The sequence below is a fragment of the Lepisma saccharinum genome, chromosome 26 (genome assembly GCF_977018435.1).
Source record: "Lepisma saccharinum chromosome 26, izLepSacc3.1, whole genome shotgun sequence".
NCBI lineage: Eukaryota > Metazoa > Arthropoda > Insecta > Zygentoma > Lepismatidae > Lepisma > Lepisma saccharinum.
Genome location: NC_139254.1, coordinates 5,836,853 through 5,981,031, shown reverse-complemented (window position 1 = coordinate 5,981,031; position 144,179 = coordinate 5,836,853). Strand labels below are relative to the sequence as shown.

At 38.2% G+C, this 144,179-nt stretch overlaps 2 protein-coding genes and 1 long non-coding RNA gene across 4 annotated transcripts in view; all 3 read left to right on the top strand.

The window, feature by feature from the left end:
- Positions 1-2,784: 2,784 nt before the first annotated feature.
- Positions 2,785-11,983, top strand: LOC145979391 (uncharacterized). The gene is made up of 4 exons (XR_014440779.1): positions 2,785-2,879; positions 6,656-6,742; positions 7,027-7,107; positions 11,860-11,983. It is a non-coding gene; the product is annotated as an uncharacterized LOC145979391 (long non-coding RNA).
- A 24,711-nt stretch (positions 11,984-36,694) lies between these two features.
- On the top strand, positions 36,695-101,250 carry Gp93 (heat shock protein 90 Gp93). Its single transcript, XM_083112752.1, has 17 exons — positions 36,695-36,913; positions 40,674-40,745; positions 42,251-42,411; positions 45,703-45,819; positions 47,473-47,674; positions 52,123-52,252; positions 55,946-56,057; positions 58,835-59,010; positions 60,622-60,811; positions 67,956-68,099; positions 73,902-73,996; positions 81,106-81,274; positions 82,105-82,350; positions 88,302-88,438; positions 91,408-91,541; positions 98,999-99,099; positions 100,793-101,250. Exons 1-17 carry the CDS (start codon positions 36,868-36,870, stop codon positions 100,910-100,912), a joined length of 2,352 nt encoding a protein of 783 aa, XP_082968878.1. The 5' UTR covers positions 36,695-36,867; the 3' UTR covers positions 100,913-101,250.
- Positions 101,251-134,336: 33,086 nt separating this feature from the next.
- Positions 134,337-144,179, top strand: part of LOC145979700 (constitutive coactivator of PPAR-gamma-like protein 1 homolog) — a 112,387-nt gene continuing 102,544 nt past the window's right edge. The window contains exon 1 of one of the 2 annotated variants that reach the window (XM_083112675.1): positions 134,337-134,442. The gene's annotated coding sequence lies outside the window, so the exon portion shown is untranslated. Of the gene's footprint in view, positions 134,443-134,606; positions 134,963-144,179 lie in introns of those variants that run through there. The other variant, XM_083112676.1, reaches the window with a different exon arrangement.

Below are 144,179 nucleotides of genomic sequence, written 5' to 3'. Positions count from 1 at the left end.
AGTTTTATGAAATGTTGTAGTTAAAGTTATCATAAGAATCTGAACAAAAAAGTTAAACATCAAATTTTAAAAAATACAAAACAAAATGGGGGCTCATAATACCACCTTTACCTCTATATATATGATATCAAACAGTAATACCTTATCTTAAATTATAAATTTATAGGGAAACTATCAATGAAAACAGAAAAAGGCTGCGGTAGTATGCAATATTCTGGACTTGCAGTTACTTATATAGTTGAATACTTCTTTCTGAGTGCCTGATAATTGACTATGTCTTTGAACATGTTGAATAATGGGAACTACTTCCAATTTCCTTTTCATCTATTCTCTGTTATTTGTACATTGCTTTCATGTTTCTACTCTTTCTGTCTTTCATCTATTTTCACTAAGTCGATACTTATCCCACAACAATTTACTTATATTATTTTACCTTGTGCTGCCAACTATCTTTCCATCCCGTGTTTTGTTTCCATTATGAAATATTTGGATTCGAACAACTTTAAAAATTCCATTCATTCAACATTATCAATTACAAGTTTCGATTGTAGTAATTCAAGAGGGTAATGCTGAGCACATTGTTTCGAAATGCCCTATGCATGCAGCGAAACGAGATATTGTAAACAAAGCGTAATGAAAATTAGTGTGAATTTTCCAATAAATTTGGTTTCATTATTGTATAGAACAGATATTGCTATTGGATATACATTGTAGAGTGGGATCCATGAGTATTACCGTGCAAATTGTCCATCACCATGCTCGTGCACTTTATTTGACCCAATAAGAGCTTCAAGAATTAAAAGAAAACTCAAAACAAGCTGTTGACAACTTCTGCACCAGCATATAGTCACGGACAATTTGCACGGTAATACCTGCATTTATGAGACAACGTAAAAATTGTAAAAATAATATTGAAATGATTTTTTAAATGGATGCACCTATATGATGAATGAGTAAATGTTCATATGCATATGTCATTTAAGAATGTATTTTATCTTTGTGTTGATTTATGTAACTAAAAGTGTTTGTGTAGTATTTAAAATGTATGCTGGGCAGAATCAGCCAAATGTTAACGTGCAAGTCCACAGCATGAGCATTGTATTTGATGATTATCACCATCTTGCATTGTGATAAATTTTTCATAGGGTATGTAATTAGTTATTTCTGATAAATTCCCCTTAATTTGAATAACAAAGTAGATGACTGATTTTTGAACAGTTTGATAGAATTACATAACTCAAAGAATGTAGTAAACAAAAGTTTCAGAAATGTAAACGTGCTTTCATGGAATCTTATAATAGTTTTTGAACGAAGCCTGGCATCACTGACATTCAAGAGTGCTTCTGCTTCATTATCACTAGCAAATCAAATATCTGATTTACTGCATTGCGAATGCTACATGTATGAATATCATTAAATAAGCATTGTACAAATTGGTTCCCTCTCGTACAAGTTAAATAACGTTTGGCTAATTGGCATTTTCTGATCAGGTCATTTCCTTTGCTTAACTTTTTAACTTGGTGATGGATAATTTATTTAGTAATGCTTATGCATATTATTGTACCTTTTTATTCTGTTCGATTAATTATTTTCTTTCGATGATCTACGAATTCCAACATGTATGGTAACAGTCTGCTCACAGAAAATTAATTGAATAAAATAAACATATACAGTGCGATGCGTAAATATTACCAAGCAAATTGTCCATCGCCATGTTTCCTCTCTTTATTTCACCCATCGAGAGCTTCAAGGATTGAAAGAAACCACCAAACGAGTTGCTGACAGCCTCAGCACCAGCAAACATAAAAACTTATTTCTTAAAAACGTGTGAGATGAAAAATTAATGAAAACATCCATGGACAATTTGCCGAGCAATCCACTGTACGTGGATATGTAAGCACGTTTCGTGAGTGTATTAATAGCTTACCCCGTCTAGAGCCTGCAACATAAATTTTACTCTCTATATATCTATGCATATGTACAAGATAAACACTTTCTCTTATTTAATAAGAAAGTACATTCGCTTATAAAATAAAGTTTTTTATTAGAAAATTAAGAACAATAGAATTTGTAAAAAAAAGAACTGTCCTGGCAAAGAACTAAATATAAAATAGATAAAGAATTGAATATTTATGGAATATCAAAGAAGGATGTTAAATCCAGTTGACGAAGAATAAAGTTCCTGGTATTATTTTATGCATATTATTATAAGTAGTGAAAATTTTTGAATAAATCTTCTTTGGTACAGTGGGATCCATGAGTATTACCCTGCAAATTGTCCATCACTATGTTCACGCACTTTATTTGACCTAATAAGAGCTTCAAGAATTAAAAGAAAACTCAAAACAAGCTGTTGACAACTTCTGCAACATCATACATAAAAATCCATCGCTTAAAAACATATAGGATGTAAGAGAAATTTTAATGAAAATAGTCATGGACAATTCGCACGATAATACTCATGGATCCCACTGTACTGTCATTCAAAGTCTCATGATCCCAATATAATCCTTACCTTCCCTACGTTCGGCGAAAATAAATAACCCTCGTTTAAACAAGTAATTTTTCATATTTAATTTTAGTTATTTTATCATTTTTATTACTTCAATTTAAAAACTTAGTCTTTCGAAGGGGTCCGGACCCCCCAAATCCGTGGCACGTATGAAAAGTTGCAGAGGCACAGATAAGACGTGAACTTTAACAATTAAACTTTATTTTGGACGATAACGGCGTAATTTTAGAGAGCAGATGATGCGCTAAAAGGTTCTATATTTTTTATAAATAGGTGACGCGATAGAAGGAAATGGAAGATATAAAGAGACTTCGACGCCGACCGTGGGAGCATCGGTGGATGAAAAAAAAGAAGTCGAAAACAAATGGTAAGTGTACATAGAAAAAAATCTGATTTATTTGAATTAGGAAAATATCTTTCGTTAAACTTTTCGGTAGAATAAACAATGCAATTGCTAACGTTTAATAAAATTAGCAATTTTGACCAAATTATTTGGTAACTAAAAAATATGCACAATTGCTAAAATGATTTGATTCTTCTGAGCATGAATTTCTCGCTTATTTCAACAAATGTTTGGTCAACAGAAACTTTTTTGGGGGTGTTATCCCCAACGTTTCTCCGTGTAATGATTAATACTATAAGAAAAAAAGAAACCTTTTACCTAAGTCTATTTTTTCTCAACAAATATACTAAATATTACAACCTGCTCTTTTAACATTTCTCAAGGGGCTTTCTAGACCCCATTTTTAACAGAGATAAAGATTTTAGGTAAGGGGATTTGCCCCCGAATACACTAAAGGGTGAAAACATTTAAATTCATCAACAGAGATAAAAATTGTTTGGAATAACAAACAAATTGTTTCTGGTAACCAAATCTTTGTTTAAATGGCCGACAAACTAATATTTGTTCACCCAAATTATTTTAGTAATCATGCACATTTATTAAAAGTTACTAAAATATTTTGTTAAAATTACTAAATTAAGTATTCGTCTTTTGGTTGCAAAAAGCATAACCAAATCTGTTTTGTTGCTGCAAACAAATCAGATTTCTTTTCTGTTTTTTTTCTCGAGACACTAACATTTACTGTCTCAAGTAACGAGACAATTGTAATTAATTAGTATTAGAGGAAAAGGTCTAAATATTTTATTTTGTCATTTTCGGAGGGAAAAAAATAATATATCAAGCCTCTGCCTTTAAAATGCATATCCATGAAATTTATACTTAAATGTAATAGCATGCTAAAGTATAGAAAGTCTCCATTATTTTTAAGAAAAGCAATTTCCAAAAAATGGTAAAATGATGTATTTCAAAATTGTGGTCTAAATATAGGCTAACTAACTAACTATCTAGCCTTCTTAAACCCGAAGGTTCATGGCTGCAGCAACACAGGCCTTCCATCTGTCCCTATCTTGAGCAAGATCTATATATTCTTTTCGATCCCTACCGATTTCCTTTAGGTTTAGCTCAACGTTGTCCCTCCATCTTGGTCTTGGCCTTTCTACAGGTATCTTACCATCAGGTTTCCCAACAAGAATCCTGTAAACTCCTCTTTCCTCTCCCATTCGTGCCACATGGCCTGCCCACCTAAGTCTTCTTGATTTAATTATTCTAATAATATCTGGACATGAATACAAATTATGTAGTTCTAAATTATGTAATATAGGCTACTAGTGGCAATATCACAAAAAGCAATTAAAATTTTAAAAGGCAGTCATTTATCGCTGAAACATTATAAAATTCATATTTATGAATAATCTGTTGTTTTGAAAATCACGCGGAATGGGAAAAATCGAAATTAAGAAAAAGATCCAAATATTTGTTGAAAATGTGATCTCAACATTAGACCTCATGTCATAGCCCATATTTAGACCATCACGCTATTTTTCTTCTTCTTCAATTTATTTTCGATCTCTGTGGTACATATTTCACAAACAAATCACGGTATTATAAAAGTCCACATTTGTTTTATGTACCGCTAATATCATAACCTATACAAAGCAGATGAGAATTCAGAAAACGTTGAGTTAAAACATACCTGCAAAAAGTTTTTGGTGGTCGCAATTCTATAACAGCGTCCATGGCCGAAACTAACCACCACTTTCTCTTGCGAATTGGCGCCGCAACCTTTGTCCTTGACAGATAACCAGTTCTAATAGCCTCTGCCAGGCTGCAGCACCCGGGAGCGCTGATAACTCCAAAACCCATATTTAAATCCTCGCCCATATTTAGAACTTCTCTTCTAACATAAGTAATTAAAACTAACTATATTTTTTTAAAAATTAAGTAATTGCAACTAGTTACATTTCAAATAAGTAAATTGTTACTTTTTGAAACAAGTAACTGTAAATGATTACTTTTAAAATAAGTAACTCTAACTAGTTACCTTGTGAAAGAGGTATTTCATTAACATCTTAAATATGTATGGGTCATTCCCAAGTAACAACGAAGTGGTCGGCCCAACATTCGGCAAACCGTAATAAAAGTGTTGGCCAAATGTAATAACATACCATTGGACAAAGGTGAATTTTCCCGTGGATCCAATATTAGGTCAAAATGTTTTCTTTACACTGTGCAAATCTACATAAAACTACAGTATACATAGGTTTGTGTTCTGGTGTATAATTTATTGTAAGGAAAAAATCTAAAATTTAGAACAAATATTGTGTAAAATAAAAATGCATATGTCTTGAAGGGGGCTACACTATTATGCGAAATGTCTCGTCTGCTCCCTCCGTGGAAAAGTCCATGTGGCAGCACTTCCTGCATCTCGAAGTACACTTTAGTTGCTTCTTCAACCCACCAGCAGTCATCATACATAACAGCCAAAAACGTTCTCACTTTGATGTCGTGAATTTTACAATACTGCCTGCATAACATGTGAGCTGTTTCCAATAGTAACATTCACTTCTTGTTTCTCATTCTGGGCAGTTCTTGCAATGGAAACTACAATATCATTTCCAGTTCCCTCTGCATGCCACACATGGCTTTTATGAATCATTCGCACTGCCTGCACATGTTCCCACTCTTTGTGTTTCATATCACGGAATGTTTGAATCTCTGCAGATGGAATAAATCAGTGTAACACCTGATGTATATGTCTGAACAACAGTCTGAAATTCTTCTGCAGTCTGAATGCACTTAATATGCTTTGCTGATAAATTGTGCCGTGTAACAAGGTGCTTAACTGTGTAACGACCCTGCGTGAACATATATTCAAGTTGTCTGAACTTCCAACTCTTGCTTTGATATACACATTTTTTATGCCTGTTCTCAAACCAGGTCACTTTATTCTTTTCTCAGAAAACACTGCTTTTCCACTTGTAAACATCTTCCTAATGACTCAAAACTCAAGCTCAGAAGGAATTAACAGCAATTTGTCTCAAACGAAAAGAAACAAATGAACATGAAAAACAAATGACTTCTAGTATGTTCTATAAATAAGAAATGTTGAATATAATCAGCAATATCATGATATATACCAATTACATGAATTATTTGGTTATGGACTCTTATGATTTGTATATTGTTTACCAATAATAGCCTGATGAAATAAGGTTTGTCACCTTCAATATTACGATTGTGTTTAAGTTTTCAGCTTGTCAATGTGCTTATTAAAATATTGTGTAAAACTACAACCAGGCATATACACCCCGTGAAATTTATATATGTTCAACTTGAGGTATTGCTGTTAATTGCCCTGAAATTTTGAAAATTTTTTAGGGTGGCTTTTTCGAGATTTTGAGGGTCCAAAAGGGGGCTAATTTTTTAAAATTTCATTCATAGCACACCCCAAAAGCTGCATATAAAGTTCGTTGTATATGCATTTGAAAAGGCTTTCAATAAACTTTCAGATAAAAAAACAGAATCCAAATATCTTTAATAGTTCCTGAGAAACAGCCGTTTACATTTTTTGGCACCAAAACTTGTGAAAATTTGGCCCCAAACTTTGAAGCAGCCTAAGACGGCCAAATTTTTTTTATTGAGAAACAAAAAAATATGTGTCTCATAATTTTGTATCTAGAGTAATATATTTCAGTTTCATGGATATCTGTGACATCACCCTGACAGATTTTCTCAAATCTGCCTGAATTGAAATGGATTTGCCCAATAGCGTTCTATAAAAATAGTTTATTTTTTTCTAGCCCAAGCGGAGAACGGGGAACAAGAGGCTGCAAATGCCAATCCAGAACAAAGAGAGGCATTGCAAGGGAAGCAGAAGGATCAGAACGGTAAGTGTACAAATTGTTTACTTAAGGAGGAAGATAACTTCAAACTGAAGGAGTGTTGTTTTCAGGGGACGTCACTATTATGGCAGAGGGAACGTCTCGTCTGCCCCCTCCCTGGAAGAGTCCTCTGGACGTCCATGAATATTTTGTTCTTATCGATTATTTTATTGAAAGCATGCCCTTATAATTACTTATATAAGTTTATTTACATGTTGAAAGAAACATAATATATGTTGTAAATAAATAGCTTTCGATAAAAAAAAATGGTTATTTTTCTCTATCCCAAGCGGAAATCGGGGTACAAGAGGCTGCAAATACCATACCAGAACAAGGGGACACATTGCAAAAGATCGAGGACGATGGGAAATGTAAGTGTACTGAATCTACACATTTAATTATTTTAATTACCATTAATTTTTATTACGTAGCTACGTTCCGTAACATTTTTTTCTTGTGAATGAAACTGAGCAAGCAAAAATAGTGGCACGAATCCGCCACATGTGTTGTCTTCTCAGCCCAGAACACACTTCCGAATCCCTCTATCGTAAACCCATATTCCTTCCACTAAGTGTTGTAATGTCCACAATCTAAAAACCAAATCACACAACTGGAAATCCAGTAGGAATGCCCTAGTTGGCGCCGGAATGGTGGCTGCGGGCTGGCTGCTTGACGGGTTTTGACGTCTAGACCATGTTCCATTTGCAACTGGCTTTCTCTGCTAGATTTTGTGGAACAGCCAATCAAATTGGTCATGTGACTGTGAATTCGGAAGGAAAAGTTTTTTGTCTGTGGCTTCCGAGTGTTGATTGTTTTTGTTCGCTGCTCTTCTTCTTCTTCTTCGTGACCCTTACCCCCGGGTATATGGCCGTTTTGGTCAAGGATCTAAGGGATGTAGAACATCCCATTGAATCGAAGTCGTAGTTGTGGGCATAAAGATATCGTAATATTACACTTCACTTCACTGTACTGTAACACTGATCACAAGCTTGCATATACACACAAATTTCAAAATTGAATACCACTCTGGCGGGCAAAACTATATATAATATCCACATCGTACGAGGGGAAGGAGACGATAATAGGGAGGGCATGGATACAGGAAATGGTATCATGGCTCTGTGTAGTCTGTTAAAAAGAGCGTGTCTGTGTTTGTTCCTTAACGGGCAATGGAAGAAGAGATGATTTGGCGTTTGTTTCTTTGCTCCACAATCACAGGCAGAGGAGGGATTTTGATGCAGTCTTGCTAGGTGTTCGTTTGTACAAACGTGTCCCGTCCGTAGGCGAAGTGTGAAAGTTATCACTTCACGAGGAAGTTTCAGTTTATGAAACCAAGGTCGACGACTATACCGCGTTTGGTAGAACCTGTCCGTTTCCCGCGCTAGGGAGCGCTCGACAGTTTCGGTGCCAATGAGAAACGAGGAAAAAATCGTCTGCTGGGCAGCGAGGAGCGAATGGAAGCCAGAAGAGAGGCGCTTACGTAAGCGCTGTTCCGACGTTGCGTATTTTAATTGGCTGCCTCGCTTTGACTTTCCCCAGCACGGAGAGAAGCCAGCGATCGCCTAGCGCGGGAACTGGGACAGGTTGTAACAAACGCGGTATATACCTTCTCTGCATACCATTTATAAGTGGTCGTGTTTGCAATTTGATTGAGCGCTCGAGCTTCCCATTGGCAATTAAGTTTAATTTTAACTCGGGGTAAAAGGTCAGTATAGGATAAACAAATGGGAGTAGGAAAAAGAGTGTTCTTCGCTTTTTTTTTTTAATATTTGTCCACTGAGTCCTGATATAGATTAAGATTGCTATGTTGTTTGCTGCCTTGGTGAGAGAAAAAGTAACAGAGATAATGTGCATTCGTACTCATTAATATTTAGGAATTTATCCAAAGCGATGAGATTTCTACATGACAAATATTATTAGCCGATAATGAAAATCATTATTATTACCAGTGTATTAAATGTTAAACAAAATGAATTAATCCTACCTTAAATCGTTTACCAGAAACTGAAACTGAAACCGTCTGAAACCAGAGGGAAAGCCAAATGGAGATAAGTTATGTCATTGTGTGGAGAATGCTGGGTCGGCAGGTCTCCGAACTCAGAACGCACGACCTTGTAACGTCATAGTCTGTGCGTCTGCATAAACACACTAGTAGATCATCTTCGTTCACGTTCAAAGTTCGCAACACTGTTAACTGACACCTAAGAATTCCACACTGCGTGACCGGTTGCCAGTTCGGAAAAGCTCTGTGTTACCTTTTGTTTACATCTGGGCTGAAACCATGCCCTGGTATCGCTCTGCAGTTGTTCAACTCGATCGTTGTGGTTACGCCAAGAGAACATTCTCGTGACGAAACAGCGTAAAAATGACAATAAGCTGGCAATACTGTTAAATATACATGGTAAAAAGCTATGAGTTAGCTACACTGTAAAATATTCATCGTAAAAAGCTACAAGTTAGCAACACTGCGAACCCCACTGACCCACATTTTCAGTTGCAGAATAGGCCCATTTACACTACTATTTTGCTGGCATAAATGCTATGTAAATGCTTCCAAAAATCTTATAGCAGATAGTACCAGGTGGTTATAATTAAAGTGACGGTGTTCAGAGTGGTACAGCACGGGCTGTAATGAGAGTAGCAGTCTGAAACTTCGTAGATATGCTAATGAAGCAATGCGCTCGCGAATTATGAAAAAAAAAGTTCCAATTCTCGCCACCAGGGTAAAAAATGGCGCTGTAAGCAGTCAAAACTTGGTATAGTTACAGGAAAAACACTATAAATCGCAGAAAACAATACTCTTTGTAATAAAATATCGCTACAATTTCACTATTCGAATTACATGAACATTACTAAAGGAAAAAGCAACAAGCGTCACCAACAACAACCAGGGAGCTCACACAATGGTTAGGCAATGTCACCGACTTTGACGTCAGAGTTACGGAAAATTCCACGTTTTGACTGCTTACAGCGCCATTTTTTACCCTGGTGGCGAGAATTGGAACTTTTTTTTTTTTTTTTTTTTTTTTTTTTTTTTTTTTTTTTTTTTTTTTTGCATAATTCGCGAGCGCATTGCTTCATTAGCATATCTACGAAGTTTCAGACTGCTACTCTCATTACAGCCCGTGCTGTACCACTCTGAACACCGTCACTTTAATTATAACCACCTGGTACTTTACACGGTTAGCTTTTGCGATTACAATGTATAACATATACAGCATGAAAGGTACGTCGAATTACACCATCTGTGCTGAGTGCACGGTGTTTACAATTAAAATAACTAAAATATTCTTCCATACGTGTGCAGTAAACGTTGTAAAGTATACAGGGTCGTCCGTTTGGGATGTCAGAAAAGTATAACGCTGTAGCTTTTATGCTAATGTATATGTATCGATGCAATTTGCGTTAATGTACATAGCAAAGATGGGAGTTTGCAACAATGACTTCCGCGAGACAACGCAGCAGTAGTTCATAGTGCAATCAGCAGATGGGATGTATAGAGGCGGTACGCGCGCGCTCAGTGTTCAGTGTTGATACAGAGTGGAGTGAAGATGGTCGTTACACCACAACAACGCGCTCAGTGTGTCGTGTGGTATGCCAAATTTTCGAGTGTACTAGAGACCCGGCGAGCTTTCAAACGACAGTATAACGTTAGGCATGCCCCATCACATCGGGATATTGTGAAATGGTACCACATGTTTTTGGAAAATGGATTGCAGCTGCCGCACACAGGTGGAAGGCGGAGTGATCACAACAAGGAAGAGGCCATTCGACAAGCCATGATGCGGAGTCCACGTAAGTCACTCAGTCGCTTATCAGCGGAGCAGAATACACCATACACAACATGTCACAGGATTGTGAGGCGTTATCTGAAGATGCATCCCTACCGTATGCAGCGCATGTAAGCATTGACACAGCGAAATTACGACGATCGACTCAAGTTTGTTACGATGATGTGTGAGCGGCAGGAAGGTGACGATCAATGGTTAAAACGTTGGATGTTCACGGACGAAGCCACATTCCATGTGAGTGGGCGAGTAAACACGCATAACTGCATTATCTGGGGAACAGAAAATCCACATGTCTCATACGAACTGGAAAGAGCCAGCCCGAAAGTGAATGTGTGGTGTGGAGTGACCTATGAGAAAGTCTATGGACCATTCTTTTTTGCGGAGGAGACTGTTCGCGCCGTCAATTATCTTGACATGTTCGAGCAGTATGTGCTCCCTCAATTACAGCAAGACGGGATACTGGACACCATTATCTATCAACAGGACGGTGCTCCACCGCATTGGGCTCTCACAGTGAGGGAACGATTGAACCTGATATTCAATGATCGCTGGTGCGGCCGTGGTGGACCTATCCCATGGCCTCCCAATAGCCCTGACCTAACCCCTCCAGATTTTTTTGTATGGGGCTACGTCAAGTCAATCCTGTATGCACAAAGATCACAGAATCTTGCTGACCTACGGAGGATGATTACAGCTGCCTTTCAGCAAATCACTCCAGAAATGCTGCGTGCCACGTGACGCGCTATGGATTCCCGGTATGATTTGTGCCGCATGCGCGATGGTGGACATGTTGAGTGCTAATGTGCTGTGACATAAACTCCCGACTCTCCTACACATGTCTGTACCGTTTACAACCAATAAATGTTCATAGTTTCTAGTTAATAGCGTTTTACTTTTCTGACATCCCAAACGGATGACCCTGTATATTTAAGCAGCGCCATTGTTTTGTACCTAATACCGTTTTATATGAATCGTTATTCCTCTCGGTTGAATAGTTATCGCCTTATAAAAATGTGAAGTGATACATTGTTTACATCTGCCATTACAGCTGCACTCGTGACCTAGAGGTCGCTTCTGATTGGTTACGCTACGAAAAATGATTCGGACCGAGCCTATCCTTGAGAAGTGCCATGAAATATGACTCACTTTACACGGTAGCTTTTTGGTCATGGCATAAATGTTAAGAAAAATGCTAAGGATAATGCTTTCGTCTAAAGCTGGCTTTACAATCAAAATTAATGAGTCTCATTATACCGGTAATAGTCATGTAATATTAACACTAATGGCACAGCAGTTTAAAAACATAATTAACAGAACAATCCTATGTTTCAGGTGTATCCATGTAAGCAGTGTCTCGATATGGAAAAGCATAATAAAAGAACAATAGAGGTGCACGCTGTTGGTTACAGACATGAACATCCGTCAGTAACAGACTGACTGACTTAGGTGCTGACTCAAATGAAATACAAAATTATGTGAATCATTCTCTTCTGATGCTACTGAGTGTTCTCAGACGATTTACTAAATATTTTGGCTCTTGCGATAGCAGTGGTGTGCCACATTAGAAAAGCATGTGGAAAAGCTAGAAGTAAATGTTATAATGGTACTTTTCCAGTGTAAATGTTTATTTTTTCGGTATAATTTAGTAATTAAAGTTGTGCAACTCCTTCCATGCATGAGGCATATGCAGTAGCGACGATTGGGTTCCAAAACCGGGGGGGGGGCAAGGTGCCAAAACTAGGGGGGCAAAGACAGTATATTTCCATTTGTATATAAGGTTTAGCATAGTGCAGGGGCAAAAGTGGCGAAAAGTGGGGGTTGCAACTGCCCCCCTCGCCCCCCCTGATCGCCGCCACTGCGTGAATGATTTTCTTTAGTATTTTTAGTAGCCACATAAAGGTAACACGACTTACGAATGAAGTATGTGGCAGTGTTAAAAAGAAGAAATTATCTGTAGAACAAAGTGTGATATAACGCCCCCCTTGTTCACGTTGTTGCGTGGAGTATTCATCGGTTTGAAAATACTTTACAACATTATTCAATTTAAAACTGTCCACAAGTTTCATAACTTACAATAGAGCTTGGATTTATATGACCAGGAAATTTTAGAAATATGTTAAAAACGAGGTAAAACTGCTTGAACCTTTCTTTCTTCATTTTAAAAAAACTCATCGCAATGGATGATTGTTAGACAGAACAAATCATGGCAAAACATGCATATCTCGTATACAAAAGTTGTAAAATCACATAACCTAGAGAATCCAGTCTACCAGCCACTACAATCTCCAAGTGGTAATTTGGTGCAATGGTTAGCGGCAGCAGCTTGTGAGGCGCATTATGTTTCCCGTAAGATTTCTTTTCTGAGGAGAGACCACTTATCAATATAGCAACAATATACTTATTATGTTATGCAGAAGTAACTTCAATTTAAGCTAAGAAACTACTGTTCTCCCTTGTAGCTACTGAAGGGGCCCGTGTCACTTAGAAGAGAAATCTTAGTAATCAATGCAACTTTTCGAACCAAATCGACACACAAAGCTGCACTTGTCGCTTGCGTGACACTCATGGCCCCGTGCACCAACGCCGATTTTTCGAAGTTCAGATGAACGAGATCAATTTAAATCCACTTTAATTGAACTTGGTTTAAAGATTTGCATTGCACCAACGAAAATCCACGATCACGAGATTCCGTTCAACTGATCCGAGATTAATTTGTAAGGCTATACCTGATTGGTTGGCTAAAACAAGAACCGCATAATGTAGTGTGATGTGTTAAAGTATCAACACGTAGGAGAAGAAAGTAATTAGGGCCGCAAACCATGCGCACCGACTACGTGGGTGCTCCGGGGCTCGAGCACCCACATAAATAATCTTGTGGGTGCGGCGCACCCACAAGATTTTTAGTTTGATAAAAACGAAATAAAATAAATATTTCTCACTTGCCATTATCAAAAAATAATAAGCAATTAAAACATTGAGATGGGACAGAATTTGATAAAGACAAGCTAACATTGCACAGGGACATGTTTCTAGATGTGTGCAGAACGAACAAAGAAAAAGTGGCCAACTTGTCAGACATTACAAATATTTCAAGTAGAGAAAACAGTGGTCCCATGCGTGAAATGATCACAGAATTTGTGAAGTTTGTACGGGTGATTTTAACCATACCTGTTACTTCTTGTACCTCTGAGCGGTCATTTTCAGCACTTAGACGATTGAAAACGATTTTGCAGTCAACAATAACCCAAATAATATTGAATGATTTGGCAATTTTGCATGTTCATAAAGAAATGACTAAAAATATTGACATTACCAAAATTACGAACAAATTCAGAAGTGCAAATGACGTAAGAAGGAATGTGTTTTATATTGAAAGTTAACATGTCATGATTATTATTATTATTATTATTATTTGGTACATAAAGTTAGTCATTTTGTAGTTTCTGTTCACAACAAAATCCTTGCATAGTTCTTTCTGCAATATCTATAATTAAAAGGATTTGCATTTATGCAGATTTTTTCATTTTAATTTGTATGAATGTGGTATTTTCTTTTAGTAACGTGTTGATAATATCAATGCCTCTTGCAATCATTGTGCATGTAAGTTGTTTAAAGTATACAATACTTGATCATTACAGATCTATCCGCCATTGATATGCACCCACAGAAATTTTGGAAAGTCGGCGCCCTTGCCGCAAACTTATCTGAATTTGAGAAATGTACTGATCAACCTTATCGACAAGTACAAGGATGTAGTAGAGTGTAAATAAATAATAATATTAAAAAAGAACTGACGGCACAAGACAAAAGGATAAGGAGGAAGCATGGAACCTTCTTCTACGGGACTTTAATGTCTTACGAAATGCATTCGATTTTGAGATAACAGCGTACACTGAACCTCGAACACTGAACCCTGCCTGCTCAATAAAGATATATTATTATTATTAGTAGTAGTAGTAGTAGTGGTGGTGGTGGTGGTGGTGTACTGTGGTAAGTATTTGAATTTTTCATTTCTTAATTCTAATATATTTATATTGTCGTGTCGTGTAAAAGACCAGTAACATGTATTTTCGTAAATTTATACCATCATATTTCCATCACCATGTAGCAATATCGTAGCATTGCTCTGTTATAATTTACCTTGCACTTGCACGTAATATATGACATTTATATATGTTTTGTGTTCTGGGATGGAAAGTACAGTATTTAGAAACATTACGACCTTGCACCACAGAACCAGAAATTATTATTATTATTGTGCCAGTTTTTAGTTTACACAGTTCTCGAATTATCAGCATTGTACATCCAATATCTCTAGCGTTTGCACGCCCTATATATCACTTTCCGCTCTTCTTATATTAAAAAAAACTGCCAACAGTCGAAGCGTCAGTATCGTGAACCAGGATCACACACCAAAACGGTGGTGAATGGCCGATCAGAAGATAAACTCGTTTCGATGTTCCTAGATCGCGATCAAGTGTTGAACCGTCTTTGTGCAATGGAATCTTCCTGTGATCCTTTCCCGACCCGAGTTTAAAATTTGATCTTCGTTCGTGCACACGGCCATCAGACTGGGCCATTTTCTCAATGCCATGCATCGTGTTGCCTTGATCCGTTGCTTGTGCATGCGCAGTTAAAGATTCTTATGTCCAGTGTTGGTTTTCACTTCAATGTGAACCCCCTCTATCACTTGTCGCTTCGGCCTGAAATCGCTATCAGACCGAAGTGACACGTGTCTCTTCGAAGCAAATCTTCAGAAATCAATGCAACCTTTCGAACCGAAGCAACACAACAAGCTGCAAGTGATGTGTGCATGGTACTCATGCTGGGCAACCTTCTCATTGGTGTGCATTGTGTCATCTCGGTCTGTTGCTTGCTTATGTACGGTAACTGCTTGCTTATAGACTGAAGGGACCTTTGTCACTTGTCTCTTCTCTTTTGATGAATGAATTACCCTCACATATAACTTCTCTGGTCCGTCTTCTGTTTTTACAGATTTTTACTTTCTTGAAAGCAGACTTTTCGGCTGTAATAACTAATAACGAGCATACACGTATGTTATGATGTTCTTCTGACATAACCAAATGTTAACCTCATTTCCACGTACTTCACCTCAGCAACTACAGTCTTGGAGGCCAACGAGGCTCTGGCGTCTGAACCTACGGCCAGCACAATCTTTTGTAGTGTTGTTTGATTTGAGATTTCCTTTTTAAGTACACTTTATGCACAGATAGGAAAATCCGGAGTGGACCTACAGTTTAAGGTGGGATCCGAACCACTTTGTGCTTCCACAGGGTATCGAACCTGGGTCCCCTTGATCACAAGGCGACGACGTTACACTAAGCCATCGGGGAGGCTATCTTTGTAAGGTTGTATGTATGGTCTCCTGTGTATTGCTCATAGGAATATATATGCTGAGTGCTCCAGTGCCGCCTCGGTTTTTACCCTAAGGAGATTTTAGAGACACGCATGGTGATTTTTTATACATTGCAAGGGGCTTGGCCTCATATAATATGATGGATGAAAATAGCCTAAGTGCTGACGCATACAAAATTTTAATTTCAATCAATCAATAACATTCACCCATGAACATCGGTAACAATTAAACAAAATTAATGTCTAGTTAATAGTACAACAACAAAAATAACTATTAGCCTATTATTATTATTATTATTATTAATAATAACAAAAATATTATATATCAATTATTATTATTATTAAATGTTATTGTATAATATAACAATAATGTACCATTCAATAGTCAATATCAGTTACAATACGTGTAATTAAATAGGACTAAGGACATATTGCTATCACACACTACATAATTCATTTGTTTATATGAATTTCAAGGTGAAAAACAACAAGTGTAATATGTCAAATTAAATATAAGCGTTCTCGCTACAATGTTTGTTTGGAACATTTTCTCCTCAGATGCCTAGATTATTAATAAATTAATGATAAATATAAAATTAATAGTAAAGATACGTTTTTTTTTCTAATCCGTAATTAACTACTTAACGGTTGCTCCTATCGAAAAACTAAAGATAGCATTAAATATAGAACATATATTAAACTTTCATTTTTATAAAGTTAGTTGTGATCGGGCCGTTGGTTTCAGAGATATAGTCTTTTTTTTTTCAAATGTCAACAGCCGCCATCTTGGATTGGCCGCCATTTCTATTAGCTACAACTTTGAGATGGCAATCATTATTTTTTGGCATCCATTCATAACCATGTAACTGGTGTATAAAGGAAAATTAGTACCCCCAAATTATACCAACATCTTGGCTGGCCCATAGACTGGTGGATCTCGTACTCGTATGATGAGTGATGAGTCCGAGGGTATGTTCAAGCCGAAGCCGATAATCAGATGTAATGTCCAATGGTGCCAGTTATCAATACGGATAGGTGAATATGGTTTAGGAGCCCAAGGGTACAGTCAAGTTATAGCGAGTATCAGGCCGTGTCCGAAAGGTTCAAAACCGTACTTGAAGCGAGCATCCTCCGAGTATGGTCTTGCATTGCGGTCTTGAAATCATGGACTGGATGTGAAAGTCTTTCGAATTTCACTTCGACTGTAGCGCCAAATACGATCAGTAGATAGAACTAAGGACACGTTGTTTTCCCCGCGTTTTAAACACTTCTTTTCACCATAGAAATCACATAGCATTTTCAAATGTTCTTCCACATACTTAACGTGTGTTGCTGGCTATCAAATGAACAACGACTGCGGAAATCAAGTGACCTAGTCAGCAACAATCTGCGCAGCAAGCTGTGCACTTGTGTACTTCTGTCCTTGGAGCTTTCGAACCGTACTTGGTGACGTCACTTCCGACAAGACCATATACTTCAAGTCTGTACTTCGTACCTTTCGGACAGAGCCTCTGACCAAAGGTCCGAAGGTACCAACCACATGGCCGTATCCAGTATGAGCAAGGCAAGAAATAGATCCTGAAGGTTCACTCTAGTTAAAGCCGATTATCAGACTTACTGTCCGAAGGTCCCAACCTCCCAGCGGGAGCCAGTATGGACAGACAACGTGATATTCTCCTGCTTCCCTTCAGATTGGAACTCTTCTTTCTGATCTTTTCTGCTTCTTCTACATTCCCAGAGGTATTTGCCGATCTCTGGCCGGCTTAGAACTGAACAGAATGCTTCCTTCCTCACATGCATGCATGTATGTGTTGTGCGTGTGTGTGTGTACAGGGTGTAGCATTTAAGTTGATAAAAAAATCTTGGAATGAAGCGTTTTCGAAAGAGAATGTAATTATATATGTTTTAGTAGTTGGCCATTTTGAAGGTCACTCAATTTTCTTCAAAATTGAAACTTAATTTTTTTATTGCTCTTACAAAAATAAACAACTTTTGTAGAAACCATCTTTTCATTCAAAGTGTATTTTCATATTTGACAAGTAAAAAGTTTAAGGCAATTAACTTTCATTTGAAACATCTCTCTTGAAACGCTTCGTTTGTAAGATATTTTGAGTTATCGACTTAATAGGCCATATCTCTCTCTCTCTCTCTCTCTCTCTCTCTCTCTCTCTCTCTCTCTCTCTCTCTCTCTCTCTCGTGTGTGTGTGTGGACTGTAGAGGGGAGAGAGAGATATAGATGTCGAATCCTTAAACCAGGAAAAACACCAGAATGTTCTAAAAATTATCGGCCAATAGCACTAGCATCATTCTTATCAAAAATTTATTAACATCTTATACTTAATAGAATTACTTGGTGGATTGAATATAACAATATATTACCAAAATATCAAATGGGATTCAGAAAAGGAATGGGGACAATAGACGTTTTGACTACACTTATTTTAGACATATGGTTGTCAATTGTTCGTCGCGAATTTTGTATAGTTATTTTTCTGGATCTTTCTAGTGCATATGATGCAGTCCTTATAGATTTGCTTGTTAAAAAACTAAAAAATCTCAATCTTACTAAGCAATTTATTAAAAGTATAGTTGGATTATTACTACAGAGAAAACTCTATGTTCGTTACGGTCATCAACTTTCGAATGCTCGCACAACTAGTCAAGGACTTCCGCAAAGTGCGGTGTTAAGTCCAACATTATTTAATTTGTATACTTATGATCTTGGTAAACAAGTATTGAAGTATGCTAGATTATTGCAATATGCAGATGATATTGTTATATACAAAAGCAGCAAGAATCTATCTGATGGTATAGAGAAAACACAACTGGCTTTACACGAATTATGCACATGGTGTGGTAACAATGGCATAAACATTAACGTAGAAAAATCATCTGTAATTGTGTTCCATAGAAAAAGATTACAAACTCCAGTTCTGTTAGACATTAATGGATCACACATACAACAAACTAGGACACACAAATTTCTTGGTATTATGTTGGATGATAAATTGAAATGGAAAGCCCAAGTAGATTACATGGAAGAAAAGGCGCTTAAGGCGTTTAACATTATAAAATGTCTTACAGTCAAGAAAAAGTGGGGAGCAGATCCTAGACTACTCCACATTGTTCACAAGCAAATGCTAAACTCAAGATTAGAATATGGCTCTTTCTTGATTAGCAATAATCTAAATTGGGCATTTGGGAAAATATCTTCAATACAATATCATAGTTTATGCAGAATATTTGGTCTATGGAAAGGAACACCGAAACAGGCTACGTTTGTTGAAGTAGGAGAACCACCATTTCATCTACGGGCACAATATCTTGCGAGAAAATTCATAATGAAAAAGATGTCTTCCATATCCAGTCCGATAATACCAAAATTATCATTTTTACAAGCCTTAATGTCATCAAACCGTACAGCTAAATATAAATTAAATCTTCCAATCTTATTCACAGCATACAAGTCGATTAAGGATTTCATACCGAAAGCTATTAGATTTTCAACGTCTCCGTGCTTTACGACAGACTATTTTAAATTAGGAACAATACTTCCCGTTCACTTTCCTCCATATCCAGATAAAGATACACGAATGTCAATGCCAAGTATGGTGAATAACATATTCAAGGAATATGTACACACTGTAGTGCATGAAGATTTTTGCATAGCATATACATACGCATCAAAGTCCGCAACTGGTAACACTGGAGCTGCAATATATTGCAATAATCTAATGGAATGTGGCACGAATGGGAGAGGAAGGACGAGTTTACAGGATTCTTGTTGGGAAACTTGATGGTAAAAGACCTGTAGAAAGGCCAAGATGAAGATGGAGGGATAACGTTGAGATGGACCTAAAGGAAATCGGTAAGCATGGAAAAGATTTGATGATCTTGCCCAGAATAGGGACAGATGGAAGACTTGTGTTGCTGCAGCCATGAACCTTCGGGTTTAAGAAGGCCAGAGATTTAGTTAGTTAACACCAGAGTGTTGAGAGACGCTGCACTAAAGAACCCTGCCACATTGACCGATATACCTTGTACTGACTTCTCTACAAGCGTTGTCAGTTTCAATCCAAAGAAGTCGCGTCCTAAATGGTCAAAACACAACAACAGCCGAAAACTTCACCAACAACCTTGCTAAAGCCAAAAGAACGTTGTGTTTAAATCTTGAAACATTATACACGTTGATACTTTATTTCCTTACATCAACAAATTAGAGGTTCAAAAATGTAAGGCCGCCGGTTTGCCTTCTACCTCTACGCATGGACAACAACAAACTGAAGCGACACGATGTACGGTATTGAGAAAACGGCCCAGTCCGAGCGACAAGCGATACATGTAACTTATCGTATCTCATCGGGTCGAAACGCTCAATTGATTTCTGAGAACACTGTGCTGAGGGTTCGCTTCCAAGCGATACGTGTCGCTGCGGTGTGAAATCTCCCTAAAACTCGTGCGACTTTCGAAAGCGAAACGTTCTCAATATAAGAACCAGATTGCAATGGCATGTCAACGACCAAGAAGGAGAATAGAAATGGAGTGTGTCGGTCCAGAAAAGAGCATAGAGTAAGAAAAAGGGATATCTGAAAATTGAGATTCGTATATATAATAATAATAATAATAATAATAATGGTTTATTTCCATAATACCAACTACATAGGCATGGAAAACGTCAGTAGTTATACATAGAGGTAAAGGTGGTATCATGAGCCCCCATTTTGTTTTGTATTTTTTAAAATTTGATTTTTCTTTTTTGTTCAGATTCTTATGATAACTTTAACTACAACATTTCATAAAACTATTGTTAAAATATAAATCAATTTGAGTAACTTTAAGGATATGAAAGAAAATAAAATACAAAACAAGTCATTTTGTGGAAAAAAAAGTTTTGTGCTGGCAATATGAGCCCCTAGGAAAAAATAATAGAATAACTCGTTTAGAAATGTGTATGAAAAATTGAATCATACAAACAACATTTTATTCATTACAAAACCTTAAAAAAGATATTAAGATGTGAAATACCATAAGTAGTATAAAATATGATATTATAAACCCGAGAAAGTATGAGCCCCCCTCTGGCAGATTTAGCTACACTTAAAACTAGCTCAACATGCCCATATGAGTTTTTTGCTCAAGTGTGGCACCCTGTCTAATCCAAGATTTTTGTAAAAATGCCCTCGGGAATTTCCCGTGAAAGTATGACCCCCCTCAGATTGATTTCCCTACACTTATCAAAGGCACATCTGCCAGATTGTTGTCCATAAATTTGTTAAAAATATGCCCCTCTTGATATTTTTTTTGGCCACACTTAAAACTAAGCCAAGATGCTCATAAGAGCCACCCACACCCACCCACATACACACCCACACCCACCCACACCCACCCACACCCACACATACCCACACATATTTACTTCCGGTCCACTTCCGGTCCACTTCCGGTCTATTTCCGGCCATTTCTGGCCATTTCTGCCCACTTCCGGTCCACTTCCGGTCTATTTCCGGCCATTTCTGCCCACTTCCGGTCCACTTCCGGCCCACTTGTGGCCTATTTCTGGTTTATTTCTATTGCATCATGTTTTGCAACAAATTATTACCCAATATTATGCAATAAATTATTAGGGATGTGTTGTTTTCTGATTGGTTGGTTATGACATAATGTGATGATGTGTTATATTCTGATTGGCTTATTGTTTCAGATGTTTTCAATGCGGTCCGTGCTTAGGCTATATAAAGAGATTTTGCATTGCATATCAGCCAGTATTGTGAGAGTTGTTGAAGAGTAAGGGTGTGTTGTTGCAGTGCTTCTCATACTTTTTAAACACAAAAATATAGCAGATTTGTATAAATTGAATTACAAATCTATTTGATTTAATATACAGAATTTTTTATTATTCATATCAAACATATTTGTAATATATTGAACAAAGGGTTTATATCTGCCCCAGTGCATCTGTACTTATTCTATTTTTGTGCATGTAGGCTATCAGCTTTATACAACCTGTCTTAGGTTTATTAAGTATAGAGTTTTGATTTGAACTTCAAGAAATTTTATATAAATACCAAAGCCAAAAATATTAACACACACACTAAGTATACAAAGCACACTGCTGAACCCAACTGATATTTTTTATTAAGCATAGAATTTTGATTTGAATCCCAAGAAATATATATAATAAACCAACAACAAAAATGCCAAATCAAAAACATTGTAATCAATGCAATAAGAATATATCCAGCCCCAATTGGGCTAAACACCAAAGGAATTGTAATCCAGACAAATATAGAACACCCACAAAAATATGCCCTAAATGCCATAGAAAATATAGCATGGAATATTTCACATATAAACATAAGGGTACTTGTTCTGCACAGTCATCAACATTGCCCCCACAACCATCTACATCTGGTCTGAAAAGGAAGCATGAAACACCTGTTAATGCTAGAGCAGCAAAGCAGCCACGCTATGAACCCATCCATAGCAGTTTTGCTGGCCAACTTAGGGATTACCGGTTTGTATCAGAGCAAAAATGTGGTATTAAGAATTTTTTGAACAGTATAAATCCTGATGTGCAGGCAATTCTAAATGCACAAAATGGCTCTTATAAGCTGTCCCTCAAATTGTTTGCACAATATAAGAAACCAAATGGCACAAAATTTACACAGCCCCACATAACAGAAACTGTACCGGTATATTCAAATGCAAATTTAGACAAAATAATAAGCAGTTTGATAGATCAATTGAATAATAAACACTCTGAATTTGCTGGAAAAGAGTCAGGATGGAGCCTATGCGGATCTCCACACAAGCTCTATGTTAATATTTCTGAATTCAGCCCATTACAAGGATCAACATATCTGCCATTACCTGCCAATATTAAAAACAAAAGAGCCGTGGTTAACATAGAAAATAATGATGAGAAATGCTTTCTGTGGTGTATTTTAGCTGCTTTGTTTCCAGTTTCAAGGCATCCTGAGAGAATAAGTTATTATAAACAACATGAACATGATTTTGATGAAGCAATGGAGGGTTTAGAATATCCAATGTCTGTTCAGAATATTGATAAATTTGAAAAAAAGGCCAGGGATATCAATGATAAACAATTATCTATTAATGTTTTTATTTGTTCTACTGGCCGTGGCAATTGCTTGATAGCACCTCTCAGAATCAGTACACTTGATGATGATTCTGCTGTTCCGATTGATCTGCTCTTAATTGAAGGGGATGACACATATCATTACACTCTGATACATAATCTTGAAGCTTTAATCAGAACACAACTAGACAAATCTAATAGAATATTTAAGTTGTGCAGAAGATGTTTAACTGTATTTGATGGTCAAAATATAATAAATGGTGTTTGTGAATGTAACACAGAAATTGCTAAAAACAAGTTAATTGAGCATCTGAAATACTGTGGCAACTATAAACCTGTTCATATGGTGATACCTAATCCAAGTGAAAATGCCAAATTCAAAAAATTTGAAGCCTTGTTGGAACACCCAGCATATATAGTCTGTGATTTTGAATCAAACCTCAAACCCCTTGCATTCTGCAGCCCAGATCCTGATGAACCTTCAATTACACCATACCAGTTACATGAACCTTCTAGTTTTTATTATGTGGTTGTACAGGATGGGGTTGTTAGTACAGAATATTTATACATGGGAGCAGATGCCATCAAAGAATTTGCACATAGAATAGAAAATGAGTGCCATGACATAGCATCTAATGTCTTATTAAAATCAAAACCCATGTTGCCTTTAACAGAGAAACAGAATGAAGATTTCAACAATGCAGAAAAATGCCCGGTATGTGATTCTGAATTTTCAGATACAAATATCAAGGTACATCACCATTCCCATACAGATGGTAAATTTTTAATGGCCCTGTGTAATAGCTGTAATATTAAGATCCAGAGACCAAAATTTGTCCCCATATTTTGCCATGGAGCATCCAATTATGATTTCCATCATCTGATCAGGTACGAGGGGTTTGACAAGCAGAATTTAAATATTTTAGCTGAAAATAATGAAAAATATATTGCTATTAGCAAAATAATTAAAGTTAATGGTGTTTCTATTCACTTAAGATTTCTTGATTCCTACAGAATTTTATCGGCTAGCCTGGCTACACTGGCCACTCAATTATCTGATGATCAATTCAAAATCACATGTGCTTTGTTTCCAAATCAGGACCTGAAATTAATTAGGCGGAAGGGTGTATATCCATATGATTATGTTACAGATTTTTCTAAATTTGATGAGTGTTCTCTGCCACCACAACAAGAGTTTTACAGCAAAATCAGAGCATCTGGAATCACTGATGAAGATTATCACCATGCCCAGTTGATGTGGAACAATTTAAAATGCCAGATATTTGGTGATTATCACAAGGCATATTTAAAACTTGATGTCACTCTCTTAGCTGATATACTTCAGGCATTTAGAAAATCTTCCATGAAAAATTATAAGCTGGATCCAATGTATTTTTACAGTGCGCCAGGCCTAGCATGGTCTGCAATGTTTTTGAACACTAAAATGCAATTGGATCTGATCCAAGATCAGGATATGTATCTGTTTATGGAGCAATGTATAAGAGGGGGCATAGTGCAATGCTCTCAGAGATATGCCAGAGCAAATAACAAATATATTCCTGATTATGATCCAGCACTGCCATCAAATTATATACTGTATGTGGATGCCAACAGCCTCTATGGTTATGCTATGATGGATATACTGCCATATGCAGGGCTTGAGTGGGTTGAAGATTTCAATATTGAAGATCTTAGGGATTTTGATGACAGTAACTATGGCCTGTTCTTAGAGGTTGATCTGACAATTCCTGATAATTTACACAACACATTTTCTGATCTGCCCCAATTCCTGAGGTTAAGTGCTCACCTGGCTCGAAACAAAAGAAATTGATGATGACTCTGGAGCCAAAACAGGGTCATGTCATATATTACAAAAACCTCCAGTTCCTGATGAATCATGGTGTTCAAGTGAGCAAAGTTGGAAAAGTTTTGAGGTTCAGGCACTCAAGATGGTTGAAGCCATATATTGATACAAACACAGAGCTTCGAACATCTGCAATGAGCCAATTTGATAAAACTTTGTTTAAATTGATGGTTAATTCTGTGTATGGCAAAACAATAGAAAATGTCAGAAAACATATTGATGTTAAAATAATTACTGACCCCAGCCGGAGCAAAAAATTGATTGCAAAGCCTAATTTCAACTACAGAAGAATTTATGATGAAAATATGGCACTTTTTAATATGAAAAAAACAAAGATTAAGTTTGATAAGCCTATTTATGTAGGGGCTGTAATATTGGAATTGGCCAAATTACACATGCTGGAGCTCTATTATAATGTGCTGAAACCTTTTTATGGTGATTGTGTAAAATTGATGTACATGGACACAGATAGTTTTGTTCTTGATATTCAAACAGAAGATGTTTGTCAAGATATAGCACAGCCTGAATTGTTTAAATATTTTGATACCAGTGAACATTCAAAAATTCAACACCACAACAAAAAGGTGCCTGGCAAGTTAAAAGATGAGACACTTGGTGATGTTATTGCGGCATTTGCTGGGTTAAGGGCCAAGATGTACAGCTTTGAAACATGTAGTAGTGCTGTTGCAAAAAAAGCCAAGGGCATTGGCAGAGTAATTGTTGACAAAGAGCTTGAATTTGAAGATTACAAAAATTGCCTCAAATCATGTAGCACAATCAGAACATCAGAAAATAGAATTCAGAGTGTGGATCACTTGTTGACTACAAATATTGTAAGAAAAGTGGCTCTGGACCCACATGATGATAAGAGATGTATTTTGTCATGTGGCATACATACTCTACCATGGGGTCATTGTGACTTGAAAAATGGTAATCAATGCCCAATCACAGAGCATGATTTGAAATAAATAAACATGCCTATGAACTTATTTGGGTTCAAAAAACAGGCTATTATGGACCTGCCAACACCACAACCCTCTTCTGATATAATATCTAAACTAAGTGCTTTGTTAATTATTCACCTGAACAGCATACTTACAGATGTTGATGATGAAACGGGTAAAACATTGTACATATTTAACAATAATTTAAATCATTACCAATTACCTGTAGGTGGTCAATTGCAATTTATTACAACTCCTGAGGGTAATGTCAAGATTTCAATAGGGAGAAATATTTATAGAATTAAGCACTCAAACATGGTTTCTGGCACTGTATATACTGTTTCTGCTGGTGACTGCTTATATATTGAGGTCCCGGGATCCTATGACAAGCTTATACCTTTTTTTATAGAATTAAGAATTAGATATTCAATAATAAATAACCACTAAAACAAAATGCCTAATGATATATTTGGCCATACAAGGCATGAAGATCACAGTGATGAGATTCTGATGCTTGATGTCAGAGTCAAGAAATTAAGAAGTGATTTACAAGCTTTACAAACCACACTCAATGCCAGTCTTCAACTAGAAATTACAAATTTGCAATCACAATGCATGGACCCTCTTCTTAAAATTGATTCTGAACTCAAATTATTGCTTCAGAAATATACTGATTTGGCCACATTGGATAATTTTCAAAGTTTAGAAGAAGCTGTAGCAGCTCTTCAAGCCAAATTTAAGACCCAGGCCACCAACTCTGAGCAATTGAAACAACAATTGGAAGAGCAATTAAATAATGTCCAGGCACAGCTCCAAACAATTGTCAAAAGCATAAAATCACAAGAAGATTTTGATCTAGTGATTTCCACTCTAAAGGAACAGATTCAATCACTACAGATACCTAATCTGGACCCCTTGAACAATGCCATAGCAGAGGTTAAAGAAAAAATTGAGACACTTGAAAATTTTATGAACAACTTGCCATCTTCTGATGCTTTGAGTGCAATAACTCGGAGTGTTGCAAACATTAAGCTGCAACTTGAAACATATGAAGATTTTGGAAAAATTCAAAGTACCATAACCCATCTTGAGGGTATGATAGCAGCAGTGCAAAGTGATTTGACAAATGTACTAGAATCCCGCTTGCCTGGGATTGTAGATACCCTTGTCAGTGTCCAGCAACAGATCACAAAACTTGAAAACCTCAACACTGAATCTGAGCTATCTCGTTTTCATCACTTGATCGATGATATCCAAACAAAACTTGAAATTTTACAACAATCCACACCTACTCAGGCAGATATAGCCCTGCTCCAAGATGCTATGCGTGGTGTGGTTGATGCTTCTGAATTAAATGATGTGAAATTGTCACTTGAATCTTTGCAAAATACTGTGTCAAATCTGCCTACATCACAGGAACTTAAAAATATTAAGAGAGCAGTGAATCGCATATTGAAATCAGAAGATATCAAGAATATCCAAACAGAGATCAAACAACTCACTCAGACAGTGGCCACTCTACCAACCAATCAACATATTAATGAACTGCCCTGTTTGAGGATATCAGAAGACAGGTCCATGATCTTACTGCTCAAAATTCAAAATTGGCAGTTGTTGAAAATTTACAGCAAATTGTAGCTAATATCAAGCAACAGCTAGGGACCATGGAATCCAATCAAGCAAATACTCTGTCTGTTTTTGCCACCCAGCTACAAGAAATTGTGCAACAATACAAGAAACTTGTTGTGGACATAAAGATCAAGCCAGGCCATGATGATGTTGTTAGGACCATCAATGAGCACCTTGAATCTGTAACAAGTAGATTGCTTACAGCAGAAAAAGAAATAACTGGCATAATCGAGAATCCTAAACATACAGTAATTCTTGAATTGTACAGTATCCCCAACAAAGAATATGATTCACCATTTACACCAGGTGGCAAAATATATGTGCTCTCCCCTGCACAATTTTATTACCAATTTTTTGTTGGGGGCACACTCAGACCAATCAAAATCAAATATTGGTTACAACCACAAGCACACCACTACCCTACCTTATCAATAACAAATGCTGAGAACAAGCAAAAATCACCAGTGTAGAGTTAGAGGATTTTACAGATCCCAATAATTTAGAAACATCTTATGCTGAAGATGATGGTTCTCTGGAATTTAATATACAAATAGGAGACAAATTATATTTAGAAAATCCTGTAGTATCAGCTGCTGAACACCCTATAGTTGCAATATTCTTGTTTACATATTATGTCTAGACAAATTATTGTTGATGAATTACACAGACAAGCCAGACATAATTTTAAGAGATTGCCAGTAGTTACAAAAAGCATAGATGATTTATGGCAGTGCGACTTGATTGAGATGGCAAGTGGACAGCTGAAAAACTTAGACAAAATCAACAAGGGCTACAAGTATCTACTCACTGTCATAGACACATTTTCAAAATTTGCCTGGGCTGTGCCACTCAAATCCAAGACTGGAAAATATGTTACAGAAGCCTTCAGGACAATCATCAATCAGAGTGGAAGATCACCGCGCTATTTGCAAACAGATAATGGCAAAGAATTTTATAATTCTGTGTTCCAACAATTTATTAAAAGCCAGTCAATACAACATTACTCGAGTTACAGTGATCTCAAGGCCTCAATTGTAGAGAGATTCAACAAAACCCTAAAAAATCATATGTATAAACAATTTACACTTCAAGGTAATTATAAATGGATTAATATTCTTCCAGAACTTCTACAAAAATATAACAACTCGGTCCATTCCACAATCAACATGAAACCCTCTGAAGTAACTTCATCTGATGAGCAAAAATTGATCAGTACTGTTTATTATCCTAAATATCAGCCAACAACAAGAAAAGCCAAATACAAGGTGGGTGATCAAGTAAGAATCAGCAAATATAAGCACTTATTCAAAAGAGGCTTTACAAGAAACTGGAGCACTGAATTATTTACAGTGGATCAAGTTAAACCTGGGACCCTTAACACATATATAATAAAAGATCACCGAGGAGAAATTCTCAAAGGCAGGTTCTATGAAGAAGAACTCAACAAAACTAAACAGCCTGACACATATCTCATAGAAAAAATCATCCGCAAAAAAGGCAACAAGTTACTTGTCAAATGGCTAGGACTTCGAGAACACAGCTGGATCGAGGCAAACAAAGTGATACTATGAACACCTGGGCTTATATGCTGACACAGAGCGTGATGGTAGCACCATACATTGAATTGGCAATTTCAGAGTAACATTTATGGGAGATGATCTAATTGTATATTCAGAATCTCATCTTGGAGAAAAAGGTGCTTTTGTTAAATATCCCGGCACACCTGGATTGTGGGAACTGATGACTAGGAAAAGGCCTGGCAGCTATACAGATCAAGATTATGAGCATTACAAAGAAATATTAATAAAATCAGATGCTCTATACCAGAACAATGATCCCACACAAAAAAGAGTCAAGTCTAGCAGTGGAGCAAAATATAACAACTTAATCAAGCCCATATGGTCACAGATCAAGACTGGCAGTGGAATCAAACATTACAACACCCTGCCCAAAGAATTTGTGTGGGTTGATGATGTCAGGAAACTTGTAGATAGGTTATTGGTGATAGCTGGGGAGGAAAATGCTGGCAACCACAATTTTTACAATGAAAAGGTTGGAATTATGGACATGATAAGCACAAAATTGTCTAATTTTATAGTAAATGACACTAAGGGGATTGGATATCTTATAAAAATTATTAATACTCTACCCCCCAAATTTTGGAATATTTCTGAGGGTCGGGGCTTGGTTAATGACATTATAAACAAGCTGCCATTTGAACTACACATTCCAGGCTATCAGTATTGTGGTCCAGGCACAAAATTGGATCATAGATTAAACAGAGGTGATCCTGGTGTTAATCCCCTAGATGCTGCTTGTAGAGACCATGACATAGCATACAACACACATTCTGATCTTGACAAGAGACATGTTGCAGACAAGAAATTAGAAGAGGCTGCATTTGGTAGATTTGTAAGCAAAGATGCTTCTTTAAGTGAAAAAATAGCAGCATTGGGGACCACCATAGCTATGAACACCAAACAAAAACTGGGGTGGGGTTTGTGAATTTGTATATATAATAAACCTACAATGAAGGCCAAGGGTGTTATGTATCAGATACCATATGCAGGTCTTAAATCTCTTAAAACTATTGATAGTCTTTTAACCAAAAGCAGCGCAAGAAAAAAAGCTCTTGTCTTGCCAAGGGCCATGGTATGAAATTGTTACTTAGTACCCCTCAATTAAAAAAATTACAGCAATCTAGAAAAAAATCACATGTAGGTGGATTTATATTTACTATCCCGGCCATCTTAGCAGCACTTGGGGCTATTGGGAGCTTGGCTGGGGGATCAGCTGCCATAGCAAAAACAGTAATAGATGCCAAGAAAAATAAGGCAGAATTAGATGAAATAAAGCGCCATAACCTGGCCATGGAGAAACAAGGCAAAGGTGTTAAGAGAGCCATGAATAAGTTTAAAAAATACAAGAGCCGCTTACAAACCAAGATATTGAAGCTTTAATCAAGCCACTGGGCATCAAACATTTTAGAGGTGTGTACATGTCTGATTCTTTACCAGAACAACCACTTAACAAAGAGTGTGGCATTGTTAATTTGGATAAGTACAAAAATCAGGGCACTCACTGGATCTGTTATCTTAAATATTTAAACAATGAGGCATTTGTGTTTGATTCATTTGGAGGTGTTCCACCTGAAAATTTAGTAAAATATCTAAAATCAGCTAATCTTTATTACAATAATGCCCGTGTTCAAAACTTCAAAGATGTTAATTGTGGACATTTGTGTTTATCTGTGGTTAGATATATGTCTCAAATAAATAAACCATCAATTGAAGATTTTCAAAAAGCCTTGTGGTATTTAAAACATCATGGGGGTATTCCATCTCACCAGCCAAAATTCAATATTGAAACTTAGATTACATGATGATATAGTGTATCCCAAAACAATAGTTCTCAGAGCATTTTATGGCATGTACTTGATCCCTAATATTACACACCACAACAACACAATTGCAATAGGGGATCAAAAAATTGTCATCACTCCAGGGCAATATAATCTGTCCACTCTAAATGCTCAGTTACCCAGAGGTATAGTATTAACTCAAAATTCTGTCACTCACAGAGTAGAGATTGTATCTGCTACAGAGACAGTGGATCTGGGTACTATAGGAGAGCTGTTAGGATTTGAGAACAACACAAAACTTGAACCAGCCATTAAACACACTGCTATTAATATACCTAAATTCTTAGCCATAGAGACTCTGAATATTCACTGTAATGTGGCTGAGGGTATGATCACCAAATCAAATGGCATAGGCACTCACAAACAAACTGGCATCATTGCAACATTTAAACCTAATTCTGAATTTATGGAGCCAATCATCTACACTCCATCCCCAACATTATATTTTCCTGTGTGCCATAATAGAATAGATTACATTGAGTTGATGGTCACTAATGAAAAAGAAGAATTAGTTGATTTTGCTGGAGCCACAACAACTGCAATCATAGAAATTAATATTTAAATAAAAATACATACAAAAAAATGGAAAATATTGAGAGTTATGAGCTACAATCATTCCCCCCAAACAGGAGGACCTTTGCAAATTTAAATCAACCCAACACAGAGATTGAGGTTGATCTTGATGTAGGGGATGGCTTTATACACCCCCACAGAGCAGATCTATACATCAAATTTGATGTTGTAAAGCTCGACGGTACAGATTATCCGGCAAATTCAAATATAAGATTGGTAGACAATTTTGTGCCGCATCTGTTCTCTGAAATTGAGATCAGAAAACATGGTGTTGTTATAAACAGAGTAGATTATCCCGGTATTATTTCCACAGCTTTGGCCACACTAAAATTATCCAAAACCGAGGCTTCTTACTACAAAATAGGTGGATTTGAGGCTGGTGATAAAATACACCGTGTTCCAAAATGAATATCGGGGTTTTAATTAAGTGTATATTCTATTACATATACATTACAGAAATGAAACATACCTTAAAATGAAGGGTAACTCAAACAGTTTTTTGTCACAAGTTACAAGTGTTCAATGTGGGATCCCCTTGTGACACGGCACACATCTAGTCTGTAGGCAATTTCTTCCCACACTGAAGCAAGCATGTCTGTTGTAACAGACTCCACAGCTGCATCAATCCCGCGTTGCAATTCAGGGAGGTCGGCAGGTAGCGGTGGCACTTATACACTATCCTTTACATACCGCCACAAAAAGAAATCGCAGGGGGTGAGGTCGGGAGATCTTGGGGGCCATTGCAGAATAGCCACGGCATCCTCACAATGACGACAGGTCCATCGTTGGGGAAAAACAGCATTCAACCAATTCCGTCCTTCACGATGAAAGTGTGGTGGCAGATGCCAGATGATTTTTCTTTTTTGCTAACGATCCAGTTGAGGGTAGAACCATTGCTGGAGCATGTCCAAATACGCAGTACCAGTGATAGTGTTTTCCACAAAGAAGAAAGGTCCATACACTTGTTCTTTGGATAGAGCACAAAAGACGTTCACGTTTGGCGAATCCCTCATGTGCTGCACTGTTTGGTGTGGATTTTCGTATTCACTCGTCCACTAAGATGAAATGAGGCTTCATCACTAAACTTCACACTTGTAAGAAAATCATCTTCCATGTCCAGTACATTTTCACAGAAGTTGGCACGGGTCACATTATCTTCAGGTTTTAGGGCCTGTAACAGATGTAGACGGTACGGCCTCGTGTGCAATCTCTTTCGTAACACCCTCCAAACAGTGGTGGACGGCATTGACAGTTCTCGAATCGCCCGCTTTACAGATTTCCTGGGACTCCCACCGAAACTTGTTCTGACCTGTTCCACTTGCTCATCTGGTAGACGTGGTCTTCCGGAGCTCTTCCCTTTGCACAGGCATCCCGTATTCCTAAATTGGTTGTACCATCTTTGGATGTTGTTATCCGATGGGGGATCACATTCATATTCCCGCCGAAAAGTACGTTGCGCTCCAATTGCTGAGTTACACCTTGCGAATTCCAAGAGACAAAGGCTTTACGCTCAGGAGTCATCTCCATCTTTACTACTAGCGCCGTGTTGCGGCGGAGTTACGAAACATCATCTGCGAAGTAGAAACAAAAACTGTTTGAGTTACCTTTCCTTTTAAGGTATGTTTCATTTCTGTAATGTATATGTAATAGAAGATATACTTCATTGAAACCCCGATATTCATTTTGGAACACCCTGTATTATCTAAAAGCCACACAGTGCTGTTCCCCATGCGCCTGTTGCCAGGATTCTTCTCAGATTACAAAGATATTATGTGGAAGGGTGGTTTAAGAATCACATTTAGAAGAGCTGCCAATGATAATAATGCTTTGATGAGGTACAGTACATTAAACTCTACAGGGAAAGCTCTGCCTAATACCCTACCTGATGAAGGCAAGTGCCTTATTCAGACTATGGAGCTAAGAATCCCGGTTGTTGAGTATGAAGCCAGTTATGCTCTTAAATACAAAGCTGATATCCTAAAAAATCCACAGGTTCCTTTACAATTTTATACATATCAATGTGTACAGAAACCTGCCACTGGTACCTATTATGAGTTTGATGCTACAAATTCATTCTCCAGTATACAATATGACATGCCAGATTTTGTGGTGGTACTGTTTCAGACTGGAAGACACAATAATCAGGAAAAAAATTCAAGTAAATTTGATAACTGCAACATCAAGAACATATATCTTAAAAATGGCAGAAATGAGGTATTCCCCAGAGAAAATTACAATTTAGACATGTCCAAGGATGATTTCCTCAAATTGTATGAAGCATTTACAGCATACAAAAGGGTCACTACTGACAAGTATTACACACCAGATGAATTCAAAGCACAGAGACCCATGTTTGTCATCAACACCTCAAAAAGGAAACAAGTTGTGGTTAATGACAGGACAAACATTAAAATTATCTGTGAATTCCACGATACACTCCCTGATGACACCATATGTAGTGTTATTCTTATAGGTAAAAAATCATATGTTTATGATGTAAGAAATGAGAGAGTCACAGAGCAATTCTAGAGGGCCTCTGCATATTGCACAAGTTGAGCCTGGTGTCCAATTGAACTTAAACCGGAAGTAAATATGTGTGGGTGTGGGTGGGTATGGGTGTAGGTGTGGGTGGGTATGGGTGGCTTTTTGGCTTAGTTTTAAGTGTGGCCAAAAAAAATATCAAGAGAGGCATATTTTTAACAAATTTATGGACAACAATCTGGCAGATGTGCCTTTCATAAGTGTAGGCAAATCAATCTGAGGGGGGTCATACTTTCACGGGAAATTCCCGAGGGCATTTTTACAAAAATCTTGGATTAGACAGGGTGCCACACTTGAGCAAAAAACTCATATGGGCATGTTGAGCTAGTTTTAAGTGTAGCCAAATCTGCCTGAGGGGGGTTCATACTTTCCCGGGTTTATATTATTGTATTTTACACTACTACCATAAAAGAGTTCATAACAAAATCATTGAAACAATCATTACAAAACCAATGGAAAGTGTCATTAAAAATGAATTGAAAGGGTCATTAAGAAACCATTTAAAAAGTTTTATTTTGATTCTTTGTAATATCTATTTACAAAAGTCGCAAATGTAAAAATCCTTCTCGCATCCAGCGCAGTCGTTGTGTGCCCAGATTTCACAGATGAGACATTGCACTCACAGTTCTCCTCGGTTATTAACCGAAAATAGACCCTCGAAGAACAGACAAACTGTTAATCACCGGGATTTTCCACTCCGATTGTTGTTTCTGAGACAGATTCTCCAGAATCGATATCTGATTCACAGGATTCCTCATCTGAATCTTGATGAAGCTTCGGTTTCCCTGCATGCTTTGTTTTAGTTTGTGTTTTTTCAGTAGGCTGTTGATCATCATCAACTGATATTCCTGTCTCGTCGACATTAAATACTCTAACTGCCGGGCGTACTCAGCTTCCAGGATATCAAAGAAATTGTCGACTGCCTCATTGTTAAAGCCATTTGCTCTTGAAAACGATGTCGCAGCAGGTTTCAAAAGAGATAAAACATTGTTATGACGATTCATGAAGTGGTCGAACCAAGCTCTACCAGCTAACCCCTCTTCTGTGAATGGGTGATTAATTCCATTTCTTTCACACAGTTGGTAAGCATGGGCGTCCGGAAGGGGGGGCAAGGGGGCCGTGGCCCCCCCCTGGCAAACGAAAGTCAACCAAAAATTACATATTTCACACATATAATTTAATTTCAGCCACAATAATGTGTGTTACTTATTGCACGAACATGATAAATTCAAATTTAAGCAATGTTTTTTGAAGGATGACACTATTATTGGGGAAAATATGCCATGTTGGCCCCCCCTGGAAAAAAAAATACCTTCCTTGCCCCTCCCTGGAAAAAATCCTGCGGACGCCCATGTTGGTAAGCTACTCTGCGAACATCTTGTCTGGTAAGACCATAGAATTTACTTTCCATGATAAGTAAATACTCGACTCACTCTATTTCCAGCTCCTCGCCCATTATAGGTTTTCTCCCTAATTTTGTTAAAGCGGTTTCTTCCGGTGGTTTGTCAACTCGAACAAGTCTTTGAAGAGTAGGTCTTGGAACAAAAAACATTTTTGATGCCTTTTTCAATCCCATATCTTTGTTTCTTACAGCCTTGATCGCCTTAACCATATCTTCAGTATTCCAGTTTTTTTCCTTTGGTCTTGTTTTTTGGACCTAGCACTTTTCGTGCCACCAGAAAAGACAAAGTTGAAACCACTCCTGTAGTGTATATAATATGAGCCCCTTAAAATTTGGGGGTACATATACCAAGCACGAAGGGGGCTCATTTTACAACCCTCGCCATATTGGAATTGGAACACGCATAACGAATCTTTGTTACTTGCAAAATTACATAGTATCTACACAAAAACAATCTTTTAAACATGCTTTATGCAATGCAATAATGCACTACGATGAGTTTAAATGAATAAGTACAGCAATTAAAAGCAAAACACTTACCTTTCAAAGTTTTTCAGATCGAGAAAACAATGAGAACACGTTCGCTCATAAACTATCAGCTGCAACTGAACGAGAACTCTCTGGCGGTAAAAGGCATTACTAAACTAGCAGTTCAAATCCTCGCCTCCATGTTGAGCGCGCTCCATGAACAGATATTAGGGCGGCTCATAATATATGAATGGCTCATAATACCACCTTTACCTCTATACATAAAATATGGATTGGATTGGATTGATTTGTTGTTTTAAGTCCACTTTATGCACAGTAAGGCTAATCGGAACTGGACCTACAGTTTAAAGTGGGATCCGAACCACTATGTGCCTCCACCGGGAATCGAACCCGGGACCCCTTGATTACAAGGCGACGACGCAACCACTGCGCCATCGGGGAAGCCATATACATAAAATAGTTGTAAATTGAGTTAACAAAAAAATTATAAAATCCAATCACATTTAATACACCAGAGAATAAGGCAACCACTAGTGCTCGAAGTGAAAATTCTTAGCTGTTTCAAGTTTCCTCCTATGAAGCAATGTTTTATGAAAAATTTACTGCGGTATTTCTTCCCCCGCATTCCCCTAACCCTGTACTGCCTGCACACGATGAAAATGGAATGAAATTTTTTGAAAGGAAGTATTAAAATGCCTGTTCTTATCACTGTTAAAAGTAACCAATCACGAATGCCCAAAGAAGCAGACGTTTTACACACACGTTGAAATTTGATTGGTCCTATGATCGTACATTCCAGAACGTGGTTGGTGTTTTCCCTTTGCGTGGTTTTATGCCATTGGTGCCTCTTTCGCGAAGTACAGATGTTCACCGGGCTTAAGTCTGAATAGATAAATAGTTGGCATTGGGATTTTAGTATGAGTCGTTTTTAGTACAACGGAAGAAGGCGTTATTTTGTTTGTCATATAAAGGGTAGGCGGTACTGGGAAACCTACGTTAAACATGAAGCAGCTTTGGCTGTTGTTCCTTGGAATCCTGCTCTTCGCAGGTAAGTTGTAAATAATTGATTCGTGTTCAGTTGATAGTTCAAAACTATAGCATACAATAAAAAGTAAGAGTAAAGCATGATTTATTTCATAAGTAATTTATTAGGCGTTACTTTCGACGTGATTGAAATGGATGGAACTCTGAATTGTCTTTGCACTTCGGGTCGACTGCATGTTATTTTGATGAAACAGTGCAAGGACAATTCAGTATCTGTTCCAGAACCCTGGATATATAGATCCATTTTGTGCATATATGGTTATCTTAAATGAACTATGAGACAATTAATTATTTTAATATTCACACAGTTAAAAGCTTCACTAAGTATCATTTACCGGAGAAATAATGATTTGAAATGTAGCTTACGTGAGCATCCGCGTTTGCAGAAAACATTTGTTGTTGCTTTACGTTTATCCCAGACATAAAGTTCCGGTAGATTTTTATGCAATGCTCCAAGGTGGTTCCGTGCTTGAGACCAGATATTGTTTGTTGGAAGCATTTGAGGGCGTTATTTTAATGCCCTATACTAGACCTGCCTAACCTAATAGCGAAAGCGTTGACAGACACAGTATCTCTTTGCAGCAGCAGTTTGTATCCAGGTTCCAGGCTGCTCTAAAAAAAAAATCTCATTGGAGTATACAAAATGGACAGATCATTCTCCAGAAGTACTCACTAATCCCTAACACACTGAAGTGTGCGTTAACGGATTTGGTACCAGTTAGATAAGCCAGACACACATTTAACTCTTTTTTTTTTTTTTTCAAATAAAAATCATTTCTACTTACCTCATATGTATAGCGGAACATTTTTCAAGTTGGGATCACTTTTTTTCCATGAAAAAAGCGTGATTTTTAACAGTATAATTATTTATTTGTCGTTGCTAATTCGGCGGCCAAATCTTGACTCACGTTGTCTGTCGTCAGCTGATATGCAGTATCGTCAGCTGATGTGCAGTGTTTCCAAACCTATGAACCTATAAATGCCGCACAAGCACAAAAAGTTTTAAATCTAAAATTGTTCCACAAACCATTCACGGAAGGTTAGGTTAGGAAAATTTAGAAAAATAAATTTAAACAAAAAGAAAAAAAACACCTTTCACTACACTAAATGTATTGCATGCTATGAAGCTATAAATGCCGCACAAGCTATTCACTAAACGTTTTTAATCGAAAATTGTTCCACAAACCATTCACGGAAGGTTAGTTTAGGTTCAGTTAGGATAATTTAGAAAAATAAATGGTACTAGTTTACTATCCTTCGGACAGATTTCTTCATTTCTACAGAAGAAACTACTTACCGTAATAAGTTCCTGTAGTATTGTCTAACATCTGGAAGGTGTTTTGTGTGATGTGGGAATGTTTCATAGCGGAAATTCAACCATTGACGCATAGCCCCACGAACCATTCATACATAGCCCCACGAACCATTTCCGGTAAGGTTAGGTTAGGTAGGGTCACAATAGTTAAAAATTGGTTTTGAAAAAAATATGCATAGCCCCACACACCATTTTCGCATAGCCCCACGAACCATTGACACATAGCCCAACAGACAATTTGCGGAAACGTACGTTCTTCAGTTACAAAAACACTTTTTTTAAAAAAAAAAATGATCAAAAAAACGTGAATACACGTTAAAAAATGATCCGCGAAGCAGATAGGTAAGTACAAATGTCAAAAATTGACGAAACTCAGAAGTTATAGGTGTCCGAAGGATAGTAAACATTTACCACCGAACACATGGAACATTTGATTCACGTAGTCGACGGCAATGGTGGCACGAGCTATCGTGCAACGGAGATGCATGAATATACCTTACAGGCCAAATAAGTTGCACAATTCGAAAAAAACAATTTCCCCGGCTTCAGAAAGTCCACAAGAATTCAATTCTGTAAGTACTTTCTCGTCTTTTCTACTGTAAATTTCAAGAAATGTGTCTCCGGCTTATCTAATCATTACCACGGATTTAAATAGTAATTGAACCATGCAAAAAATGGAGCGAATGTACAATATAGAGAATGTCTCAAATTTCTTTAATGTTTGGTATACTAACTAAATTTGGCCTTCTAATCACGAATCTGTTGTTAAAAATGCAGGAGTCACGTGTGGAAATCGGGTAAAAAGCCGATATAAGTGGATATTTTTTTTTTTTTTTTTTTTAGAGCTGTATCGCATTGGGTAACAATTGCATCTCCGAACAACGGATTTCTTCATTTTGGTAACATTATAGTATAGGGGAGATGGATTTCTTCAAATTTACAGGAGAAAGTACTTACGGAAATCATTTTTCATTTTTACACAAGAAAGAACTTACTGAAATTAGTTTTTCTAGCATTTAGATAGTTCCTGGTATTTTATTTTGTCGTTGAATGTGCTTGAGTGGGAATTCGTGTTTTTCACGAAAAATATCCCTCCGATGCACAATTGCCGTTGCTGTTCTTTCCTTCCTGTACGAGAGTCTGATGTTGCGCACTTTGATGTAATCTCCTATCAGTGTTTCAAGAAGATGAAAAAACGAAAATATACATTCCTGATATTATTAAGACCCAAAATTTTAACTGTTTACCGAACCTAACCTAACCTTGCCGGAAATGGTTCGTGGGGCTATCCGTCAATGGTGTGTGGGGCATTTTTCGGTTAAGAAGGTTGGAAACACTGTACACCCACTGATCCAAGAAGCGAAGAAAGGACAAACAATAATTACAGTTATTTACATTATTTTCGTGAGAAAAGCAAAATGACACCCTACACAATGTTCCGCAATGCACAATCGGCAAGTACGAAAGTCAAAAATGAAGGAGTGAGAGGTGTTGTTCGGAGATGTAATTGATATCCATACCTCGCATTGTTTAAAAAACAAAATTTTAACTAAGCTTGCCTAACCTAACCTTACCGGAAATGGTTCGTGGGGCTACCCGTGCATAATGTACAATTTCTACATGTGACCCCCGCATTTTAACAAGAGATTCGTGATTAGAAGGCCAAAATTAGTTAGTATACCAAATATTAACAAAATTGCAGACATTATCTGTATTTTTCATCCTTAACAAAATGTATGTGTGCCATGATTAAACAATCTGAACCAAATTTTCTTTTTAGTGCACTGATGGCAATTATTGTATCTTGATTTTGAATTCTTTATCATTTGTCCTTTTAGTTCCCAGAAGTGATGCAAATTGTGAAGGATGCTATGATGTAACTATGACAAACAATTTCCACCTGAAATGTATTCTTCCCCCAAGTGTAGTCAAAACTAAAATAATTCGGACACCAACCCCTTTTTCTCAGGAGCCAGCATTTTTTTTCCAAATAAGGGCTAAGAAAGCCCATAAATGGAACTAAAATAAAGCTACATGTTTTTAAAAAGGCTTCGAAATACGAGATTTATTTAAAAGTACTCAATTCTTGCAGCAGAGTGGCCTTTATAAGGAAGGCTGTACTGGCAATAGCATGAATAGCTATACAGTACATGCTAATATAAGGCCAACTCTACCATATCACAGCAGATTTTAATGTTCAGCTAGCAAGTAAGTGAACTTCAATTATTTAAAAAAAAAAAAAATTGAACTGAATTCGAAAATTTAGGTGCAAGGGGAAAATTTACAGGTGCAATGGCGACCGGGCACTCTGTACTTGTCTACCCCTGTCCTCCCCTATGAATATTTTCTGTCACTTAGAGTAGGATTGAAGTTGTTGGATTATTTCTTTTTGTCTGCTAGCAATTTTTTTAATTAGTGTTTAATTTCTTTCTTGTTTTATGTTTCATAGGCTTTGCTCATGCTGATGATGTTGAAACTGTTGAAGGAGACCTTGGATCAAGTCGGGAAGGTTCCAGGACAGGTAAGTAAATCCACATACTTTCCATTCCACACTCCTATACATGTATCCAATAGCTCTAATTCTAAGGAGTGCCGTACTTTGTAGGTACCCTAAACCACTGTTTGGAATACTGTCTATGCCCAGGGTGTCTACCCATCTGTAAATCCTGGAAAAGTCAAGGAATGTATTTTTTCTTGGAAATATCAGGGAAATTTACTGGGCAAGAATTTACAATACCGGACCCTTCTGTAATTTCTATGCTACTGCTTATACTCACTAAATAATTAGTTGCGATGATTTATCTGAGGCTAACATGTTGGGGTGAGGTGTAGAAATTGTTCATTAACATGTAGAAGTTGTAAAATAAGCTTTTCTATTCTTGCAATCATTCTCCGTATACAAGTATGGTAGCCATATTTGTTGATATGAACAATTGACGTTTGCAATTAGAGCGTTGCCACACTGTTGATTTCATACTTGGAGGATCATGTTAGAATGGCGGAAGAGAACAGTAAGAAAAAGTTGTTGATTACCGTTAAGTTTGGCAACAATGCATCAATTGTAAAATTGCAGGATATGAAAATGGCATCTTCGATGAATAACGTTTGCCGTTAAAGTGCTACAAAAATAATCATTATCACAATTACAGCAAAACCATTCACGGATAGCCCCACTGACCATTCTGTATAAGGTTATGTCAGGCAAACAGTTAAAATTTGGGGTCGTAAAACCATGCACTGGTAACCCCACAAACCATTCAGTTAGGTTAGGCAAGGCAAGCATAGTTAAAATGTGGGGTCATATTAATGTCAGGAATGTAAATTTCGTTTTTTAATTTTTGGAAACAAAATCTTGCGATAAATAATAAGCTAGTGTACATGTCTGTTCCGATCACGGACCACTCAATTTTGCTTATTTTGTAATTTCTACACATGATCCCCAAATTTTAACTTCAAATTCGTTATTAGGAGGCCTTAATTAGCGAGTATGTGAAATATTACGAAAATCGGGGAGGGGTCAGTTATTGTAAATTCGCTCCGTTTACTGTTTTTTTTTTCTGGGGGGAAAATTCAACATTTTTGTAGTAGTGAACTAAAATTTGTTTTTTGAGCAAAGAAAAATAGGACAATCAAGAAATTTTAAGTTGGTTGGGGGCAAAGTAACCTTCAGTTTGATATACTGAGTATTACCAGTAGTTACCGTAAAAAAATTATAGTATACACCTTCATGGTGTGGTGCAAAAGCACAGGGGAGCACTTACTTTTTTAAAAAAAAATACGGTAACAGTTCGGTATATAATTGGGGGCCTGAAATATCCATGAAAGTCAGCTACCTTGTGGAAATGCGACCACTATCAATATGCCAGTTACAAATTAAAATATCTCCTCAACAATCACTAGTAACAACAGGGTGTTACATCTTTAAATCTATCCCTTCCACACATAGATACATTAGCAGTTGTAAATTACTACAGTTACTGAAGATGGACTAATATTGGTGGTAATCTTGTAGTCTTGTATTTGCAGATGACGAGATTGTGCAGCGTGAGGAGGAAGCTATCAAGTTGGATGGACTCAACGTAGCACAGGTGAAGGAACTGAGAGAGAAGGCAGAAAAATATGCTTTCCAGGCAGAAGTTAATCGGATGATGAAGTTGATCATTAATTCTTTGTATAGGAATAAGGAGGTGAGTGTTTTTTAATATACAGAGCAAGCCATTACAGTGTAGACTACCATGTCAGTGTTTGTGCTATTTGCCCTTTTGTCAGCATCGTAGAGTGTCAATGAAGCCAGCACACAAGTTTCCGTAATTAATTTAAAAAGTGATTTACTTGCCAGATTAGAAAAGATGGTGTTCAAACTAGTCTCCTTTGATGCACACACATTTTTCATACATCTTTATTAAGACACCCTCTAACATAAGCAGGCTGGAAGCTGTTTTTTTACAGCGGGCCCTGACAGTAGACACGAGGCTGTGAAGTGAAAAGTGTCCTTGTTTTGTATTGTGTGGCCTGTTTATTAATCTGGCAACTGTTAGTGTATTCTACCGCACAGCATGTAGTTATTTATGATTCATATGTGTTAACTCAATCGGCACATAAAGTTCAAAGGTGATTTGAAACTAGATACCTGGTTGTAGAAGTTCCATGATGTAAATATATCATTCTTTAAACTAGAAACTGTTTACGGAAACTTGCACGTTTGATTCTCGGACAGTCTACAGTGCAGACAGCTCCTCGCTTGCAGCAGGGGGGAAACTTGTATGCCGGTACTTATGGCTTTGCGACCTTAGCGACATCTAACCTCTTTTGTCGCACTATGGGCTACGTGTTCTTAAGTCAGAGGCAGCGTGACTATGGTGTTAGGTTTGGTTCTCTTAGCATAAATACGCTGCATTTGTGTTATTTATACTAAGAGGACTAAACCTAACAAATCATTTAGCCTAACAATGAAAGCTTTCCATAGTGAGAAACCGTGGGATTCAAGTAACTCTTCTTCCAACGGTTACATGTCTCTAGTGGACAAAGATCACAGAATTTAACTAAGAAAGAATGAGTCTCCCGTTGGTTGTTTTATATATGCTCGCTTGCTGATAGCACAAACACTGACGCTGGGAGTGCACTTCAATCGATCGTTCTGTACTTTCGAAATCATATTTTCACAGGTGTATAGAGGATGAAAATGTGTTTAAATATGTAAAAGTGATGTTTCAAGTAAGGGTGGAAAACATTAGTTGATACTCTGGTCAGTACCGGATGATATATACTCAGTCTCAGGAGTTGAATGCTTGAGGAGTAAAGTGATTGCATGTAGGGGGAACGTGACTGCAGCTGCATGTACTTCTTTGCATCAACCTACTTGCTTTCTCCCCTTTCTGCCATTATGTATGGCATTGCTCCAGACTCCTGTCAATTTCTGATTAGCCGGCAACAGTATTTGACCAGTTTGGATGCCAAAAAATGCAAACAATTGAAATCTGATGAAGCAACGTCAGGGTTGTAGGTAGGGTACAGCATAACTTCGATCCCTCCCCTGTAATCATGCCTGCAAATATCTTAAAATACTAGATATTTCACTAAATTGAGGTTAGCTTTTAAATGTCTAAAATTCTGAATAGGTAAAAGCACTGAAAGAAGTTTTTTTTATCACTTTCTAAAAGTTTTGCTGTATGAAATGAGCCTGCCCTAGAATGTTTATTCTGCTGTTTTATTTTGGGTTCTTTGCAAACTACATGTTAACACTGTATCATAATGGTAATATAGTACTGTAACGAGCACATGAGCAACAGCCAGCGGTTGGCTTGATGCCAACAGGAACCTAACCCTCCCAATAGTCAACAACATATAACTTAATCTACAAGTGTTTCTTGTCAACTGCTCTGCAGTGTGAAGGTCGTGAATAGGAAGTGATTACAGTTGAGAGAAAGGAACCTGTGACTTAGCATTGGGCTAGTGCTCTTCAACAGCACGTGTAACCAGGGCCGTATCAAGGTTTGTGGAGTCCCCTGGGCAAAATGTTTTGTGGAGCCCCCCATTTTCTTATTTCTTACTAGGAGCTTTATTAGCTCAATATGTTAACCACCAATTTTCGTCAGTTGAAATGGTAGACCTGATTTACGAACACGTCAGTACTCAAAAGTCACACACTGTTGAGGAAAGTACACAATGGCCGAAAGGAAACAATCAACTCATTCCGCCGTCCGTTAGCGTATGTTAGTGCGGTTCACAAAAGCGCTGCTTAAAGTTAGGTGTCCCATAGTTCACTGATGCACAGAGAGAGAGCGCTAGTATCTCCACAATTTTTTTCCAACAAAACTCTCAATTCTAATACAATGTTATTAACGAAAGAAAGTTATATACTTCGTAGGATTATTTATTATCTTAATCGTATCTGAGAATTGATTGTTTGAATAAGTGTGCCTTATTTCCACACAACAGCGAAATCAATTCATGGTGTAAAGTATACTGAGCTTCAGATATCTGCAGATCAACTGAGAGCTGTGCTACAATTGGATCCAGAAGAGTGTAGACATACGACAATATTGAAGTTTTTTTGATTTTCAAATACAATTTCTTATGTAATTTTTCACAAGCATAGCCAGCTGGTTAAAATATTTTTTTGATGGAGACCCTTCACGGCTTCCTTTTGTTTTGGTGGGTGGCCCAGGGCCCCAGTTGTCCATAGGTTAATCCAGCCCTGCGTGTAACATTGGAAACATTCCAAAGGTCAGCCTTGCCTGACAGCTGCCAACACAGCTGTAAGCTTGCCCAACTGACCTAGTGAGTCCACGTGTCAATGAATGAACGTAGGCGAAAATAGTCAGTGATATGGAAACTCTAGGCAGGCCACACGGTAGGGCAACTTGACAAGTAGACAGAGAATTCTATTAAAAAAAACAACTTAAAAGCTAAGAAATAAACATCCTGTTGTTCCTGAGCATCCCTGGCACGGGGAACTGCTGACGTATCGAGAGATCATTGGCTGTGGCTAGACTAAAAGGTATGATGGTCTAGTGCGGCAGTATTCTGAATTTGACGAGAGCTGTAAGTTGGGTAGCTTGCATGCGGTATTCGGTTTCTGGTTGTGTAGAGATTTTTAAGAAAGGGATTTTCTCGGTGCATGTAGTATTGAGGCAGTCATTAAAATGTTTAAATTCGACAGCCTTAGTTCCAGTAAATAATAAGAATTTCCGACAACGCAACAGCACCGCTGCATTCACGAAAGAATTTGTCTGCTGTGCGTCTGGAAAAGCTGGAGCATATATTAATTTATTTTTGACTTTATTTTGGCAGGTTGATACAAGAACATGGAATATTTCCGGCAAGTCCTTTAATGTCAAGTTAAGAATATTTACCGTACCATTCTAAAATTGTTAAAAATAGTAACTCTCATCTAAGATGCCAGGCGACGGATGGGATTGTATGTATATAATTCATATTAAATATAGGAATTAATCCAGTCCAACTTCTTGTTTCAGGTATTCCTTCGAGAACTTATTTCTAATTCCTCTGATGCCTTGGACAAGATTCGGCTTATGTCCCTCACCGACAAAGGTGTTCTCGATGCTTTGAGCGAGATGAGCATTAAAATTAAGGTAAGTAATGAGAACGGTTCTTGAAAGATGCATGAAATAAGTTTGCAATACTTTTGCAAAAACCTTTCTCCAGCTAAAGCCAATCGCACCTTAGAATTAATGAGCATTTCTGAGTTTTAACATGGTTCGAATTAACAGTTGCAGGTACTGCAGAATATGCTCAGTTGCTAATTAGGGTCGATGCATCTACTCAAAACTGTTTGTTGGCAACCTTCCTTTGCAATATACTGGATACAAAAAGGTATCATCAATATTTGTTGAAAAGTCTAGGATAATGGTCTATTTCAATTTTGGGGGCAGTTTACTCACTCGAGAATTACATTGAATAGTTTTTTTAATAGACAGATTTCGATGTTTTCCATAATATAAAATTGATTCCAGCATGCTGAAAACAAAAATAACATATTTCATCCAAAAGTCCCCTGAAGTAAAACCTTGCCATCTCTCTGAGTTCTTTTGCCGCTTTTTATTAATAAAAACTATTTGTATGCACACTAAAATGGCTCTAAAGAATACACATTGGAAATTGCAATCAGCTCCAAACCTTAACATACTTTGGATCGTACAGATAACAGTGGCACCAGATATTTTGCTTTGTTTGAAAAATCACCATGGACTTGGAGAATGGGAAATCAACAGAGAGTAAGTTTTAAACACGTTCGTCATTGAATTTTTTGTGACCAAACAAAGCAAATGCCTCTGTGTGACATAAAAATCCTGTAAAAACCTTTAGAAATATATAAAAACCTAAGAAAAGTCTTGATTTAGGCGCATAAACCTAAAATAGGTTCTAACAAGCAAAATAGTTTTTTTAGGCACTATAAAACTTCATCAGTTGCCTTTTTTAACGAAACTCTGACATAACTTATTATTTCTTGCATACCTGTAAAGGAAAAAAATAGGTAAACCTAAAATCCTTGGCCTTGCGATGTAGCAATATAAAATTATAGCTGCTAGTGTGGAATGTCATGATAGAGGTGCTATAACAGATGTGCTTTGCTTCACAATAACACAATTTCTGTGAGCTAGAAACAACTGAAAACGTTAAATCTTAATAAACCATGCAAGATAATTCACTTTCTCGAGGGTTGCGGAGGGTCATGGCTACCGGATTTTGTAATTTTTAAAATTCTGGAACTATTTATTCTGTGGTTTAAATGATAATTGTGAAAACAAAACCGGGTTCTTGCATTTTACACTCAAATTTTCGATCTAATCCATCCCCCTCCCCCCTTTTATCAAGTCGAACTTTTTCTGTTATTTATAAAAAATAAGAAGTCCCCCGTGGTGGAGTGGTTAGCACATCGCGCTATAACGCCAGGGGTCCCAGGTTCAAATCCCAGCCTGGACATGGATGTTTGTGAATGTTTTCATCACATCATCACTCATCCCCATCTTTGAGAATTAGCCAAAAGTGGTACAAAAGCGAAGTAAAATAAACAAATCAATAAAAAAAGTCAGTTTTTTGGTTCGATATCCTTTCCCCTCCTAATGCCCATTGCAAATGTTCTTGACAACATTTAAAAATCTGGGTATTTTATGTAATTGTAAATTTAATATGTAAAGTATAACACTGTTAGAACCAGGTCAATTATGGGTTGTGTGTATTGTGATGTGTTGTAGAATTGAGGATGTCCTTTCATATATTTGCAGGCTGACAAGGACAATCATATTTTGCACATAATTGACACGGGAATTGGAATGACTAAAAATGACTTGGTAGGTCAGCTTGGCACGATAGCAAAATCGGGGACTGCAGAATTCTTCAATAAGATTCAGGAAATGTCGTCGTCTCAACAAGAGGTTAATGATCTGATTGGACAGTTTGGAGTCGGATTCTATGCTAGCTTCTTGGGTAAGTGCTGGTAGGATGTCTTAGAACAAAAAGTGTAAATGTACTTTAGTAACATAGAGCAAAAGGATCCTAAATACTAATTCTCATGTTGGCATCCTCAATTGTAGGCAGGAAAGCCATTATAGAACAGCTTTATAACCAAAAACATTTCATGTTAGTTTATTTAGTTTTGATAACAAGGATTATGCTGCAGGCTACTGTGGCATCAACCTATTTCTGTAATCTTCCTTACCAGACCTCCCCGATGGTGCAGTGGTAGCATCCTTGCCTTGTAATTAAGGGGTCCCGGGTTCGATACCCGGTTGAGGCACAAGTGGTTCGGATCCCACTTTAAATTGTAGGTCCAGTCTCGATTAGCCTTACTGTGCATAAAGTGGACTTGAAACAGCAAATCAATGAATCAACAACAACAATGTAATCTTCCTTACCAGCCTCTAAGTACAGACCATGTTTCTAGGAACCACATGTTTTAAACTAGGGTTTTTATGAATTAATAAACATACCAGAGTTCATTAAAGACCTTGTAGAGTACACTTTGATTACCATATTGTCTTTAGAGTCAATTTCTGCACGTAAGTGCTCCTGTTTTATCCCTGAAGAAGCTAAGTGAACTTGTCAAAATATTGGATTACAATCTTCATTGTGCCTAGAGTTCAAGTAATTTAACATGATCTGGAAAAATCTATTTTTCACAAAATTAGCAGGAATCCTGATGTTCCTTCAAATTAATTTGTCTTTTGGGTCTAATATTTATCTTTTTTCTACCATTTGTATATTTGTATTCTTATTATACATTACTCAGGGTATTTACCAGTCTAAAAATCCTGGAAAGGTCAGGGACAGAGTGCATGTAGCCGGTGTTACCGCAGGTAACAGCAAAATGTAAAGAATTAAAAAGTTGTTTCAATAAAATGACAACATTGTTAAATACGTTAATGAACACAGTTGCCGTCGAGTAGATATTGCCTAGGACATTTTTTCTGCAGCCGACAGAAGCGAAGAGGGAGGCCATTCCGCTACCCTGAAGAGGCAACAAGGGTGAAGAGGGTGCCAATGCAAGCAAAGAGCGGGGGAGGGCTTTGGGGCATAGTGTGCTATGGGGTTATTCATATACCTGTTAAGGGGCCCTGTTGCCGTTCGTACCTACCGGAGCAGCCAGTGTTGTTACATCGGATTGGCAAAAAATAACTAAATCCCACCTAAAATAGGAATAAAATTTCTGTGAAGCAACTAGAGGTAGACTGCAAAGCCAAGGCTGGAATGAACTACAACTGAGACCAGTTAAGTAATAGACGAAAATATAGTTCCCTGTTGTGATTCGTGATTTGGACAAACCTTGCTCCAAAATACTAAGTTGGCAACAGTAGTACGTACAGCTGGGTTTCCCTTCCACGAAGGAGCGGAGTTCTGTCGTCGGCTCAGTGCTCACCACACAAACGTCAAACTGACCCGAGAAAAGAAAAGTGTGGTTCTTCTTCCCCTTCGCAGCCGATTGCAAAGAAACGGAGACAGATGAAGAATTGACAAGGGTCTACCACTATTCATTGGATTTTCGTGGTAACTGTCTCATGAGTGGTAGTTCTTTCTAGGAGTGTTTGTGTCTAAATCACTGTGCTGATTGCAAAACAAGAACTAAACGAACAAATATCTAGCTCGAAGACATGTTTTCTTTACCTAAAGAGGAGGGGGTGTAATAATGTCTAGCAGGCATAATTGTCGTACTGATAGCCGGTAACACTTTTTAAAAAGTCACGCCACGCCACTGGTCAGGGAATTTACTATTTCTGGAAATGCAGGGAAATTTTCTGTTTTTATGGAAAATCAAGAATTTTGTAGTAGTGCACTAAAATTAAGTTTTTGAAGGAAGATAGAAAAGGACAAGCAAGAAATTTTAAATTTGTTGTGGACAAACTATACTTCATTTGGGTATACTGAGTATTACTGGCAGTTACTGTTTTCAACAAGCAATCTGCTACAGTAAGTACCTATGGGCTGTACCACTTTTTGTTGTAATTTTTTGGATTGCGTTTGGGAGACATTACAATTGATACATACATATTTCTCAATTTTACTGTATGTATGTATGTATTATGTATGCTATTTTATTATGATTTTTGCAGAATAGAATTTATCATTAGTCAATACATGGCAAGTATTATGTAATAGTTCATCCCTGATGTAGCGTGCCCATACGCCCCATAAAATATGTTAAGGTCCAGTTTTTCGTTACGGCATCCAGTTGTCACCAAAAAGAAACCCCTTGGACAGCGTTATTTCCTGCATTTGAGTCAACCTGGTCTCATTATTTTCTATATTCACCCATACTGGAGAAGTTTAATCCACTGTGGTAAGCTACAGGTGAGGTTAATTTCAATGATGAGGATGATCAGATGAAACTGATGCAGGTGGCTGGCATCTGCAGTTTCCTATAAACAAGAATATAAAGCCCTTGTAATCAAGGGGTCCCGGGTTCGATACCCGGTGGAGGCACATAGTGGTTCGGATCCCACTTTAAACTGTAGGTCCAGTCCCGATTAGCCTTACTGTGAATACGAGGGTCACTATTTATATTTTGAGCCTAACAATGAAAAAACCAGAATTTGGCATTGAAAACTGCTTTATTGTTTTTCGAAGTATTCTCCTTTATGGTCAATACACTTTTGCATTTGTTCGAACCATTAGTCAAAGCAGTTTTTCCAATCTTGAGACACCTCCATAATATGGTTTTTGAACGCATCAACGGCATCTTCCGCCGACGAGAATCGTTGTCCACGCAATTTATTCTTGACATTCGGGAACAAGAAGAAGTCATTGGGTGCCAAATCAGGACTATATGGCGCATGACCCATCAATTCGATTTTTTGACTGTTCATAACGTCTGTTGTTAGACGAGATGTGTGACAGCTGGCATTGTCTTGATGAAGAATGATCCGACGGCGTTTGTTTGTTTTCCGTATTTGACTGAAGACATCTGGCAAACAAATTGTTGTGTACCATTCAGAGTTGACCGTTCTACGTTCCTCTAAAGGCACAGTTGCCACATGACCAGTTTTCCCGAAAAAACAGGCGACCATTTGTTTCGATGTGCTTCGAGCACGAACAACTTTTGTTGGATTGGGTTCATCTTGAAACACCCATACAGTTGACTGCTGTTTACGTTCCGGCTCATATGCATATATCCATGATTGGTCACCTGTTACAATCTTATATACATCTTTTGAAGCACCACGATTGTATTTATTGAGCATTTGTTTGCACCAACAGACGCAAGCGTCTTTTTGAGTTTTTGTCAAATTGTGCTAAATGATCATGTAATATTTTATATATGCTGGTGGAACTAATGCCTATGGTTGCCCCAATCTCACAGTATGTCACATGACGATTTTGCAGTATTAGGTTTTGAACAGCATCAATGTTTTCTTGAACAACAACTGATTTTGGACGACCTTCGCGAATCTCGTCGGTGAGCGAATGGCGGCCACGATTAAATTCGTTATACCAGCGTTTCACAGTGGCAAAGGATGGGGCTTCATCGCCAAATGTGGAAGTAAGTTGATCGATGCACTCTTGTCTTGATAATCCACGTCGAAAATCGTAAAAAATCATCACACGAAAATGTTCACGAGTTAATTCTTTTTTTTTTTGTTGTGCAATCTCCAAGGCAACATAAACTCAAATGAAGCTATTGACAAAACATTTGAAGTACGTTATGGTCAATGCCAGACGATTCCGTGCAAACATCAAATCGCGCCTAACTTCAATCAGTGTTGCCAAGGCTCAAAATATAAATAGTGACCCTCGTAAAGTGGACTTGTTGAAACACCAAATCAAACCAAGAATGTAAAGCCCGAAGGATCAAAGAACCAACTTGAAATTCATTTTTTGTCTTTTTCCTCGAGATGCAGTTAGTCACATAAACTCTTGAACCAATTGGCTTGATCCAGTTGCCATGGTGAGGGGAAATTCTTGTAGTATTTTGCGTTGCCAAACTTATGCAGCAAAAGATTTCAAAAGAGTTTGCAAAGGCACAACAAGGCTAGGGTACAATCATGGAGAAAGATACTTCTCCCATAGAACCTTAATACCAGTAGGCTTATTGGGGAAGAATTTATTTCCGCAACTGTACAGCTAAGCCACACATTGTAGCAAACTATTAGGTCTTCCAAGTCTCTCCCCTGAAACTGTGAGTGAAGGGTGCATGTTGACAGCAGAAAGAGTAATTTATGGCTGAGCAAAAGTCAGGCATGTGGCAACAACATTGCTTTTTGCACTTCAAAACTCCCTACATCTGGAGGCAAAAGTCTTTCATCATGTGGGCTATAGTTCCAGACCAGTTATCTTTCTGCCTAAGGTTTTCTATCACTCCTGGTCTGCGCACTGGTGTCTCATTGTTTTATCTTTTAATCATTCTTCCTGCCATACTTTATCTTGCTCTTTTCTTTGTTTAGTGGCCGACCGTGTTGTGGTGACATCGAAGCACAACGAAGACACCCAATACATATGGGAATCTGATTCGGGAAGCTTCAGTGTCGTTGAGGACCCACGAGAGGACACTTTGAAAAGAGGGACACAAGTGAGGTGAGTGTAGAACCAGCTTCATTGCTGATCTGTGCCATACATGTATTATAGGGATTCAAAAGTCTGATACCAATTGCTGATGCACTGGCAACAGTAGTTGGCCAGTTTGAATGCCAAAAAAAAGTTAAGATCTGATTGGGCAAGGTCAGGGATGTAGGCTGGGTGTGGTAGATCTTTGATCCCCTCCTCATCTGCTAACTTCACTTGTACCACTGTAAATTGCACTGAAGTCATGGCCTGGCGGTACCTGCTTTCAGTTAAGTATTTGGCAGTGTGTGGGGGGGGGGGGGGGGGATGGGCTCTTCGATGGCTTAGTGCTAATGTCATTGCCTTGTAATAAAGGGGTTCAGGTGTTGGATACCTGGTGGAGCCACATTGCACAGTGGTTTGGATCCACTTTAAACTGTAGGTCCAGTCCCAATTAGCATATCTGTCCATAAAGTGGGCTTAAAACATCAGTCAATTCAAACTCAAGACAGTGTGTGGATAACTTCATACACCCATTCTATACTCTATCCCACCAATCTCTGGAGTGAGTGAACGAAAGCAAGTCTCTGTGCAAGCAGTGTGTGGAAAGGGCTGGACCCATGAACGTATGGTAGGGAATAGGATTGCATGGAGGGGGGAAAGTGACTGCAGCCACCAGCCTTTGCAGGTGCATGTAGAGCTTGACTCCACCCACTCACTGTCTCCCCTTTACCATTATGTGCAGCCTTTCTCCAGTGACCAGGATATAGTATTGTTTTGAATCAAAGGTGTGGCCCTCTAAAACCAGGTCACGGAACACTTTCAAAAATTCTCACTTGGTGCCTAACAAGGCCTTATGTTTAAGCTATCACATTGAAGCATAAATTCTACCATCCGACCAGGCTGCAGCCACTGGTTTGTACAAGAGGATTTCGAAAAATAAAGTTCTATTTTTAGTCTTGTTTCAATACAGTGCCAGAACCAATGGTCTCATAGTTTCATGAGGCACTTCTCAAAGTTGTCTACTTCCTGGTGCAAGTGGCAAAGAATGGTGGGATATGAAACCCTGGGCTTGGTTCACAATCTACAGGTGCTAATGGCCATCCACTCTTAAAGTTTGAGCCGTGCTCGCTTTTCAATAATTCTAAACTTCCTAAAAGCCTAGCTAACCACACACTCACAGAATTTTGCAAGACTAGTCACTCTACACTTCTGAAGAATGTCCTTGTTTGGTCCTAGGAAAACTTTTTTTTTTTTCACTTTGCTGTACCTCCCCTCTGGCAAATTAAAATCTTCCACTTTGGTGCTGAAAATTGAAGGTTGCTCTGGAAATTTACTTTTCACGTGCTTTTTTTTTTTTTCCATCCATTTTGTTCAAATTCCCCCTTCATTCTTGTTCATTTCCTCTCCCCTGTTTATGCACATTGCTTCGTTTTTACCACTTTTCTCTCTTAATTCATTTTCCCTCTTTCATTTGCACTTTCTTAATCCTGTACCCATATCTCAACATGTGCTTATGTCATCTTGATTGTCTCTCCTATGTTCCTTAATGCTCTCATTGATACTTCTACCGATCTCTTGTGTGTATTTGGTTCTACATCTGCCACATCTGTTGTTGCCTATTCATCACTTTTTGCATGTGGCTATCTTGACGAATTTCTGGGAAACAGGACAAAACTTCGCATGAAAAATAAAATAAACACTTTAAATATCTGTATATTATTTTCAGTCTCCATGAAATGAGCACTCGAATATGTTATCAGTAGAGCCCGGAAGTTCAGGCTTTTATTTTCGTTAAAATAGGCAGGCAAAAAGGCATTTATAATGTGGTAAATAGGCACTAAAAATGAAAAAAAAAGGCAAAATAAACCAAAAAAAGGCACATTTAGAAGTCTCTTACTTTTATCTATAATTTCTGGCAAAATGTTAAAATCTAAATTGGGAAGAGCATTTCAATTTTCTCAGTCTTGATTGCACATAACTACAAGGTGCTTTTTAAGTTCTAAACATTCATTGATAGTCTGTCAGAGAGAATGTTTTTCATAATAGAAAATGATCTTTCTACTTCGACAGAAGTTATTGGAGCATACATATAACAAGCTAATGTAGCTGGACTCATTTTGGTAACAGCATTTTCACCTTTTAGAATATCACAAATTGTGTTCAATTGTTTCAAGTCCTCATTTGCACTCACTACCTGTTAGCACTTTTCCGCAACAGCTCACCCCTTTTCTCCTGGCACTTCCATCATCTGCTGCATAGATTCCTCGAAGATTTTCATGGATGCTATAATTGTAATTGTCTCTGGCAATGCACCATAATGTGCAAAAGTAAACTTGAATAGCACAGGAGTTTTTTTCACTTCACGAATTGAAGCCGCTTCATTTTCTGGAAGAGCATCGATCACCTCACTGATTTTTTGAAGGTTGTTAGCATAATATATAGCTGCTGATATCCAGGTTCCCTATCTCGTCAAGACTGGTTGCTAATGTAAACTAAGCTCAATCGCAACTTCCTGAAATTTTCGGGTTCGAGAAAGATTTCAGAAATATTTTCTTTGTGTTCGAAATCAACCTGTCCACTTCAGCAGTCAATCATGCACAAGAAATGTTAACCGAAAGGCAATATCCTGACTCAGCATGAAATACTTTTTTCTCACACTTTTCTCCTTCAGCAATGTTGAAACATGCGTGAGTTCAATATTACTTAAATAAGGCGAAAATTATTCACATAATAAACGGAAGAAAAATAAATGCCAACAACGTTTTTTTGGGAGAAAAATAATTTATATACACATTTTTTTTTTAAAAATGTCAAATTTCATTGAAAAAGGCAAAAAAATGCATTATAATTAAAAATAGGCAGTGGGGTCCCAAATAGGCAAAATGAAAAGGCTTCCAAAACATTCGAAACAACATAAGAAACGTATATCCGGAAAAATTTTATCAATATATGCAGTAGATAAAAAGAGGCATTTTGCCAAACTTCCGGGCTCTAGTTATCAGTATCAATAAACTTCATATCGGCCAATTTCCACAATATACAACAATGGTACATGTTTAAATAACATTTATTCGAAAATGATTATCGAAGTTATATAGTTGTTTAATTTCTCTTATATGTGGGGTACAAAGTCAGAGCAAAGTAAACAACTCCACAAGTTTACGTTTGGCCTCCCGATGGCGCAGTGGTAGCGTTGTCACCTTGTAATCAAGGGGTCCTGGGTTATATTCCCGGTGGAGGCACAAGTGGTTCGGATCCCACTTTAAACTGTAGATCCAGTCCCGATTAGCCTTACTGTGCATAAAGTGGACTTAAAACACCAAATCAACCAACCAACAAGTTTACGTAGGGTACCTTATAAATGTTCAATGTGAGCACCTTTTTGTGATATGGCGCACATCCATCTGGTAGTCCAATTCATCCCAAACACGGGTCATCTTGTAGGGAGTTAGATTGAACAGCTGCAATAACCCTGTTTCTCAAGGCTGCAGGTGGTGTTGGTACGTATACTTTATCTTTCATCTAGTCCCACATGAAGTCTGGAGGTGTGACGTCAGGGGATCGTGGAACCACCCACAAAAGAACTTCATGGGAGTTGCTATCTTGTAATACACCTACGCTGCTGTGACTGATGCCAGTTTCATAACCATTTTAATGTTATTTTTGCACGATGTTTTGCGTTTTGATTTTTTCAAACTCTTAAAGGTCCACTTTCTGTTTCAGCCTTCACCTGAAGGAGGAAGCCTATGATTTCCTGGAACAGGACACATTGAAGAATTTGGTGAAGAAATATTCACAGTTCATAAATTTCCCAATCTACTTGTGGGCCAGCAAGGTAAGTGTCTGTCGGTCATCTATTTGTTTGTCTACCAGCAAAATTTAGCATTGTCTTCGTTACTATTGACATGTTCTGTCTTTACCAGAAATCATGCACGATTATCCTGTAATTTTGAGAAATTTAAGAATTGTAAATTGTGATTCTTAAATTTTATAGTCATAATTAGTAATGTTGCAAAGCAGTTGGTGCATAAATAGGAATGTTGCTGTTTCCACATTCAAAATCTAAGATCTTTTACATTCTGAAATAGTCAACGGTTTTTATAGGTTTAAAATATTCAGTTAGTTTCACTGTGGGGCATGGTCCCCTGGCTATGGGCCTGGTTGGAATTAACAGAGGTGGTAGAATGGCATGCAATGGCCAAGAACAGGGATATTGACCTGCAAAGGTAAGGAATTTTAAGGCACTGTTCATGAAAGCTGAAGAAATAGAACCCGTATGAGTTTCTGTGCCAACTATCAGTGCTTCGGAAACAATCATGGTTACAAACTTAACTTTTGACTGATAGAGCCAGCCAGTACTAGCTCCAAGTAACATAAATTAATTTGATCGCTCTGACACCACAATCTAAAGTGATTTGTTTATAGTAAATGAAAGTTCTTCAGATTTAGAAAATTTTAGATATTGGAAATAGTTTATCCCAGCATAATGAAAGTATTTTTTATATCTTAAAATATTTATAAACCAAGAAATTATCATAATTCAATCCACCTTTGTAGCTTACTGTGTAATATAATGTGTTTTTGTTATTTAGTAGGGATGGACCGATATGAAAAATTGGACAATATTGACAAAGTACAGATATAAATATTCTACCGATCCGATATACAATATACTGTTAACCAATATTCTACCGATCCGATATAAAATTGTAAATGTTTCCTTGACCTCCTTAAGAAATGTATATTACTAGATGAAGCAAGCCATTGCAAAGCAAAGAAACTGCAGATTTAGACAATTACTTTACTTTTTGAAAAGTACTGAATGGAGATTATATGTTTATATCCAAAAAAGTTATAAAGAATATTGTACTAAATTGTGAGATATTTATAAATATTTCAGATCAGTAAAAAATTTGGGTAATTTCACCAATAAACTGATACCCCAATATACTATTATCAGTCTGTACTGATAGAGTACAAATTAATTTGTTCCATCCCTATTATTTAGCATCTCTTTTCTACCACATTTGGCTAATTGCAATGGTGATTGTGAGTGGTGATATATGTGAGTATCCCTTCATCAACTTTATCTAACACGATGCTTAGGAGATTCTAGTCGACCAATTAATGCCCTCAGCTATGTATATTTAAGTGTGGGAAGTAGCTCCATGCCTCTGTAAGTTCAGTAATCTCTTGCCAAGAAAAATCTTGAAAGGCTTTGGTATTGTGATTCTGTTTTGTTGCTTTCTGTTGTAAGCTTCCAAGCGCTTGATTGCATAGTCAGCTGGGCTCTGTTGAATATCCCAGCTGTTAGCAACTTCAGTGCACAGCAATGACAAGATATCAATCTGGGTAGAATTTGCTGTCATATCACAAAAGTTTCAGATTTCAGTCCTGACCATGGATTTTCCTCTGTTCATAGATTTTGAGCCTTCCCAATAACATAGTTCACATTTGTTTTGATCCCACTTTCAACTGTAGGTCCATTTCCAGTTAGCCTATCTGATCAAAAGGTCAACTTAAAAATTAGGGATGGGACCGATTAATCGGTACTCTATCGGTATCTGCCGATATAGGCTTATCGGTAAAATTACCGATTATTTTATCAATCCGATATATCGATAAATACCTTATAATTTAGTGCAAAATTCTGCCATTTTGTTGTAATTTTTATGGATAATCTTCATGCCCTTCTTTCTAAAAAAAGTAAATGTCTAAATATTCAACTTCTTTTGCACTGCAGTCACCTTGAAACACATTTAAGGATCATTTCAGGTTCTTCAAGGACCATTTCTAATTTTATATCGGATCAGTAGAATATCGGTATCGGTAAATTTTATATCGGTACTTTATCAGTATCTGCCAAAATTTCATATCGGCCCATCCCTATTAAAAATTAACTTTTGTCCTTCATCACTGTGATCTAACCATCCATTGTAATTGATGCTTTAGCCAAAAGTGAAGAATGGCAAGTTAATTGAGAAAGAAATGCAAATTTGGTACAAACTATTTTACATTATAAATAGGGCTGATCCGATACTCATACCAGTTCCCACTGGTACTATTTTCTTGATAATGTAACAATTGAAAGTTCAAAATACTGATTAATACATAGTGGCAGAGTATTCCTCTCAAACTACAAGCATCACTAGAGTTTTTCTCTAAAATATTTAAAAATTATTTCAGAATAAACAAGTTCTTGTTATGTAGTTTTTTTCCACATGGGTCCGGACCCCCACTGGAGGGTGGGAAGAAAGGAGAGAGAGGGGAAGAAAAAGAGGGGGAGGGATGAAGGGTGATCTTTTCTTTCTCTTAGATACCCTGTTTTTCTATCAAGAGATTTTGAGGGGAAGGAGAAACCACCCCTCTTTTTCTCTTTCCTTTCCCACTTTTCTTCTCCCTCCTCCTTCTCTTTCTGAGAGAGAGAGAGAGAGAGATCAGGATAATTAGCTATTTTTGCTGATCCCAAGAATGAATATAATGCCAGAAAGATATCAGCGGTTATCTGTAAGTAATTTTCAATAGTATCTGTTCAGCCCTAATTTTAAATTGCGGTACTGTACACTTGTTGGTTAGGCTGCAGATCAGTAAGTGTTAATTCAATTTTTTCAGACTGAGGAGGTGGATGTTCCTCAGGAGGAAGAACAGAAGTCCGAAGATGATGTAGACGAAGCTGAAGATGAGAAAGTGGAAGAAGAGAAGGAAGAAGAACCAAAGACTAAAAAAGTTGAGAAGACGATTTGGGATTGGGAACTGGCAAATGATAGCAAGCCCATTTGGCAGAGGAAGTAAGTTCTATTTCCATTGTTTATGCACACAGTTGTGGCTGCAGTCTCTTTTAAAACAGTGTTTCATCTGCTGCAAGTTGCATTATCAAATTGAAATTGCTAGATGAAAATGGCTAAACGCACAGCCATGAATATAGGTGGCTGGACAGAATTGCGCTGGTGCCATATATGAGAAAAGCAAAGTGAGAGGGGGACATAAGTCGCTGGTTTCCACGCACTGGCAAAGTCAACTGCGTTGCCTAGTTCGAACATCAGGTCGACCTCTCTCCTGGGCACTTTTGTCTTCCATGACCTTTCAAGGAAATATTGTAAGTTTTTATCACGTAGATTACAAAGACCAACTATACAACAAGATCTTTCATTCTCTTAAATTTCCGACCACACGGAGTTGTGCTCAAACGTGGCAACAGCACGAACTTCTGCCACCCACCTAATTTCATGGCCGTCTGTTTAGAGCCAGTATCACTTTGAACCAATAATCATATCGATGCTGATTATCTTGCAGATTCCCACTTAGTCCAGTGCTTCAAAATTGTAACAATTATAAGTTGTTCAAAATATATTTAATGTATCCATCAATTTATCAAGAATTATACTTTAAAATGTGCAGTATTCAAGAATTACATCGAAATAGTAAGATACATATTGCTGGCTGAATGCTGTTTTGTTTTATCTCCACTTTTCGTCACAAATGAGTTGATCACATTATCATGTTACGTACATGTTAATGCGTCACGTTAAGAATCGACGTATCTGGATGCCAGGTGGTTTTTTAAAACACTTTTAACTTGCACTGGAGTTTTTTTGGTGGAATGTTTTATATTGATTATTTTAACTAATAGCAGAGAGCATGGGTACAGCAAAGGTTTCAAATATTTTACCCCTACCATATTGTACCAATTCCTTTTCCTGACAAGTGTTTGAATTGACGAAGCTATGGCAAGTTTTGGGTAGCTGAGATATAGGACCTGAAGAAGGGAACAGTGGTTCCCGAAACTTTGTCGGTGTACAAAATAGATACTCTTTCTACGTAAGTAATAAATAATTTTGGATTTTTATGAATACGGAAGAATATATATAAAAGTAAGTAAGTCGCACAAACCTGAAGTATGAATTAGAAATCCATATAAATCAAACTTTAATCAGCTTTCCTGAGAAGTTAGTGTGCAGATGGACATTATGGAAAAATAGCATTCAGCCAGCAATATGTAATTGCCCAATACTGGTGCAAAATAAATGGAAACTTTGAGTTTTGCATAATTTCCAGGATAGTTAGATGCTACAAGAGTGCTGTGTGGCATTTTTTGCGGGGTCCTGTGAAGACAAAATGCCGGAAAAGTATCTGTAAATGAATTCTAACCAGTACGCTGGTATCGGTCACGTCTGTATCAGCTCTGCCGAAATTCTTTGATTACAAAAAGTGAATTGTTCTTGGAAAAGGGGGTACAAGCATTCACTTTGAACTGAGATTCCACCCGAACCAGAGCGTAACTTGGGTGTGAACAGATTTCTGTATTGCATGATCACTTTTCTTCTGATGCTGTTGCTTTTCATGTCGTACCCAAATCGGGGATGTCATGCTAATGGAGATGTTCTTTGGTTATCTTCCAGGCCAGCAGAGATATCCGATGAAGAGTACAATGAGTTCTACAAATCGCTTACGAAGGACAGGACTGACCCACTTGCAAAGACTCATTTCATCGCCGAGGGAGAGGTCACTTTTAAGTCCTTGTTGTTCGTTCCGGAGCATCAGCCTGATGAGACCTTCAATAGATATGGAAAGAAGACTGATAACATTAAGGTGAGAGCGGCTACAAAATATATTTTTACGCATTTTGTTTAAATTAAGGTTATCGCCCAGTAGAGGCACATATTTTTGGTAAATGAAAAAGCAAAATTTCGGTACAAAAACTGAGTCAATTTCGGGTTCAAAAGCGGTAAATAAAATAAAATATCTGTGTTATAGCGGTGAAAAATTGGATGAAAGTGGTATATAAAAAGACATTTTGGTTTTAACGCCATGGATCAAGGAAACGACTTTGCCACCCTTACGTCTGAGACATCTGGTGGTGAAACTTCCGAATTACTAGCAACCACCGACGATAGTTTCGCAAGCGGGTTCAACGCAAGAGTGTGGCTTATTCCGCGACTGAATATAGTTCCCTGTTTGATTTGAATTTTCCTCCGTCGCTGCAGTTCTTCTTCTACAATTTACCTGTACTTAGTGCAACACACGAAACGTAGATGTACTTTGGCTGTATGTTATGCATTAGAATAGACAAGATGAGAAAGGTTGTTTTATATTTCGATTTAATTTAGCTGAAAAAAATAAAAGCTGTAGTTGAATGTTTGCAAACTACTGCAAGGAAGTGTTATGGTATTCTCTGTGTACAATGTTACCATTTGATTCCTTTCCTACAATATAAGTTCATCACTCTGTATTTTACTTACAAATAGCGAAAAATAGTATACGCTAAAATAAAACTTTCACACACAAAATACGAAACACGTGCCGACCCTCGTTCAAGCTCCCCTCCCCAAACTTCCGGTACTGTAAATTCCTTCCTCGCAGAACATTCAACCCACAACCTTCGACTGCTTTTGTTTTGATTTTGTCTGTCCCCGAGGCAAGGTTGACCGCTGAACTGAATATCTGTAGTGCTAGCCCTTAGCCAGCGACTCAGGTTGGGTTGGAATTTCCTATGTGTGATTGTTTTGGTTTTGGTGATAGCAGGGGTGGAAACTATTCAAGTGGTCAAAATTACTGATTTAACTGAACAAAGTAACAAAAAAAAACTGACCAAATACTGACAAATTACTGACCACTTACTGACTTATTTATTGTAACGAACCAGTCTCGTTATAAATTGTATGGGATCCACCTTTATATGAATAAGCTTTCTTAGAATCTAAGGTATTGAAAATTTAATTTTTATATTATAGTTAATATTCAGGATTGAATACACTCTTTATAGTTCTTATTTCCTCCACTCGTCTACGACACTTTTCAGGCCGCCTCGATAGCGTAGGGGATAACGTTGTGGGATTGTGATCAAGGGGACCGGGTTCGATTCCCGGTGGGAACACTTTACACAGTGGCTCGGAAACTCCAATGTACTCCAGTTCCGATTTGCCTATCTGAGCAACTAGTGAAACAAAAACTTCGTCACTTTCTACGGCAAGGATAAATGGTGATCCGATGAAAAAGGGAATAGAACAAATGCACTAAAATATGCAAACCATGGCCATAATTCGAATCTAGAGCCTTTAGATTAGTTCTGCGCCACCGAGGTAGCAGCTTTGGAATAATAAACTCCATGGTGAAAATGTCGTCTGAGGTTCAATACCTACCGAATGGCTTATCTTTGGCGTTGTTCAGCGCAACGAGTCCAATTGTTTTTATCGTGCCAACCTTCGTCGCCGAATGGTTGGCACAGCACGCTACGACGACAGGGTTCCCGGGTTCGAATTCAGGCTTGGGTATGGGTGTTCAATGTGAGCGTCGTTTCATCAATTTCATAATATCATATCACTCGTTCTCATCTTCGAGATTAGCCGAAAGTGGCACAAAACCGAAGAAATATAAACCAAATAAATAAATCAATCAAACCAACTGTTGCTGTTATTTGGCTTTCCAGGCGAAGCTTATTTGGCTTTCCTTTTCAATGAACTCGCCATTATCCTCACGATGCTTTGTCCAACACCGACATATCGAAGGCCAGACAGTTCACACCGAAAGCAACATTTGGCTACCTGGGACTGCATGTGAATTAATAATTCATTTCGTAATATTGGTATGAATATTATAAATTCGCTCACACATAAAAGATCGCTATTAAAAATCGTAATTAAAATTATGTTTCAATCTGAAAAAAATTGACATAAATTAAAGGACCACATAAATACAACGTCAAGGCAAAAACAAAATATCTCACCAGGAAATACTGTTCTTTTTGCGAACAACAGGATAAATTACAGTATTTCTAGAACCAAGAACAGTAAAATAATATTGATAGTATTAAATAATACAACCTCAGAAAGTGGAATATATCTGACTTCACTGTTTCTCTCATTCTGTCGTTTATATAACGAGTACCTACTTTCCTACTTTTTGTTTACAAGACGATCTGAAAATAGGAAGTCGGATCTTTCCAGTGTTTCTGATAGTTTCGCCTGAGAGTCAACGTCCGTGGTGGAGTGGTTAGCACAGCGCCCTATGGCGACAGGTGTTCAGTGACGACGCCAGGAGGGGGGGGGGGCAGGTGCTCCCTAGTCAGACACCTAGCCCCCTAACCCCCAACTGAAGTTAATGAAATATCGAATAATAAGAGAGTTCATTTCTAAGAGTACGACAATTTTCACAGTTTTCTAAGTGGTGTATTCTGTATGGTATCACTTTTCCTGCTTATAATACCAACACGACTATAACAAAAAGTAATTTTGTTTTAGTATATATATATGTGTGTGTGTGTGTGACTTTCGTTCAAGATTCCAGCGCCGACCTGGGTATAGGTGATATCTCATTCATTTATGTCCTGTAATCTTTGCAATTAATCTCAGTTTTAACCAGTTTTAAGAACTGGAAAAAGTGTTGAATTGTTGCAATCTACACTCCCTTCCATTTTATAAAGGGTGGTCACGGACTTTTGACTCACCCTGTATATTGCAATATGTATACTTTACATATGTTTCTTCATTGAAATTCGTCCTGCAGGACAACTTCAGTTAGCCAACTTAACGTATAGGGTGTGTCTTATTGAGTTTATGTTTGCGTAGCGCAACTGTAAGTGTTGCAAAACTTACCTCAAGTTCTCCAAAAATTAACATTTCCCCAAATTTTCTTATTTTCTTCTTCTTCTTCTTCTACAAATTGGGCGTGATGGAACCTAAATGTACATTGTTGGAATCTGAGTTCTATAAGCTTTCCAACGAGGTATCATTTGTGATTCTGGGATGATAGCCCCGTCTAGATGGCTGCACTTTTTGACTCTCTCTGCAGTCGCGCGTCTAGTTGGTTACACGGTGCAACACCGAGTCATCTACGTAGTTCGTTGATTTGGAGTCAAGTAGTGTATTTGGTGTCTGCACTACCTTCCGGATTGGTGTATATGTGGTGTATGATCACGTGGTGCATGCTAACTAATCAAATGAACATTTAAAGCAGCAGACAGGCATTTGTTGAATCTTTTGAACTTGAACACCGCTTTCCGTCTAGTTGGTTGAACGTCATTTCCTTGCATCACTCTTGCACCACCCTGACACTGGATACACCTGCACTGCACCGAGTGTTAAAAAGTGCACCCAAGTAGACGGAGCTAATTAGTAGAGGGGTACAAGGGCCGCCAACATGATGCTCTGCAATTTCCTTCAAATTTTGGCCGGGGTATAAAGGTTGATACTATAACTGGCATTAATTCTAAATCTGAGGGTGCAGGACAAAAACCAAGTTCAGATTCGTCTTCAGCAGCTCGAAAAAAAATTTCACTGTCGACCAGTGTTATCATTCATTCTCGTTGTCGCAATTAGTCAAAAGTGGCCTACAAGCGACGATAAATAAGAAAAAATAAAGTTTCGTCTGAATACGAAAATTCTCAAAAGTATTTCTTTTTTAATCACTGTCAATATAAGTAATTGTGGAACAACTTCTACTTCATCAAATGCTTCTAACGCTGGCGCCTTTCCTTTCCGGTATAATCAACGGGTCCCGGGTTCGGATTTGGTGAGATGTAAAAGTGGATGTAAAAGAAAAACAGGTGTTTCATCCTTGCAATTGTCTGGAAATCATGCGTCTGACCATAATCTTCTCAATATTACATCCTGTCGTATCTTTACGGCATATTTTATGACCCTCCCAGGAAAATTTTTATGCATCCAGTTTATTTCGTATCTCCTTTGTCTACAATTATTTTTGTAGGATACCGTACATAAGCAGTACGGATTTCGTGAGAATACGTAAACTATCATTTGTGAAATTATTCAAGGGAAGCATCTAGGTGAAAGAAAATACTGTTACACAAGAATAGAATATGCAGCTTATCGTGCAATCAAAACAATAAGGATTCGCACCTTTTGTAGAAACCCTTTCCCAATGGAAAGACGTAACGGTTTCTAAAAAGACGAAATGTTTCTGGTTGTATCGCCTAATCACTGGGATCTGTTGGATCGTAAATAAACACACCGTTGTGCCATTCCGAAAAGTTGACCTTGACCACTCTCAAGTGAAGTGACAAACATTTGGAGCTCGTTCCTACCCAAAGTTCCTACCGAGGGACGGAAGAACCATAGCGGTATCCCTCCCTCAGGCAATTTCTAGGCTTCAGACCAGCAAGGTTTTCGGCGACCCCTGAATTTGCGGACAAAATTGTTCGCGTGACGACTGCGCAGTTTTAAATTATCTACATTACAGGAAGTAATATAAATACATATTTACATTTATCTATATTGTTTTTGTTATTCTCGCCAAATTTTCAAGTTAATTGCTTGCCTCGTCTTTCTTTTCCCTGACCTGATAGAGACAATCTTCTCTATTTTTTGGCGATTGTGTTGGTTGACAGCACTCGACGAACGTTTAGCTAGCAGAAGCTGCCCAACTCAAATATCCCTCCGCCTCCTGGAAGTTCCAGGAGTAATGGTAGGTGGCAGCACAATATGCTGCGATAAAAATACGCTGCAGACTTCGAATATTATAGTAATTGCATAATAATACGCAAAGTTCCCAGTGACAAGTATACATCAATCGCAGCATAAATGTTTCCTCTAGTGAACTATTATGTTGGATTTATAATATTCTTCTTGTGAAATAAGAAAATTAAGTGGAAAGGCACGTCAGCTGCATTTGTGTCAGTTTTTATTATTTTGCTCTCAATATAATTATAAAATTTATGCTTCGAAGTATTAGAACACAGGGGACGGTTACGAAGAACAAAGCCCTACAAGCAGATGGTCGAAGTTCCATTTCAGAGCAACGCAATTATGGTAACAATTTACCATGTAAATGAATGGGACGAATTTTCAAGATGGCGGCCGTAGTCCATCCCGTTAAAATTGTGAATATAATCCAAAATTTGATTTAAAAACTGCACTTATTCCACAGAATTAACATTTCACTTCTAATAGCACATTTATGTAGTTATCAGAGTATTAAGTTTATTTCTGTGTAAAGGAGTCCATTTTTGCTTCTCCAATATTAACAGCAGAATTAATCAATTTTCCGGGAATTGCATAACTCACAGGATAATTCAGACCTTGGAAGGTGTCGTGTCGGTGAATAAACCCTAAATTTCGTGTTTAAGAGTTAATTTCGCTTTTAGCAGTTCATTTCGCATTATTTCGTGACAAAACATGGTCACAAAATGCATCTCACACCTTTCAAAAACATGAAAAATTAACACTACAATGTGTTTTTTCAAATTATTTTTTTTTGTCAAAAACTAAATATGCATGCCTCTATCGCCCAGTGAGATGCCTGAAATGCACCACTCCGAGTGGAGAATTCCATGTGCCTTTCCCATATACCGAATCGCAGAACATTTTCAATGTTCAGCTATATCGGGGCTGAGTATGATGCTTGCTGGAGCTAAAGGAAGAGACGTGGAATTACAAGAGAGGGCATTTTGAGACACGTCCAATGGAAATTTCGCACACTTGATACCTGAAGACATCTGGCGTGGAAATTGATTTTAATTATATATGGACAATTCTTCTAGATTAGTAGTTTTTTTACGTTTTTTACCTTTAATTTACCATGGACCTTTTTTTAAATGTTTTTTTTTTTTTTAGAGCTGGGTTGAATATCAGTGCATATACTGTTAGTTATTCCCACTGATATCATTACTTCAAAATTGTAACAGTTCAAATTTTCCATTGCAACAATATCATACCAATGTGGCAGTTTTGCTTTAAAACATTCATAACATTCATAACTTCAGATGAGTTAATCCTTTAATTCCCACAACATTATTGCAAAAATAATAAAACATTATGAACTTGCATAATATTTAGACTGCCATGTATCAAACTGCAAGACAGTTTGGAAAAGTATTTGTAATTAATAGTGCTCTGAAATTGATGACCTAAAAAGTCTTTAAGAATGACCTAAAAATTTTGAAAAATGGCCTAAAAATAATTTAAATCTAAAATTAAAATTTGATTTTTTTCTAAATTAGAAAAAAGTAGTGAATTATTTGATAATTTCCATTACTTAGTGGTTTAAACTACCGAAACAAAGGGGAAAAAAGAAGTGCTAATGTAATTTTCTTTATTTTTATTCTATTTGAGCACACACTGCACAATACAGTAGGAGTCTGCATCTGAAAATATAGATCTCGTTGTGTTTCGCATATATAAGGTTGTTTTTTATGTAGTGATAAATGTTTACTTTAAATCCAGATTAACACACTAATTGTAGCCAGCAAGGGAACCTCGAAGTTGGCTTCACCCAAAGTGTGTGAAGATTACTGGAGGAAAAACAAATTTACCACAATTATTATTTAATCTATTGCCAAAGATTTTAGTTAAAGTAATATTGTTCATTTAAAATGCCCATGTTTTAAATTAATTTCATTGTTAAGAAATTTAAGTTATGCATTTAAAATTCATGAAACTACAAGAAGAAACCTCAAAAGTGATAAAAATGCAACAAATATGACCAAAAGTACTGAAAAATAATTTAAAAATAACTTGAAAACAAAAATGGCTGAAAAATTAAAAATTAAAACAATGTTCTCTAATTCTAATTGAAGAAGAAAGGAGTACCATCAGGTTTATCATTGTCCTCAAGCCCCAGAAAAAGATTTTTCATAAACTTCCTAGCTGTAGTAATTAAATTACAACTGGTTTAATAGCACATGTGTACAATAAATACCTTGTGCATCATCATATTTCCTGGTGCCGATCTTTTGCTTGTGTTAATGCATAGTTTTGATATTTGATTGTTTTTCTTGCAGCTGTACGTAAGGAGGGTGTTCATCACTGATGATTTTACCGACATGATGCCGAGCTATCTTGCCTTCATACAGGGAGTCGTTGACTCTGATGACTTGCCTCTTAATGTCTCCAGAGAAACTCTTCAGCATAGTAAACTTCTAAAGGTGAGTTTTCGTTAGTTGCTCTTGTTGTGGAGTGATTTTGCGTAATGTTAAATTAACCAGAAAGAAAGACCAGGAAGTCCCAACGTGAGCATTGTGTGTTCTTTGTGAATGTTCCTTCACAGATATCATCACTTATCCTTGCAATAAGCTGAAACTGGCAGAAAAGTCATGGTAAATAACAAAAATAGAAATGCAATTTTTTTTTTTATTGTTAAAATGTAAAATTTCTTGACACATGGGGATAGACAAAACAAGATAAATCTGCCCCTTTTTCTCAGGAGGCAGTTTTTTTATTTTATTTTTTTGGCTAAGAAAGCCATGAATTCAACTAAGATAGACTATGAAAAGTGATCTTAAAAACCTTTAATTTCTTAATTAGTATAACATTGTATTAAAATAAATTAATTCTTGTACCTGAGTGGCCTAAAAAAGACTCAACCAGTACAGCATGGATAACTATGCCATATATTCTAATACCGTATTTACGCGTGTATAGTGTGTGTGCGTGTATAATGCGCACTCTGGTTTTGGGTGGGTAAAAGTGACAAAAAATTATCTCGTACATAATGCGCAGTACAATCCAGTTTCAAGAAATTGCTTTCTTAGTTGTAGGTTGTAAAGCTGTTGCTATGCTGATCAAGAGTGAATGATGTCATATCTATTCAATTGCTCATTCCTTTTTCAAAATATATACTTTTTCTTTGTGACTAATGTAACATTTATGAGGCACATTCAGGACCTTCCAAATAGCAGTTAGTAGCAAAGATTTCTTCCTTTAAGGAATTTACACACTCCCATGTATGTCATATTATTTAGCCAGTAATACATTTTAATTTTTATTAGCTTTTTCCTTGTTTTCTTTCATCCAAAGTACCATAAAAATCAGAACGTTTCTTCATTTTTTGATGAACTTACTTCAACCGCATTTCACATTAGTAATATTATCTTGTATGGAATACTGTTTCCATATTCAGAAACTGCAGGATTCAAGCTTTACAACGATATATAACATGTTAGGGTTCTGTAAGCATGAAAAATCAATACAAGTGTCCCAAAATCATGGAATGACCCTTACGGTTTCATGTTTGTTGTCTGAATTATTCCATACGCACCACAGTAAACAAAGTCCATTTTTCTAAAGTTTAACAAGGGTCCCGGGTTCGAATCCCGGTCGGGCTTGGTTGTTTGTGAATGTCCATTCATCAATTTCATCACTTCATCACTCATCCCCATCTTCGCAAATTAGCCAAGAGGCACAAAACGCGAAGTAAAATAAACTAAATCAATCAATCAATCTAAAGTTTAACAGTATTAAGTGTGTGTGTAGAGGCGGTCATTAAGTTAACATAAAATATTGAATTTAGAAACATCAGGTAAGCCTCAGCTACTGGAAGAGTCGCAGATGGCCGATAGTGAAACCTCCCTCAGATATGAGGGGGAGCTGCAAATAAGGAGAAACCCAAATAAGCAGTACCGGACTGAGGCGGCAAGGCTATCAGGGTGGAGGGATCCAGAAAGGCTAAGGGGGTTGGAACCCTGAGAGAAAACAAGGGTGTACCTGAGAACCCACAGGTGACAGCCCCACCACTAAGGTGTAGGCTGTGACGGGCCCAATTAGCCGACAGCCTAAGAAAGCAGCAGGCCAGACTGAAAATTGGAGACGACACGGGCTACAAATAGGGACATTGAATATTGGAACACGGACAGGAAGGACTGAAGAAATTGTGGATCTAATGGAGAGAAGAGAGATCGACATCTTTGGAATGAGCGAAACGAATGGAAAGGAAGAGGAGAAATGAACTTGAGTAAGGACTATAAACTGTACTGGGCAGGAACTGAAGAGGGCAGAGGAAGTGGGGTTGGATTGGTAGTCAGAAGTGGAATAAGTGAGGAAGTAGAAAGGGTAAATGACAGAATTATAAAACTAAAAATGAATGCAAGAGGGAAAGTAATAGAAATAATTGAAGTGTTTGCCCCACAAACAGAATGTACCAGGGAGGAGAAAGAAGAATTTGAAGAAGACTTGGAAGAACACATAGGAAAGGAATGGCGTATTGTGATGGGTGATATTAATGCACAAGTGGGAAGAGACAGGAAAGTGCATACGGAAGTACTTGGAGCAGATGGATGGGGACAGAGGAATGAGGAGGGATGGAGGCTACTGGACTTTTGTAAGAGAAATGGACTGTTAGTAGGTAGTAGCTGGTTTAAGAAGAAATATGACAGCCATAAGATTACAAGATACAGTTGGAATCGTGAACAAAAGTCTGTAATAGATTATATATTGGTAAACAAGGAAGTAAAGAAGAAAATGAACAACATTAAAGTAATACCCAGTGAGAACTAAGCCAGTGACCACAGGCTACTAGTAGATGTGAGGAGATGGAAAATAAAAAATAGAAGGGAGGAACAAGAGACAAGGATAAGAGTGGAAATTGAAGGATAAGATGATAAAAGAGAAACATCAAGAAATATTCCGAACAAAAGTGCCAAGAAATGAATCCAAAGGAGTAGAAACAGAATGGACAAGATTTAAAACAGAATTAGTAGAGGCAGCTGAAACAGTGTGTGGAAGGACAATCAAGAAAATAAACATGAAAGAAATACCATGGTGGAAAGAAATAACTATAGAGGCAGTGAAAAACAAAAATGATGCATTTAGAAAGTGGTTTAAAGTTGAATCACGAAATGCACGAGAAGAGAACGTGGAAAAGAAGAGGCAAGAACAGTAGTAACGGAGGGAAGAAGAAAGTGGATGGAAGAATGGGCCAAAGTGCTAGAAGATGATGTAGATGGGAACAATAAAGTATTGCATGGATTAGTGAGAGAAAGAGGAGGCAGCTGTAAGCTATAGGATGAAAGGAGAAATGTTGTAGGAGAGAATGAAGACATAAGGAGAATGTGGAGAAATCATTTTGAGAAATTGCTGAATGTGAAAAAAGGAAATAAACATGAAGAAGTGAAGGAAAAAGTGAATCTAAAATGAAAGAAGTGGAGGAAGAAGAGAATGAAGAGAGGTAGAGAGCACCTGGGGTAGATGAAGTGCCAGTGGAAATGATACTAGGAGCATTGGTGTGGAGTTGCTGTACAGTGTGGCAAGACAGAAGTGCCAAGAGGTTGGACAATGGGACTAATAGTTCCCATATTCAAGAAGGATGTCAGAAAGGAATGTAAAAACTACAGAGGAATAACACTGACGTGTCACTCAGCAAAGATGTATGAGAAAATATTAGAGAAAAGAATAAGGGAAGTAACAGAGCCGAACATGAGAGAGGAACAGTATGGATTTAGAAGAGGCAGATCAATAGTAGACCTGATAGTCAGCATTAGGCAAATGCAGGAAAGGCACTACGAGTATGGATAAGATTTGATTATGGCATTCCTACATATAGAAAAGACATACGATAACATGAACAGAACAGAGATTTGAAAGGATCTAAGAGAGAAGGGAGTAGAGGAAGAGATAGTGAGCAGAGCACATACAAGGCCAACCAGAGCTGTGTGAAGACACCAGTGGGAAGAACAGAGTGGGGCAGTATAAGTAATGGACTAAAACAGGGAAGTGCTCTTTCCCCACTGCTCTTCACAATTACAATGGATGCAATTAACGAAGAGGTGGGGAAGAAGGTAGGAGATGAAGGCCCTGTGGTTTGCTGATGACTTTGTACTTCTTCCCTGTTCCCCCATAATACTGACAGCTTGATAGTTGGAATGAGAAAATCAGAAGAGCAGGAATTAAATTCAGTGCAGAAAAGAGTGAGGTGCTAATAACAACAAGAAACAGCCAGAAATGAAACAAGAATAAAGAGAAGTGGAAGAATAGATGAGGAGGTAAACAGAAGAGGCCAAATAGGTGGTGGACAATATCAAAGCGTTCGAAGATTAATATGGAACAGGGATATACCTATGAAATGCAAGAAGGTAATATATAACACGTACTATGTGCCTATAATTATGTATGGAGCAGAGACTTGGACAATGACAAAGAGACAAAGAAAAAGATGCTGGCAGTGGAGATGAAATGTTTGAGTATATTGGGGAAGACTAGAAGGGAAAGAATAAGGAACAAGGAGATCAGACAGTGTGTGGTGAAGCTTCAGGACAGGATAGATCAGGGCAGATGAGATGGTTCAGACACATGAAGAGGATGGATGCAGAAAAACTACCAGTAAGAGCTTACCATGCACAAGGAGTAGGAATAAGGCCAAGGAGGAGACCAAGATGTCTGTGGAAAGAGCAGTTAGTGGAGTATGTTAGGAGAAGAGGACAAAATTAGAACACTGTGGAAAGAGAGGACTGGTGGGTAGTGATCTAGTTGCAATGTGTGTGAATGACTTGCTTGCGCAGCGAGCTTTCTATATACAGCTTGTAGGTGAGGTGGAAGACCAGGAAAAAATGGAGAGGCTTGACTTCTATGCCAACCCAGCCAGAGGCAGGAAACTACAAAGGATGATGACGATGACGACAACGTAAAAGTCCTATATTTCTGTCTAAACAGTTGGCTGCAACAGGGGCAGCGAAGGTACAGATAAAGAATCTCCTCTGTGAAAGAATTTTCTAGTCTAGAGATCTTCTAAATACTTGCAGCTACTTAGACTTTTGCTCACAAACAAGAGGAACAAATGTAATAACTGCTGTTCATGTTCTGTGAATTTATCCTTCAAGTTGTGAGCAAAAGAATACCTGCTGTCTACATTTTCATTCATCACTGCAAGCAATTTATACAAAATAGTTTTACCTAATGTTAAGGGGGCGTTAGCCCCCCTGCCTGCTTACATAACGCCCCCTGACTGCTTACAGGCCTGATGACTAGGAGCATCCATATTTCGTTTTTGACGAAAAAACAAAATGTCAACAAACACATTGTAGTGTTAATTTTTCATGATTTTGAAAGGTGTGAGATGTATTTTGCTACCATGTTTTGTCACGAAAGAATGCGAAATAAAACTCTTAAACACAAAATTTAGGGTTTATTTATAGAATACACCCGAGATCTGAATTATCCTGAGAGTTATGCAATTCACGGAAAATTGATTAATTCTGCTGTTAATATTGGAGAACCAAAAATAGATTCCTTTACAGAGAGGTAAACTTAATACTCGGATAACTACATAAATGTGCTATTAGAAGTGAAATCTTAATTTTGTGTAATAAGTGTAGTTTTTAAATCAAATTAGGATTGTAATTCACAATTTTAAAATCAAAATATGTTTTTATATACCACTTTTCATCGCTATAACACCAGAATTTTATTTTATTTACTGCTTTTGAACTGGAAATGACTGTTTTTTTTACCGAAATTTTGCTTTTTTATTTACCAAAATTGTGTGCCTCTATTGATGACACATCACTGATAATAATTGAAAGTTATGAATTTCATGGTTGAAGAAAATGTTTGTTTAAATGAGTTTATAGATTCCCACAGATACCAGTGCTTGAAAATTGTACTAATGAAAAACTTGTTCAAAACCTTGATTAATAATAGTTGGTAAGTATTTCACACTAATTATATGCCTCAGTATACAAGAGTTAGTTAGCTTCAAAAAATTCGAGAATTACATCAGCATATTAAAATACTTTGTGTCATCACAAAATACATACAGTTTTTTATACAATATTGGTGCAAAATAAATGGAAACTGAATTTTGCAAAATTCCAGGGTTAGACCTTGCGAGAGTGTGTTGAATTTTAGTGGACCCTGAAAAATACCAGGGAAGTATCAGTTCAGCCAGTGTCAATTTTTTCAAAAACATTTCTTAATTTCTTGCTGTATGTTAATGTTGTAATTATTTTTTTTTTCAGATTATTAAAAAGAAATTGGTCAGAAAAGCCCTTGATATGATCAAGAAGATGGATTCGGACAATTACAAGAAGTTCTGGAAAGAATACTCCACAAAGTAAGTTTATGTATATGATTGTTAACATGATTTTTAAATACGGAGAAACTAGTACTCACTTTTATCCGCGAAGCTGTTTTTTCTTCTTTTTCGATTAATTTCAGTGGCCACTGCCACCATCCTCGTTGGAACTTGCTGTGCTGTTGCTTGGCGTGCGTCTTTTGTTCGTAGTTCTCTGGCTGCCGTTAGGTGCGCTGTGCATCTTGGTGCGTCGTCTGCTATTTCCGGGTGATAACTGCTGCAGTAGTGGAATCCAAGTGTGGTGCGCTTGCCCGCTATCGATGTTTAGTTCGTGCGGGAAGTGCATTATGGCGTGCGTTTCCTTGATTTTGGTGTCTATGAGCGTGTGGGCAGTGTGTTTGACTCGAACTTTTTGAATTTTATGGCTATTGTATTTGATATGTCTAGCAAGACCAGTAGTGGGTTGGGCTTTTTTCGCATCTGCTAGGTGCTGTTGGATTCTTTCATTGACAGATCTGATGGATCTGCCGATGTAATGAGCCTTGCATTCACACTCTGCATCATATACACCTGGGTTGTCAAGGGGGGAGAGGAGGTACCGTTTGTGCTTGTTCAGTTTATCAGTTATTTTGGAGTTGGGTTTGTGTGCTACTTTGATGCCAAATGGGAGAAGGGCTTTGGCTATGCGGTTGGAAGTGGTGGGATGGTAGGGGAAGGCAAACCATTTATATTGGTCGCTGGGGGTTGGTTGTGGCTGGGTTGCTTGTGGATGGGTTGATTGTGGTAGGTTAGGGTGTCTGACCTGTATTTCCGCCTTACTGCACCAAGTGGAAAGTTGATATTCAGTGTATCTACACTGAATCTCAACTTTCCACTTAGTGTATCTACACTGAATCTTTCTTAGATACTTAGTGTATCTACACTGAATCTCAACTTTCCACTTAGTGTATCTACACTGAATCTCAACTTTCCACTTAGTGTATCTACACTGAATCTTTCTTAGATACTTAGTGTATCTACACTGAATCTCAACTTTCCACTTAGTGTATCTACACTGAATCTCAACTTTCCACTTAGTGTATCTACACTGAATCTCAACTTTCCACTTGGTGCAGTAAGGCGGAAATACAGGTCAGACACCCTAACCTACCACAATCAACCCATCCACAAGCAACCCAGCCACAACCAACCCCCAGCGACCAATATAAATGGTTTGCCTTCCCCTACCATCCCACCACTTCCAACCGCATAGCCAAAGCCCTTCTCCCATTTGGCATCAAAGTAGCACACAAACCCAACTCCAAAATAACTGATAAACTGAACAAGCACAAACGGTACTTCCTCTCCCCCCTTGACAACCCAGGTGTATATGATGCAGAGTGTGAATGCAAGGCTCATTACATCGGCAGATCCATCAGATCTGTCAATGAAAGAATCCAACAGCACCTAGCAGATGCGAAAAAGCCCAACCCACTACTGGTCTTGCTAGACATATCAAATACAATAGCCATAAAATTCAAAAAGTTCGAGTCAAACACACTGCCCACACGCTCATAGACACCAAAATCAAGGAAACGCACGCCATAATGCACTTCCCGCACGAACTAAACATCGATAGCGGGCAAGCGCACCACACTTGGATTCCACTACTGCAGCAGTTATCACCCGGAAATAGCAGACGACGCACCAAGATGCACAGCGCACCTAACGGCAGCCAGAGAACTACGAACAAAAGACGCATGCCAAGCAACAGCGCAGCAAGTTCCAACGAGGATGGTGGCAGTGGCCACTGAAATTAATCGAAAAAGAAGAAAAAACAGCTTCGCGGATAAAAGTGAGTACTAGTTTCTCCGTATTTATATACTACCGCGTCTCTCTTTTCCCAATCATGAATGATTTTTAAATGCTACGTCTGAGTTGAGAATCAACAATGCTTAACCGTTGAACTCAAATGTAGTCTTTGTGTATTGTCAAGAGCAACAAATGAATCCTGTGATTAGAGGGGACAAAATATTGAAAATTGATCAAAGTGACACAGAAATGATTACATGTGGTGGGAATCAACATACTTGTACAGTCTTAAGACTAGGGATGTGACGAAGCTGAAAATTTACCGATGCCGATGTACTCACCGATAATTTTTGGAACCGATTCCGATACATAAGATTATTAAACAGAAATGGGATGTTATTTTCAGCATGACAAAAATAAATTTGCTATCTACATTTCTATTGCATATCATATGTATATACATATATATTCTCAAGAGATGCAAATGTACATTTGCATCTACAAAATGTTATGTGAACCTTTAAGAAGAACATGGATTCTCAAGAGATTAAACATTAGTACACAAGCAGGTCTTTGAAATCCAAAATGAATTCCTGTTCTGCCAGATTCAACTTCAGAAACACGAGATTTGGAAGCACTTCAGGAAGTAACCTACTTCTTTCTTCTCTTATCGCAAATCTGTTCAGCAACACTGAACACTCAATCACTGAATACTGATGCAGCAGGTATGCCCAAGTATTTTCTCAGGACTTGCTTCAGGTTTGAATATTCATTTTTGAATTTCCAATACAACAGCAGATCCTGGTTCAACAATGTACTGTTTTATTTCAGATTTATAGTTAGGTTGATCCTCTGAATGAGAGTTTGTAATAATTTTATTACAAAAACTCTACAATAATGACGAATCATAACCAAATTTTCAATATATCTTACAAAACTAGAATATAAAACTTATTAGAAGGTAAAACTCGAGCATAATCTGTACCGGTTTAAATATCGGATTTTTGCCGATTCAGATACCAATGTCGATGTGTCAATTTCGGCCAGGAGCGGCGCCAGAAATTTTCGACCGGGTGGGCAGAAGTTCCATATTGATAGATTAGGGTGGGCAGTATAAATTTAAGACCACATATATGTCCAAGTAAGACGTATATGTATCCCCCTCTCTCTTACACTCCCGATTCTCTTCTTGCTTCTTTTCCCTTTCCTTTTCTTGTTTTCCTCCTTATTCTTTTCTAATCTATTCTCTCAACTTGTTCCATTTCCTTTCGCGTTGTCTCTTGATGGACACAATTATTTCAACGAAGTGTTTATCCATGCGCAGCCATACATTCACAGTCACATTCTTTCATACATGTTAATATAATGAAATAAATGTGAATTAGGTTTAAGCTTGTGTTGCATGGCATTTTGCCCTTGGAGAACAAAAAAAAAATACAAGGCACATACTTGATTTTATGTATTCGGCGACAGTGATAGAAAGTGCGAAGGTAGACAGACAATCGTGATGTTTCTCGAAATTTAAATGCATGTTCCTGAGCGTAGTATTTTCATTGTATGAGTTTTTGACTGAAAGAGTTTTCTTACTCCTTGCGGGTCACTTTTCTTAGCTTACAAGGTTTGTACAACTGACAAATCTATCTGAATGTTTGCAGTAGGGGCGATTGGGTAGCCAACATTTGAGGGGGAAGGGCATATACTTTATTTTGGTAGAAAAGGCTTAGCATAAAGAGGTCATAGTGCGGGGGAAAAAATGGCAAAATGTGCCGGGGGGGACTGCATCCCCCACCTCCCGCTCCCTCTAATCACCGCCACTGAATGTTTGGATTAAAATTAACATTTTATTAGGAATGATTTAAAACACACGGAAAACCAATTCTTTGTTCATTATCCATGAAGTATTCCTAGGCTAATGAAAGGCTATTTTGACAAAATATCACCCATAAGAAATAAACAGGTAAGATTGAAAAATCTGTTCAGAATTAGAGATTATTACCTAAGTTGATATTAGTCTTCTGAATTAAGTCATGTTACTCATGCGGGAGAAGCAATACATGTATGATTACATGAACATATTTTTTGAGGTAACAAAATGATTTCGGACACAAGGAATTCATCGAAGTTGATCACCGTACCAGGAATAATCAATCTATTTTTCATAGATGACTTGGGTTGTATGGCATGACGATTTCGAACACACTAGAATGTCAACCTCTGTCCTGTACAGCATACCCTGCACACTTTATTCTTGCAGGGCAACGAGTCCTTGGCGCCTGGAACCACAGTTGAAGTAATAATTTATGGGGGTTTGTATTTTGAGTGTCCGCCTGTGTTTGTTTTTGCCCCTTCGTCACTTTCATCTAATGACCATTGAACCTTATCGTCGTCATTATCAAAATTAGCAGAAAGATGACTTAAAATAAAACAAGTCATCCACAACTTTCTCTTCAAAAAATGGAGTTTCATTAGTACATACCACTTCGAAAGTTGAGGTGAGTTTCTACTAATGAGACACATTGCAGTGTTCATTATTAGATCAAGGCAGCTAATTCCGTGAGCAATGACGTTGTTTTCCAAAAGTCTCAAATATTGTCTCAGGCAAATACACGCTCTTAAAATAGACGCATCTTCTGTGGTGGTAAAATGACACATTTGTCGCGAGTACTTTCTGTATATTTTTTCTCCAATGGCATAACGTTGTCGCATTATAATGAAGAGGTCCTGTGTTCACCACCCCCTCCTCTGGTGGAAGCACAATGCACACTGGTTCGGACTACCCGTTTAACTGTAGGTTTAGTCCCGATTAGCCTATCTGAGCATAAAAGTGGGCTTAACAAACTCTCAAAAACGTCTTCTGGATATTTCGTGACATAACTTTTTTCTTTACTTCAGCTGCATCTACATATTCTGTCGACATTTTCGGCTGATTCATGTGGCAAAATTCATGTCGAACGAGGATTTCTAAATATGATAAGCCACTCAATAGCAATTGAATAATTCTGCAGCTTTTTCCATACATAACTGGTTTATCAAAATTTATTCACTTCGGTATTATAGTAATTATTGTGATTACCTCTTATTAATAGAACGAATATAAAGTTGATATTTCACATACCATATTGGTATTTGAAGATGACAGGTATATAAAAATTGTAATGAAATAAAGGGACACATCTGGAATTTCAATGGAGAGCTAATTTCCTTTAGGTCCATCTCAACGTTATCCCTCCATCTTCGTTTTGGCCTTCCTACTGGTCTCTTACCATCAGGTTTCCCAACAAGAATCCTGTAAACTATTCTTTCCTCTGCCATTCGTGTCACATGACTTTCCCATCGAAGTCTTCTTGATTAAATTATTCTAATAATAATTAAAAAGTCTAAATAATTTGTGGTGTTGCTGGAGGAAGTAACGGTAAGATGATGTTTTTATTTGTTTATTTGGAGATTATTTTAATCATACTCAGGCCGCGATTTATGTACGTATGTGAAGGCCCGGAGCTTACAGCACAAAGACCTCACTCCAATTCGCTCTACACCATTTCAGTTATAACTTCTCGCTAATTTACATGGTGTGGTTTGTTATTGTATTCCTTACCACACCCAAAGTACCTAATTTTTTAATTATGTGGTACTTTTCAAAGCAGTCTTTCCCAGTGAAGACCTGGAGCTGCAGTCCTCAAGTTCACCCTAAATTCTGATCCAATCTTGATCATACCCTGCATAATTTTGAGCCTCCTAAGCCTACTAGCTGCTTTTAATCTAGAAGTATTAATTTGATCAGTTTTTTTTTTTTCAATAGCTCTTTCACTTTGTAATGGCAAAATTGGCCTTTTATGGGTTGATAATATGTGAACATTTCTAGCATAGATAATATTCACAAGTAAAATATACATGTTATGAACACCAGAATACACTTATTTATTGAGTCATTCACATATCCCCAAGTATATGTACTTATTGAATTTGATTGGGTGGGCACAGGAATTTTTGGGTGGGCACTTGCCCACCCCTGTCGCCGTCCCTGATTTCGGCCGATTTTCATACATCTGTAATCGACTTCGGCACATCCCTACTTAAGACCAAACGTGGAATCTAATTTGATTGACCCTTAAATGGTCAGCTGGTCCATTTCTGTCCCAAGAGGAAATTGCTCAAATGCTCAACTGGAACTTTTTTTGGGCATGTTATCGCTTGGGTAGCATTTGCAGATGTGGGATTTTTTTGGTGCATGTCCATTGGTAATTAATTTAGTGAATAGTAATTTAATTGATTTCATTCGTTCTTGACAAAGTCAGAAGGTGATACCTTCAGTGTTCTGAATTATCCTGCGAGTTATGCAATCACAGAAAATTGATTAATTCTGCTGTAAATTTTTGAGAAGCAAAAATGGACTTTTTTATACAAGAATAAAACTTAATACTCTGATAACTACATAAATGTGCCATTAGAAGTGAAATGTTAATTTTGTGTAATAAGTTCAGTTTTTAAATCAAATTTAGTTTTTTATTCACCATTTTAACATCATAATGTTATTTTGTATGCAGCTTTTGATCCTGAAATATGCCCAATTTTTGTACCGAAGTCTTCACCTTTTGTTCCCCATAAATATGTGGGTATTAAGTTAATATTTTTTTATGGATATAAAGACATAATCTCCATGCCTTACCAGCATTGCTACTTGTCTGGAAAACAGGGAAATGTTGGAGAATTTTGCAGATCATTTTGGAGTCTGCAAGAGAAAGAAGATTCAGTTTAGAAACTTGTTTTTACATTCTTATGATTCTGTCTTCTGCAAAATTATGGTTCCTTCGAATTTCTGTAATAAATTTTCACCTTTATAATACTAGATATTAGAAAGAATATCAAAGCAAAACTTTCAGTCCAGATATCTGATTGATAACTAAAGTACATTGACAATATGATCATAATTATCGGAAATGTTGGTGAAGATGAGGGTATCGTCTATTATTTTATAGATCTTAGTCTTGGCATTTCCTATGGAATTCCTATATGCAGCAAAAATTTCTCCAGATGCTGTGTACTTATAAATGTAAGCAAAAAAAGCATTTTCTATGACACTAAAAATCTGCCAGAAAATTAAAAATTGTGTATGGTTTATGAACTTTCTCTGTTGTTTTTTATATTGTGGAGATCTACTAATGGTGAAATAATGTACCTCTGTTACCTTAGCCTGAAGGCTAGATATGCAAAAAATCTTAGTTAATAGTTTAGTTAATTTCATATTGGCCCATCCCTAAAATATTCCTGAACTACTTGGAATTGTAGTGTCTGTGGGGTTTGTATCTTGAGACACATTAGCTTCTAGGAAATCTTACATCTTGCCTATTCTTTTCTAGCGTGAAACTGGGAGTGATAGAAGACCCATCCAATCGTACCAGGCTTGCGAAGCTGCTTCAGTTCCACTCATCCCATCAGGAAGGTCTTACGTCGTTGTTAGAGTACGTGGAGAGAATGAAAGACAAGCAAGATCACATCTACTACATTGCTGGGTCCAGCAAAGAGGAGGTATGCACGGTTTCTTATTCATTTTATGAATTTTCAGTATAAGCTCTAGCGCTCTTTGCCCTGTTCCAGCATAGGTGGGTTATATATAGGATCCGGCAGTATGCCGTATTTGTGGGTGTACTTTTTTCTTTTAAAAAGAGGTATGAGAAACAGGGTGCATCTTATACGCCGATACTCAGAAAAAGGGAAGTTTGTGAACTGGTGAATGCTTCGCTGTGAAAAACTAAGACAGTGGTTAAATCATTTAAGAAGTGTGGCATTAGTAATGCACTGGATGGTACAGAGGACAATTTGTTGTATGAGGACTCAGATTCTGATTCAGAAGAGGTTTCAAGTGATTTTTCATTTAGCTCTGGAGATGAATGGCTGGGTTTTGACGAAAGAGATTAAAATATATTCTTTCCTAGTTAAATTAAGTAAGTTATTTGTTGAAAATAGATGCACATATTATTTTATATTTGAAGTACTCTAAATTTATTATAATATTAATGATCTCAAAAATGTGTGCATACAGTATATGGTGACATGCATGCCTGATATGTAGGCCCTTTCCAATCGCTGGCAGGAAGAGGTGTTGGTGGGGGGGGAGGGTAATAGATGGATAATGACAACACGAAAACAGTTGTTAAACGTGGTGATATGGCTTCTGGTGTGGGTGACGACAGTGAGGTCGGAATAATTGTTTGTTGAAGGATCAATATTTCATTTGTGGTAAGTGTTGACTGTCTTGTACCTCTCATATATTTGTTTATCCACCCGTCTGACACTTTTCCTTATTCTATACTATATTGTGTCAGTTTTTCTAAAAGTTTATGCCTTTGGAATTTCAGGTCAGATCATCACCATTTGTGGAACGTCTGTTGAAGAAGGGCTATGAGGTCCTGCTCCTGACGGAGCCAGTTGATGAGTACACCATCCAAGCCATTCCAGAGTTCGAAGGCAAGAAGTTTCAGAATGTTGCCAAGGAAGGCTTAACGTTTAGCCAGGGAGAGAGAGCCAAAAAGAAGTTTGAATCTTTGAAGGAGCAGTTCAAACCTCTGACCCAGTGGCTGCAGGATGATGCGCTGAAAGAGCATGTAAGTGTTGTGGTTGCTAAGGTTTTCAATTATTTGGCTGACAGCTCTGTGGGGAGTATTAGATTTTGTGATAAGGCAAAGAGTGAGTTTCACACCAGGTGTGCGCTTATCGGAATGGACACTGCTACTAAATAGAAACCAGACTATACGAGATAGTATGAATTTGTCCCCATATTGCAAGTGGAAGCTGTGTAAGTTGATTATTAAGCTAGACACAGTGTTTGAAAGTATGATGAATACCATATTTACTCATGTATAATGCGCACTTTTTCCCAAATTTTTGCACCCAAAAACTTTGGTGCGTATTATGCACGGAATATTTTTTTCATGTTTACGGAACCCTAAGTTATACAGCGTGCTTCAAAATGATTTGAACAATAAGAAACCATTCCAGGAGCGATAAAACTTTATCAACAATTAAAGTTCTATGTAAATACTTGCAACCATATCCTCGAGTTTTGTTTGCAATGGTCATAGTAGTTCCAAATTTCTCCACTAGGTGGCAGGGTGATAAGTTCCAAGATGGCTGCGTGTGGTGCAGAGAGAGCTTTTTGCATCCTACAATTTCACGTTTGTCGGTCTGTTGTTAGTGTTCAGCATGAGTCTCGTACAAAATTTCGTAAAGAACCACCATCCAAGAACTCCTTACATAAGTGGTATGATAAATTCAAGACAACGGGATGCATTTGCAAAGGAAAATAGTCCGGTAGACCGTCCACGTCTGAGGCAGATATCGAGAGAGTTCGAGCTAGTTTTCAACGCAGCCCCCAAAAGTCTACAAAGTGGATCAAGAGCTAGCAATGCCTCGAGCAACTGTTTGCCTCGTAGTGCATAGGCGTTTAAAGATGTATCCCTATCAAGTGCAGTTGTTACAACATTTACCACCTAATGATCACTTGTAATGTGATTAAGCCTTGTTTCCATATTAAAAACACTAAGTTGCTGACCAATAAATAAATAACAATAAACTGCCTTGGTCGGCAACTTAGTGTTTCTAATGATCACACGTCCCGCAAAAATTTTTCTGAGTCATTTCTAGAGTTGTCCAGTGGTGATGATTATTTTATTGACAAACTTTGTTTCAATGATGAGGCTATGTTCCATGCAACAGGAAGAGTGAACAAGCAAAATGTTCGCATCTGGGGGACTCAAAATCCTCATGAAATTGTTGAAGTTGTGCGTGATTCACCGAAGACTAATGTGTTTTGCGGCATTTCATCTACCAAAGTGTACGGTCCGTACTTTTCACGAAGAAACTGTGACTGGACAAACATTCCTACACATGCTTACTACAAATTACCTTAATAACAGACTGCCAGACCGCTGGATTGGGCGATCTACTCAAAATGATCAACAGTTACTACGTTGGCCACCAAGATCCCCGAATTTAACCCCCTGTGATGTTTTTCTGTGGGGACATCTAAAAGACATTGTGTACAAACCTCCTCTACCTGCAGATGTCAATGAACTGAAAGAGCTCATTACTGCTGCAGTGCAAACTATTGATGCAGACATGTTGAAAAGGGTCTGGGTGGAATTGGATTACCGAATTGATGTATGCAGAGTAACAAAGGAGGCTCACATAGAACATTTGTGAGATACTGTGTTCAAAATTTTATCAAAAAAACTTGGACAGTTTTAGGAATTACATGTAAAATTTAAAGCAATTTGGACGAAAAATAAAAAAAATATATAAGGAGTTGAAATCGTTCACATCATTTTGAAGCAGCCCGTATATCGTTCTAAAGCTTGAATTCTGTAGTTTGAGTATGGCAACAGTATTCCATTCAAAATGGTGACACTAATGTGAAAGCAGTTGAAATAAACTCATCACAAAATGAAGGAACGTTCTGATTTTTGTGGTACTTTGGATTGAATGAAAAGAAGAAAGAAAATAATTAAAATGTATTACTGGCCAAATACCTATAATATGACACATGTAGTGTGTAAATGCCTTAATGAAAGCAATCTTCTGCTAACTGCTAGTTTGACGGTCCTGAATGGGCCTCTTATAAATGTTACTTCAGTCATGGAAAAAGTATACATTTTGAAGGTTTTTTTTTTAGAAAAATAGAGAAAATTAGCAAAACTACACACAAAAGTTTAAAGGCCATTTCCCACGATTTTTCACTTCGTAATATAATATTCTGCAATACTAGAAAAGCAGTGCCGTTCTGATGACAGACTTCGAGCATGCACCTCCCATATGATGGGATATGTATCAGCGGTATTTGTTGGGCAAGAAATAATAGAAAATATCTTCCTGAGCACTGGAAATCCATACTGTAATTTTGATCTCTCTTTCTACTATTACAGAATAAATAAGGTGGTGAAAGGGTGAAAGCTTTGAGATGCTAACACAGTGGGGAAGTGGCTTGGGTTGGTGACTTACTGTTTACACAAGAGGATACTCTCCTCTTGGTCCACATAGTAACAGGTGACTCATTGAATAGGTGTGATGACATTCATTCTTTATCGGCATAGCAACAGCTTTATGACCAACGAAGAAAGCCATTTCTTGAACGTGGATTATACTGTGCATTATACAAAAGAAATTTTTTTTTTTCACATTTTCCCATCAAAACCCAGGGTGAGCATTATACACGCGTAAATACAGAATCCCATGCATTTGTTACCGAAAAAACTGCAGCAACTTCAGCTTGATGTTATGGCTAAACAAATGGGAGGTTGTTTTTTTTTACTTTTTAGACTACAAAAAGAAAAATCTTCAACCTGTCCTCTTTCCTTTCATGTGTTTTCATACATCATTAGAAGTTTGATATTCCCAAGAGAACAAGTACAATAATACTCCCATGGGTGTAATGTTAAGTTTTCTTCTACTCCTAAAACCATCCAGCGCACAGATCTCTCATTCTCCATCTCGCTCAGAGGAAAGGTTGGTGGTCAAGTCTGTCTTTTTCCAATGAAACAATTCCTCCTGGCCTTAAAAATTACCTTATTGGCCTGAAAATCAGCTGCACTCTTCTTAAAGTTCGAGAGGGTGTTAATTGTTAATGGAGAAAAGGCAATAATCAGAGATTGAGTGAAGAAAAATTACTTGTAGCAATTTTATTCTATATAACTAGTATTTGGAAAACAATATGTACCTAAAGAATTTTCCTTCAACACTTATATTTTCTTGTTAGGTGCAGTATGAGTCATGAACTTCAATAGTACAGTCATTAGAAGGCCTCCCTAATGAGTTAGTGGTAATACCACCTTGCAATCAAGGGTCCCTGGTGGAGGCACATGGCACAGTAGTTCGGATCCCACTTTAAACTGTAGGTGCAGTCCTGATTAGCCTTTCTGTGCATAAAGTGGACTTAAAGCAATAATTCAAAATAACAAGCAAGTACAGTCATGAGAATGCCTCCAGTTTCGTTTACAGATGCTAGCTATATTGTTGCATTATTTAAAAAGGAGAAATTAAGCCCCATTTTTAAATAGCATACAATATGATTAAATATCGTAAAAGTCAAGGTCGCAAGTATAAGCTGCACCTAAACTTTCAGTGGTGAAATTTTGATAAAAAATTCAGCTTATTTTCAGGCCAATATTTCAAGGCAAAACTTGTCGATTTGATATAGTTGCAATGGAAAACTACACACAGGGCGAGATAAGTAACTTCCTCAAATTTGTTGTTAGTTCTCATCATTGAATCTAACGTCACTGGTGAAACCCCAATTTTACATTTTCACTCATTACACATGCAATCTTGATGGTCCAAACATAACAAAATGTTACAAATTTTTTCTCTATATTCCTGCATTTATTGTTGACTGACAGGTATGTGGATGCTTACAACATTTCATACAATGTCTTCCCAAGCTTTTTTGTTTGGCAACACCCTTAGTGTTTCAAGTTAGTGTGGTTAGGTGGTTTGCCTTAAGTTAAAAAATCATCACACATTTGGAACAATCGTATCATTTCGGTGAGATGACCTCAGAATAGGCAGTTAACGTCTTGTTCTCCGCGAGAGGAGCAAATGTAAATTATTAGTGATAAAACTGGCCAACATAACCACTACAGGGTTGGGCAAAAGTCCAGCACCACACTTTTAATTTGAAAACTACTTGATGGAGGGCAATGAAATTTCTGATATGGGTAATTGGGGTGGGGCACACAAGATGGGGCTAGTGTGTATAATGGTGGCCATCTTGAAAGCTGCCATCTAGGAATTACATCCAGATTTTCAAATAGGAAGGGGGTCATGTAGCATATCATTTTACATGTGCTTTTTCTCAGAAATAAAAAAAATAGTTATTTTCCCCCTAACTTTATTTGGTGAGGATATTTTCACAGTTGAAGTTCACATTTGGCATCCTACAAGATGTGCTCTGTGTTGCCAGTTCTGTGCTACACACAACGTAAGATGTTTCAGGCAGTCCTCATGGACATGCAATAACACTGCATGGTCGACAGTCACATGCTTGTTGGATCCGGTGCTGGAGATGTCGGAGATCAGTGATTTACTCTTGATAAACTATGGTTTTAAGATGACCCCAAAAATAAGTCAATGGGCGTAAGGTCCAGAGAATGAGGTGGCCACGCAGTGGGCCCTTTTTAGACCAATCCAGTGACCTGGGAGATGTTCATCCAACCACTGTCTGACACACAATGCGTAGTGCAGAGGCACGCCACCAAGCTGGGAATAGGCTGGTAATTCACCGTGTGGGTTCATCAGTGAGGGGAACACATCTTCCTGGAGAATATTCAGATGTCTCTCCCCATTCAGGTTGCCATGGATGAAGACAGGTCCCACAATTCGGTTGTTCCATATCCCACACCACACCATTACCTTCCTTATGAGGATCTATCCACGATGGGTTGGTATCTGACCAATAACAAGGATTCTGCTTATTTACCTCACCGTTCATGAAGAATATGGCTTCATCGCTAAACAGAACACTTTTCGGGAACTGGGGATCCTCGTTGCAACAAGCCAAACCCCAGTCTGCGAACTGTAACCCCCGTCTGGGTCATCCTCGGTTAAGAACTGTTGCATTTGAATGTTGTAGGGATGCCACTAGTTAGTATGCAACACACGGAGTATGGATCTCTGACGGACTCCTGACACTGAAGCCAAACGCCGGGTACTGCATTTCGGGCTCTTGACTAAGGATACCACGATTGCCGTTGCTGTTCTCGGCCGTCCACTACGTTCTGTCACAAACACACAACCCCTCTTCTTAAACTTCTACATTACATGCAACTCTGTAGGATGTCATATCTCTCTGGATGCCGGGCATTGAAATCTTCTGCAATGACCCTAGCACTGCGCTCATCACTTATATTAACCATTTCGATCCATTCTTTGAGGGTTAGAGCCATGTTAGATCACCTGGAACAAATAAATACCAACCCATTACATTACTTCAACTGTGAAAATATCCTCACCAAATAAAGTTAGGTGAAAAATAACTGCATATTCTTATTTCTGAGAAAATGCACATGTAAAATGATATGCTACATGACACTCTTCCCATTTGAAAATCTGGATGTAATTTCAAGATGGCCACCATGATACACACTAGCCCCATCTTTTGTGCCCCCACCCCAATTACTCATATCAGAAATTTCATTGTCCTCCGTCAAGTTGTTTTCAAATTAAAAGGGTGGTGCCGGACTTTTTCCTCACCCTGTAGAAATGATGTAGAGAAAATTTGTGACACATATGGTTCATTTCCAGTTATGCCGCTTCTTCAGAAGAACAATAGTAATGGGAAGGGTCCTTCCGGATGGTGAAGTGGTAAGGTCGTTGCCTTGGAATCGAGGGGTCTCATCTTTTATCCCCGATCGAGCCTCGTACTGGTTCGGATTCCACTTTAAACTATAGGTTCAGTCCCGATTATCCTATCGGTGCATAAAGTGTATTTAGAACATGAACTCAAAAAAAAATTCAGTTGCATGTTGTGGAGATCCTGCTAATTATTTTGTATTTGTAATTCCAGATTCTGAAAGCAACTCTTTCGGAAAGATTGTCAGACTCCCCATGTGCTTTGGTTGCCCCTATGTTTGGATGGACTGGGAATATGGAGAGATTGGCACTCTCACAGGCGCACCAAAAGGCAGATGATCCTTCCAAATCGTAAGTTCTGTTTTATATTTTACTTTGTAGGATGGTAAATGCAGGGTTATTCAAAGAAGTATGGTGCAGAAGTAAGGCTGATTTATTAATACAGGAATTAACAGAACAATTCTGCATGTTTTATAAGCACACTACAAAACTTTAGTGTGGAAGCTATTTAGTTTCTGGCTCTGAACAGCCAGTGGTGTATTAGGACTATTTCACCCAGCATGCAGTGCACTCCTGCCATATTTCCTCTGCAAGTATCGCTGACCCTCGAGACAGTTCCTTTTCAAATTTCATCATGCACAATGGCTTCGTGTGCTTCAATGTTGCCAAATTGCACACCCATCAGCACTAGAACCTCTTAGCTAAAGTTCAAACAGCATAAACTTCAGGAAACTACTTTTCGCCTCCAGTTGTGGGAGTTTCAAGGGAAGAAAAGCGGTTTTGCTACACACGTGATTTTTGTCCAGTTGTAAACAATACCTTTTGCTGTCAACATGCACCCTTCGCTCGCGTTTCAGGGAGAGGCAGGGAATCTGAGACCCATTCGCTTGCTACACGGAGGCAACCATTAGGCTTTGCCATACTTGGCCTTGTTGAGGGTGCCTCCTCTTTCGAAAAGTACTAAAGGAAAAATTTGGCAATGCAGAATACCACAAGAATTTCCCCGCAGCATGGCAACTGGACCAAGCAGATTGGTTCAGCGGTTCATGTGACCCTCTCTGGCTTTCGACGGGAAAAAAAATAGAATTTTGAAGTTTATTATTGAACAGGCTTTACACATAAATCCGCTGACAAAACTTGAGGTCCTCTTAAATTCCTTTTGTGAATGATTGTTTTCTGTTTTTTCACTATGACTGAACCAATACTGATACAGATGTATTGGAATGTATCTGTTGCATTTTATTCACAAATTCCAGCAGATACTTTTCCAGCACTTGTTTTTTTTTGTGCAGGGTTCACAAAAATGCCATGCGACACTTTCGCAGGGTCTAATTATCAAAGTTCTCATTTATTTGCACCAATGTGTGTGAAAAAACTGTATTTTGAGATTACATGAGAAATATTCTGATACAGTGCTCAAAAAAATTGTTGCATGATGTGATATTTACAGAACAGAAGTGGTTTCCAGGAAATGAGGCATAAAGCAAAGATTTTTATTTGACAACATTACATTAAACAAGAGGAAAAAGTATACATTAGCACTGTTACAAAACGAGGTGCATATGAGTGTCAGCAGTCCCAACGCCCATCGCGGTTGCACTGGTTTCTGGCCTCCCCGAGCATGTGCGAGCCTCTCTACAAGACGTGTCATGCTTCGCACCAGGATGTCCAGTTTAACCTGAGAAATATGCTCCCATTCTTGTGGTAACCTCAGTGAGCTATCGGAGGGTCTGTGGGTTGTTAGAACGATTGACTATAGCTCTCTTCAGGAGTGTCCATGCATTTTTGATGCAGTTGAGGTTGGAGAATAAGCTGGCCATGGCTTCGATGGATTATGTACTCTCACAGAAACGGGTGATAAGGTACTGTGGTGCCAGACAATGTTTTCACAATATGTAACGAACTTTTTGAGTACTGCAATTCTTGAATATTTTAAACCAGTGGCAATCATGTGTATCGGTGGGAATCTGTATGGGTTTAAGTTCAGTTCAGTTCAAGTTTGTACCAATCTTGCTACAGGTCTTTCTTGTGTGCAGCATTCTTTTTGAATAACCCTGTATGTACTGTACAAAATGTCCATATGTGAGTGATACTTTTAATTGCAATATTAATATAGTTTTCATGCCAGAAAATTTGTGGTTGTGCCTCTGATTGTAAATACAAACTAGACACCTTAAATTAAATATTTTAATTATACAAGGCGTATTCGGAAATTAAGTACCGAAAGTGTGTAGGAAATAAAGTTAAATAGTTTTGTATCTTATTTTATTTGCATTGCATTCTACAGACCTTAAACTACTTTTCTACATAGTTTCCACCATTTTTCAAGCATTTCTCATAGCGTGGCACTAGTTTTTGTATCCCATCATCATAGAATGTTCCCGCCTGTGATGAAAGCCATCCATGCACTCCTGCTTCGACGTCATCATCCTCGTCGAAACGCTGACCACAATTTTCGATATTCCAGGCGATCTGTCACAATTTCGTAGAGGACTGTTTTCTTGAAATTTGTGGAAATTCCATGGAAAGCGACGATATTGTGAAGCGTCGTGTTTCCACGAATTTCCACGTTGACCGCACGCACCAAATCCTCTGTCACAACAGATGGCCGACCGCTCCTTGGCTCATCGTAAACTGTCTCACGACCTTCTTTAAACATCAAAAATAAAGACCTCTCACAGTTAACGGTGGATGTCTACCGGTTTCACGTTTCTTGCATTGTGGAAACTAATCACAGACCGGACTTCAGTCAGCGGACCGATTGATTTTCTTGAACATTTCAAACCTTCATAAACCTATGAAGAAAAAGCATGACCTGCTCCCACGACTGCGTGTGGCTTACTAACGAAAGAAGGACGTCAGTGAGAACTCACACGGTCGCGACTGCAGCGCTACAGCGGCAATATTTGCAAACGGTACTTACTTTACGAATACGCCTCGTATTATGTATACCGTTAATTGAATTTTAATTTTTGGATGTTGGAATCACATAGACCCTTTATAGTATTAAGATATTTGTGTGTGGATGTTGAGAGGCGGTAATACGTAAGGTTGAAATAGAGAATACATCTGCTTGAATTTTTGGAAAGTTCGCCTTGAAAATCGGGAATTATACTTGAATACATGGTTCTAGAGTACCGAACCTGATAGTAGTTTGGATTCCACTTTAAAATGTAAATCCAGTCCTGATTAGCCCATCCATGCATAAGGTGGAGATAAAACCAAAACTCTTTCTAACTTATTTGTGAAACGGTTTCTTCAACTTGCACCATGGCAGGTTCCTTGACAGATAGAAACTGAAATTGCATTATTTCTTGCAGCTATTACTTGCAACAAAAGAAGACACTTGAAATCAACCCAAGGCATCCTCTGATGAAGGAACTGCTGAGGCGAGTGAGTGATGATGCTTCAGATGGGGAGGCTAAGAACATAGCCCTCACTTTGTTTAAAACAGGTAGGTTCAAGGAATGTTACTTTGTTCATCCAAATCAGTGACTATCTAATAATAATGTGGTTTTTTTTTTCCAATTCCAATGAACTAATATTAATCCATGGTTCGACAGCCCTTGAAGGTCCTTGTCCTATCTCCAGACTGTCAGTCTCCCTCTCACAATCCTACCTAGAGGTGTGGAGATCTTCAACCGGTAATGGGGTAACGTGGGGTCAGAACATTGAACCCCCTGCCGTTATAGGAGATTTCAGAGAGTGGATTATTCTACTCACTTGTAGCTCCCCATTTTCCTCATGATGTTGGGTTGCCACTGGTCCTATATGCAGGCCGAAAACCCCAAAAACTGAACCCATGCAGTCGGAAGTCCAAAGCTTAGACCACATGGCTACAGAGGACAGACATTCCAATGAACTACCAGCTTATTTACTGATACTGCTTAGATATAAACTTGCAAATGTTATTTGAGCAATGGCTCCCGTATAGCCGAAAAATTAGGGCTCCTGCCTTGAGTGCAAGTGGTCCCAGGTTCGATCCCCAGTGGGAGCCCCCAAAATTTTGGCGTTAACACAACAATGTGAGGACAATGGGGGAACTACTTCAAGAAAAGGTGTAACGAGCTCTGGTCCCAAAATTCAGTGACGACGGGACTTCATCACTCAATGAAAAAGCCACTCAGGCAGGCTCGGCCTGTGGAGGGCTGTAGCACTATGAGGTTTAGTTTGTTCGAACATGAATATGAACTTAAAGATAATAATACCCTGTGGCGTAACAGCCCTGTGCCTGCCTAACTGCTAGCCTCACTTTCACGAGAGATGGAAGATCATCCAACCAGTTACGAGGTGATGTGTGGTCAGCATGACTGCCCCCAGTCATTGTAGTTTTTCTATTACTGAGTTATGCTACTCATTCATAGCTCCCAAATTTCCTCACGATGGTGGGTGGACACCGGCCCCATACATTGGCTTAAATCTCATGAAAAGTTGTTATAATTCTCCCAGGAGACTTGAACCTGTATGCATCCTGTATCTGGAGCCCAAAGCTTTCACCTTAAACTGCATGTCCGCAGTGTGGGTCACATGAATTTTTCAGTGTCCTTAATACGAGGGTCACTATTTATATTTTGAGCCTGACAATGAAAAAACAGGAATTTGGCATTGAAAACTGCTTTATTGTTTTTCGAAGTATTCTCCTTTATGGTCAATACACTTTTGCATTCGTTCGAACCATTTGTCAAAGCAGTTTTTCCAATCTTCTTGAGACACCTCCATAATATGGTTTTTGAACGCATCAACGGCATCTTCCGCCGACGAAAATCGTTGTCAACGCAATTTATTCTTGACATTCGGGAACAAGAAGAAGTGATTGGGTGCCAAATCAGGACTGTACGGCGAATGACCCATCAATCCAATTTTTTCACTGTTCATAAAGTCTGTTGTTAGACGAGATGTGTGACAGCTGGCATTGTCTTGATGAAGAACGATCCGACGGTGTTTGTTTGTTTTCCGTATTTGACCGAAGACATCTGGCAAACAAATTGTTGTGTGCCATTCAGAGTTGACCGTTCTACGTTCCTCTAAAGGCACAGTTGCCACATGACCAGTTTTCCCAAAAAAAACAGGCGACCATTTGTTTCGATGTGCTTCGAGCGCGAACAACTTTTGTTGGATTGGGTTCATCTTGAAACACCCATACAGTCGACTGCTGTTTACGTTCCGGCTCATATGCATATATCCATGATTGGTCACCTGTTACAATCTTATATACGTCTTTTGAAGCACCACGATTGTATTTATTGAGCATTTGTTTGCACCAATTGACGCAAGCGTCTTATTGAGTTTTTGTCAAATTGTGTGGGATCCAACGAGAACATACCTTTCTCACAACTAAATGATCATGTAATATTTTATATATGCTGATGGAACTAATGCCTATTGTTGCCTCAATCTCACAGTATGTCACATGACGATCTTGCAGTATTAGGTTTTGCACAGCATCAATGTTTTCTTGAACAACAACTGATTTTGGACGACCTTCGCGAATCTCGTCGGTGAGCGAATGGCGGCCACGATTAAATTCGTTATACCAGCGTTTCACAGTGGCAAAGGATGGGGCTTCATCGCCAAATGTGGAAGTAAGTTGATCGATGCACTCTTGTCTTCATAATCCACGTCGAAAATCGTAAAAAATCATCGCACGAAAATGTTCACAAGTTAATTTCATTTTATTGTTGTCGCGCAATCTCCAAGGCAACATAAACAACACAAATGAAGCTATTGACAAAACAGTTGAAGTACGTTATGGTCAATAATGCCAGACGATTCCGTGCAAACGTCAAATCGCACCTAACTTCAATCAGTGTTGCCAAGGCTCAAAATATAAATAGTGACCCTCGTATATACACCATCTGATCAAAAGTATCCAAATACCCCTCTGCAGTAATGACCTAAAGCTAGACATCAGTGAAGACAGTCCAGTATAAAATTAGAGGTGGTGATATTACAGTGTGGTGATATTTTTCCCGGAATGGACTTCTGCCTGTTGCAGCACTGCATGGCACTCACAATGCTACATGGTACAAGGACATTTTGACCCAGTTGTGTACTTACTGCAATGGAGGAGCAGTTGGATGGTGACCAATCTCTACACCAGCATGACAATGCTGCCTGTTATACAGTGGGAATGATTCGTAGACAGTTTGGATGCTGGAATGGACTGGCCTTCCCAGACTCCAGATCTGAACTCTTATGTGCCAGATTAGAACATAAGACTTCACTCAAGATCTCTGTCCTACCCCAGAGCAAGCTACAACTCTTCAGGAAGAACAAGCTGCCATTCCTCCAGAAACGTTCGAATGGCTAGTGACAAGTCTCCCCGGGAGAATATGGGCTGTGATTAAGGCAGAGGGTGCCAGCCTCCATGGTCTAGTGATTAGCACAGTGCACTACAATTTTCAAAGTAGATCAAATTTGCCCTCTTCTGTGTTAGTTAAAAGTGAAAAGAAACTTTAGGTTAGCCAACAATAGGCTATTATTTACATTTGAAAAGTTGCACAAAGTAGTCATTGTACACTCCTGTTCACATAAAGTGGCACATTTCTATAAGGTTCGACAGTTGAAGTATGTGCCACTTCACCTGAACAGGCAAGTCAGTGCTCGTAAAGTGAACCAACAACAAGTATGTGACGATATCTAGAAGAAATTACAGTGCAACCCAGATTTTGTTCCCCATTTTTACATTTTCCCACGTTATACATTCAATTTTCATGGTCCCAATAGAGCAAAAATACTATAAAATTTTCCCCAATTCCCCCCTGGTCCCCTGAAAAACATAAAATCGAGGTTCCACTGTTATTAGTCCCCACACTTTCAAATGTCATACTTGTCTGTTCTGCTTTTAAATCTTACATAAACCTTATGTGCCAGGAAGAAAATAATGTATTAGTTTCAATTTTATTTATTAACCCTTTCGAGGCGGATGACGAAATATTCGTCATGCATGGAAATTCCCCAAGGACGGGGCTCATTTTAAGCAAAATGTAACATGTTGGAAAATGTTTTTTTTAAAAAAAAAAAAAATTGTAATAACACTATAAATACCAATGAGGGCTCGTTTTATTCAGAATTTCGAAGGCTTTCGTTCGGTAAGGTAAACATGTTGATGTGTACCCATTTTTGGAAGCAACAGACAGAGGAATTTCAATTTTTTAAATTTTTTTTTAATTTTCTTTTTTCTTTTCAAAGTTTGGCTATCTCCCATCCGGTAGCACTCATTGATCTGCGCAAACCACCACTTGTCGCTGATTGCCCCAAGTTGTGTAATGGTGAATACATAGTATCAAAACGATAATACAAATAGTAATTTTTTTAAAAAAAAAAAGACTACGAAGAAAACTCAAGGGCAAGGAGAATGTTTATCACAACTGACTGGAAACTATCAGAAATTTGCCCATCGATCTGGACAAATCGCCACTAGTCGCTGATTGCACCCAAGTTATATAATAAAGGCAATGCAGACTCTGTGGCTGAGTGGTTAGCAAGTAGCTGCAACTCAAGTCTTTGCAACCCTGTATATCTTCCAACTTCTGTTTCATCCCCCGTGTCAAACCCCTTCTCCAACAAGTCACAAATTTGAAGAGATGCCATCACAAAAGACTTTCTTCTCACGACAAGGTTTCAAAAGCACTCACATTCATAGCCCGATAACAAGAGAATGATTTGTGCAGCCAAACTCCTTGCCTGCAAGTGCATATTACATTTCACCCACGCCTCTCCCCTCACCCGAAGACCGTAGCCACCTGTGCGGCACAGAAGCTATACAGAAAGGCTTCCTCCCCCTCCCACTTCCCCGCCTGTTGCTAAGTGGAAAACACAGGACAAACAAAGCTCTAATCCCTTTCTTCCTTCCAGAGCCAAATTTACTGCGTAGAAATTATGCTTGTTTAGAACTTCAAAGACTGAGCCCTTTAACTTATAAAGCCTTAAAAAACACGTGGGCTTTTGTTTTTTAACAATCTGCCTGGTGACACGACAATGACGTCAGTCTACCCGGCGATGATGGCAGATGTGAGGTGGATACTTGGAGATTAAAGCCAAAAAGATTCAGTGTTTTTTTGTTTTTTAATTCGGTTTCCTGTTTATTGAACATTTATTACGAAGATATGTGTTTGCCGAAGTATTCGTCAACCGTCCTTCAGTTACTTTTGTCATCTGGAGGCTCCGCCTTGAAAGGGTTAAGCAATAAAAATCCTAGTGTAGGTTATAAGTAGTCCAGATTTTTATGTACAAAATATGTAACAATTGATAAAAATGTACCTAAATATGTAGTATTATAGAATATGTAATATTAATAATAGAGTATCCATGTAATTTATAGAATTCTGCTAAATATTTATTTTATTTGAACATATTCAACGTAATTTTAAAGGCATAAGTTGTTCAAATTAAAATATGTATCAAATTTATAAACTCAAATGCACAGCAACATGCATATATTTAAGAAACCAATTTTGTCAACTATTAATTACTTTTCACATCGCAAATTATTGTAGAATATGTAAATATGTTTGAGACCTCTTCGTAACTTTCGAAACAAATTGTAAAAAAAAGCATCTACATACAGAACAATCGAATGAAAATACATAGCTACTTTTGTACTTTTTTGTACAAGAGAACATATTGTGTAACTTGCTATGTACAGGAAAGTAGCTTTCTTGTCCACCGATGCCAAGTTTCTAGGTTCCTTGCCTAAACCTACCAGGTGTATAAACTTAAATCTGCTGTTTTGTAGTCAGAAAAACACATGGTTTGTTCATAGAAAGCAACAAGAAATTTATTCAAAGTACTTGCCCTCGCGAGCTACACATTTTGCCCACCTCTCGGGCAATTTGTGGATACCACGCCAAAAAAAGTCCTCTTTCGAGGCAAACCACTCAAGCCATGTTCGGACGTCTGCATACGAATCGAAGTGCTGCTCAGCTAGGGCGTGGCCCATCGACGAAAACAGATGGTAGTCTGAAGGGGCCAGGTCTGGTGAATAAGTGGGATGGGGTAGCACCTCCCAGTTGCGTGTCTCCAAGTAGTTTTGGACCAGTCTTGACGTGTGCGATGGGGCGTTGTCGTGGAGGAAAATCAGCTTGTCATCTCTGTTGATAATCTGGTCTTTTGTCACACAGAGCATGGTGCAATTTGATCAGTTGTTGGTGGTAGTGGTGTGCAGTGACAGTTTCACCAGGTTTCAACAGCTCAAAGTAGACGATACCCTGTTAATCCCACCAAACACACAGCATCGTCTTCCGGCCGAAGCGATTTGGTCTTGAGGAAGATGTAGATGGTTGGCTGGGATCAACCCACGATTTCTTGCATTTAGGACTCTCGAAATATATCCACTTTTCATCGCCAGTCACAATCTGTTGCAGGAAAGATTTTCTTTTTTGTCTGGCAAGCAAGATTTCGCATGTGTTTTGGCGTCTCTCCAGCTGCCGATCGGTCAATTCATGCGGCACCCATTTTCTGATCTTTTGAACCTTTCCCATGGCACATAGACTGATGGAAATGGCTGCTTAAGTAACACCCAATTGCTCGGCAAGCATCTTTTGCATTTGGGTATCGTCCTCATTCAAAAGAGCCTGCAATTGATGATTCTCAACCTTCCTGGTCAGATTTTCACGCTTCTTGTCGCTCAGGTTAAAATTGCAGTCTTTGAACCGACGAAACCAATCCCTGCACGTTGTTTCCGATACAGCACTGTCAACATAGGCCTCCACAAGCATTCGATGCGATTCGGCAGCCGATTTCTTCAAATGGAAGCAGAAAAGCAGAGCTTCCCGCATATGCTCTTTTTCTGGCACAAAACTAGACATGCTTACCACAGGAACACTGTCTGTTTTTTTGTCTGCACGTGCTGACGATGTGCACTGATTCGTGTTGGCAGATGTCCAACTCATACAAACACCAGGTATGGCGTGCCCATGGTAGCTTCATACGCTCACTAACGCCATCTATGAGCAAACAGCAGATTTAAACTTATACACCTGGTAGAAGGGAAAGGAAAATATGTATCCAGAAAGGGGAGGGGAGAGGAACTCCAGCATCTTTCGATAAATAAGTTCCCGTATTGTTTTTTGGTCTTCAGCCTGTCTTTCAACTTTGCAGTTAATTTTAGATGACTGTAAGCAGTAGAAAATATGGCATCACATGAGATACAAATTTTCTTCATGTTTCAGAGATATACGAAAAAAGGATCAAGATAGGAAAAAATTGCCAAAATATGTTTTATGTAACCTAAATTAGCAAATATGTAAAATATGCAATATTCTGGCAAATATGTAACATAAGTTACTTACGTAAAATTCAGAAGATTTCACACTTCCGCGTTGCACAATTTAATAGTTCAATCCTATTAATTTCGAAGATCCACTGTCTTCATTCACAAAAGGGTACGGCGTTTGAAGCGGAGATGGTACCGCGTCACTGCATTGTTAGGTGGCGTTGCCAACAGGAAGCAGACGACTCAAACAAAGATGCACGTGCCAGTGCTGCCAAACGGGAGAAATCGCAACTACCGCCACCCGGGAACAAACAATGCAGTGACGCTGTACCATCTCCGCTTCAAACGCCGTACCCTTTTGTGAATGAAGAGAGTGGATCTTCGAAATTAATAGGATTGAACTATTAAATTGTGCAATGCGGAAGTGTGAAATCTTCTAAATTTCACGTAAGTAATTTTAAACCGCGTTTACCGCAACCATCATGAATGTCACATAAGACTTATGCAAAATGTCTGTTACATAATTCGTTGACATTTTCATGTTTAAGGTATGTATCTAGAAAGGAATAGAATATGTAATTACATACAAATCCTAGCTCTAGTTATAAGAATGGTTTCAACATTTCTGTTCCACCTGTAATACGGTATGAAATAAGTTGGGCATGCCTGTAATTGTTATATTTTTTCATCCATAGCTACTCTGAGATCAGGCTACATGCTTAGGGAAACTGCTGATTTTGCAGCGAGTGTTGAAGCTATGATGCGTAAATCTTTAGGCATTCCTGAAGGTGAAAGGGTGAGTCACTTATTTACATGTTACATATCCTTTCTTTATCTTTGACATTCTTGATGTTACCTAGAGAAGATTAAAATGGTTGTTTTTTTAAAAAAATTCCACCAACATAATTAAAACATTATTATCACTGTTATTTCAATCACACTGGCACAAAGCCTAAGTTATCATTTTATTAAAGAATGTTTATTTTGTTATTAGTATTATTATCATCTCAATAGGGTTACAATTAAGCCATACAAAATTTCATTTAGAACAATATTAATACACATAATGGCTGGATGCCCTATGTAGTAAAAGAAAGCTATACAAAAGATTCATCTAAGAAAAATGAGATTATTTTTACATGAGTACAAGTAGCAAGTAAAATCAAGAAAATTTGAATGTTGTATATATTTATAAGAAACGGAAGTGTAAGGGGGTGTGAGTTTGGATATTAAGTGAGAGTTAGAATTTATAGGTATGTGAACGTAAAAGATGGCAGAACTGCACTTTGTTGGCACTAAGTTTGACCTCCTTCGGGAGTGAATTCCAGGTTACCACTGCTAGGTACGAGAAGGTCTTCTGGCCAAATCTGCTTTCGTTAGGTTTTGGGATTACTAGGTCTCCAATGAACATTAATGTCAAAATGAAAGGAAGTACTTTCTTTGGTATTCTCTTAATTTTGGTGGTTACTGCCACCATCCTCGTGCGGAAAATGTGGTGCTGTTGTATTGATGAAGAGAATTCCCCATGTAAGGTGACCATAATATTTTGCACCCAAAGTGGGACATCCAGATTAACCCCCCTGAAAAATCTGTTAAGCCTAATTATAAAATTATTATTATTAACATTATTACATTGATATTGATACATCATAAACAATAAATGAACTATGATCTCTCATTGTCAAAAGGTATTAATTCTCGATGTGACTTGCATAGTGTTTATGGTACCTTCTGATCAACCTCTTGTTATTCCTACACTGAAGTTGAGGAATGCCAGAATTATTTATCAGAACCGATCTTCTGGAGAACAGCTTTATTCTTCACCTACCGTTCATAAAAATTCCCGAAAAACTTACCCCACACATTGAAACACAAATCAATATTTGTATTTTGAGTTTGACCATGCTTATTCAGTGAATAATAATATTCACCAATACTTAAACAGTGGACGGCTGTCTCTTCGTCGACATGTTCTCAACGACATTGGAATTTATGATTGTTGTGAAGTGTTTGTAATATAGTCCAGCTGTTTTACTACTGTGTTGCTATGATGCTAGTTAAAAAAAAAAATCATTTCTGCATGAAATGTCTTAAATTTAGACTTGGTTTTCAAGACTTAAATCTTAAACTTTCATAAAACGGGTACATAGTGGTTTTTAAATAATATCAATGGGACTGTCCCAGTCAAAACGAGACGTATGGTCACCCTATTCCCATGGTGACCTTCAACAGATCATTCACTTGGAAACATTTTTTTGAAAGGAAATCTCCAGTTACACTTTGAGTAATTATAACACTAAGAAATAAAGTTGTGAAACTTATCTGGTAAGTGAGTACTTCCTTTCAGAATATTGATTTTCTGCATCCTTCATTCCCTGAAACTTGAATTGAACTGAGAAAGATATGATCTTTGCTTTTTAATTCTAAAATATCTGAAATTAGTAACCTGCAGTGATAGATAACTAAACAGAACGTGAAATACATTTCAGCCTGACGAGGACGAAGAGTCGGAAGAGGATGACTCTGAAATTGGCAAGGACGAGGAAGAACTGACCGATGATGATGGAGGAGACGAGGACGAAGAGACTGAATCCCACGATGAGCTGTAATAGTTCATGCGTTTAGGAACAAATTTTTAAAAGAAAAATCTCCAGTGACGATTATGAGTATCGAACAATAAGGTAATCTTCCATAATGTGAAGTTTTCGTGAAGCAAGTGTTCCATGTAGTGATTTGGGGATTTAAGTTATTTTGAGTGTATGTTGAAGAAAGATTTAATGATTGAACTAGCGGTAAGTTAAGAAGAAATGAACTGCATTTATGTGTGAATGACTTCAGAGTACAAACTCAGGAAAGTTTGAAACAAAAACGTTTAATTTGCTAGTGTCTGGTTACAGTTTCGAAATGTATATTACCAAAATGAAAATAAATGTTTTTTGTAAGTTAATGCAGTTGCAGGTATTTCAAAATACAGTGGAACCTCGCTTTTAAGTTTTTCAGGGGGACCGAGCTGAAAAAAATGAAATTTCAGAAAATGTAAAATCGTTGAAATTTTGTAACATTTTGCTATGTTGGTGCCATCAAGATTGGATGTATAATGTGGGAAAATGTAAAATCAGGAAACTTAAAATCGAGGTTCCACTGTACGTAGTTCTCACAAGTTGTGAAATATGCAACTCGCCCATGGATCAAACCTTGGTCTGTTGATTTTTGTGCCAATGCTCTACCACTCGCCCACCAAGTCAATATCTGTCCTCCCCAAAATTTCTGCACCTTGAATCTTAACATTTAATGTCCAATCTAGGCATACTGCAACCTCTCAATGCTATTGTGAACATTGTTATCATGTTTATGTTAGTGTTAACTTTCAAATAAGTTATATAGAGGCATGCATATTTAGTTTTTGACGAAAACACGAAATGTAAAGTAACACATTGTAATGTTAATTTTTCATGTTTCTGAGGTGCATTTTCCTACCCTGTTTTGTCACGAAATAATGTGAAATTAACTGCAAAATGCGAAATAATCTGGTCAAAACAATTAGGGGAGCAAGCAAGAAATCCCAAAACCAAAGTTGGAAAGTCAAAAGTAGCAATGTATGTTGATGAAGTGTGTGTGTCCTCAACCAGTACAATTCATCTGTGATGAATCATCAGCATGCAGAGCTCTCTAGTGACACCATAAGGCACGTGGCAGAATTTGTGATATGAGGAGCAATCACGAGGTCACTTGGGAACACCGGTTGTTTGGTGCTGGCAGACCGTAAGTGTAGGTGGGATTCAGTTGAGTAGTGTTGAATAGGAAGGATGGCAGAACAACACGATTTAGGGGAATCTAGCGCATGGAGAGCCATTGGGTGGATGGAAGCAGGGCAAACACAACATGAGGTGGCTGCAGCCCTTGGTGTGTCACGCATTGTCATTTCCAGGTTGTGGACACGATTTCAACAGACAGGTACAGTACGAAGGAGGCCTGGGCAAGGTTGCCCACGGTCAACAACAGTTAGGGAAGACCGGTACTTAGCATTGCCGGCTCGCAGGAATAGGCAGCAAACTGCAACTGACTTGCAACGTGGCCTTGTTTTGGTAACAGGACGAAGAGTCTCGGGCCAAACTGTACGAAATCGCCTGCGGGAAAGGGGTCTTTATGCAAGAAGACCAATGGTGTGTGTCCCTCTGAATGCCCAACACCGTAGGACCCGCAGACAGTGGGCTGTCGAACATCGTGAGTGGGGACATGGAGAGTGGAGTTTAGTTCTCTTCTCGGATGAGTCACGTTTGAGTCTCCAGTCAGATAATCGACGCATTCTCATCTGGAGGGAACGTGGGACTCTCAATTATCCCGCACATGTGCGCGAAGTGTCTCAGTATGGTGGCGGTGGCTTAATGGTATGGGCAGGGATCGTACCCCCCTGCACATTATCCAGAACGGTACTTTAACAGCCTTACGGTACTGGGATGAGATCCTCAGGCGTCATGTTGTCCCAATGGCTGCAGATATCGTTGATCGTTTCATTTTTGTGGATGATAATGCCAAACCTCACAGAGCACGTCTGGTTGATGCCATGCTACGGGATGAGGGTATCGAACGAATGATATGGCCAGCATCCTCCCCAGACTTGAATCCCATTGAACATGTGTGGGACACACTCGGAAGACGCATTGCTGCTCGGCCAGCGCCGCCTACAACTCTGCAACAGTTGGAAATGGCCCTTCTGGAGAAATTGGTGAGTATCCCGCAGGCTGTCGTTGATAACCTTATTAGTTCCATGCAAAACAGATGTGCAGCTGTCATAGCAGTTCATGGTGACCACACGCCTTATTAGAGGTATGGATCTGTTGCGTATCTGTCCATTTCTGTTGTCTTATCACCGTGCTGTTCTCCTGATTTTGTGCAGTACCTTGCAGAAATCACCCCTAGAACTCTGTTGTGCTAATGACTCAATAGACATGTATTGTACTGGTTGAGGACACTCACCTAATCAAAATCCATTGCTACTTTTGACTTACCAACTTTGGTTTTGGGATTTCTTGCTTGTTCCCCTAATTTTTTTGACCAGTGTAGATTCTTAAGCACGAAATTTAGTTTCTGAAGTCAGAATTATCCTGTGATTTATGCAATTCACGGAAAATTAATTAAACCGTATGGTGATGGCAGAACTTACCATTGGAAATTTGCTATTAAAATCCACTCTTCACCGTACAGTTAGGCAACAATCGTTTTTCATGTTATCCAGTCAAACTCTGCAATTTTGTCTGTGAGGATCATCTTATATGCTGAAAATAATCTTTCAACAAGAACATAGTCAGTGGTGCAAACTTCAATGCTACAATGTTAGTTTGCAAGGCATGAATGCCACAAAGCACCGAATTGACGCGAAAGTGAGCAAGACCACACAGATCAGAAGTTTGCACTTTGGACTGTACAGGTAACAGTGTGTCACCAGACGTTTGAGCTTTGGAAAATCATCATGGATTTGGAGGAAGGGAAATCGACAGAAAGTTTGTTTCAAACATGTTTCTCATTGAATATTTTCATGACCGAACAAAGCAAATGCCTCTGTGCAACATAAAAATCCTGTAAAACACACAAAAACATAAAAAAAGGCTTGATTTAGGTGCATAAACCTAAAGTAGATTATTTTAGGCAATATAAAACTTAATGAGTTGTTGCGTTTTTTTTTAACTAAACGCTGACATAACTTATTATTTCTTACATACCTGTAAAGGAAAAAATAGGTTAAAAACATAAAATCCAGCCACTGACGTATGATTAATCCATTAGTCTTATGGTTCCCGACTTTTGACACAACCTGTATGTTAGAAAATCATTGTTTTGTTGCTCCCTTCTTGACACTTTGAAGGAAGAGTGGGAATAGATCACAATCTTCGCCCTATAAAGCCCAGCATTGATGCGTGGTGCTCCTTGTACCACCCTCCCATCGAGAAAAAGTCATTCTAACTCTGCTGCAGATTGGACACAGCCTCTTGTTGCCCATGGTCACTTGCTGCAAAGTCTGCACCCTCCAATGTGTCAAATATTTGGACCTAAAAGGGATGAGGAGACAGGTGAGTGGAGAAGGCTACAAGATTTAGAACTGCACAATTTGTATCCCTGTCCAGATATTATTAGAATAATTAAAGCTAGAAGACTTAAATACGGAGAAACTAGTACTCACTTTTATCCGCGAAGCTGTTTTTTGTTTTTCGATTAATTTCAGTGGCCACTGCCACCATCCTCTGAACTTGCTGTACTGTTGCTTGGCATGCATCTTTTGTTTGTAGTTCTCTGGCTGCCGCTAGGTGCACAGTTGTTAACTGTGCGTCTCGGTCTGTGGTAGGCAGACCACACGGCATGAATGAGAGAGGAAAGAGGAGTTTACAGGATTCTTGTTGGGAAACCTGACTGTAAGTTATCTGTAGGAAGATGAAGATGAAGGGATTACGTTGAGATGGACCTAAAGGAAACCGGTAAAGATGGAGAAGATTGGATTGATCTTGCTCAGGCTTGTGTTGCTGCAGCCATAAACCTTCGGGTTTAGGAAGGCTAAAGAGTAGATATTTTGTCAATTTTACTTTCCTGAGGCAGACTTACAATCTTATTTTTATTGTCCCTGTTGCGAGATGACAACAGTGTTTTAACAAATGTTTTTAGCTTTTTGAGAAGAGTAGGCACTTTGCCCTGTACATCCTTCCTCAAGGGGCTTTCTTAACTTTCAGGTAAGGATTTTAGATAAGGGGATATTTCCTAGCATACACTGAAGGGTGCAAAATGGCTGTATGTGCTGATGCGCTAAAGAAAATTTAATTCAACAAATCTGGCATATGCATTACCATGCAAAAAGTCTTACCATGTTCATGCACTGTGTTTAACCCAAACAACCTGCTGATGAGTTAGTGTTTCTTCATCATATAGTCACAATTAGCAGAAAAGCAATGCTAAATAAAGTAAACTGCTGACGGCATTTGCACCTCCATACTTCAAAATATATTCCTTAGAAACACACAGGATGCAAGAGAAAAATAAATGAAAAACAACATTGTCAATTGGCCTAGTAATACTTGTGCTTACCAGTGTACCTTGTTTTGTCCTTCAAATTTTCAGACTGGCCTTAGTTCTTCAGGGATAGAAGTAAAGGATTACTGCAGGGCATGAAGTTTTTACTTTTTAATCATTTTTTGCTATTTTGACCTTTTTTTCCCAATGCTTGAAGGATTGCAGTCCAAAAATTTGGAAAACAAAACAAGATGTACCTGTTGTAAATTTATTTTGTTTAAATATGATGACACACAGTGTGAAATACACACTTGTTTAGAAATGACTAAATTTATGACCTACAATTTTAAAATGATGGCTAATAGTCTTAGCCTCTAGCTGTAAACTGGGATAGTAATTGACCCAGCAACAAGGAACATTATTGGACACGGTAGTCACGTTTTTCAGATTTTCATTTGTTTGTGTGTGTGCACATGCGCACAAGTGGATCCAGAGTTATTTTCTGGGAATGGCACAGAATATGCATAAGCCCAGAATGAGTATATCGTAGGATATAACATTGGAAATAATATGTGGTAATTGATATGATATTTAGTACGGTGGTCGCGAAGATATTAACGAACATTCTATAGTGTCGACCACGTCCTGTTATCGTTATACTTTCATTAATAATACAGGAGAAAAATACGCGTGGAATGCTCTTGGTATCTAAATTTGTGTATGAATTAGGTTCATAATTATTATAATCATCAATGATGATTGCATGAAACGACAAGGGGAAACCCACAAAATGCCCTTAATGATATCGACATGAGTAAGGAAACTTTCAGAGCAATGGGACAAGCGACACGGGATGTTCACACTGTGTGACTAGTGACACGGACACTTCCAGACTGTAAAATAGCATTCATTGCAAATGAGGGTCGAAACAGCAAACGACACTTTCATGTCGTATTCGCATGCTACTTGTTACTTCGGTCGGAAAGCTCCTTAAAGGAAAGGTGCTCAGATCGAAGCGACGTGCTACAGGGGAGTTCCCAACTAAGTGACAAGCGACAACCTTGAAGCGGCACTTCAGTCTATTAGCAAGTGTTTGCTTCTAATTGTGCAAACAACAGATATAGGCGACACAATAAGCCACACGTGTCGCTCAAACTGAGCCATTTCCTCAATAGCTTGCAACGTGATGCCGTGGTTTGATGTTCGTGCATGCGGGATGCAATGAGTGTCTTGCTTTAGGGAGATTGCACACCAAAGCAGCACGCAACACCGCTTGAGGATTTCACCAACCGCTGGCCTGTGCTGCCAGTCATGCCTTTACAATGTGAAATGTTGCTCTTGATTGGCTCGTTTCCAAGTGACATGTGTCGCGTCTCGCTTCGGTATGAAAGTTGCCTTGGACCGAAGGACCCGTGTCGCTTTGGTGTGAAATCCTCATATCGTTTGTCGCGTGTCACTTTGGTCTAAAATCTCCTTGAGGAAACGGTGCAGTCAGAGCTTGTGTCCCTACGGTTCGAAAGGCTGCAGTGATTACCGACTGCTCGCTTACAAGGGGCACTTGTGGTTTGTTGCCTCTGTATGAAATATCTCTCAAGATACTATTTATATTCTAATAACAGAAAAATAAACTCCAATACACAGTCCAAGACCTGACGTCCGGAATCACATTGCGAAGTTTCTTCTTGAGTTGGTGTTTTAAGTCCACTTTATGCACAGTAAGGCTATCGGGACTAGACCTACGGTTTAAAGTGGGATCCGAACCACTGTGCCATGTGCCTCCACCAGGTATCGAACCTGGAACCTCTTGATTACAAGGCGATGACGCTACCACTGCGCCATCGGGGAGGCCCCTGATGTTTCTTCTTGTGTTACGCACGCATGCTATTTTTTTTTTTTTTTTTTTTACTTTTCTTTCCAAATTAATGCCATTTCGTGATTGCAAATCACTCCATAAATATAACTGTTTCCATCAATTAATGTACTGCCTTTCAAGACAAACAAATCTACGTAATATATTCCAAAAAACTAACTAAGCCGCATTACGAGGGGTAGTCCTAAAGTTTTAATTATCACCTCAAAAAAATCAAGCTGTGACCATGAAACTTGGTGATGGTGTTAGTCCTTCTCTACATATTCACCCTTCAATGTGACGCATTTTCCCTAATGATGGATGTCTTGGTGGAGACATTGGTTATAGAAGTCTACATTTTGGCTGTTCTGGAAACGTTACACCTCGAAAATCACCTCGGCGTCATTCTGGAAATGCCTGCCATGCAATGGTTTCTTCATCCGAGGAAAGAGGAAGAAGTCTGGGTGCCATGTCAGGTGAATACGGGGGGTGAGGCAAAAGTTGATAGCCCAAAGAAGCAGCATGTGTGACTGTCCTGTGCAGAATGGCTGGGGCATTGTCGTGGATCAAGAAGACCCCTTGGACAGCTTCCCGCGATGCTTCGTCTTGACAGCCTCCCGTAACCTCGTCAGGAGATTTCGGTAGTATGCTCCTGTGTTGGTTTGCCCCTTGCGAGCACAATCTGTTATCACCACACCATGGCAGTCCAAAAAAACACTCTGCATCGCCTTTTTCGGCAGTGGTGAATCCACATGTTTCCATTGCTCCCTTTGCTCCTTTGTCTCGGGGTCATAGTGATACACCCAGCACTCGTCCATGGTGATTAAGTGGCTAAAGAAGTCATCTAGATTGGCCTAACACAGCTGCAACATTTCTGCTGCTGCCTCGGTTCGGCGGGCTTTTTGAATGGGTGTAAGCAGTCGCGGGACCCAGCGTGCTGCGACCTTTGTCATGTTCAAAATGTCGTGCAAGATGTTGAAAACTGATCCATGACTGATTTTTACTTTTTCCACTGCAGCGTTGTTCCCCTTCAAATGCAGAAAACTAATTACCGCACGATACTCCACTTTATCAGTGGGCTGCGCAATTTTGTTTTGGCTCCTCTAGCGGCGTGCTACGGTACTGTGGCATGGATATTTCTAGACTGCAGACATGTACCTGCAAACATACAAAAAAATAATTACATAACTTTATTTTTTCGAGGTGATAATTAAAACTTTGACTACCCTTCGTACTTTCATAAGAAAATTAGCATAGATACTGATCGCACTGCCATCTATGTTCTCATCCGTCTCGGGAACCAGTTTCTTGGGTAGTTTTCCACACTACGTTATTCAAGGTGCTGTACCACTATGCCATCAGGGAGCCTGTGTACCTCCACTGGATATCTAGCTGGGACCTCTTGATTACAAACCAACAGTGTTAGCCATTTTGGTGAAGCACAAGCAGTTCTACAGTACAGTAAAGAAGGAAATAATGTTAGTTGAGAATTCACTTTCTGGAGTAAAACTGTCACAATACAAAAACCTGTTTGTGTATGTGTGTGACCTACAGTGGCATACACAAGGGGGGGTGTTATGGGGTTTAAGCCCCTCCTCCTTGAGCTTTTGAAATGGAAAATGCTGTGTATTTTTTTAATGGCCAATTTATCACAATCAAAGACTTGCAAAAATAATAATAAAAAACTAAATTAAACTCCGTGGCGCAACAGCCCTTGAAGGGGCAGGGCCTGCCAGAGCGGCTTTTCATTGGGTGACGCGTGGTCAGCCCGTCAGATCCCATCGCCACTGTTTTCTGCCTTTCGTGACCGGAGCTTCTTGAAGTAGCTTCCCCATTGTCCTCCCAACGCTGGGTCAACACCGAAATTTTGGGGGCACCCACTGGGAATCGAACCCAGGACCGCTTGCACCAAAGGTGAGAGTGGTCACCATTTGGCTACGGGGGAGCCCAATAATAATAATAATAATAAATATTTGAATTATTCCCATGCAGCATGGAGAAAAGCACAACATTCCAGAGACTTTAAAAGTGAATGGCTTGAAAATAAACACTAATTTTTGAAAACAAATTATGAGGGGGAAAAAATTGTCTTGTATCTCAGCTGCAATGATGTTCAACGAACATGCATTTATTTCCTGTGAACAATGAGCGATAACTAAAGAAAGTTCTTGGTTCGTTGTAAGCGGCTAATGCAGACAAAGGCTAGGCCGACAAGAATATACAATCCAGTTAGCTTTCCCATTGTTTACCGTGGCACGTTTGAATTTCTGAATTCGAAGGACAATAAGCTTAACTATTGTGAAATGTTTTGTTGGTAAGAACAGTTATACAATCCAGATGTGAATTATCATACATAGTAGATTCTGAGAACAGTATTGGCATGTTTCTAATTTGAACAAAAATCTTTACAGTGTTATTTGGGATCCGTCAATATGTCTAAATAATCGAAGCAACCGCAATGTTTATTTTGCCTTTTTTTAAAGAAAAAGTCGCATTGTGACTCTTGCGAGAATTGTGAAAATTCCACACAATTGGAAAGTGCTTTGTCGCAGTGTGGCCATGTTATTGCAAACGTTCTTCCCGTTATTGATTTTGCCATCCCCTTGTGAACTCTCAAGTGATGCTGAATCGACATCTACATCACTAAATAATGTTGAAGAAGTGCTTCATGAATCACCTAGAAGTGATAAATGTGTAAACTTCTTTTTGAAGGAGGGGCTCCCTGACGGCATAGTGGTAACTTCGTCGACTTATAATAAAAGGATCCCGAGTTCAATACCCAGTGGAGGCACATTGCACAGTGGTTTGGATCCCTCCTTCAACTGTAGGTCAGTCCCAGTAGCCTATCTGTGCATAAAGTTCACTTAAACATTAATTCAAACTCAAAACTTTTGAATGCAAAAACAGACTCTATGTAATTTAGCAACATGTGTAGAGTGAGTGTGAATTTTACATTGTGCTTTTTCATCATCCTGGGTGAGTTCCTTACTTTGATTATTAAAATTTATTTTAATATATTTGGTTGTTCTCTTGAATTTCCTTCACACTTCGAATATCTTGCCCATCATGTACAAATAACCGTTGACTAGACAATTGACATGTTCCTAGAATTTGTTAAAAATCGAATGAGTAGAAAGTAATTTTGTTCTATTGCTTTCATAAATATATTTATGTGGATCTCTACTACTTAATATTAGTAGTAGTAAAAGTAATAGTAATTAAACTATAATGAAACACTGGTAACGTGAATTTGGATAAACAGTTTGAGAAATCCCCCCTTCCCCTTGATGAAATCCTGCGCATGTACTGGTAACCTAGATATTTCCTTGATCAACATTAGTGTAAACTTGAGTCTCTCCATACATTATCCTTTGAATGCCTGCCCAATAGTGTAGCCTTAACGTGATGCAGGGGCGCCAACTTGTCAAAATTATTGGGGCGGGGGCACGCTCTGATCACTGAAATAAATTAATGAATGACTCCCTCCCTCCCTTTTTTAAGTTTTGGCCTCAGTGTTCGGATCTCGTAAAAACCCATGAATTCCTCAAAAATATTACAATTTTCATTTACAGTTTGAATGCAAAATGTCAATTGTTCACGGATGGATATGTCACAAGTTTGGTCAACCATAATAGCAAAATATTCCCGACTTTTAATATCTGCTACCACGGGGCGCAAAACAGATCTCCCTAATATATCAATGATCTCGTTCTAAATGTCATGCGAGAGCCATTTGTAGCCCGAATGTCCCATCCACTCTCCTAGTTCATGCACATCTTCTTTTGAAACTCTTTTTAGTAAAATTGTTAACAATACTCATAATTATATACTTGGTATATAGTAGGGATGGGACCGATTAATCGGTACTCTATCGTTATCGGCCGATATAGGCATATCGGTAAAATTACAGATTATTTTACTGATCCGATATATCGATTATTATCTGATAATTTAGTGCAAAATTCTGCCATTTTGTTGTAATTTTTATTGATAATATCCATGCCCTACTTTCTAAAAAAGTAAATGTCTAAATATGCAATTTCTTTTTCACTGCAGTCACCTTGAAAAACACATTTATTAAAGAGGTCTGTGAACCTTTCAGGTTCTTCAAGGACCATTTCTAATTTTATATCAGATCGGTAGAATATCGGTTATTGGTATCGGTAATTTATTGGTATCCACCAAAATTTCATATCGACCCATCCCTAGTATATAGTAATAAGTCATGTGTTTTGCTGTCTCTGGTCATAGCCTCCCCCCCCCTCAAAGTTGATGGTCTAGAACATTTCAAATGTGTATTTAAAGTAAGTTCATGTGGCACAATTCAGAGTAAACTTTACAAGCGAAGCAAAATAATAAATTAGATTCTCTTAAGCAAAATTATTTGGGGGTATCTGCCCCCACATCGACAACATTGGGGGGGGGGGGGCTTTAGTCCCCCCCCCCCAAGCCCCATGGAGTGTGCCTATGACGTGATGGTATTGTAACCTAGATGTCCCAGATTCAAATTCTGGTGGAGCTTATTCCAGTTTCCAGCAAGTCTAGTTCTGGATAGCTTATTTCTTCGAAACTTTGTTTTATTCCTGGCTTTGCGGAAAATAATATTACCAAGGGAAGTCATGAAAGGATTCTATGAGAGGTGTATCATAATGATTTACAATTTCGAATGACAAGCATCCCATGGATGACCATTGGACTTGTGAAGGCAGTCACAGGTAAGTAGTACCTGGGTTTGTCACCTGATATCAGAACTGGACATCAGCTGGCCAATACATGTGAGCAACGGCCTCCCCGATGGTGCAGTGGTAGCGTCATTGCCTTGTAATCAAGGGGTCCCGGGTTCGATAGGTTCATGAAGGTTGAGTCACTAGAGGCTCGCGAAATCATGTCTTCAGCAACATCCATGCGATGTGCTTTTTGCAGGAAATTCAGCTCCTTTGGAACAAGTCATGCCGCGGCATGTTTCATGCCTAACACACCAGTCAAAATGTTGTGAGGGGACATGTGTGATATGCCAAGCTCACGAGCCACCTCTTCTCACACTTACACGCCGGTTTTCAAGCACCATTGTTCTGATTTTTTCGACGTTTTCGTCAGACATCGACATGGAAGGTCTACTAGAACGCGGCAAATCAGCAACAACTTCTCCACTTCTTTGAAAGCCTTGTACCATGCATACGCATGTGTTTTCGACAGACACGAATCGCCAAAGGCCTTTTGTAGCATTTTCCACGATTCAACACACGACAGTCCATTGGCAACACAAAATTTCAAACAAATTCTTTGCTCGATATTTGTCTCCATTCTTCAAATTGCAGGACACTCGTCAACACAACTAACATATATTGTAGGAATATGTCGAACGGGACAAGTGTCTCTGCCACGGTCTCCCCTCCAAGGCCAGTTACCCCATGTTTGCTGCCTGGGTCTACCCGAGTGCCGGATCTACAAGCTGCAAAATCCCACAGTGCAGGGGCCCTGAGGCAAGTAAGCCCTTAGGGAGCCCTCAGCCATTGGCATAGTAGAGGTTTCGTTTATGCATATGTAAAGAAATAAACGTAGTTACTCGGGGGTACAGAAACGAATACAATATATACAGGTAAAGTTAAAGTTCCCTGGGCATATAATACCGTGCAATGAAGGCATACGGTATGTGGACCCCACATATCTTCAATGTAGGCCATCTTGGAGGTGATGTGATCAGTACTATGCTGCAGCTGCCTTCCCCCCCCCCCCCGTACCATTTGATTCGAGGTTGAGTTGGCCCTAGAGCCATTTATGTGGAGACAAAGCCGGAAAAATTCCGACCTTAAATCACCCACCCTGAGTTTCCCGTGTGGCAGTCATATTTGAATCACATCAGGCTAGAATTTCATTAGAAATGCAATGGTGAAAGTTTTTTCAACTTATCTTTAATCAGGAAAAGGTTATACTACTCCATGATTGTAACAAATGTATCATTTTCCAGGTGAGAAAACAGTGTTGTATATCACATCAACCTCTTCCCATTTACAAATTTTGAGTTGAATTCAATATGGCGGAAGTGCACTTGGAACACACCAATGTAGTTCCCCCAAAGCATAACCTGTTTCTATCATGACCAATTGTACCCAGCCTAACTCCTTTACTTTCTATAGAGGGTGTTAAGGGACCTTTGAATCACCCCCTCTGCCCTTGTGTGACTTGTCAACATGAGATCGGGGGGGCGCAGTCAATCCTAGAGGGGGCAAATTTTTAATATATTGTGTCGCATTGGCAGATACAGCATGGTATACACACAAGGATGTATTTAGGGCCCCCCCCCCCTTCCCACCCGGAAGACTTATTAAGTACGAAAATTCGTTTAGCCTTTGTTATATAATTTCCTCTGAACTTATTGGGATCATATGGCTTTGAAGGACAAGAATGACGTATTTAGGGGTCCCCCCCCCCTTCCCACCCAAAAGAATTATTAAGTACGAAAATTAAATAAAAATTTGCATTTGTTGTTTAATTTCCTCTGAACTTATCGGAAGACAAGGATTATATTTGGATCATAAGGCTTTGAAGGACAGGAAGGACATATTTAGGGGGTGGAGTGTCCAGGGGTCCGGACCCCCCGAACTTACCAAGTACTAAAAGTAAGTAATGAAAATATTATCATTTGTTGCATAATCGATGGTTATTAATTTCCTCTGAACTTTTTAGAAGGCAAGGATTATATTGGGATCATACGGCTTTGAATGACATTACAAAGAAGATTTATGTACACTACTACTCAATGTGCATAAAATATTAATCGGAAACTTACTTTTCTCCAACTACATGTAACATCATTTTTGTTATTCCATAAATATTCAATTATTCATCTATTTGACATCAATTTCATTGCCAGGTCACTTGTTTTTATGTAAATTATTCTGATCTTAACTACAGGTATGCTACGTAATGAATATGCGTTTTTATATCTCTATTCTTATACAGTCTTTTTACCTATTCGTGTAATAATAATATAATATTAATTTATGTATTGTAATTAGTATTAATTTCATTTAATATAATTATTTTAAATTAAACATTATTATTATTATTACTATTATTATTATTCTCGAGACACTTGGTTCAGACCCCTCCGAAACATATTTCTAGATACGTGCCTGTACACAGAGGTACTTGCCCTCTCCCCCAAAAGAGATAAGTAACAGAAACTGCAACAAACAAACAAAAAAAACTTCGAGGAACATCAAATAGCAATATTTCGATAATGACCTTTCCAGATTGCCAAAGAATATAAAGTTTAACATAAATAGACTAATAGGGACTGTATGTATCTATTTCATATTTACAGGTCGATAATGTTAATAGATGATTAATATGTACCAACAGCTTTGGGCCTCTCTGCAGAACTGACTCCTCTGCAAAGGAGTCCTTTATAAATCATGCTTCATAATGATTCCCTCTTAGTTTCCAGTATCCAAGATTTTTACGCACAAAGGAATCTAACGAGAATCCAACAACACCATTGTGTTGTGTTCTGCAAGAAAAATCGAATTAATTAAATAATAATGGTTACATATTATCTACACTTTTATGAATTGTGTAAAAATTTGTAATACATTTTTTTGTACTTGTTAAAACATTAAAACACTCTTAGTCCACCACGGACTCTTATTTCCTTCAAAGGAGAGACACTTGCAACACTTTAAACAATGTTTGCCTACTGGTTACGTTAACCATTTTGCAAAATATTGTGTGAATTGTATTATATTATAGTTGAAATACATGTTTTGACACCCGACAAACAAATAGGAATCCCTCGATTGGACAATGACTTCTTGGATTACAGTGTCATAATTAATACTTCATATTAAGTTTCATAGAAAGAAATTGTTTTAATAGGGCGCAAATAATTTTACGGGCCGCTATGGCATTCTTTTTAACATTTTTTTTTTCATATAGATTGTTTGGCTCCCAGGGCCGACTCCCGCCGCTCCATAGCTATGTATGGCTCTGAACTTGGACTATAACAATGGCAGATATTGCGAGCGAAGCGAGCAAGAAAATTTTACGAAATGTATTTTTATTTGTATAGAATTTGAAATCGAGGGGGGAAATTGCCCCTGTGTGTCCCTTCCAAGTGCCCTTGGCCGTCTGGAAGAAAAATGCAAGGAACACATAGAAACTAATTCCATCATGAGTACCCAATTGTCCTGCTATTCTTAGATTCTCCTAGTCTTGTTTTTTTTTACTTCAATGTTTGCTTCCCCTAGAATGGACTTCCGTCCAAGGTCTGGGGGGGAGGGACAATGCCCCCTGTGGTTGCGGCACTGTTTATGAGTGTCTCCATCAATTTCACGTCATCACTCATTTTTGCGATTAGCTAGAAGCAACGCGAAGTAACAAAAATCAAATATCCACTTCCTCTTTCTGCCACATGAATCACTATTATCAAAAGGTAGACTTGGGAAACAACAATTTAAGCAGTTCAAAGTTCATATCAACAGATCCAAGAAAAACATCCAAACACATTAGGCACCTTTAATACAACACTACTCAAACTGTCAAAACTGTTCTAGATACTAAAAATTGCAAAATCATTTCCCGAAGTCTGAATCTGGACGGGAATTTTTCCTCCCAATCCTGATACGACATTATACGGAATCCCATACTCCCTAATAAATCACAAAATCAATAAGTGTCTTTGTTTCAATTTCAATTTCAATTTTCCTTTATTAAAGGGCGAGGTTCAGCCTGTGGCTGTTCTACCACCTAACCCCGATGGATACATATACATACTAAATACATTCTACCTACTAAATGTTTGTACAATAACAAACAAGGAAGAAAAAGAGAAACATAAAGAAGACACAAAAAGAACAAATACAAAATTGAGAACAAAATCTCGTCTACACATTAAAAATAATAATAAGAAGAAGAAGATTGAAAACAAATACACAAGGATACACAAATTAATTGACACAATTGTGCTTGGTGTGATATGGTTAAGAATAATACAAATTAATATTAATGTTATGTGTAAAAAACATATAAATGTTCTTAATATGCGAGAAAGGACAAAATATTGTTAAGGGTTGGCAACATGTAAGGGGAAAAGTAAACAAGCAAAAAAAAAAAAAAAAAAAAAAAAATGAAGATGAAAATACTTGTTATTAGGAAGTTGGTTCAGATATGCGAGCTATTATTCGTGAGTGCTGGAACACAGATATTGTTCATTTAACAATAGAGTTTTTAGATTGTCTTTGAATTTGTTGCGATTAGTGAGTGACGTCATGGAAGGAGGAAGTTCATTCCACGCTCTTGCAGCTGAATACGTAAATTATGATTCGAAAAGCACTGGTGTGTGCTTTGGAAGTTCAAGTTTCGATTTTCCCCTTGTTTTGTAATCATGTATTTCCCTTCTGAATTTTAATTTCTGGAATAGGCTTCTAGGTGTTTTGGTTTGTAGAAGATTATGAATAAAACAACACAGATGCAATTTTCGGCGTCTGGTCATGTTCAACATTTTGTTTGCGTTTTGGGTTGGAAGGATATGATCGTATTTTCTTATATGGTACACGAAACGGAAACATGAATTTTGGACTTTCTGGATTTTGGTTTTGTTTCGAACGGATAGATTTGGTCCGAAAATTACGTCGCAGTAGTCCAGTAAAGGAAAGATAAGTGATTGGATTAGTCTAATTTTAATCTCTGTTTTTAGGCATTCTTTAAAGCTGTACAGCGATCTTAGCACGGCGTAAGCTTTTTTAATTTGTTCTTGTACATGAATATCCCAGTTAAGGTGTTCATCGAAAATGACGCCTAGATTTTTCACATTTGTTGAATAAGGGATTATAGATGTGTCTAGTTTGATGCATATCTCGTTAGGATTTATCAGAGAGAGACTATTTCGGGAACCAATAAGAGAGAAAGTTGATTTTTGTGGGTTTATTTTTAGACCGTTACTTTTACACCAGGTATTTATGTTGGATAAATCATCATTGAGCAAAGCTAAGGCTGCATCTGGCGATTTCGGTGGAAAAGGAATTTGTAGTTGAGTATCATCTGCGTAAAAATGAACTTTACTGTGATTGATTACGGTAGGTAAGTCGGCTGTAAAAATGGTACAGAGGAGAGGGGCTAGAATGGATCCCTGTGGGACACCAGTTTCCAATGGCAGGGTGCGAGAGAGAGGGGGCGTGGCAGCGTTTATGAATACTCTCTGTTGTCTGTTGTTCAGGTACGATCTAAACCATTGGAGAGCGGGAGGTGAAAAATTGTAGTATTTTAATTTGCTCAAAAGCAGGTCATGATGGACACTGTCAAAGGCTTTAGTGAGATCCAGTAATACTAACGCTACTGCCATTCTCTTGTCGATTGATCGTAATAAATCGTCTGTTACTTTAAGTAAAGCCGTTGCCGTGCTGTGTGAGGGACGGAAACCGGATTGACATTTCGGAAGCAGATCTAGGTCATTAACGTGTTTGCGAGTTTGCTTGTTAACAATTTTTTCAGTGATTTTGGAAAATATAGGTAAGAGACTTATTGGTCGAAGGTCATTCAGGGACGTTATTACTTTTTTCTTTGGTATCGGAACAACACGTGCTGTTTTCCAGCTGGTCTGGTATTGTCCAGTCCGGAATGAGAAATTTACGATGTGCGTCAGAGGACGTAAGATGTGCGGTAATAACAGTTTAATCATTTTTATAGATATTCCATCATTACCAGATGCATTGGATGATATTTCGTTTATAGCTTTCATTGTTTCGGCTTCGTTTATTTCTTGCAAGTGGAAAGTTTGAGCGCTTTCGTTAAAAGTGTTGCCATCAAAGAACTCTCGAGTTTTGTTAACGGCATCTTCTGAGACATTCGCTTTGCTGCATACGCTAGAAAAATGCCGGTTAATTGAATTTACGTATATCAGGTCGGAAGGTATCTCGTTGTTCATACTTTTACTATATACACCCCACGTTTTTATTTTTTTCCACAACTCTTTGCTGTTATTGTTGCATCGGAGGTGATGATTAAAATATGCTTTCTTTTCTTGCCGTTGGACCGAGGTGGTGAAGTTTCTCAGTTCTTTGTAATAGTCCCAGTTTGCCTGGGATTTTGTGCGCTTATATTTTATTAGGGCATTGTCACGGAGTTTCATGAGCAGTTTTGTATTTTCGGATATCCACGGAGAGTTTTTTGATTTTATTAATTTAGTTTCAAGGGGCGCATGCTTGTCGAAGAGATTTATTACGTTTTGAGTAACGAAGTGAACTTTATCATCGATGTTGTCGAAGCTATCAATTTGCATCCATTCAATTGTTGCAGCATCCCTATCGAATATCTCTTTGTCGAGGGTAGAGAAGTTTCTAGATTTGATAAACTGTTTAATTAATTTTGGTTTTTCGATGGCGAAAGTGTCGCGTTTACTAGGCAGTGGTCGGACGTTCCGACGGGAGCGGTTACGTTAAATGAGCGTACAAGATCTGGGTCATCCGTTATTACCACATCGAGGAGTGATTGGGTGGTTGCCGTTATTCTGGTTGGTCGGTTAATGATCTGGACCATGCCGAAAGAGTCGATTATTGATTGTAAATATACTGTTTCTGGTTTATGGGGAGAAAGGAAATCTGCGTTTACGTCGCCTAAAATAAGTAATTTGTGAACGAGTGGAAAAACTTCCGAGATCGTCGTTTCTAGGCGCGATAATTTTGTATACGATATATTAGGGGCTTTGTACACACCAATTATTCCCAGAGTTAGATGCTGGAGCTTCACAGTTACGCTAATCATTTCGACTTCGTCGTCAATTTCGTTGGAAGAGGGAATGATCTTGACATTTAGGTCTTTACGGTAATACAAGATTAGGCCACCCCCACCCTTTGTTGTTCTATCCTTTTTTATTGCTGCGTAACCCGGTATGGTGAAGGTCGAGTCGAGGGCTTCGCGGAAAGACCAGCTCTCGGCGACCAGGAAGATATCGAAAGCCGATTCGAGCACCGTGGTCGCCAACTCCTCTAATTTTGGTGATGACAAGGACCTGACGTTCGCTTGAGCGAGGGTCAGGAAGGGTGGCCTTGGGGGGCGATGACCGGGAGGGAGGAAACCGTTAGTTGCAGGAATTTCAGGCGGTGGAGTCGACATCAGGGAGAAAACAAAGACAGGGGTACCATTTGTTGCGAGCTTGAGGGAAATCGAACCTTCCCTTCCATAACGTCATAGCGTATTTTAGCATTATTTCAAATATGAATGTAGGTGCAAATTGGGAGAAGAAAGACATAAGGAAATTCGGGTACTTACATGTTGCCTTCTTGTGAAGTCTTGAATGTTCGTGAATCACAGGTACAGAGGTTGTTCAGCGTATATTTGACCAAACGCGATTCCTCCCCTCTGCACTCAGAATGAACTCACCCAACCTTGGTCAGTAATGTTTGTCAGTGTAGTGTGTGAGCTGTAAAAGAGTGGTTGTGTTTTCTCACTGGGCCAAAAATCCCGCCCAAACTGAGCCGCTTTTCGGGAGGAGTGCGTTGTATAACTTTCCAAGTGTTTGCATTTTCTCGCTTGGCCGAAAATGCTGCCAAAACAGTTGCTTTTGGAAAGGTTATGTTGTAGCCTTTTATGACGCAAAGTTCAGTGTGTCAATGATCAGGAAGTAGTGTAAGAGCAAGAATTGTGACGTTAGTTTGACTTTATTCAAGAATGTGATCGGCAAGTATATAAGGATTGCATGGCCCCAGCGTTCGGTTCTCCAACAAGGGGACGAGAACACGTCCGTGCACACAACCCACCACCAGTATGCAGGTGCAAGGTGCAGTTAACAGTTTCCAAAGACATATTTAGATGATTTTCCATCTGTCTTTGGGTCGGTGGATTCTCTTGCATGGCCATTCTGCGAAGTTTCGCCTGCAGACTGGTGGTGGCTTGTGTGCACGGCCGTGTTCTCGTCCCCTTTGTTGGAGAACCGAACGCTGGGGCCATGCAATCCTTATATACTTGCCGATCACATTCTTGAATAAAGTCAAACTAACGTCACAATTCTTGCTCTTACACTACTTCCTGATCATTGACACACTGAACTTTGCGTCATAAAAGGCTACAACATAACCTTTCCAAAAGCAACTGTTTTGGCAGCATTTTCGGCCAAGCGAGAAAATGCAAACACTTGGAAAGTTATACAACGCACTCCTCCCGAAAAGCGGCTCAGTTTGGGCGGGATTTTTGGCCCAGTGAGAAAACACAACCACTCTTTTACAGCTCACACACTACACTGACAAACATGCCTGACCAAGGTTGGGTGAGTTCATTCTGAGTGCAGGGGGGAGGAATCGCGTTTGGTCAAATATAAGCTGAACAACCTCTGTATATTTGACGCTAAAACATCACTAAAAAAAAACTGTATGAAATAATCACTTGCACACGTAATCATAATCACACGCAGAGAAACATAAACACTCGCATAAAGGGATATGGTTGACACACAAGACACACACAATGGACATAATAGGGAAACGATTTCAAACACACGTTCATAATACATATAACTGAGAAATAAAATGAGGATGGTCATCATGGATATACACTTTGATTATACACTTAAGTGTGTGGGAGAAAGAAAAAAAACTAGTAATAATAATAATAATAAAAAGATATAGAATGATAAAAATAAAAGAAATATTAAAAGTATTTCAATGTAAACCGGTTACTAATGTTAAAGTGGCTAAGGAGTCCGAGCAGTCTTGTTTATGGGTCTAGTCTTTTGAGGGGTAAGGCTCAGGGGCCAATCGGGATAGTTCCTTCATTCTTGTAATGGTGAGTTACCGCCCGGTAGCGGTGCGCACCACGATCCTGTTGCTAGTGTAACACATGATATAACTGTAAAGATTAGTGAGAATTCCAGGTAGGAATGTGTTCTGTATTTTTCACTAGGGGTCAAGGCAGGCTCTCAGGGGGGCAGTTCCCCCCCCTGCTCCCCTCTACGTACGGGCCTGCCCTCTTGTCATCTTTTCTGAGTTTAGCCAAGAGAGTGGGAGCCGGCGTGCTGTACTCTCTTGAAAAATAAAGTTTATGACAGGAAATCAGTAGAAGGTTGAGTGAATCACAAACAAGAAATTAAAGTGTGTTAGAGTCCGCGTGCATTCGGAACATCTCCAGCTGACTGCGCGAGTCTAGCAAGCCAGCCTACGAGCAATGTACAGACAGCGTGAGCAATAGAGTTAGCTATAGGCGCAGAGTAGAGATGACGTCAGCGGTTCACTTCTTGATTGGAGGCGTCGGGAGTTATGATTCACTCCCAAGGTGCAAGCGCAGAACGGCCAGAGCTGTTACGGAAATAATCTCACTCTATGAGCGGCGGAAATTTTCCTTTCACAAAATCTTTCCGCAGTAAGCGTGCGGTTCCCGTTTGTCATTTCTGTTTCCTTTTTCTATAGTGCGTAAGGTAAGCTGATTACAAATAACACTTGTATCATTAATATACGTCCCTTTTCTTTTCTTTCGTCTGTTCTAATATGATGGAGTTTGCACAAGAAATGAATGTGAATAAAAAATGCAATAATATTATATGAAAGCACGAGGTCCTGTGCGGTGGTACGCGTCGCACACCCCTAACGACGGCCCTGACCCCTGTTATTGTATACAACATGCAAATATTGATCCTATACTCTGAATGTCCACATTTACTTTTCTCTACTGGCGGCAGTCTGTAAAGATTAGCGGCCTTTGTCTTTCATTCGTCACATTGTTGCAAAGGATTGTTTATTCAAGTGGTCTGTTCGTGGTTTTGGATATTTTCTATAGCTAGGAACACGGTATTTCGGTGTTATTTTTCGGTGAACAAGTCGCTTTTATATTTTAGTACGCTTTACTCTCAAAATTATACCTTCATTCTGCTTTTAAAGTGTAGTATTTTTAATTGTTCGCCATAGTTTCATTAACTGGAAACTACTTTTTAGGAAGTTAGAAAGAGAGAGAGAGAGAGAGAGAGAGGGAGAGTAGAATCTCTTTCTTTTTCTCTCTTTCCGGAGAAAAGGAGAGAGAAGGGGGGACTTTTCTTCTCCATCTTTCTCTCTCTCTCCCCCCCTTACTTTCCATTATTTCTCCCGCGAAAAATATCGATGTTAGGGTTCCCGTGTGACCAGTGACGTGCGGTGACCTCGGCACTACGGGTAGCAATTAATTATGTCTTCAAAGCATCACGTACCTTCCCCCCTCCCCTACCGAAATCCAAACGAATAGATTTCAGTGTTGTTTCAGCACAGACGGAAGAATTGATTATTTCATTTCATAGAACTTAAATTTATAACATTCATGGGCGTCCGGAAGGGGCGACAAGGGGGGGGGGCCGTAGGCCCCCTGGAAAATGAAAGTCAACCAAAAATTATTTATTTCACACATATAATTTCATTTTAGCCACAATAATATGTGTTAATTATTGCATGAACAACATAAATTCAAATTTAAGAAATGTTTTCTTTAGGGAACAACACTATTTTTGGAGAAAATGTGCCTTGTTTGACACCTCTGGAAAAAAAAAATACCTTCCTTGCCCCTCCCTAGAAAAAATCCTGCGGACGTCCATGATAACATTATAAATAGGGCTCAGAAGTTGAGGAAAAATCGTTTTTTTTCCTAGTGTCCGAAGACGAGGCCCAACATAATATATGTTCATTTTGGGTCATTGTAGGCCTGAAAAAGGTGGGGTTTATTTGTTATTTTTTGCCTTTTTCGGCGTTTTTTTTAGCTTATTGGTACTTTTTTTTGCAACTTCACCTTCTTTCGACTACGTTTTTACTGCCCATTCTCAATTCGAATCATCATCAGTTCATCACCTCTTAAACATCCTTTCTGTAGTAAAGAAATAAAAGAAAGAGAGAAATAAATATATTTGAAACGAGAGAAAAACATTTTTGGACGACTGAAGCAGGTACGGTACAAGATCCTTTAACCGTAACTTGTGTGGAAGGTCGCGCTGTAAGTGGCAACTTTCTCTTGTTTTGAAGCTTTCAGCACGGTGTATACCAAAGAGAATGGGGATGTGGTGTATACGACCAGACAGCACGCGCCTGCAAAGATCTCAAGGTGCCGCGCAGAGGAAGGGAGGGGGTGGGGAGGTTAAAACTGAAGTTTTAATTAATTTGGATCACATTTATACGTCCTTTTTTCCGTTCTTAGGTCCTTTTTTGATATTTTTAAGTCTTTTTTTGGCAATTTATAGGTCTTCAACTTCCAAGCCCTAATTATAAAGAATAAACTTTTTGGTTGGGCCCATGCACCCAAGAGCCACGGTGGTGTAGTCGGTAGAGTGTCTGACTGCCACGCGGGGAACCGGGTTTGATTCCTGAGGTGGGTGATCTCCTTGTCCCCGCATAAAGCGGCTCTGGGGTTCACCGAACCTCAAATCAATGTGTAACCGGGGGAGGGGGTTAAGTCTGTGGGAAATCGCCCCTGAAATGGCCCGAAATCGAGAATGTGTGAGGCCCTACCAAAACATCATGGTGCTATATGCACGAGGAACTTCACCTATGCACGCACACGCACGCAGACAGCGAATTTTAAGAAAGCAATCTTTGAAGACAATAAGCACTTGGAAGAAAGGTCTTGAATTCAAATTCTGAGTACAGTATGAATGTTTAGGACTTTCCTCATTGCTACCATGAGTTCGTAAGCCAGTTTTATTGTCGATTCGCAATTAAAGTTAAAACATTTACACCTCATAAGATGCTTAGTGTAACCCGTATCAAACTACAAATTTTATCGCTTTCCAACCGAAATAATAAATGTGAAACACTATCACATTTTCATCGTGTTTGATAATAATTTGAGCCAGTAAGCTGTCCTACATCTTTCACTAGCCGACCCCCATGGTGGAATGGTTACATAACACTACGAAGCCAGGGGTTCCAGGTTCGAGCCTGGGCATAAGTGTTCTTTTTGAGCAGAGGCGAAACCACAAATTTTTATCTGGAGAGGAGGGTGAAGTACCAGGACAAACGTGGCAATAATAATAATAGTAATATAATGGCGGCAGTGGTAGTAATAATAGTCGCATTAAAAGACGTTATTATCGTCGTAAATCATGCAAAAGGGGGTATAGTTCGACCACAAGGAAAAAAACCTTCCGTCAAAAGCGTTGGCGCATCTTCCCTGCCGTTGTCAGTGCTCGGGGCAGTGTTGCCAGAGCGGATAAACGACGTTTTTTGGGGGGTGTCATAGGCGTGCGCACTTGGGGGCAAGGGAACGTCCGCAGATTTTTTCCAGCGAGGGGGAAACGATGGTGTTTTTTTTTTTTTATCAGGCGGGTAAACTAGGCATATTAACCCGTAATAGCGTTGCCCTCAAACACCACTTGAGTTTGAAATTTCCACGTTCTTATTATAATAATGGATGTAAATTACTGTGACTGAAATCGACTCATAGGTCTGAAATAATAGGTACTTTTATGTCAACATTCATTTTCCAGAAGGGAAGGGAACGAGATAGGTTGTGAATAACCTAGAGTCGCCAAGCAAAGGGTCACAATAAAAGCCCCCTGCTGCAGTGGCGCGCGTTGTTTACGCTGTAAACATCACAGATACTTTCGTAACAATTGTGCTAAACCCAGAACCCTGTGTTTGGCGAGAAGAAACCGAACATCTCCATTTCAGGAGTGGACGTGTTTCCAACAAAAGAAAGTAAACCGTCCGAGGGACCCGACCAATGTCTTTCATCTCTTCCGCATCTTCCGGTGGTGAAATCTGCACGGAAAACACCCTCAAGTTTGCCCTTTCTCAGCACCGACAAAGGGGTCTGCCATGCCTCTATTTTCGGACAGTAAATCGTAGAAAGTTGTGTTCACAAATGAAGCTAACGTGCCGCCCTTCGTTGTCGGGGATTTTCCACAATCTTTCAAGTCGAATGCTAACAATAACAAATTAATTTGCCTTCTGCTGGTGTTCGGTGTACAGTTAGCTATCGTTAGGGGTTGGCACGCGTCCTGCACCATAATGAGAAAATGAATTACGTATGTGAAATATATTGGTGAATTATACAGCATGTCTTCCTCAATAATTGAAGATAACAACGCTTATGCTAGGGTTCACCTATCCTCCACATCTGCTAGAAATAAACACATACACACACACACACACACACACACACACACACACACACACACACACACACACACACACACACACACACACACACACACACACACACACACACACACACACACACACATATATATATATGTATATATAAAATAATTTGCCCACGCTACGAAGTCAGAGGTTCTACCTAGTAAGGAAAGGACGTTTCACTGTGTTTGTGTCACTTCATCCATGTCGTCACTTCTTCATTCATCCTTACAAAAGCGACGTAAAATAACTAAAATAGAAATAGAGTTTGGGTGGGATAAAATACAGCCATCTAAAAATAGTAATGTAAAAGTAATAAAATAATGTCCTAGCACAATTGAGTAGCGTTTGACATAATTTCACAGTTCAAACAGCACTTTTCACGGCTGAGTTGAGTTCCACTCCACATCTCCCCTCCATGTTCAAGTAAGATGAGCAGGAAACGTGTTTTTGAGCAGGCCGTTGGAGGTTCCATGGCAATAGTTTATTAAGGAATTCTTCCGAGAAATCAATAGGCCTGGCAACGCTGACGTGAGCCGCGATGAATGTTCCTTCCCCCTGCCCTTTCCCGCACCCGCCGGCGCGATGTGCTTCTGCGCAGGTTTTTTTTTTGCTTGTGGTTCCACTATAGAAGTCTGTGCTAAAGCATTTGTGTTTGAACAAATGATTTGAAATATTTTTCCAACACGTTCAATTTCATATTATCTAGTAAACACATAAACTGTATTTTTGAAAGCCAGAATATGCATGACGAACATTATTCTTTTTGTACATATGACACGTACCTATAACTTTCATGTGCAACATGGAGAAACGTAAAATAAGAAAATACATATGCAACATGTTAATGCTAAATTGTGTACGTATTCAAAGTTTCTTTAATATATATATATATATATATATATATATATATATATATATATATTATTTAAATACATGATCAATTCCTCCGCCAAATTGTCTCTCAAATGTGCGCACTCCTTTTTCTCAAAACAATTGTTCATGCATTTAAGCAGCAACAATCTGAAGTATATATATATATATATGGCTTTACTTCTCTCTCGGGTAATTTAGAATGTATTACAGAAAAGAATCATATTGGGATCGAAGCGAGCAGGAAAATCTTTAATCCAAATATTTGCAAACTGAAAACAATATTTATTTAATAGGGCGCAAATAATTCCACGGAGCGCATTCTCTTTAACTTTTTTTTTATTTATTTAGATCGTTTTGGCTCCCAGGGATGACTCCCGCCGCCCCTATGACTGAACTTGGACTATATATGAATTACCTTGCGCTTGCGAGCGAGGCAAGCAAGAAAATTTTACGAAATGTACTTTTATTTGTATAAAATTTGAAATCGAGGGTGCAATTGCCCCTCTGTGCCCCCTGCAAGTGCCCTTAGCCATCTAGAAGAAAAGTGCAAGAAACACTTGAAAATTTATTTCATCTTGAGCATCCATTTGTCCTGCTATTCTTAGATTCTGCTAGTCATGTTTCTTTACTTCAATGTCCCCCCCCCTAGATTAGATTTACGTCCAAGATGGGGGGACAATGCCCTCCCCCTGTGGTTGCAGCACTGTTTGTGAGTGTCTCTCCGTCAATTTCACGTCATCTCTCATTGTCACGATTAGGTAGATGTGGCAGAAAAGCAACGCTATGTAACAAAAATCAAATATCCACTCCCTCTCTCTATCACATGAATCGCTATTACCAAAAGGTAGACTTGGGAAACAAAAAAATATACAGTTCAACCTTCGTAGCAACACGTCCAAGAAAAACATCCAAATACATTAGGCATCTTTAATACAAGACCACTTAAAATCTCACAACTGTTCTAAATACTGAAAATTGCGAAATAATTTCCCGAAGTCTGAATCTGGAAGGGAATTTTTTCCCCCCAATCCTGATACGACATTATACGGAATCCCACACACCTTCATAAATCACAAAATTAATAAATGTCTTTGTTATGTTGCTAGCGTAATACAGAATATAATTGTAAAGATTAGTGAGAATTCCAGGTAGGAATGTGTTCTGTATTTTTCACAGGGGGGGGGGGGGGCAAGGCAGGCTCTCAGGGAGGGCAGTTGCCCCCCTCTAGTTACGGGCCTGCACATGGATCATTCTGTCACGTACTTCTTGCTGGTATCGAAACTTGAGTCCACACAGAAAAAACTGGTTTGTTTGGAATTACCAAAAAAGTTTGGTTGAGCTGTTTGGTTATGCTTTTTGTTTCCGATAACCAAATGTTGCTTGTAATTACTAAATAATTTTGTTTAACAATACCAAAAAATTTGGTCAGACAAAATATGGTACTCGTAAACAAAATGATACATATGTAAGTAAAGAGAAACAAAATGTTTGGTTAAATTTACTATATGTGCGTGAGCGTGGTTTCGAATTTTCCAGTTTCGTCGAGTGTAGTATGAAAATCTTTTGTCGAAAATTGAAACTCATGTATATAGATAATTACTCGAAGCGAGTCTTTATGTTGCTGTGTAACCTTATATTCCGAGTTTATTATACTGAGTTTCCTACACCGGCCGCTAGATGGTTCTGTCAAAATGTGTACAAGAAACATAAGTTTTTGTACAACAAATAATGATACGTTTGATTGTAATCATAGTGAAAAATTGTGCTTTAACATTCTTCGAAAGATATGTGTATTTTGAGATCAGTTAGTTTCTACAAACTATCCACCCTAGCTGGAATTAACCAGATTAGAACATAAGTAATTATGAATATGAATAAATTATTTAACAAATCGTTCGGTAATTTTGACTATATTATTTGGTTTTCCTAAACAAATGGGCTGCATTTTGTTAGATTTACCAAAATAATATTTGCTTTTGATAACCAAAAAATTGTTTACGACAAACAAATAGAACTTGACCAAATCTTTTGGTACTGGTGAACAATTGTTTGGTTGATGCCTATTTAAACAAACGTTTTGTTCACCACTACCATTTTTTTGGTTAATCCAAACAAACATTTTTCTCTGTGCACGTTCATTTAACTAGTGCAAGAATATTTTTCCAATTTTTTCAAAACGAAACACAAGTTGGAAAAAATATAGTCTCAATTTTAAGCACGCGATCGGGAGGGGGGCAGAAAGGCTATTTTGCCCCCACTCTCGGTGATGAGTGGGGGCAAGTCCCCCCCTGCCTTCCGGTTCCGACGTCCCTGCCTATGTAGGCGATAGACTGGGCTACCTAGAAAAAAACGGGCTTTCAACCATAGCTCATCGATCATACCAAGGGGTGAGAAGCGCGAAAAGACAATAAATATTGCAATTTAAATATAATTAGATGCGTGAGATCATTCATCTATCATGCTAGACTAGCTACTCCACTCCTCAGTGCACGTCACTGCGTGTGACGGTAAGTGCGCACTCGATCTCCGCCAGAAACGTACCACTTCTATCCCGATGTTTCAGGCTCCAGAGGGAGACGGTGTGCCATTTCTTGTCTGTGCGGCATTCGTGCACTCGATCTCCGCCAATCACATCACTTTGCTCGGTAAAGCAAAATGTTTCTCGCACGATAAATACCAAATCCCATCTCGTGTGAATGTAGGTTACATCAGTAGCCTATTTCTAAAACTTTCTCCAGATTCACATTACCATTGTTTTATTATACTTTAATTAATAATACTCATAATTAATTAATTAATAATACTTATAATTAATTAGTTTAATTACTGTTAATAAAACTACTACTAATATCACTACTATTATTAAGTAGTAGAGATCTACATAAATATATTTATGAAAGCAATACAACAAAATTACTTTCTAGTCTTTCGATTGCTAACAAATTCTAGGAGCATTTTTTGTTTCTTTGTTACGAAATAATTGTCTAGACAACGGTTATTTGTTTATGATAGGTAAGACTTTTTAAATATGAAGAAAATCCATAAAAAACAGGCAAATATATTAAATTAATTGAAATAATCAAAATATGAAACTCATCCAAGGTGCCGCGATGGTCTAGTCGAACAACCTCGCAAGAAATCCTGGTTCGATTCCAGGAATTGGTTGGAATTATTCCAGCCTTGTCCCCGCACCCAGCCCCATATCAATGGGTACCTAAGAGCAACCCTGGGGGGATAAAGGCTGCCGGAGTATGGTGCTGATCACATCACCTGCAAAATGGCCGAGAACGAGAATGTGTGGGGCCTCACCACACCACTACATGTGCCTTCATGGCACGGTGCTATATGCACGGGGAAATTTACATTTTCTTTACCTATGGAACTCACCGAGGATGAGGCGCGAGAATACATGTTGCTAAATTTCACTGAGTCTATGTTTTCGTTCAAAAGTAAGTTTATAGACATTTCAACACATTTATCATTTCTAGGTTATTCACAAAGCACTTCTTCAACGTTATTTAATGATGTGGATATACTCGTAAAGTTAGCATCACTTCAGAGTTCACAAGGGAATGCGAAATCAGTACCGGGATGAAAGTTCGCAATAACGTCGGCACACTGCGACGAAGCAAGGAATGTTCACAATTATCGCTGGAGTCACTGCGCGACTTTTTGCAAAAAAATTGCAAAATTGAACTTTGCGGCCGCTTAGATTGTTTATATTAGACATATCGACGGATCCCAAACTACACTGTAAAGATTTATGAGAAACGCGCCATTACCGCTCTCAAAATCTACTACATGTACGGGCACGATAATTCACATCTGGATTGTCTCGCTGTTCTTACCAACAAAACATTTCACAATAGTTTAGCTTATGGGTCATTCCATGTCAAATCATCCAGAATTTTGTGAAAATGTCACCCACCATCTCCGATTTTGATGAAATTCAGTATACTTATAGAATTTTTCATGCTGATTACAAAAATGACAACTTTTATTAGATTGGTCAAGGGGTTCAGAAATTACGCGTTTTTAAAAATCTCCCTGTACGCCACATGCGGCTCCACTTTGAATGACACGCATTAGGTTATAAATTATAGTATCTTCTCTCAGGTTTGCCGTAGAAACTTCAAGTTTGATTTCTTTTGCTCAGGATAGTATAAGCTTTCATTTAAATAAGGTTTCTGATCAGTGTATCAATAATCATGTATTTTATGTATAGTTTCATGCATTTTTTTAGAAAAATAAATGACTAACTTCAAGAGCGAATTTCGTGCAATGCCCCCCCTTCAATTTCACCCAAATTTTATATACAGGTAGCTGAGAGTGGGTACTAATGCTTCATGGAAAAATTGGGATGGGCGGTTCAGAGACAGGGTGATAAAGAAATCATTTGCATTAAAAGTTAATCTTATTATAAATGCTTATGTATCCGCACAAAGTCTGAAGTACAATATGTTTTGAGGTATAGTGTTCAAAATTTCTGTTCACTATGTGTAAAGGCAAGCATAGGCGTAACCTGGTGGGGGCAAAGGGAATCATTTTCCCTATCCAAAATTTATACCTACACCTACAAGTTAAATATATTTTGTGAACCTCCTGGCACTTTAGGAACAAACAAAAAAAGAGTAATTATTGTGATTTTTCAAATGTATTTAGCAAATAATGTTTGACACTATTTTTATGGGACTGAAAACTTTGATTCTCTCAACCAAAGAAAGTTCCCAAGTTACGCCCAAGAAGATAGTACCGAAAAATACTTACTCGATTGTATTCTATGCATTGCCAAAATTTCATGCACTATAAATTGTGCCGTTCACATTTTCTGTTCCCAACTGTAAAAAAAATATATACCTGTACCTTCTCTGGATGCTAGGTAAAAGGATTTTCTTGGAATTGCTGGCCTGTCAAGGAAGCTATGCTTTGTTGCACTTCATCCACGCTTTACTTCAATTTATATCTACTTGTATGTGAAAACTTCAGTGTTTTAGGTTAACTGTCGAGCTAGGAAAAAGTCATCGTTGAAGGAGTGGATCTTTGGATTTTGTTGAACTTGGAATGGAGGGGAAAGAAATAGATGCAAGTGGAATCAATGACACCATATTCAAAATACCGTGGTCAGCATTCAAATGATTTCTTAATTAAAATCGTTCAAGCAAAGTTGATTCTGTGTTTCATCATTTATTTGCAGTAGTAATGTAGGTTTATGAAGATATACGGATTATGTACTAGAAACACAATTTGTAACTTTTACACAAATCAATGATCATTAACTGTAAGTTTCTTTTACACTAACTGTAAAGTAACTCAGTTACTTTCAAAGTACCAGTAACTGTAACAGAGTTACTTTTTAAATGAATAACTGAAACTCGGTTACTTGTAAACAGTAACTTACCGAACACTGTAAATAACCTGTAGCCTAAGTTCAAAACAGTACATACTTAATCTTCCTGGTGCTGTTGTATAGTACTTTGCAATCGCTGACACATTGTACTGCAGGTTGTTATCATTTCACCTTACGTGATTAATAAGAAATTTATGCCTCTAATACTATTTCTATGGAATTGGTACTTCATTGCTGAACTTGTTACTTGATACTGTTGATGTCTATACAAGTCTTCTAAGTGTTCCAACCACCCCATCACAAGGAGATTTTCTCTGGTATGTGGCAAGAAAAGCTCCATTTGGAAAAACTTCAATCAGGACAAATGTGTATTATTAATTCTTACTACATATTACGTATCTCCGTGAAGAGTATAAAAAAAATCCATGTTGAGATAAAATGCACAAAAAGAAGAATGTTCTCGAAGAAAATTTGCTAAGCTTGGGAATGCTAATGACTATGATTACAATATTTTTTAAAAATTGAAGACAGTTGAAACTAACTTAGATAGAGTGGAACTTCGATTTTACGTTGTTCAGGGGACAAAGCTGAAAAGACTTAGAATGCGAGAAAATGTAAAACCGAGGAAAATTTGCTATGTTGGGACCACGAATATTGAATGTAAAATGCAGGGAAATGTAAAATCGGGGTTCCACTGCAATTATTATTTGTAGGTTTTAATTATTCTATAAATTTTAGATAGGGAAAATGATTCCCTTTGCCCCCACCAGGTTGCGCCTATGCTTGCCTTCACACATAGTGAACAGAAATTTTGAATATTATACCTCAAAACATATTGTACTTCACACTTTGTGCTAAATACATAAGTATTTTTAATAAGATTAACTTTTAATGCAAATGATTTTTTATCACCCTGTCTCTGAACCGCCCATCCCAATTTTTCCATGAAGCATTAGTACCCACTCTCAGCTACCTGTATATAAAATTTGGGTGAAATTGAAGGGGGGACATTGCACGAAATTCGTTCTTGAAGTTAGTCATTTATTTTTCTAAAAAAAATGCATGAAACTATACATAAAATACATGATTATTGATACACTGATCAGAAACCTTATTTAAATGAAAGCTTATACTATCCTGAGCAAAAGAAATCAAACTTGAAGTTTCTACGGCAAACCTGAGAGAAGATACTATAATTTATAACCTAATGCGTGTCATTCAAAGTGGAGCCGCATGTGGCGTACAGGGAGATTTTTAAAATCGCGTAATTTCTGAACCACTTGACCAATCTAAAAAAAGTTGTCATTTTTGTAATTAGCATCAAAAGTTCTATAAGTATACCGAATTTCATCAAAATCGGAAATGGTGGGTGACATGGCCTGGATGATTTGACGTGGAATGACCCTTATTATAGTTCGAATTCAGAAATTCAAACTACCGCGTAAACAATGGGCAGACGCACTGATTCTTGTTGGTCTAGCATTTGTCTTCATGAGAAGCTTACAACAAACCAAGAACTTTATTTAGTTAATGCTCATTGTTCACAGACAAAAATACATGTTCGTTGAACATTGTTCCAGATGATATACAAAACAACTTCTTTTCTTTTAAATCATAGTTGTCCTCATATCTAATTTTCAAGAATTCGTGTTTATTTTCAAGGCACTCACTATTAATAAGGCGCGTGTGTTTGGAATGTTGTGCTTTTCACTATGCTGTTTGGGAATATAATTCAAATTATTATTATTAGTATTGTTATTATTATTATTATAATTACTGTCGCAGATCTTTGACAGAAAAATTAGCTATTGTTAATTTTTTCTACAGCATTTTCCGTAATATTTCAAAAGTCCAAGGGGGGTTAAACCCGGTAACCCCCCTTGCGTATGCCACTGGGTTACACACTCGATCTGGAGCCGCGAAAATCGTGCCACTTCCCTACGTAATGCAAAACCACATCGTCGCGATTAGCTAAATAACAAATAATATCAAAATCTTCAGTTTCATTGGCATATTGTCATAGATGCCTAGAGTTGACGAGCTGTATCTTTGCGGGTGAACCCTGCCCAAACCCGGCTGCGCAGTAGCAAGGGGGAGGAGCTAGCGGCTGCGCGTCATTATTCTTGCGTTCTGTGCTTGTTATCGACCACCCAAAGGGCGAGTAGGTGGCAACTACATAAACGTATCTCTCTCACACTCTGGCGGAGTAGCCAAGGCCACCAGCAAAGATACAACTCGTCAACTCTAGTTGATTGGTATTTGGTGTAGTGGCTAAAGATTGCATGCGTATTTCATGCTTTCCTTATTTTCAACATCTTACACCCTAAATTTCAATCCACACCCCTTAGTGTATGCTGGGCATAAACAGCCACCTGTAAAGCTGTAAGTCCAATAAATCTTAGTTGAGTTGAGTTGAGTCCACATTCCTTAGATGATTAATCTTGGCGCCGCCGCCGCTCCTACTAACGTAATATTCCAAAATCATGGTGTATTCTATTGTGACGAAGATTAGGTGGGGCAACAGTGTATGCTGAACGTCGCCCTCCGAATGAAGAATGAAGTTGAAGATGTATTATTATTGTTATTATTATTTTCCCCACACAAAAAAACAGACTTCAGCTAAGAAAGACTCGAACTCAGTATCTCTGGTGGCGAGACGAGAGGTTACCGCTCAACTGGTTCGGGTATACGATATAGAGACAGCAATTTAATTTATTGGAATTTATTTTACAATAAAAGGATTACTCGCTCGTGCAATTTGTGAAGAAAAACTTAATGTTCATGCTTCCAAGTATTCAGCGCTTTTGCGTGCACTCAAATGTGCATTCAAAAGAAACGCGTTTTCGCCAATGCATCGTGCGTTGCACTCGAAATGCGGCGCGAAACACTAATGCCATCTGGAATCGTACGTTCTCTACGTCATCATCTCGTGGACGGGAACAGGATCGAAGAAAATGGTGGTGTGGATAAAGTAATGATTTTTAAGAATAAGTAAGTAGCTCTTGTTAGATATATAGTTTTCTGAAGAAGCACACGTTTTGTAAATAAATATTTCAGTTTCAAATGAACAGTTAATGTGAGAGAAATTCGCTGGAGGAAAGAGATAGCTCCTCTCCGGGGAGGGGCTGAAAATGTGGCCATGCCGGTCTTGGTGCAGGTTGTGTTGAATTATTGTGCATTGGACTGCGAGTGCAAGCAACATTCCAATGTTAGTTATTTAATAATTTCCAAGAATTGAGTGCAATGGTTAAGATTATTATTTCTTTACAGCTGAAGGCAAGCATAACATATCGTTAGCATAATATGCAGTATAATTGCAATGGTGGAAGTTGATGTAGCACGTTTTTGTCTCAAATAGCTTTTGTAATTCTGGGCACACTATTCTGCTGAATATATTGCAAGAACATAACCAAGTTAGAAAATTAAGAACTTGGCCATTTAATACCGTAAAGCATGGATGTGTGTTCCATGCATTTGTGAGGGGTTCGATGCATGGAATTCCAAGAAGTTTGTAAGTTGATGCAATTTCATGCAGGGAAAATTTTCGAAGTGATGTGTCTTGTTGAATCAGTATTGTATGTGTGTAGTGTGTGTGTATATACATATACGCGCGCACACTCATTTTTATTATCATTTATATGTACTTTTAAGTTAGTTAGTTTAAGTTAGCTCAAAGGGGCATTTTTTCCCATCGATTTACTAATTTCGAAGCTTCATAAATAAATAGATTGATTAAAAGTAAATGTAATGAAAAGTAGTTTAATGTTGCACCTATAATTTTATAATGTAAGAAAGAAAGCTGAAATCTTTTTCAGTGTCCATTTCTTAAAAAAAAAGTATGCCATTTTGTTTTAAAATTATATATTTATAGTGGAAAAATATATAGTTAGAACAACATTATGCAACTGCTGTCACAGTGGTATTGCTTTTATTTGTTAATATCAACACACATGCAGAGGTGACATTACAATAATGTTTATTCAGTAATTGCTACTTTTTCTTGCAGGTATGTTTGCCTCTTGTTAGGCAGGTTGGTTCCATGTGTGTGTAAAAAATTGACAATTTTCCATTGTGTGTACATGAGGTGATCAGGTTAACTTTTCTCTTTAATAATAATAATTTTCTTTCATTAACTATGTTATGCTGCATGGTTAGTGCAAGTGCAACTTACAAAATGTCGACAATACGTGAAGTATAATAGCATAAGTCCTTTATAGAAAGATGCTGTCAGTCTTGCCACCTGATTAACAGTAGTTCCACCCTCCTCTCTTCCCCTCAAAATTTTTGGACACCCTCAGTTGCTGACCTTGGAGAATGCGCTTAATGAAACAAATAATCGCAGAACCACACACTAAAATTGCCTTATTCAGGACTTAAGTTTTAACGTGTACTACACGAAATTCCCCTTCCCAGGTTTTTTTTTTGGGACCTTGGAAACTTATGAGATGTTGCTTTTTTTTTGCATTATAATGCATTGGTTTTTTTTATGCACAAACATGCATTACTTCATCTGTTGTCACTGATTCACTAGCATGAGGCTGTACACCTCTATTTTTATTGGAGAGCGTATTTTTATTGGAGAGCGACTTACAAACTACCTAACTTTAAGATCTTTACTGTAACTTACGTACAAGGTAGATTGATGTAAATCTGGTTGATTGTACGTACAAGGTGGATTGATGTAAATCAGGTGATTTTTTTTTACAAAATCTCTGATTTAAATTATTTTAAATAAATAATTTGAAGAATAATGTACACAAGGATTTTGTAGATAACAGAATCACTTTCGATGAAAGTACATTAATCTCGTAATCTTTGAATAGTGTTTATTAGGCTGTAAGAAAGGAAAGGAAACATAATATGAGGTGAGGCTCATACGATGTAAACTGTAAACACGCTTAAATTGTCTTGATTTAAATTTGGAGCGAATGCAGAATATAGAGAGTGTCTCCAATTTTGTTAATATTTGGTATACTAACTAAATTTCGCCTTCTAATCACGAATCTGTTGTTAAAATGTGGGGGTCACGGGAAGAAAGGCGATTGACGTTGGTTTTTTTTTTTAGCTGTATCGCATTGTTTTACAAACAAAATTTTAACTAAGCTTGCCTAACCTAACCTTAATGGAAATGGTTCGTGGCTACCCGTGCATAATGTTAAAATTTATACACGTGACCCCTGCATTTTAACAACAGATTCGTGATTAGAAGGCCAAATTTAGTTAGTATACCAAATATTAACGAAATTGGAGAAATTCTCTATATTGTGCAATCATACCTTAAAATTCAATATTTTTTATAGCCAAAAATGGCAAAGATTTTGTGTAGAAAGACATACAAAATACTAATAATGTTAAACTGTAACATTATCATTAAACTAAATAAACATGGCAGCTGATAATGTGCGAATTACTCACAAGATTAACAATGTAAATGCAATTTTTCTCAAGTTTTTCTGCAAGTATGATATGTTTTCTTCAATTACGACGTTTCGAGAGAACTTATCTCTTCAGGTTTCGGTGTTATGAGCAATTCATAAAGTCAAAGCTTCGTCAAGATATTTCTTCCATTCAAGAAGTTATCTCTCGAAACGTCGTAATTGAAGAAAACATATCATACTCACAAAAAAAGTAAGTAAAATTGCATTTATATTGTTCAGCTACAAATACTACAAAAATATTTTAAGTTTACTTACTGCAGGAATTTAATTTTAGACAGCTAATGAAAACTATCCCACAACTTGTTCCAAAAAAGTCTTATGTGGTAATCTGTGTGAAGAAGGATCAACTAGCAATGGTTGTAACGAATGATGGTTCGATTAACACTTTTCCAAAGAAAATTTGTAGGAAAAATATTATGGTGCTTTCCACTTTTACTCCCAAGTAGACACCTGTTCATCAGAAACAAGATCTTCCTTGTAAAAACACCAAAAAAGCATTATAGGATTGTGTATATGATACCCACAACTGTAAGATGATGCATACTTGATTGGACACACACCAACACTGAAAGATTCAAAGTCTGATGGTAATAACTACAAATCTTTATATTTGATATAAAGTTCTTGTCCTGTCTGTCTTCTGTTGCACATTTCAACACCATGCACACAGATATCTTTTTCAGCCTTAGAAATACCTATAATTCAAGGTTTTTGTCCAATTGTTGCCTCCAGAAACACACTAGCAAGAAGTACCACGAAAATCTAATGAATAGTGGTCGAACCTTGTCAATTCTTCATTTGTTTCTTTCCAAATAAGGTGGAAAGGGGAAGAAGAAAGACACATTTCTCGGGCCAGTTGACGTTTGTACGGTGACAGAATTCCGCTCCTGCAGCGACAGTCAAATTGTGGAAGGGCAGCTGTACGTACTACTGTTGCCAACTAGTATTTTGGAGCAAGGTTTGTCCAAATCATGAATCGCACCAAGGTACTATATTTTCGTCTAGTACCTAACCGGTCTCAGTCGTGGTTCAAGCCAGCCTTGGCTTTGCAGACTGGCTCTAGTTGCTTCAGAGAAATAGTATCCCGATTTTATGTGGGAATTAGCTCTTTTCTGCCAATACAATGTGACACTGGCATATACCGGCAGGCCTGACCGGTAATGGCCCCTGAACAGGCATATGAATAGCCCCATAGCGCACTGCCCCAAAGTCTTCCCCACTCTTCCTTTGCATTGGCACCCCCTCCCCTTGTTACCTCTTCAGGATAGCGGAACGGCCTGCCTCTTTGTTTCTGTCGGCTGCAGAAAAAATGTCCTCTGCAATATCTACTCGACGGCAACGCTATTGCTTAATGTATTTAATAATGTTATTTTATTCAAAACAACTTTTTAATTCTTCACATTTTGCTGTTACCTGAGGTAACACCGGTTACATGCATGCCACGCCTCTGTAATTTTGCTATTGCCTAGCATCGCAACATGCAGGAGATGGGCCCTACAGAGGCATTCCTCAAAAGGTGGCCCTGCTTCATATATACAACAAAATGAATCAGTCTGAAAATTATTATTTTTAATTTAATTAAGGTTTGAATATTTGTGAATGCATATAATTTGCATATTTCACCAACAAGAATTACTATCATCTGTGGCCTATATGCTTCACAGACAATTGAAGTCAAATGTGTCACACGTAACACATTTTCGTTAATACTTTTCACGCATTCAGGCCATGTTATCATACTCATGTTTTTTTCATTTGTTAGCATACACTACAAAGTACTCCATAATTGTATGAAATTAGTTCATTATGAATATTTTAATGCTATGTCTTGTCTACAACCTTACATTTTATGTGTAAAATGTTACACATGTAATGCAGGAATGCCCACCCCCACAGCTTCCAAAACAATGCATATAATGAGAGCTTTGCACACCTCAAAAGTAACATAAGCAAATTATAATAATGATAGTTGATTGTTGACTCACACAAAAAAGAAAAGGTTGCATGTGAGATCTTTCTTTTTTCCTCCAAATCGTTAGATTAACCAAAGAAGGTGGATTTGCATACAACTTAATTAACAAATAATATTCGTTAGTATGTATGAGTGAACCTCACTGATTAGACTATGCCAAAATGCACAAAACACGACATTGACTATGCAGGATATCCTACACATTATATACGAGGGTGGTTCAATAATTATTGTCCCTGACATATAAGCAGTATTATTTTTCCACAAAGTCCCCCTTCACAGTAATGCACTTCTTCCACCTATGCTGTAAAGCCACTATGCCAGTTTCAAAGAATGTCTGTGGCTGAGCCGTGAGCCATTCTTCCGCAGCGTCCATAACAGCAGCATTTGAGGGAAAATGTGTCCCCTTGAGGTGCTCCTTCAACTTCGGGAACAAATGAAAGTCACTAGGGGCGAGGTCGGGTGAGTAGGGAGGGTGTTCCAACACATGGAAACCAGCAGCATGGATTGCGGCACCAGTAACATGGCTTCTGTGTGCTGGAGCATTATCGTGGTGAAACAGCACTTTTCGCCGCAACATCCCACGCCGTTTCTCCTTCATTGCTTCGCGTAACTTAGGGATTAGGGCTGCATAATAGTCCCCAGTAACAGTGTGTCCCACCAGGTAGTCAATAAGGAGCACACCCTTCGCATCCCAAAAAATTGTGGCCATAACCTTGCGTGCTGATGCTTGCACCCTGAATTTGCGGGGGGGAGGTGAATTGCTGTGCCGCCACTCCATACTCTGTCGTTTGGACTCGGGATCATAGTGGTGGAGCCATGTCTCATCCACTGTCACAAATCTATCACAGAACTGCTTCAGGTCTGCCCCCATTAGCTCCAAACCAGCCCTTGAACATTGAACTCTGTCTTTCTGTTGTTCACGGGATAACATTTTGGGGACCCATCGCGCTGACACCTTTCTGAATCCCAAGTGTTCATGCACAATGGTTTCCACTGAGCCTACAGAGATGTGCATGATGTCTGCTAACTGTTGCACCGTGATTCTTCTGTCAGCCATAATCATGTCATGCACAGCATCAATGTTTTCTGGGGTGGATGCTGTTGTTGGAGGACCAGCACCAGGGGCCTGTTGACAGCTTTCCCTACGGCAACGGAAATCGCGGCACCAGTTTTTTACCACCTGGTAGGTAGGAGCCCCATCACCCAACACACTGACCATGTCCTCATGAATCTCCTTTGGGCTTAGCCCCTTTTTCTGGAGGTACTTGATGACAGCTCGTTGTTCGGTTTTCTCCATTTTTCAAACTAAGTGCCACCTCTCACACCTAAAACGAGAAAAACAAATTTACTATAGCACCTACGGTTCTGAAATTTTGCATATAGGCATCTAAGACATTAGGCTACAATATCCCCATCATTCATTGCAATTCATATACTTTAAGTATGCCGGGGACAATAATTATTGAATCGCCTATGTATAATTCACACAAAAGGAACTATGAATATTTTTTATGAAAAGATACCCCTCTCCAGGGTTCGAAAAATCCCGGTCGCCATGTCGACTGAAAATTTCAGCCTGGCGACTGTGATGTCTTGCTGTAATATTGCCGTATTTTCATTAGCCATTGATTTATTTTCCTGGTGCCTGATTTTCAGAGCTGTCATCTGGTTTCGAAGGAGATTTTTCAAGCACTGCATATCCTATACTAATGACACCTAGCGGCACAAGCCGTAACTACATTGGTAATCCGTGCAACATTATGATTGTTTTTTTTTGGTACCTCCTCATATATTAGACAGCATAACTACTACATAAGATAAACACAAACACACTAGACAGCACACCAACTACACAAGTCAAACCACATACAAGCACACCACAACTACTACACAAGACAAACACAAACACACTAGACACCACAGCCACTACACAAGACAAATTCATACACTACACTGCACAAGACACACAAACACACAACAACCACTACACAAGGAAAAACAAACGCACAACTACTACTACACAAGATTATGAAAAGAAAAGTCTGCTGGATAAGTACAATGAAAATCTGGAGATTTTTTTTATGTATATTTCCTCAAAATATCTTCATTAGAATTAAATTTCTCCGTTTCCCAGGGACGCCCGTTTTTTTAGATAATGCTGGATTTTTCCATTATACCAAACACTGAGTGCTAGGTGCCAATGAAGTTCAAATTTTGCTAGGTTTAGAACTATTATGCTAGGGCTGGCATCACCGATTGAGGATATTACTGAAGCTTCCTCATGGTCTCGTAAAACTGGGCAACCCCCTCCCTCCCTTACACTGCCGCTCACCCATCTGGCTGTAGGATGACGAGAAACCTTCGTAAGCGACAGACAAAGACAGACTGAATCATCTTTCGGCAGCATATCTGAAGCGAGCAAGTGATAGCAGATTGACTCTTGACAGTTGAGTAGCGAACCTGCATTGCGCTCATAATTTTATAACGTGCATTGAGCTCTTAAAAAGTAGAGAACTGGAAATAAGTATAAATCAACTGTAGGAAGTTCCTCACTTCCTACATGGAGGAATCGCCCCTGTAATCTCCAGATAAGAAAAAAGTGTTGTTTCAAATGTTAAATTACACTAAATGCGATAAAATTATTCTAAGATCTATTATTATTATTATATAATTATTATTAATTTATTATTATAATTTTCTGACGACTGTGGTAGTCTTAAATTCAAAATAGTCCCCCGTTCGGATCTCCGGGTGGGGACTACTTTGGGAGGTCCCTGGACTAAGGATAAGATCTACATTAGGAATAAGGATATTAAATTAGGCACCTGGAATCTTCTGAGCCTTTACCGGCCTGGTGCATTTCAGTGCACAGTTAATGAAATAGTTAAGTATAAATTAGATGTAGTAGCTGTCCAGGAAGTTAGGTGGCCAGGAGAAGGGAATTGTAAAACTAAAAATTATACTTTTTTCTATGGTGGTACTGAAAATCATAATTTTGGAACAGGCTTTTTTATAAATAATAGAATTATCTCGGCTCTTAAAACAGTAGAATTTATTAATGATAGGATATCATATGCAGTTTTACAGGGTAGGTGGTGTAAAATTATTTTAATAAACATACATGCACCAACGGAAGATAAAGATGATAATACTAAAGATGATTTTTATACAGAGTTAGAACAGGTCTTTGATAAATTTTCTCAGTATGATATGAAAATTCTGTTAGGTGACTGTAACGCACAGATTGGCAAAGAAGAGACATTTAAACCCACGATTGGTAAAGAAAGTCTTCATGAATTAAGTAATGATAATGGTATAAGATTGATTACTTTTGCAACCTCAAAGAATTTAATTGTGAAAAGTACCACTTTTAAACATAAAGATATCCATAAATATACCTGGTCTTCTCCAGATGGTAAAACTCATAATCAGATAGATCATATTCTCATTGATAAGAGAAGGCATACTAGTATAATTGACGTTCGTACACATAGAGGTGCTGACTGTGCCAGTGACCATTATTTAGTAATTGCCAAATTAAGAGAAAGACTCTCGGTGATAAATCATAAGCAACAAAATCTAAAAGTTATAAAATTTGATACAGGAAAGTTTACTGATGAAAGAATTAAGAAAGATTACCAAATTAAACTGTCAAATAGATTTGATGTTTTGCAGGATTTAAATGATGATGAAAATATAAATGAAACAGACGTAAATAAGAATTGGGAGCACATACGTAATGCAATAGAATCAGCAGCTAAAGAAAGTATAGGATACCATAAACCGAGAAAAAGTAAGCCATGGTTTGATAATGAATGTCATAATCTAATAGAAATAAGAAATCAGGCTAGACTTAGGTGGTTAAATAACTCTGATGATACAAATCTAAACAATTATAATAGAATAAAGCGAGAAGTTAACCGCACGTTTAGGAGTAAAAAAAGAGATTACTTGAAAAGCAAAATTAACGAAATTGAAACAAACAGCAAAAATAAAAATATCAGAGATTTATATAAAGGTGTAAATGAGTTTAGAAAGGGGTGGCAACCTAAAGTAAACTTCATAAAAGATAAAGACGGTGATTTTCTAGCTGACCCAAGCGATATTCTAAATAGATGGAAGAACTACTTTAATGACCTTTTAAATGTTCATGTAGGAGATAAATCAGAAGTAAATGAAGTCCACACAGCAGAACCTTTAGTTCCAGAACCTAACTTGACTGAAGTTAAAGATGCTATTAAAAGGCTAAAGAATAACAAAGCACCTGGCATTGATTTGATACCAGCTGAGTTAATTAAATATGGTGGAAATTCATTAATATGTCAAATTCATAAATTAATTTGTTTAATATGGAATAAAGAAGAAATCCCTCAACAGTGGAAAGAATCCATAATTGTTCCTGTGTTTAAAAAAGGTGATAAAATGAACTGCAATAATTACCGTGGAATTTCTCTACTCTCAACAACATATAAAATATTATCTAACATTCTTTTAACAAGACTAACCCCATATGCTAATGAAATTATAGGTGATTATCAATGTGGATTTAAATGTAACAGATCAAATTTTTCACATCAGACAGACACTTGAAAAAAAGTGGGAATATAATCAAAATGTCCATCATCTATTCATTGATTTCAAAAAAGCATATGATTCGGTCAAAAGAGATAAATTATATGATATATTAGTAGAGTTTGGAATACCTAAGAAGCTTGTTAGTATGATAAAAGTATGCACCAGTGAAACAGAAAGTAAAATTCGAGTGGGTATTAATGTGTCTGACAAATTTACAATTCATGATGGGTTAAAACAAGGAGATGCATTATCTCCATTGCTCTTTAATTTTGCCTTAGAATATGCTGTAAGGAAGGTAAAAAACTAAAGAAGGACTAAAATTAAATGGTGTGACTCAGTTGGTAGCATATGCAGATGATGTAGACTTACTGGGGGATGATGTGAATACAATTAAGAATAATGCTAAAATATTTTTCAAAACTGCTAAAGAGATAGGTTTGGAAGTTAACAAAGAGAAAACTAAATATATGCTTACAGGCCGAAACCAAGTGTTAGGTAATAATCAAAATCTAATTATTGATAACAACTAGTTTGAGCCAGTTTCCAAATTCAAATACTTAGGAGTAATATTAACAAATGAAAATTATATTAAAGAGGAAATAAAAAGTAGGCTTAATTCAGGAAATGCATGTTACTTCTCTCTTCATAAACTTTTGTCTTCTCGTTTAATATCTAAGAAACTAAAAGTTAAAATATACAAAACATTAATTTTGCCTGTAGTATTATATGGATGTGAAACT

Coding starts and splice junctions, on each gene's coding strand:
- Gp93 (XM_083112752.1), top strand. CDS start 36,868: ATGAAGCAGCTTTGGCTGTTGTTCCTTGGAATCCTGCTCTTCGCAG. Junction 45,820..47,472: donor AGATGAGCATTAAAATTAAG/GTAAGTAATGAG, acceptor ATATATTTGCAG/GCTGACAAGGACAATCATAT. Junction 56,058..58,834: donor TCTACTTGTGGGCCAGCAAG/GTAAGTGTCTGT, acceptor CAATTTTTTCAG/ACTGAGGAGGTGGATGTTCC.